The sequence below is a fragment of the Lonchura striata genome, chromosome 8, assembly GCF_046129695.1.
Source record: "Lonchura striata isolate bLonStr1 chromosome 8, bLonStr1.mat, whole genome shotgun sequence".
Classification (NCBI taxonomy): Eukaryota; Metazoa; Chordata; class Aves; order Passeriformes; family Estrildidae; genus Lonchura; species Lonchura striata.
Genome location: NC_134610.1, coordinates 10,890,878 through 11,002,304, shown reverse-complemented (window position 1 = coordinate 11,002,304; position 111,427 = coordinate 10,890,878). Strand labels below are relative to the sequence as shown.

The 111,427-nt window shown below is 41.5% G+C and overlaps 1 protein-coding gene across 1 annotated transcript; it reads left to right on the top strand.

The window, feature by feature from the left end:
* The first annotated feature begins 13,496 nt into the window (after positions 1 to 13,496).
* Positions 13,497 to 110,913, top strand: PDIA5 (protein disulfide isomerase family A member 5). Its single transcript, XM_021526076.2, has 17 exons — positions 13,497 to 13,618; positions 25,024 to 25,150; positions 28,160 to 28,247; positions 41,708 to 41,791; positions 42,554 to 42,599; positions 48,083 to 48,175; positions 49,421 to 49,481; positions 53,065 to 53,132; positions 57,634 to 57,725; positions 57,830 to 57,901; positions 62,276 to 62,412; positions 79,330 to 79,400; positions 80,702 to 80,865; positions 83,536 to 83,666; positions 98,274 to 98,344; positions 107,074 to 107,208; positions 109,677 to 110,913. Exons 1-17 carry the CDS (start codon positions 13,535 to 13,537, stop codon positions 109,755 to 109,757), a joined length of 1,605 nt encoding a protein of 534 aa, XP_021381751.1. The 5' UTR covers positions 13,497 to 13,534; the 3' UTR covers positions 109,758 to 110,913.
* Positions 110,914 to 111,427: the final 514 nt, after the last annotated feature.

Below are 111,427 nucleotides of genomic sequence, written 5' to 3'. Positions count from 1 at the left end.
TTTTCAGTTCAATTCTTTCATCTCAGTTGTGTTTCACTTACTTGTAAATACACATAATACATCCTGATTTTGTTTGCATGTTGTTTGTCTTTCTCGAGAAAATAGATAAATAATTAATTGGTGAATAAGAGGCAAACTGGTGTTGGAGTTATGCCAGATCTAACCTTGGGTCTTGTCTGTTTCCTTATTGTCTTTGAGGGAAAGAGAAATGAAACAAAGAAACAAGAACATTTAAAGTATGTGATAAATTACTAGCTGTAAAGAAGGGCATTAAGGAAAACTTCCTTTCCAAGAGCATCTTTGGTTTATTTGATACAGTACTGTTGTCAGGTGTATTTGGGTTGTTTTGAATGGAGAATGATAAACAAATATTGTTTGTATGATAATTAAATGCATCTGACTACAACTACCAGTCAGGATCAAGTTCAGAAATTTCAGCAGCAGAAGCACAAATTCCTAAACTAAAGGAGGAACTCCTTCATCTAGAAATGAGTAACAGGCTATTACAGTCTCTGCAGCCAGCTGTAGAAAGGAAACATTCAGTACACTGCAATTATGCCATGCATCATAACCTCTACAGTTATGTGCAGAGTAAATGTAGATTGATCATTATTAACTTCCAATTTTTCCGAAGGATCAGCCTAAGTACCTCACTTAAAAGAAAATAAACTCATTAGAAGATGTTGAAATATGAAAAAAAAAAAACCTCCAGGTTTCTTTTTTCCCTTAAGTAGGTCTCCTCTACTGTGTCATTGTGGATCCTTGGTTAGTGCTGCCTGGAAAATGGGCAGTTAAGGAGACCTTCAGGCTATATAGAATAACCTGAAATGGAAGGAAAAAAAAATATTTTGATTCCTAAACATAGCAAACTGCTCTGCCTCCTGGGAACTGTAGTCCAGGTATTGCAAAATTATGTTTTTCATTGTAGGTTAGGTTCCCTGTAATAAATAAGTAGATCAACATGCCCTCCTCTTCCACTTTATTTATACAGGGAAATGGTGCATCACAGCAGTCCACAACACAACAAAGGGATAACACTGCCTAAAAAGAACAGTGTAAGGCAATTGAAGTAAGTATATGAAAGACATAGTAATGTTACAAAATTGTAATAGTAGGATTATTATCACTGCTTCAGCTGCATTTTTCTGCAGAGAACAAGCACCATTGACCAGAAGCATTTTTAATTAAAACAGTTCTATCAAAAACTCAGCTCTTCACCTAAACCAGACTAGAACTGTACAGTTTTTGGTCAGATTTCCTGTTGACAAATTGAACAGACACTGCTGCTGCCTGCTTGTTTCTCAGCCCCCTGTGAATCAGATTAAATGACAGGGGCTGTTCCCTCCAATTTTCATACATGAATTGCAGTGCTGAGATGCCTTTATGATCATGATCATGCCTTCTAGCAGAGATTGCTTGCTCCAAAACCTTAATGGAAACAACTCTCTTAGAGAGAAAATAAGCAATTTTTTCCTCAGAAAAAGTCTGTAGGAGAAAACAGCCTTCTCTAGATTCTGGCACAGTATGTCATCATTTCGCAGACATACAGAAAAAGGCATGCCTGACTCTTTTCTGACACATAAATCCCATCTTCAATAGGCATTCTGAAGGGAGTGGGGCTTTGTAGGGGGCTGTTTTTTTCTGGAGAATTCAGTGGAACCCAGTATATTGTGTTAGCTGTCCCAGAAACTGGCATTTTACTGAAAATGAAGCAACAACAATGAATCAAATCTACTTGAAATGGCAATGTGCTAGGAAAAATAAATGTAATCCAGTAATGATAATGCTAGCCTGTAGTTTTACAGACTTCAGTGTCCTGGTATACCACAGATTTCCTACATCTATCTTTTAAACCTGTAACTTCTTAGGGATTAGCACCTTCTGATGCTGGTTTTATCAATAACAGAAACATTTTCAAATTGTTCTTGGTCTAAAATTAGAATGTACAATAGTCTTTTTATAAGTTTAGATTAGTGCAATGGTCTTAGATTGTAGATTCCTGAATCACTATTTTTTGTTGGGTTGTTTTTTTGTTTTTTTTTTTTTTTTTTTTTGTTTTGTTTAGTTTGATAGGATGAATTACTCTAAAGTGTGTTCAGGTCCAGTTTAAAACATTTAGACACTATTCGGGGTTTTGAATGCAGGGATCTCAGCTTGCTTAATGTCCCAGCAACAAGACCTGATATCCTGGATGATACCCTTACTTTAAAAAAAGCTAAAAACAGAAAGATACAGAAGAAATAGATAGAAGAGAAAAAAGATCCAGTAGAAAGGGCCACAGGACAGGCACTGATCTCTCCTCTCTGGTGATTGGTGACAGGAACTGAGGATATGGCAGGAAACTGTGTCCAGGAAGATTTTGGTTGGATGTCACAAAAAAGTTCTTCACCCGAAAGGTGACTGGGCACTGGAACAGCTCCCCAGGGCAGTGGTGACAGCACCAATCCTGGCAGAGCTCAAGAAGTGATTGGACAATGTTCTCAGGGGCATGGTGTGACTCTTGGGATGTCCTGTGTAGGGCCAGAAGTTGAATTTGATAATCCTTGTAGGTCCTTTCAGCTCAGGATACTCCATGATCCAATGATTCAGTGAGCAGGAACTCAGTGCTTGTTTGGGTTTAGGCCAAAGCTGGCAAAAGTCATGAGTCACCAAGGGCTTCCTCCAGACCTGATCTGCTCCAGCAGTGTCCTGGTGTAATTCAGCACACAGGTGATGCAGGAAGTAGTCATTAAAAAATGTCTCACTTTCCTTTCAGTACCCTCTTAATTCTTCTTCAGTCTTGTTTTTTTAATGGCCCTTCTGAAGGTTTGAATAGCTGATCCCTCTATTAGAAGAAAACAGATGTGAGGTTAATGCAGCACATTCCTTTCTAGTTGTGTTTCCCTTTTCCTTACCACAAATGATTTTAGCAGTACAATTAGGCTTTTCTGTTTGGATTAGTCCAAGCCTTTTCCTGCTTTTTATAGAAAAATCATTGTTACCTTAAGCAACTTAGCATATTGGGCGTATGAAATAGTCACAATCATCTTTTTAATCTATATTTGTATAGCAACTAATGAAATAGGGCCATGCTCCATGCTGATGTCTCTGCAGAGCTATAACAATGTAAATAATTAATAATAACTGTTGTTCAACACTTAAATAGGAGTCTGCTGTTTGTAAACAAAGAACATTTATTTTTCCCTGCATTTCTTATTGCATAAACCATAAAATTACTCCAAAGGAAGGAAGCTATCTTACTCATACACTTGGTGAAATTCCTCAGAACTCCACAACACGTCAAAAGTGAAAAGTCAAAAGGATTTTAAAAATTATTTTATTTTTTTTTACTAGCAGTGTGGGCAAATAAGTGTGATGTTTATGTTAACAAATTTGTCTGTCAAAATGCAATTATAAATCAAATAGGCCTTGTGGTAGTATCGTCAACATGATAAGAGAAAAACAATGAAGAGATTTGAAAATAAGGATATGTAAAAGGGCATCTTCCTACAGTACGTAAATCCAATTACAAAAGCAGAACTGTATCAGAAGTCAGCTGTACTTTTTACACAAAACATGTCTTAAGAAAGGAACATGAATTGACAATGCAGGAAAATTAAGTTATTTTGTTGAGTCTCAATATGTATCTTGCATGCATTGTCGTATTTAAGTATTAACGGGAAAAAGCCAAAAGGTTTTGATTAGAGCTGTGGGTTTGTAATTCCAGAAGATTTGTGAATCATGATTTTCCATTGCATAAGGCATATCATCCCTCTTGCGGTACAAACACTGAGTGTTTTGATTCATGTCATCCAAATATATCTATGTTCTTTATCACAGAATTACATTATATCTATGTGCCAATTAAAGAAAAGGTCCTTGCCCTTAAAATCCTCCTGTAAGTACACAATATTAAAAACAAGTTCCTTCTCACTTAAAAGTTTCGCATTTATGCATACATAACCAATCAGATACTAATGTGACAGGGAAAGGCACAAACTCAAGGTAAGGAAGGTGGAGGATAAGGTGGTAAGGAGGAATTCATAGATGACACTGAGTTGAATATCTCCATTTCTGTCTTTTTCTGACCATGTCAAGACTGAATCAAGAGGAAAAGGAAAATAAATATTACCATTACTACTTGCAACACACCAGTGTGAAGGTCTTCTAATCAGATGAGAATGCTATGGTGCAAGATGTTATCTAGAGAAAAGGCATGTCTTCCAAAGACATGACAGCAGAATAAAAGTGCTTATACCTTAGAGCTCTTGTCTTGAATGCTGCTAGAAGAACGTAAGTGTTTTGTAATTCTTTATTTAGGCAAATTCACTGAATCCCTCATTGCTCATGCTCTCCTCAGAGCAAGCTTTAAGCATAACCTACTCAAGAAAATACTTGGTGTCCCTTTTCCCTTTACTTCTGGAGACTTTGCATACCTAGTCCATCAAACCCTCACCTACACAGAGGAGCTTCAGCCCAGCTGCAGTGACAGTAACTCCCTGGTTCTTACAGCACTAAAGTACATGGAGCCCTTTCCCATGGGGCTCAGAAGCCATATGCAAAGTGAGATAAAAGCTTACACATGGGAATTCACAGAGGAATGGATCTTTTGCCAGTGACAGGCAGAAGCTTTTGGGTACTTGGCCTCTTAAGGAGTATTTTGACTGGGAACAGTGTGTCCAGCTGACTGACCACAGGGCCTGAAAATCTGGCAACAGGATTGGCCCAGGAATTTGACAAAAATGAGTAATGTAGTTATCTTTTCACTAACACAGTAAGACTCCATTTCTAATGATGAGTAGTAGTACCTTGCACTTTCTGTCTTTCCACAGTAACATCACAGACATATGTCCTGTCATTGTCTCCCCTGCGAGATGCCCAGATGTACTGCTTTCATAAACTTGGAGAACTATGGTGCACTTCAAATCTGCAGCATTTTTCACTGTCAGCCTGTATTTCTCAGATCCCATTCACTGCATTGCCTTGCAGTTTTAGTGCTACCCTTTGCTGCTTGTCATTGACAAGAGCCTTCAGCAGGTGCTCACTTTTCCAGCTAGGTAACTGACAAAAGTGAAGAATCCCTGCCCCTTTCAGCTAAGTTCCTTCTGCAGCATGTGTGGGGATATAAGCTTGAGGTGACCCCAGCAGCCTCAGCTAAGCCTTATTCTATTGTTTTATACTAGTTCACCTGGACAATGCCTTTGTGGAGACTCAGTGCTGTCCTCCTCTTATATTTCACAGACTTCAGTGGCTGTTTTATGATGATGCTATCCTTTCTCTTATTGTTTTTATGTATATTGCTTTTTTTTCTGAGTCACTGCCAAGACACGACTTGTTTAAAAAATAAACCAAAGCCAGATCCTGGTTTATGTCACCCTAATAACCTCAACTCCGTGGTTTTGTCTCTAGGGTGTACAGTTCATGACATCAAGACACTTAATAAAATTGAACTGGGTTTGATGGCTCATGGATTTTGCTCCAAAACCCCTAAAATTAACAACTTTCCACTGACTAAAATTGTCTTCAGATTCATACTTTGAGTTATCTGGGAGTCACTTGGTAAGGTCTTATAGTTCCTGTGGAAAGAAAAATGCATTAGGTCTTGTAGCAGATTTCACCAGCAGTTTTCCAAACACTTTGCTTGCAAGGAAAAGTATCATTATCTCAGTTTTATAGGTCCTTAACACATTTTTGCATAGGCTTGACAGAATGTTTTTGAACATATTCTTGTCTTGTCACTGCTCGTTTCCTCTAAAACGGTTTTCTTAGATAAACAGGCATCTGTTAATATTTGACCATACTTTTTTCCCCACAATCCCTTTTCTTTTTCAGTGTACAGGGTAGAGCGTGCTCAGTAGGTGCATAGGTTTTCATATTTTAACTTCCATGATCCATGTGTGCCTCTTGCCTCCCTCCTTGTATGCTTCTCAGACTTCCCTTTGATGCGAGCTATACCTCTGTATTTTTTTTATAATTTAAAAGCTCAAGAGCTTCACGCCTGTGATAAGTTTGTCTTTCCATTATATAGTAGAACAAAACAGGATGTCTTTCTACTTCATAGATAGGGAATATATGGTTGAGTTTCCTATTTTGAGTGTACAGTTTAGCAGTCAAAGATCTATTTCAGAATAGTCAGCTGTACAGAGCATTAAGTACTCATCACACTGCTCCTATTCAATTCAGTTTCTCTTACGAGTCCTCAGCATTTCTTCAAATCTGTTCAGATACCAAGCTGGATACTCAGAAACAGAGATATGAACATTTAGAGATAATGTGGGGAAATTTTCATTTAAGCAATTTGCCCAATGTTACAGAGGTCACATTGCATTAACGATAAGACCATCTTTTTCCTTTCAGTTATCTCCTGTCTTTAATTATACGTCTCCCAACTATTGCAACAAACAGCTTAGGCAATCTGTGAGGAAAAAATAATTGTGTCATTAAAAACCCCATTCCACAAACTGCATTCAAGGGAGGCTACTATGATTTTTCAAGCATTCTTTATCTAGCATCTCCTGACTTTTTGAGTGAGTGACTTTGTTCCCTCTGAACAGAGTTTTGTGTGCATGTGATCTTCTTCATTTAAAAAAAAAAAAAAAAACAATCCAAACAAAAAAAAAAAAAAAAAATCCATTTTGAAGGTGATGTTCTATCTTTGACAGCAGTAAAATTCCACATCACCATCCTGGTTGTTGAGACACCAGAATTAACTCATAGAAATAGAAAATTGCCATCTGTACATAAGAGTGTGTTGAGGCACATGCTGACTGAGAGCAGAAATCTGGGAATCTAATGGCTTTAGGGGAGGGTGTGTCTACAGATTCTGCTGTCCTGCTAGCACCTGTCTTGTTACCTTACATTTCATCCACCAGTTTTGAAAATTCAGTTGTGTTTTCCTCATTCAATCCATGACTCAGTCATAGACTCTGTTCCCAATCTTCATGCAATCACAGACTCCTCATCCACTCATAAGTTTTGCCCACCATCCCTTCCTGCACCTCTACAGTCTCTCTTAGAGCTGCCCTTCACACTGGTTCCTGAGCATGTTTCCTTGCTTATCCTGATCTCCTACAGACTGATGTGAGTTCTGATCTAATTCTGTGAATACTTTTCAGCCTGTGAGCTCCCAAGAGGCCAAAACCAAAGTCAGATCAGGTACATGCATAGTTCAAGAGAAGAAAATGAGAAAAAAAAATTACACACTTACTGACAATTGCCACAGCTTTGTGACAGGCAACAGTCAACATTCTTTGAAACAGAATTCAGATCTCCTAACTTCTGTTCTTGGCCTGAAAAACAATCTTGAGCTTATAAGATCTATGTTAAATGATTTATTAATTGCTGCAGTCGAAACAAGAGGGTAGACTGTGTATTATTCTGACACTGAGCTCCTTCCATTCCCACTGACTACTGCAGGCTCTTACCCCATATCCAAGGGGAGACCCAGGTGCACACCAGGCTGCTCCATGCACAGGAAATCTCGAGGCAGAGAACACTTGGGAGCCATGGTGCTCTCTACAAAGTGTTGGCCTGATGCCCAGAGGAGTTGAAGCACAGGACATGACATGAAACCCATCAATAGGCAAATACAGTGACAGTCTCAGTCACAGTGATAAGGTTGTGCTATGTGCAACTAGCTTAAAAACCAGGAGCAAATCAGTATCCTGCACAGTCAATTTCACAGATAATTAACCTTTTTTTTCCCTCACTCCTCTCTACTTCTGTTTTACTCTTCCACTATTACTCTTCTCTGCCTTTTTTCCCTTGGCACTCTTCCTTTTACCCTTTTTGTTTTTTCCTTTATCTTTCTGCTTCTTTTGTTTCTCTGTTGATTCTCAGCTGGTTTTCCTCCTTTTTTTTACTGGCTTTTCTGCCTGACAGCCAGGGATTGAGCCAAAGTCTGCTGAAGTCAATCCATTACATTCAAAGAGTTTAGGATCAAGGTCTTATCCCTGCTTGCTTCTCTGCTTTTTCTACAATCTCTTTTCCTATGCAGCATTCTCTGTGGTGTTTTCCTTCTAAAAGATGGGTTACTGCAATATGCAGGGAAGGAAGAAGGTTTATAGAGAAAATCCTAAGGACCTAGTAAATTCCTTACAGGATTGCTAAATTGCTACTCTGAGTGCACAGCTGCAGAAAGCCAAGGGATTTGATCATAAGATTAGAGGAGTTTTTCATGCTTGCTTCATCACAGCACAAATTCTTTCATATGTCTCTGAGTAGTGGTCTTTGCAAAGACAAGGTCTTCCAGGAGGGAAATCCCTCATTAAACTTTGCCATATTACATGTTGTAGCTGCTGACTGCCTAGTCATGCACTTAATTTAGTCAGCTGATCTTAAGCTCAAACAGGCAGTAATCACACAAACTAATTCCAGGAAACCTGAAAATGGAGGGGAAACCCCAATATTGACTGGATATTTACTAATATAAAATCATCCACGCAAGGCATCTCTAATACATGCCATGTATATGTGTGCATATTGTGTGTACACATGTGTAAAAAAAGTAGATACAAAGTTATCTATGTATGGAGAGGTAAAAGTATTGAATATGTATCTATTGGATATTGGTTATATTATCATAGTCTAGATGTATGAAAAGTATTTTAGTAGACCATAGTCTGCAGTAAATATGTGCTGATGGTTGAATGTTATACATTTTTGTACATAATATGAAGACAGATGCACAGCTACAGTCAATAGATACAGCTCCACTAAATACGAGGCCAGTAGTGCAAACATCGTTTTACATCAAACAGTATTTTGCTTGTATTTTTATAGTCCTGTCTTTATATTTGGTCCTTCATTTGGATTAATATTCTGTGCACCCAGAGCAGAGGCATAATAACTCTACTTGTAGAGAAGTCCCACCTTCTCTGTTGGTGTGAGGCTACCCCGATGAACATGGCAGAATCAGTCCTTTTATGTGAACTTGCATATTGAAGTCAAACATTTTGCCAGCAGAATAGCGACCTATATTGTTCAAAAATAACCAGACAGGCCCCTGTTACTAGAGTATGTAGGTCATCACCATCCAGGGGGTATTAGCTAAACTCCACTCATGCACCTATTTTTGATTTATAGGTGGAGATGTCAGCCCCCACAGATCACATGACATGTAAATCCTCATGCAGGAAACTTGTGGTTGGACTCTGCATTGAATTCAGATCTCTGCCCTCTTCACAAATTCATTGTTCAAGACTTTCCTGATGATACAGTAAAGCAGCCTAAATATTCTTTAAAGCCTAATATTTTCTGCAAATCACTGGAAAACTGTTGACCACAGTACCTGGGGAACGTGCAGCAGTGCAGCTGTCAGTGCACAACAGCTAGACTCCAATGGTTGTTTTAATCTTGTTTAACTATTGTCTCAGCAGGTAACTGTGAGACATAAATTATCAACTACCTGCCAGCAAGGTGCCTGTACTGTAGAAGGTTTTTATTTTACTCAGGAACACATTATATCCAGCTTTGGAGACTCAATCAAAGAAACGACAGTGTTCTTAACAGTAGGGCCTCTTAAATGTAAAGGGGCATGCAGACCTCAGACTTAGAAAAAGCAATAAAAACTATAATGGAAAATATCTAGGAGGAAATACTTGGAAAATATCTGTACTCAACTTTTAACTGATTCCTGCAGTACTGACTATTTTTTTTCTTCTCATATATAAAGCGCATCTGTCTGCCTGTGGTCCAAAAGTACTTTTATTCTAGAATGAAGGAAACAACAACTATAAAGTACAAAAGTAAAATTCCCATGAAAGCACACTACATGTGTGTATTTTTTCTTTGTGCTGTTCAAGGTCTGTTAAAAAAGTCCAGAGGCCTTGTAGGTCTCCAAAATATAAAAGGATATGATGTAACAAATGGAGGCCCAGAGTTCTATGCTGCAGAGAACACCATTACAGATGACTGCTATTGAAGTATTCCAACTAAACTCCATCCCAGCTTGCCTCCATGCCATTCCCATTGACCTCAGTGAGCAAACCAGGTGAAAAGCACAAATATGTTGTGACTTGAATAACAGCAGTCTCTTGAAACTCATGATGTATTTTGAAATAGTGTTAAAAAGAATTCATGCAACAGTATGAAGTTAGAATAAGAAACAATCCTTTATGTAACAGCTGCACGCCTGATTATGGCGTGCTAGTGGTATTCTGTGGAACTTGCTAGTTGATGTGTATGGATATGCTGCATCTGCAGCCCTGCTGTCAGATGATGAGGAGGCTGCAGGAGTGGAAAGCTGCCTTCAGGCTCTCCCCTCTGACAGACATCAGCTGGAGAAAAGCAATGTACAGCTGTGCCTCTTCTCTGAGACCACTCCCACGTAAAGTCCTACAGGGGCTGGTCCTGTCTCTTCCTTTTCATCATGTGCTGAAGAGCTTTAGGAAGGTCATGAGGAGCCCAGGGCTATGATACCATCAATCTGTTGATGGCAACCAGCTCCTATGTCTCTTTTCAGCTGATGCAATCAGTGCCACACACAGATGTCACAAAACTTACAGGAGATAAGCCTGCAGATCAAAATCACTTGGCTGAAGCTGAACTAAAGATGGAAGAGAGGTTGCTGGAAGGAAGCAAGGAAGGAAGAGAACTTTGTATAGTTAAGGCAGTGAGCAAATCATGCTTCCATTCTGGGCAAATGACATGTAGTTTTCGGTCCCAGCAGAGCCTGTGTTGCCCCTGGATTCCGTATGGCTTGAAATTTGACTTGTATCTTTTTCTGTCTGCTCTGCTATCACTTTTTGTGGTAAAGGTGACTCATTTTACCTTTTGTGAGAAGCCAACAGAGACTTGTTCAGGTTAAAAAGAGAACAAAGAATAAAGCCTGTCAAAAAAGCAGAAACATAGAGGAAATATGGAAGGTGTAATTCCGTACAGGCATACTTACTGTCAGTCCAGTTTTGTATTTTATTCTTCATAAAAGAGGTGTTTGAATGTAGATAGTCAAGTAAGGATTAGCAGATCCAGTGCAGGCTTTGGAAATGAACATGATCTGAAACTGTCTAGTTTTATAGCCTTGAGCAAATCATATAATCTCTCTGCTACTGTTTTCTAATCCAAGGGTAGTAATGCTTTCTTCTCAGTGGTGAATAAATGAATGCTTTCACAGTGCCATATACAAATATTACAATTACAGAGAAGGAAGCAACATATTAATGTCAAACAGATAGAGGGTAAACCTGGGATACTGGATAGCAGTGCACTGAGATACAATTGCAATGAGTTCATTAGTAATGCACGACTGCATTGATTAAGTAGTTGCCACTGTGTAAAGCCTTGTCTGGAGCTGACACTTGATATATTATTTTGACCTGCGACAGATGCTCAATGATCTTGTCTCTTAAGTTTTGGCAGTGCCTGTCATGTCAATACAAATTATTGAGCCGAACTGAACGAAAGAAGCTGTAGTTGCCACATGGATACCTTTTCTATATTCTCCTGTATATAAAAACTGCAGCTTCCCAAAGTGGATTTTTTATATAACCTTTCAGAAGCTCAGTTTGAAATAGCTTGTCTTCTTTTTTTCTTTCTTCCTGAGAATGTTTCCTCTTGCCATCATGATAAAAATGTACTGCTGTGACAAAACAACCATGTTCCCATGATTTTATCCTTTCCTATCACAATGGTAGCACATCCTGTATGGTTATGACATGGCACAGAAAATTCTACCACACTGAGGTTACTTTTACATTGCCTGATAATGGTAACTGTGATGTGAAGCATCAGAAGATATAACATTTTTCTACACAAAAGAGTCGCAGGAGGACTCAAGCAGTCTTTGAGGATCTGGATATCCAGCTGAGATTAGAGGTCTGGATGTGTCAGGGTAGTTGTATGCAGAAGCTTTTCAGCTGTAGGCTGGGGATTTGAAGATGAACAGCATCTAGAAGAGGTTACCTATTCCTGGAAGTTTTGATAGCTTATTTGAACTGGAATTGAACTGGAGATCCAGACCCTTTTACTAGCAGGCTAATTATCACAGGCTGGGAAGTTGGCACCAGCAGTGGTGGTAACTAATGCAGCACACCCATCTGTCCATCCGTCTATCCCAGTGCAGTCAGTAAGGACTGCAGGTGAGAGGAGGAAGTGTGGATAGCATATACCTTAGGGGTACAGATATTTGACATACAGGATGTTTTCTTCACAGGTCCTTCAACTGTGAAGTGAAAAGATTCATGCTTTTTCCTTCCCTAAGTCTCCCTTCAGCCATCCATCCCTTCTAATCCCAAACTCCTTCTGATGGCTTCAGGGCTGTGCCTCATGTGTGCTTTCACTGGCATTTTAGCAGGAGCTGAAGATTGCTAACCTTGTTTTAAGGCAGGCTAACCGAGGCCTTTGCAGATGGGAAGTGAGGCATAGTGCTGTGAAATGATTTGCTAAAGGTTATCCAGCTGTGACTGAGAAAGTGTGCTCCGATTCTGCTGCAAAAGATGCCACAAAAGAATAAATGTTAATAGTAATAACTTTCTCTATGTGTATTTCTGCTTTGCAAAATTGTATTTCCACCAGGGAACTTGTTAATGTCAACGTCATTCAGTTTTCATCATCACCACTTGAAGTGATCAGTCAGCTGCGTGGATCTACAAATTGCTCCCTTGCAGCCAGCCTCTTAGTCTAATGCTCGGGTGACAGTCAGCTGTAAGGATCAGGCTCAAAGATGCCTTTGATTTTCCTTTGATGTTTCTGAGCCAAGGAAGAATTTCACAGAGCCACTGGGTGGTAGGTAAAGATCCCTTCTGTTTGTGGGAAGCCAATTATAACGTGGCTGACCTGCCGTGACCTGAAGATTACTGGCAGGACATCTGGGATGTCCCTGCGAGGCAGAGCTAGCTCACTGGATGTGCCAGACTCAGAGCATAGACAGATTTGTTCATCCGGGTGCAGCAACCATTCCAATACTGTGATTATAATGGAGGGCGCACAAATTGATCCTGGTTAGATTCAGTGTATTTATTTATTTGCTTGCACTTTGGCATCATTGCCGGCATGTGAGGATAAACAGGGTTCACCTTTAGGATTTAATGAGTGGGAACAACTTACAAGGACAACAGGTCCTAGTTTCTAATCCTCTCTACCAGTTAACTCTTTTTCCCCTTTCATTATTTTTGTTCCCTTATTCACCTCAGATTCCAGATCTAAGATCAGCTAAAGCTTTTAAAACCCCTGACAAGCATCAGGAAAGAGTCTGTGTACCAGAAGCCTTTTTGGAGTAAGGCACACGCCAGGAGAGAGGTGGAGGCACAAAGAACCCCAGACGGGAGGTTAGTGGGACGTGAGAGAAGAGCTGGAACTTTTTAACCTCTGCTGAAGCCGACAGGGCGGGGATTTCGTGCAGCATTTCGGCGGGGGGTTGGGCGTTTGTCTCCCTGCGCTGGACGGCTGCGGGAGCGACACCGTCCCTCGGGGGATGAGCATCCCGGGCGCGGGCCGGACTACAGCCCCCGTCATGCCGCGGCGCGGGCGGGCGGTGGCGGGGAGCGCGCCTGCGCCGCCAGACGTGGCAGCAGCCGCAGCGGCGGCGGGTCCGGAGCGGGTCCGGCGCGGCGGCGGGATGGCAGCGCCGGGGCAGGGCGCGGGGGCTGCGCGGCGCCGCGGGCGGCTCCCGCCGCTCCCGCTGATGCTGCTCGGCCTGGCGGTGAGTGCCATCGGGGGGCGGCGGGGGCGGCGCGGGGTGCCCCCGTCCCCGGGCCGGGGCGGGGGCGCGGCGCGGCCGGCGGAGTTGGACGAAAGTTGGGAGCGGGACGGGCCCCCGGGGCCGGGCGCGGCGGCTCCCCCGCCGCCCGCACCCGCCGCCGCCGCGGCACGGCTGGCTCGGCACAGCCCGGCATGGCCGGGCTCCGGCAACGCTGCTCCCGGGTGTCTTCCCCGCGCTGAGCCCGTGTGCTGCTCTCCCGCTTCCCCTTTCCCTTTCTCTCTGCTTCCCGATGCACCGCCCGGAGAAAGCGCTTCCCGGCGTGCGGCCGCGGCTCTCCGAGCGGCTGCGGGCTGGGGCCCCCGGCTGCCCCGACCCCGGGGGCTCCGACCGGCGGCGCTTCGGTCCCAAGTTTCGTGTGAAAAGCGGTGCGGTGGCAAAGGGCTTCTTGTGCTGCAGCGGAGCTGCCGCCTCGGCTTTGTGCACCTGTGTGCGGCACCCCCGCCCCGGGCACCTCCGCCCCTGCGCCCCTCGCATGTGGCGCTGTCCATCCCGCCGCGCTCCCGAGTATCGGGGTGTGCTTCATTGACGTTACGCTGAGTAGAGCGCTGCTTACCTCAGGGACGCTCCTAGACTTCCAGAAATATTTCAAAGTCTGATTTTTCTTTTTTTTTTCTTTTTTTTTTTATTTAGCATGAATAGCTCAAAAGATTAATGAAGGCATGCTTTAAAACAGTACTTTATTCCATTTATTATCATGAACTACAGTTCATCCTTCTGCCTGGACAAATGAAGCTAATAATTAATGAAAAATTACGTTAATCTTTTTATGCACAAGTGATTTGAAATGTATTTGGAAATGCATGACTGTGGAGTGCTCACCTAGTTCATACAAGTCAAGTGTGGAATTGCTAATTGCCCTATGCTTATTCTGTACTAATATTAGAATTGCCTTTGTGAGACAGAAAGATTCAGCCCTGTCTGATGTAGCCTTTTGCCCCTGGCAGGGCCATATCTCTCAGCTCATTCAGGAGGGAGAAAAAACGTTGTGCATTCTGAACAACTTTTACTTTAAGCTTCATCTAGAATCACAGACCTCTGCTAGCTGCACTTTATTGATTTCAAGTGAAACTGAAGTTGGGCTGAACTCTCCCTAAATGCTGTTGAGGTTTTAGTGTGGATTTTTTTTCCCCTGTGGCTCTTCTTCAATATACGCACTAGTTTTCTCAGTGATACTTGTGTCAGTGCATTCCTCAAATTGAGCATATACCGTGGACCAAGTAGACTGAATTTTCCCTCCCTTCAAAATAGCTAAGCACATGGAGTTATTTCTGGTATTTCCTGCTATATCCACTGTGTCTGTCAGACCTTATCTTACACTTACGTTCATTTTATGTTAATGTAAATATTTTCCTGTGATTTTTCTCTATAGATTAAAAGATATTTTCCCCATCTTTCTTCATATGAATATATTGTTCCTAATTGTTCTGGTTGCCCTCTGTGACCTTTTGAGTTCCAGAGCTGGTGTCTTTGAGATGAACAGAGGGCGCCTGCTGTTGTCAGTAAAATTATACAAAGCCATTTTAATTTATCCACATTATTATTTCTTACCTTTCTTAATTTGCCACAGCAGTTTATTTGCTCTGTGATACTTCATGCTGAGCAGATGTCTTCATTGAGCTGTTGATTCAGCTAATTCTTTTCCCTTTGCTGTGTACAAGTAGTTTAAATTATTTCTTCCAATTTGCATTATCTTGCACTTGAAGGTGTGATTTTTCATCTTGAAGTACGTAACTTGCTGTACTCTAGGGCTGAAAAACTAGTTTACAGCTGTGACATAGCAAAACTTGCTTTTAATTTATTTTCAGTCGATGTGAGGCTGTTCAATCAGGTGGTTCTCAGTGTGTAAAGTTAAACTAAAGGTAACACCAGCTGCTTGGTAAGTCAATGAGAATTTTTTTTTCCTTCCAGCCAGTCCTTTTTCATGTACCCAAATGTGTTTTGCTTTCTTGTGTTTTTTTTTTTTTTTTTTTTGTTTGTTTGTTTGTTTGTTAGTTTTTCTGAAAGTGCTGACTACTTGCAGTGCACCTGGAACAGCAGCTAGAGTTGTGCATGCATAGCACTTCTGAAAAATAGGGCTCGGTTTTTGACCCAGAATTGGAGATGGCTACATATATAAAAGGAAACCTACAAAGCTGGATGAAGAAAATGTTTCAGTATCTTCTAATGTAAGCTGTTAATTTGTTACCTTCAGCATCACTGTGGGTGTGTGACACACACACATGAAAAAGATGGTGGGGGAATCTCTGCCTGCTGTAGTTTTATTTCTTGAATGAGTTGGAGAGCTGTGAGGAAGTTGTGGGTTCCCTGTTTGGTTTATCAAGTGGTTGACTGTATTTCATGCTCAAAGAACTGAATTTATTGTTCAAGGCACTGGGAAGGAGTTTCACACCAGGGTTGATTAGCATTTCTTCTGATGCATCAGGTGCTGTGCCTTTCCTAGCAGAAGGCAGCCACTGCTTCCAACAGGATTACGCATCTGGGTGTTTGCTTTGCAAACACCGATGAATATTATCTCATACCAGTGTGGCAAAGATCAGTTTGTCTTCTGAATGTTGGCTTAATGACAGGGAAACTGAGTCAAGAGTCCAGCTGACTGAGCACTGTTGGGAAGCAGACTTTGTGACCTGGTGCCACTCAAACCCAATGCCTTCAAAGAAGGGCTTGAAAGGAACATTTCTTGCTTCCAGCTCCTCAAGAACTTCCTTAATCCTTGCCAGTAGGGTCACGGGAATGCACTAATGAGTCCTGACACTGACTTGTGAATCCAGGCTTGCAGGGAGGGCTTGGCCATGATTCCCTCTCTGCTGCAGGTAGCCCTGCAGCATGGCAGCAGTGGCTTGCCTCTGGTGAGTTTGCAGGGTGCTTCACCACTGCAGTGCTCAGGTGCTGTTTCCTGTTGTGGCATTTGGGCTTGAATTCAGGAGTGCCTCTTCCCATCCAGTTATTGTTTGTACCACAGAAGCCTCTTTGGACAGTTTCCTGACAGTCAAAGGGTGGGTATTGCAGAGACAAATTCCTTACTTGCTGTATTCATACTTTGTCCATTCCCTCTTCAAAATATGGATTTGTAAAACTCATGCTCTGTGTCCTCAGATGCCCTCCCCAAATTAAACCTTGTCTTCATTATTCCACTCCATGCCTTACGGAGGGATGTTTTCAGTCCATTGAATTTGGTGCCACAATACCTTTTTACCTCAGAGGCCCTGGGATGTTGATGCAACTGTCATCAGAACTAGGGTTTCTGCCCAGGGATAAGTTCATGGTGTCCTGAGCAACTGGTGATGGAAAAGGTGCTTGTTCTTTTATTGACCATTTCTTTTGCCTTTTGGTGATGGAGTTCCTTGAATACCTCTGTTTCAGTAAAATTGAGATATTTATTGAGGGCTGTGGCTGGAGGTCTGTGAATGGAAAAACTCTGGTTGCAAATTGCATTGCACTAACTAGCATTGCCTTAAATTTCTTGGTGCAGGCAGGGTCACTTTGGAAGTAAGTTGTTGTTTACCTTGTTCCTGCAACCTTTACAAGCTTGTGAATGGCATAAAATTGTGATAGCAAAGCAAGTCTTTAGTTTTGGCACTGTGTCAGCTGTTAGTGGCTGGTAGCCTTGGTGGAGGGTGCCGTGAATTGCATGCTTGCAGAACACACATAACAAAGGTAATTTAATTTGTGACTGTCTTGATGATGTCCTGTCTGTTGTCTTTGAGTTTAGAGTCATGTAGCCTGTTTGCTAGGTGACTGCAAATAGACTCTTTCTCTCCCCCTCCTCTCTTTTCCTGGATATGGCACACCATGACTGTGTGGTTGTGCTGCTCTAGGATCAGCTGTGTGCTAGTTTGTTCTAGTGTTGCCTTCATTTTGCCTCTTGCAGATCACTTCCTTTCTGTGTGAATCTTCCTCCAGCTATTAAAATTAAACTTTGTCTCCTATCACCTGGCAGAAGAATGTGAGGATTAATTAGTTAACATTTGTGCAATGCTTTGAAGATAACAAATGCCATATAAAGTGCTAGAGATTTTCAGGTGTTACCTTTTGCCCTCTCTTCCTTATAAATCCCATTAATAGTGTTTTTGTCTTCTTTTTATAGTACCTCCTACGTGCTTCTTGAGTAGGTGGTGTTTCTATAAACTTCTCGAAAACGCAAATTTTAGTGGTGAATTATGTGGCATATGCTTTGCTCATGCCCTTAACTTCTGTAGTCAAATGTGCTTGTTCAGAAGTGATATCTGAAATAATATTTAATCAACAGCTTGTTTAATATATGTATGGTGCCAGTGCCTGGCTTGAAGAGAGAGAGCTTCACATTCATAATATGGAGAAAGTTCTTTGTCAGCGTTAGTAATTGACCCTATTACAGTCAGTTGTTAATTAGTAAATAGTTGCACAGGTTTTCCTTCACAGAGCATACGAAACTCAGTGATAAACCATACAATTAATTTGCTACTCAGAGCCCTTAAGAACATCCTTTGGTGTAGACTATTATGCCTGTAGCTTAAACCCCACTGTGTAAGAACAATATGAACAGTAGAGTCTAGTCAGATCTTGACGTCTCCATGGTATTTTTTGCTACCTTCTATATTTGGAAAGTGAACATAGCAAGCACCACCTTAAGTGGAATATCTTATTTGTAGCGCTCTTTAGCCTAAGTTAGAGAGTACTAAGACACTCTTTGTCAGGATTTTAATTTGCCTTCCTTTGAAAACAAAAGAAAATGTGATACTTACCTCTTTGCAGATATGAACCCCACAATAAAATGTCAGTAGTGCTTCTGTTTTTTAATTTCTGGAATGGCTTCAAGTGAGAGTTAACTGATATGGATTATGTATGCAGTAAGAATGTGTTCTTCCACGGAGCTTGTGGGAATGAGCAAAACCCAGGAAGTGTCCAGTGGGCATGTCTGCAAATGTAAGTGTGTTGGACAAACCCACAGTTTTCAAATGCTGTTGGTCTTGCAGTGCAGAAGTTGATTTTCCTGTGTGTGTGCTGGAGCCCTGCTCACCTGGCCATCCCATGCTGCTGTAGGTGTGGCAGTCGCTGCTCTCCATTTAGACCATTGGTGACTTTTTGGACTGGTCACAGACATCACTGAGCAGCTTTCGTGCTGGGAGTCCTCAGCAGGTTGCATTTTGTGAGCCCCTGCATGGGCAATTGGCAGAAGATGGCTTTGTGATTCCAGTGGGATTACAGAGACTACTTCAGGGGCCACTTCAGCTGTGACTCCTGAAGTCTGAGACCTAAGGGCTACTACCCTTTCTCTTCCCCACTCCACAAAGTAGTTTTTTACCAGGCTTCCTTTAGGTACCTTTGGGTAACAGAGCTAACCTGTCTCCTCCCATGTGATTTGATTAAAATGTTTCTACATCTATTTTAGATATTAATCATGAACGGGGGAAAAAAAGGGGACTGTCCTACTTATCACTATCCATCTTGGAAGGCATTTGTTACAAATGGCTCAGTGATCAAAGCAGCACAACCCTGAATGTAAATAGCAGCAGAGGGAGGGCTCCTGAGTGAAAAGCAAGCAATTATTGCACAAGGTCAAGAGTGGTTTGTATGATGAAACAAGGAAGATAAAACATCTGCAGTCAAACTGTGATTCTTGTAAACAAGAAGGCTTTTGATTTGAACATCTTGTATTTTTCGGTGGGAAGGAATTGGGGGGGAAGGAAGCAGTGGGCCAGTTTCTCCCTTGTGCTTGCCTGGAGATGACTTGGACCTGGTATTGTCGGTACATGCACAATGTCTGCGTCACGGGACGTGGCTGTGTCACCAGCCGATCTGCAGATTTACAAACCTCGGTCACCACAGTACAGAGGTGTCCCTTCAAGTCAGCCTTCTGAAGTGAAGTACACAGTCCATCACAGGGCTCATTCTGGGGAGCTGAGTGGGAAAGGAAAGGTGAGATTCTGTGTTCTTGTTGGGATTTTTTCCCCTTGGCTCCCCCCACCCCCCCCGCCCCCATTTTAATGTGGCAGATGAGATCCTTATTTGGAATGTGAACCACTCCCCTCCTAAAGAAGTTAATAATGAAATAAAATTCAGTAATCTCCATTGCTGCTTGGAATTTTGAGGCAGGCTTCCTCTTCAGCTAGACTCCTAAAAAAATGCCTTGTCAGACACAATCTGTTTCATATGCACAGGGTTGCTGATTGATCATATTTACAGTGGGTTGAGTGCTGTTGTCCCAAAATGAGAATGACACCAGTGGGTGGCTAAGCTAAGGCAGAAATCCGAGCTAATGTCTTCCTGAAAAAGTAGAGTTTAGAAATCATGGTCGAGTGTTAGGCTGTGTACCTGCCAAGCAGCAGTTTTGCTGGAGTCTCTGGTCACAGCCCCAGTTATTCCTGATGAATAGTGTGCAAATTGGCTGCTAATTATACATGTGTTAGTGTGTGCATAAAAACTGCATGTTGACATATGGATTCAGGCACCTAAGCACTGTTTCAGCTGCATATCCATTTATACTTTTTATGCATTATTTGTGTCCAGGGAAGTATATATTTCCAGCTCTTGAGCTGGAAATAGGAGAAATAGGGAATAGTTTTTCTGTCCAGTGTATAATGCTAATCTTCTGATATAAATCAAGATTAAATAAGGAAGATCTATTTTCTTGTTTTTAAAACTGTGTGTTTTCATTGCCCTTGATGTGAAATAAATACATAAGTAATTCTCCAGATATGCTGCTTATCCTTAGCTAAAGACCATGCTGTCATGAAGCTTTTGTGGGGAGCAACTCATAAATCGAACTGGGTTCTGTGGGAGCAGTAGTTAGGCATTTATCACATTTAATTTGAATAATAAATGTAAAATATGAAAATACATTCTTGTGGCTGTTTGAAAGATATTCCCTTTTTTCATTTTAAAATGAGATTCGGAGAAGAGTAAAAACTTGAGAAATAGACTCTGCTTTCTCAGATCCTTGATAATTTTGAGAAAACATGGCCTGAGGGATGACCACATTTTTCAATAGTGTCAATCCTGAAAGTATAATTAGCAAATAGTTATTTGCCTGTAACTCTTTGCCTCTGGGTTTATGAAAGCTCAGATCTTCCTTGGGTACCAATTCTAAGGGAGAGGGGTTGTGGATGTTTACTGCTCTTTAACACATACATATGTTTGGCAGCTCTGCAAGGAGTTACTAGAGAGTGGGGAAAAAAAGAAAATTAAACCTTTTTGACTGATCGGACCTCTGCCACCAAGCTTGCAAGATCATATATTTAAATACATACTTTGAAGAACAGAGACAAAACACTTGGGGGTTTTGTACCTTGTACTTGAATAGCTATGTCTCAGCAGTTTTGAATTTACTGTCTTGAGGATTTGAGTTCACTTATGTTTTACTTGAGAGTCTTTCATGCATCTCAGACACTACAGTCACATGACTGATGTGTGACCTATGCCATAAAAATTCTGTGAAAATAAATTCAGATTGTGATCTTGAGCTGAGGAAAATCTGCAGCCTGGAATTGCTATGAGATTTACATTTCATAATCTGCCATGTGTAGTCTGTCTTTTTTTGAAGGTCTCCACCAAAGTTTGCTGCATCTGAGAACACCAGGTGACAGTCATGTCACTGAGCCAGCCATGGATAAGGACCTGTTGTGATAGGCAACTGTGCAAACACAGCACAAATAGACATTCCCTCAGTTTTGTTGTAGTTTCTCATTGCCATAACTGGCAAGGGTGGCAGAGATGTTGCATATATTGGTCCTATTATGACCTTTACTTTAGCTGGTATCGAGGTGGGCAGCTTCTTGAGAAAAATACTTGGAGCATTTCTTAACTTTTCTGAGGTGGTAGTGAATAGATTTTAAAGCTTTAGGATGCTCAAGTGACAAGAGAGTTTAGCTTGTTTCTTATTTATAGATTTCCATATGTGTGAATGTAGCACTTCCTGATGCATATGAGAAGAGACTTCCTGCCCAGGAGGGACTGTCACCTTTCTTGACCTCTTCTTTTTTTAATATGTGCTCATCTCCTCTTGTGCCCTGGATTTAAACAGGAAGCAGTGTGCTTGATTGGGCAGTGCCTGGCTGATGAGCTCTCCTGCAAAATGTCTGGAGTAAATCTACCTGAGTCATGACTTACAAATAAATGCATATACCACAGTACATGCAAATTAGCTTCATCTTTGTTGCTGCTTTACCTATGGGCTGTGCGGGAGCATGAGTTTGGTTTTCTGTGGAAGAGTGTAGCTGCTTCCATAGAATTCTTTTTTCCCATCCTCTTAATGAACTAGTGACTGTAACCCTGGTGAGGCTGTAGCTGCTGGTACAGTCATCACTGCTGTGACTCTAGAGCAGGGCAAAACAGCCCCGTGTTTGGGACAGGCACCTGGTAGAATTGACTCCTTGATATCCCTTGCCTTCAACAGAGCTGGTAGCGAAGGCAGAGGTTCTTCTGGAGGTTTAACCATAAACCAACCTCTCATTTATTCCTGGGTAGGGTATTGATTAATTTCAGGAGGAGAAAGCTGGGGAGCGGGAACTACTTAATTCTTATCAGTTTGCAAATATCATGTAGTGCAAACGGGAATCGGGCCGGTGAATTTCTCTGCTCAGCCAACAACCTCCCAGTGTTGCTGTGCTGCCTTAGATGTGCAGGCAGGGCATTTCTGTCCGACTCAGTGCCTTTGGCTTGGACTTTTTGGGTTTTACAATGAGGAAAGGCCACAACATTAATCTTAATTAAAGGGAGATGATGATTTATTCAGCTGAGCTGACTAGTGTTCTTGTATGCACAATGCCTTTCCCAGTGGGTTTTGGGCTAAACCATTGGAACAGAGAGAGCTACTGTAGTAAAACTGCAGGAAAATGAGTAGCATGTATTGATTTGATACCTGGAGAGGAATTGGGCAAAAAAGCAGTAGATATATGTGACATGCATCTCCCTCCAAGTGCCTGCTGTTCCACCAGCACAGCGGGTTTTCTGTTAGTGGCAACACCGACAAGGCACTAGTTAAAGTTGTCATTGTTTTCAGAATCCACTTTTTCAAGAGGTTTACAGCTCTACCATTATAAGGAAAGAAGGAAAGAAATAAAAAGAGAGAAAATTCTTGAAATTGGTAAAACAGCCTTTCTAGCTGGAAAAGACATGGTAATGCCTATACTTAAAACCATAAAATGGTGTGGGTTGAAAGAGAGCTCAAAGATCATCTTGTTCTAACACCCCTCTTCTTCAATAGCTCTTCTGAGCTATTGGTAAGCACTTTAAACAAAGTTTACAGTATCATTTAGTATTAAAGTGGCTTTTGTGGGGTGTTTTTGTCTAATTGCTTCTTTTTGATAGAGTTCACAGACTAAAGTATCCTTGAGTCCAGTTTTTCCAGCCAAACAAGCAACCTGTAGTTTCACTTTTTCCCTGTGTTCAGCCTTAGTTACAGAAGACAAAAAATAAACTTAACTGAAACTCATGGCAAAAATAAAACCATATAAATAAATAAATAGTTACAAAAATTGAGGTGAAGAGTTTTTATTAAAAATACTTTGGCTTTAAAAAGGTCTACCCATAATGTTGGATTAATTTCTCCTATGCAGCCCCTGATATTGGTGGTTTTGGACAGGACTATTCATATCTGTGTCACCTCACTTAGCCCGACTATATTTACCTGCTTTGCTTGGCAACACCATGTATTCATCTCAGAAAATACACAAATGATACACATACCTCAGCCTGGTGTAAGAAGGTTGAGCCCTGGACATCTGGGTTTAGAAGAATGTGAGTCTTTTGGTCGAATTAAACATCAAGAACACGTGTGCTGAAGGTAGAGGCTGACTTGCAAATGTGCTCACTTCCTTCTCACAATCTGAGCATCTGGCCAGCTGGGACCAGTGGTGGGATTCCTGCCTGCAGAGTGGGGTAACTTGTTCACTCTTAGATTTTATGTTACAGGTGCATTTTCTAGGAACTTCTAAGTTCTCAAACATCCTGGGTTTTTTTTGAGGATGATCTCCATCTCCGCTCAGGTTCTCTCCATTACCTGGTGTGTCCCAGGATTCCCCTCATGCCCTTTTCTTTTCCACATGTAAAGACTTCTGGCATTTATAGAGTCTGCTTTGTAGGTGCAGGTTTTGTGTCTGTCTCATCACCAGTGACTGTGGTGCTTGGAAATAGCTGAATTTAAATGAAGTTCGTGCCTGGGGCTGTGTGTTCTGGCTTCATTGGTTTAGTCCCTTCTTTAAATGCTGCATGATGTAACACACGAGCTGCAAGAACTGCCTTTTGTTTCTTCACATCCACGGTGGACATATTTTCCAGCCTGGCTGGAGTAAGGCACGATCAAAATCAGTTCTGTAATTAAGGAAATGTTGAACCTCTTGTGTGTGTTAGGCAAATGAGCTAAAGCTTTTAGCCAAGCAATTAAGTGTTAAGGTTTTACTGTAAGGTGAATAGAAACTAGATAATTTCTCCAGCTAAGCTTGTCTTAATCATTCCATTAGCACGAATTCAGTACAGTGCAGAAGGGAAGCAGCATAGCCTGATGGATAAGATAATTATTATATTATTATTATTATTATTGAAGAATATTGCAGTAAGAATAAGCAGTAAAGGCCCCAGCTGAGGTTACTGTGATCATTTGATACAAGTTTTACTTCATGACAGTCAAACTTTGCTCTGAAACCGTTGGGATTTAAATAGAGTAAAAGATGCAATGGAAAAAAAAACTTTGCATAGATCCAGAGCTGAGATGCAGAGAGATTTAATGCTGTGTCTTCCATGTGGCCAGTGGAAGCTGAACAAGGACTGCTGTGTGTGTGTGACATGGTGTGGGCACTGGGAAACATGAGCCCTGCTCCACTTTAGAAGGGTGGGTGGGAAAGGGTTATGCTTGGTGCTCTAATGTGGATGCTGGATTACTTATATTTTCTGTTCTCATTTCCTACATCTGCTCCATGTCAGTGTGGGTTATTTTAACCTCATGGCTGTCTTCTCTAGGCTATCAAAATACTGGATTGAGTTTGCAGCATATTCAGAGATGTAGGGACAAGAGTGCTCTCAAAGTGGCAATTTGTTGCTTCTCTTGGTAGAGTATATTAAATTTACATAAGAATTGTTATCTGATTATCTGACTTGGGAGCAAACTTTTAAAGGGGTGGTATCTTAAGTAAAACCGTATGTCTCGATGTTGTGTTCATTTTTCCATGTAAGGGTACTTGCCAGGAATGTATTGACCCAGTTTCAATAAATCACGTGCCTGGCATTTTTTATTTTGGTTTTGCCGATCAAATCAATGTGATAGCCTATTTAAGGCAGTATGTCTCAGGATTGTAAAAAAACATGATGGCAATTTGCAAAAGCAGGTTGTCTTTCTATCTGTGACTGATGTTTTTGGCTCTCTGTTTCCCTAGGCGTTCCTGCCAGCATTCGTGTACTCATTGAAGGTATCTCCACTCATAGAAAAAATAACTGATCACAAGGATTTTAAGAAGCTTCTCAGGACACGGAATAACATACTAGTGCTCTATTCCAAATCTGGTAAGTTTTTTGGTTTTTCCTTTTTTTTTTTTTTTCTGATGTTACAGCTCTTTGCGCCCAGCAAGGTGTGTACCAAGGAGCTTCCATATGACTGTAAGAACTTCTTCAGGACTGGTGTCCTTATTTTTAATTCAGAGGCTCCTGATGTTTCAAGATTGGAGTCATCTTAATTCAGCCTTTTAATTACTCCATCACATTGGCAGAAATGTACTTTATTCTGGCTTTGTCTCCAGAACTGCCTCCCTGTAATAAGAGCTTTCTGGTGTGTTTATCACAGTAGTTTGCAAGTTTTGATTTCCTGGTGACACTGAAAGGCGTAATGAATAGTTACAGTACTGAAATCAATCCATCTTTGCTTCTGACAGTTTTGAGTGTCCTATGGTTGTCTTTCAGCTTTAATTAAAAAAATATAAAAATAAAAAAAGAACGGTTGTGTAAGATGGAAAATGACTCATTTCACATTATGTCACCTGTCCCCTTGAATCTTTTTGTTGTTTCCTCTGTCATTCAGGCTCACCTTCATGGCTGTTTACTAAACTGTTTGCTCTTCCTTTGCTCTTTTCTGATACTGCTGTACCTTTTCTCCTTTCTTGCCTTTTTTCTGTTTTTTTTTTTTTTTAGGAGGTGTTCTGTGTAACACCATGTAAAATCAAGAAGCTATCTTTAAACTCTATACACAAGTGCAGAATGCTCTTGTGAATGTGGAAGTCATTGGACAGAAAGAAGTAAAACATGTAATTAGGATGATTTTCCTTCGTGCTGTATTGTTTTGGTTGTTGTTTCTTTCTTCCTGTAGGCAGACAGGACAAGATAATGCCTTGTTTGGGTGTTGGGTCCTCCTTTTCTGACCTTTTCTGTTGCAAAGGTCTTCTGTCAATTAAACACAGTGATGATAGCGTTGCTCTGGGTTCATAGTGTAGCAAATTGGAGCAGCATATGGTGACCAGTATCCTCCTCCCTCTGTCCCCCAGTATCAAAGAATTTTGCAGACCCTTGTCTGCAAAATATATGATATGCATGTGCTGGAGTAATTAACATTATTTCCTTAAGATATGCTTATTCTGAAACAGTTAAAATTATATACATGGCTTATATTTTTATTAAAATACTTGTGTTTTGCTATAGTGGGGAACTTTGAGCACTTGAACTTGGCCAAATGGTTTTGTAGTAACAGGTTCAAAGTGAAAATCATAAAAGAGTTTCTAATGCTTTTTGATTTTTGAAAGGAACACTTTAGATAAAAAGACGTCTGTATTATTCAGCTTCTTAAAGGGAAATTTTTCTTTTTACGCTTAATATTTTAAATGGTAGTTGCTTTCATTTTTAGCAGCAAAACCAGAACACTGAGCTGTGACACTCATCTAATAAATGTTGCCCTATGGGCATTGTTCAAAAGCCATGTTATAGAGATTTCTTTTTTTCTGTTTTTGTTATTTAATTGGTTGGTTTTAACAGTCTAAAGCATTGCATGCGGAGCTGACTCTGGAATTAATGTTTCTTCCTGGAACAGTGATCCTTGCACAATTAGAAATCTCTTGTCCAACAGTCAACCAGAAAGAGGGGAGGAGAAAAAAGAGATGGGAATTTGGAGGTGTAATTTCAATCCCAGATATACATCCCCCAGCTGTGTGATGAGATGTTGGCTGGCATCTGGTCATACTAATGGAACAAAAAGGCTTTACTTCCCAGCTGAGCAGAACTAGATGTCACTTTCTACTGCAATCAGAAAATTCATTGGTTTTGGGAGGTGTCATAATTTATGGGAGATGTTTAGTTCCCCCTGCCAGCTGGGTGTCCTACCAGGGGTACTCAGCTACTGAGCCTTCTGGGACAAGCTGAATGCTTATTTTTAAAAGCACGTTTGTCAAACAAATACATGCTGTGCAAAAAAATTGCAAAGAATTCCCCCACCTGTCTAAGCCCTTGTGTTGATGAGAGGTGGCAATTAGATGTTCTGGGTATTGGGTGTATGAGAGTTTCTAGAGAGCTGATATGTGTGGGTTGGTGTCTCTGATGGCATCAGGCCCAAGCAAAGTCTGTCAAATACAAAGAGGCTGTTTCTGGCTCAGGAGATTTTTGAGGTAAAAATTGTGAAGGTTTAGGGACTATTTGATGAGTTATTCCTACATGCTGGCCCTCACTTTCTCAAATGCTGGAGACAAGATATTGGTCTACAGAAGCATTCTGTCTGTCCCAATATTGCCATTCTTACATTCAGTTACTTGAAGTAGTTGTGGAGATCTGGAAGATCAGGGGGATCTAGGTTTCTATTTTCTGTTTATTGAGGAAGGAAACAGTTCCTGTTAGATTTTTTGGGGGAATGGATACTTATTTGTACTGCTATATTTTTCTCCCTTCTGTTTATTTTTAATACCATTTATAAGACTCTTTTGGAATGGTAGTGTTGTGAAAAACCTACACATGTGGCATGACATTATAAAAGTCTCTGTTGGGTATTTATAACACAGCCAGTACTTGGAAGGACCTTTTCCGGATACTGCTCGTGACTGTTGGTTTGGGTATGTCCCAGGGTTATTATGAGGATAAAGTCTGTTATTTTCTCTGTAAGGCTGGGGTAGAATTAGGGAGGCAGAGATGCTGAATGACTTGCCCTTACAGCTGAAAGTCCTAAATGAAATTGCTCTAATTAGCAGACTGTGGTACAAACTGGTTCATGCCCAGCCACAGGGAAGAAGGCAGTGTTGGGATGGAAGCTGTAGGAGAGGACACAGTATAGCTCTGCAAATGCAGCTCAGGGAACGTGTCTGGAAATACCAATTTCAGTGTATTTTTTAAGGGGGTAGAGGGAAGGAGCAACCCAGCTTCACCTGCAGCCAACTTTCCTTCTACTTACAGAAGATTTTACTGATCCCTGTTACACTGGTTTCTTCAAATGAGATAAAATGTTCTTGGTGTATTTTGGCACATAGAAATGCAACATTGTGTTGTTTTGTGTGGAGTAGTAATGCCGTTATTAATTAAGTTTTATTATTTAATTTTGTCTTCCAGCCACTGCTGCTGAAAGCTCACTCAGATTACTGTCCAGTGTGGCCCAGGAGGTGAAAGGACGCGGTACTATAAGCTGGATAGACTGTGGGTATGTGTCATGCTCTTTTCCTTCGTATTTTTCCTTTCCCCTTTTGGATTTTATTGTTATTTTAGCTTTTTTGATGGCTCTGAAACTTTTTGCCTTTAAGTGGACCCACATAATTCTGTGTAGTTTCTTCTATAGGGAGGAGAATCTTCTATATATCTTACCATCTTCTCTTCCTTTGAACGAGTGGAGGAGAATAATTTTTTTTCCTTATGGCTGTTGTTACTTCTCTGACAGCATGTTTTCCAGCCTGAAACTGAGACCCCAGCTAACATTGCCTTTCAGAGGTGACACATAGGGTGCAAGCTACTTTTCCACAAGCCAGGGGAGGAGGAATCTCACAAGTTGTGCCTCAGCTGGAGCGCAATGCAGTTCTGCTCTGACAGCAAATATTGTCTGAGCAGTAAGGCTGTTTGCTTGGTTTTGAAGCATCCACCCATTTGTGTTTCTCAATAAAATATGCTTTCTTTTAAAGACCTTCCTCTGTGCTGGCATAAGTTCTGGCAATTTTAAAGTGAAGGCAGAGAAACTTGTTTTTGTAAGTGGTTGTGTGTGTGGGGAGGAATGAACAGGTGTGTACTTTCTGTTTTGCAGATGTGAAAATCTCTGCTGTGGTTCAACTCAATAACAGTTCGCTTGTGGTTTTAGCTTGGGTATCTTAGTGTGTCTGCCTCTGCAGCTTTGAGAGCTTTGCCTGCAGGTGGCAAGTTGCCCTTCCTGCACCGCAGAGGAGCAGCTTGCTGCCTACCTGCATGTTTGGGTGGATTGCTGTGGTATGAACAGATTGTACACTGTGCACAAATGTAAGTCAGCTCTGCACATCATGTGGCTCCCTTAAAATTACTTTTGAAATTACCCCTCATCCATCAAACAGTGACCCAGAATAAGTCTTTGGTAAATTGGAAGTTAACGTGGGTTTGTGATTATTAACCTGTCCTGCTCTTCCCCTGCCACCAGGCAGGTATCTCTCCTGTGGAGTCCTCTGCCTTCTGTTTGCATTCTGCTGGGCTCATCCAAGTGCACACACTCTTTCTTCTCTGCCCAACTGGTGGGGACTGAGTTCCAAGTCATCTGCTGGCAGAAAGTAGGGCTGTTGCTCAGAGGTCAGTGAAGCATGCACCACTTGCCACCTGCTGAAAAGCCAGTGGATAAATTGTATTGACTCTGACAAGGTGAAGGTTGTGAGGAGATCTGGCATACCTCTAATATCCATGAAAACCAGTCTTCGTTTCTAACAAAAAAAGCAATAATGCGTAATTTTTTTCTTGTCAACAATGAAGGCTAGCAAATAGGATACTGAGCCAGCCTCTTGGCTTCAGTTTCTAATCAGCTTCAGTTTCTGGTTGTAGCCTGCTTGCTACATTTTTGTGTCTTTTATTTTAGGCTACTTCTGTGTTGGGGGATTTACTGCTTACTTTGTGTATGTGTATGTGGTATATACAAATGCTGGATGATGAGGCTGTTCAGCTGGCCCTTCAAAATGCTGCTGTAATACAACTAAACAAGAACTCTGTTCAGGGTTTGTTTTAGTTCTGGGCTGGAGAAGGAAAGATTTGGTGTTTTGGATTTCAGTTTAAAATCCAGGGAAGTTTTGGCACTTAGTTCAACCGGTCAGTCTCCACTGCTGAGTTTGTAAGCGATGATGGGGAGGGAAATGTATTGTTTGGTTTTGCCGTAAAATAAATTTCAATTAAACAAACCCTAATATACTCTTAATTTTCCAAATGTTGACATCTAGACCAAACTTTGTTATAGAAGCTACGTGCAAGAAATGTATTTTCAAGTCTCTCCAATGCAGTGCTTTAATACTTTTCATAGGAAGCTTGGTGCTTGCAGAGCCTTTCCTCTCACTATGAGGGGGAAATATTGAAAGGTGAGTTAATCTCAGACAGTGAAGCAGCATGGTGAAAGTTATGCTGTAAGGGGTTGGGAGACCTGAGAATAGATTGGTAGGTTCCCAAAATTTTCTTTGACACAAGTAATGCTGCAATCAGATTACCACTTCCTGATAGGCAGGCAGTGACCATGATGTTGTAACATCATAGGTGTAATTCTCTCTTTGAGGGTAAAGCAGAGCTGTCTTTCATGTCTTGTTTGGGAAGAAGCTGGAAAAAACAGCTGGGCATTTTTCAGAGATGGACTTCTATCTCTTCTATCACTCCTGATAAGGGTTACCATAACAGGGTCTGTGAACTTGCTTCATGGGGCAAGGTGGGCTGGAAGACTGGCTGGTGGTAAAGGAGGTCTTGCTGGATGCAAAAAGAAACCCTAAAGTAATCGTTTGAGCCTAAACCAAGTTTTGTGGTTGATTTGCTTATTAAGCTTTTGAAGAATTCTGAAATCAATCTAGTAGTGTTGAGCTAACTTTTAAACAAACTTTTTTTCATGAAAGGTTTTTTCCTTTGCTTATTGCTTTTTAAAAAATTGTATACAGGTGGCTGCACCACAGTGCCCACCTTGCTGCAGTGACAATACCAGAGGCTGCAGTAGTGCAGTCTGCCCCAGGTCATGGAGGGCCAGTTGTAGGGCGTGGACATCTGAGTCCTACCAGAGTGGCTCAAGCCATTCTCCTGCAGCAAATATGCTGAGAGGCTTATTTGCAAGTCTTCATGCCGAAACAAACAGCACACAGATGCAGGGATATTTACAGCACAGGCTCAATTTGTTTTACAAATACTGACAAGAAATGTGTTGTTTGGCAGCAATATTTAGCGGGAAATTTTGGCTTTGCTCGTCACATCCTGCTGTACTGGGCTTCTTTGCCTTCAGATCCAAGCGTTGGCAGGGCTGGCATACATGCAGAGTTGTGGTTTGTGCCTCTGCTTCCCTGTGGCGATGACAGCAGCCTTTTTTTTCCTTTTTCTTTACTGACGGTGCTTTTTTTTGTTACTTGTCATTCTCCTTCCCCTTGTTTTCAAGAGAAGGCAAGAACATACTGCATGGACAGAAATCCATGTGGATTTCTAAGTCTCAGCAGCACGTTCTGTATTTCAGGCAGTGGAGGAGAGCGTACAGGTTTGTGGCTGGAAGAGTGGCATTCAGGACTTCCTGAATGCTGGTCTGCATGGAAACCACGTTCCTTGGCCTTGGCTTCTGCTGTATCTCTGGTATAGGACAGAGATTAGTTTGAACTTTCAGTTCCAGGTTGAGTGGTCTCAGGGAGAGAGGGAAGTTTGTTTTTCAGCATGATGTGGGGAAATACTTGGTTTCTTGTGAGTTAGTGTTTAGTAGAGGAGGTTGCCACTTTGTCACTTGAAGGCAAGGTAGCAGGGATCCCCAGTGTGCTGGGGCTTGGGAAGTGTAGGGCTAGAAATGCCATGTGCCTGCCTTTCCTGCACAGCTGGGCTCACTTGTGCCGAGTGCCGTGCTGGAGTGTGACCCCCTGTATGTGGCACTGCAGATAAGGTCCTTGTTTGGGAGAGCTCAGTCAGTTCCTGCAGGCATATCCACACCTTCTTCTAGAGATGAAGGGGCAGCTCGAGAATTGCTCCCAGCATAGAAGTGGTCACTGTTTGCTGCTGTGTCCTGAGATAGCATATGTGGCTCTGTACACAGTTAAACGTGAAGCTATTTCAATTGTGAATGAAAGACCCGGCAGTGATGTGACAAAAATATGTTTTATTTTAGCCTTTACATGTTTTAATTAGGAAGTCTTTGCTGAGGCGTTTGACGTTGAATGAATGGTGGTGTGAGAGACAAGAGAATTAATTATGCCTAATGAGATGCACAGTATTGGAGATGGAGCACAATATTGTAGGTTGCTAAATCTTCAGTGTTTCAGAGAGCTGGAGCAGGCACCTTGGGAGCAAGTGTTCTGGGACTCATGTCTAGGGACATGCCACGTTAATAGGAGCTGGGAAGCACAGCTTCTGTTCCTGACTCTGCTAATGAGTCACTTCTTGTTACTTTGTGCAGTTACAAAAGGTGTATCTGTTTTCCAGGCAAATGGGTAAATATTGTCTGATTCATTAGTCAATGTTTATAAAGAGTGGAGAGTTTGAAAGGAAAAATGCCGCAGCAGCATGATTGGGGTGCTCTTTAGGGCACTCAGGTGAAATTGGAATGGGCATGTAAGAAAGCAGGAGGTTGTGCTATTTATTGAATTTTTTTTTTAGTTGTAGGCTGATACAAATTTTGAAGATTGAAGGACATCATAGGGAGTTAAAAGCTTAGGATATCTGCAAAAAAGCACAAAAGGACATTATATTTTCTATCTTGGAGACTGGCTGCCACTAACTCTGGTTGGGGTTTGTGCTGCTGAGCCTCTACATCCCCCTTATCTCACAAAACCTCCATTTTTTAAGGCCTGGTAAAACTGCAGGTAAGCACTGATGTGGTCAAATAAAAGAGAAGTTTTGTTAAAAATAGAAACTCCTGTTGAATCCTTGTGGTAGCAAGTAAAAGGTAGAAAGTGATGGGCCTGGGAACACAGTAAGATGGAATTACCTTTTTAATGAAAGACAAAGTTGCTGCTCCTTGGATTTAAAGCAGATGAAGTTCTAATCTCAGTTTGTGATGTCCTGAGGTGTGGTTTTGAAGAATAGTCATTACAAAGTTATTCTAATTATTCTCTAGCCTTCTTAAGTGGGTTTTCTGATAGATCACAGTGTGGCCAAGGACTGATGTTACTTGGGAAAGTGTAACTAGTTTGGGTGACATGGAAAGAAAGTATAATGGACTTGTTGACGAGAAGAAAATGTGTTTGGCAGATTATTAAGCGCATTATGGTCAGGTGCAGCTTTGAAGAGGTTGAAAGTAGCTCTCTCCATCATGAATATGATTTAGGGAACACTCCTGGGTTTTCCAGTTATTGAATTGTCTCATGTTTTTATTGACTACAACTCCTGCCCAATTGTAGATTGGTATTTCTTAAAAAAACACCCATTTCTTTGGCTTTGGGTAATTATTCTCTGCTCAAACTTGCATGATTCCCTTTACTGTAGGTCCCAAACATAAACAAAGCTGTGTGATTTCCATCTGCTGTCATAGCGCTTGTACTTGGCTTTAGCACATCAGACTGCTAGGAAGAGGAAATGCCATCTGGTTAAAATGACTAATTTTTGTTTGGTTTTAATCCCACTTTTTCTGCTTTTGTGTGTCATTCTTGCAGTCCCTTTTGTGTGTCGTGTGCATTATTCTTGTAGTCCCTATCACCAATAATTACTTGTTATTGTAGCAGTACCATGACACTTGGCATAAAGGTGAGACCATAATTTGGCTGGCAAAGCAGTACATTCAGACCTACACTGCTAAAACTGCTGTTTCATGAGAGAGCCAAATCTATGGAGTATTTATCTTTTCTGAGGTTTTCCCTAATATCCCTGGTTTTTTGTCTTTTAGATGAGTTTTTCCCAAATTTCTAATTCCCTAATGCTTAGATACAGAAGGGCTTTACCTATCCACACAGTCATAAATGAATGTCTGTAATGTCTTGACATAGCAAGGAGAAATTTCAGAAATAAGGCTGGCAGTACAGATGGTGTTAGAGTAATTTTGCTCTCTAGTTTTTACCTTCATCCTGTAAAGCCACTCAGAAGTAGGATTTATCTAGGAGAATAAGTCTACTCATCTTTTGTACTTGTAGCTGAATTTTAAAGCTGATAAAAAGCTTTGAAATTGCAAATAAAACTGACCAGACCTAACAGAGAGAGAAAAAAAGAAAGGAGGAGTGCTGCTCTTGCCCTGGTAACAGCCCTTTCCATCCAAGCAATTTGTGGTGTCTGGGATTTCTGCATTTTCCTACAGTCGCCTTTAAGGTGCAGGGCAGCTCAGGGGAGGATGGGTCATAGTGCCAGCCCGGGGGAGGTAGCAGGGGCTCTGTTTGCAGCTGGTCCAGGGGAGGTAAGGCAGGTGTCCCTGAGGAACATTTTGCAAGTGAGTTATACTGCCAGTGTGGTCCTTGTGTGAGTGCCATTTGTAAGGGCAAACTGCATTTACAGCATAGATTTTCGATGCCTTCCTCCTGTCTGTGTCATAACCTGTCTGTGTGGTTAATGCTCATTCACATTAAAGCCTTTTTATTTTACTATAAGAGTAAGCATGCAGGAATCTGAAAAAAATCATTTTTTAAGTAAGCTCCCAGTTCCTAGCTTAAACCCATTCAGTCTGGTGTGTTGCATTTATTCAGAAACACAGAGAAATTACCTAAATCCACAGTAGTGGTTGGGTATATGAGCCTGAGCTCATGTCTGTTTCACCCTAAACTTGAGTATTCTGTGGGTTTTGCCTAGAGTTGCTCATTAACCAAATCATCAGTGTTGCTGATTTTCAGACCAAAATGAAGAGTAAGGAAGCTCAGAATTAATGTAAAAGAAGTCACCTCTGTTTTTCTGTACCCACTAATCCAATTAAAACATCCTCTAGCATCCATTCTCTCCAGGCCCATGGTGCACCTAAGGGTCATAAACAGGTGGCTGCAGCATCTGTGTGCCCATGGGTGACATGTTGAAAACCTGCATTTGGGGGTTCTTAATTCCTGGGAACTCAAAGACAGAGCAGTAGTCATCTTGTGTCCCACGTTAGGACAGTGTTCCCTGTGCCATTTTGTGGGATGAGGGAAGCTGCTGCCTTGCAAAGAATTTGAGTGTTTGGTGATTTTAGAAGTTCCAACAAAGCCTTTGGTAGCTCTTGTGAATGTGTTTACCTTATTTCTGTGCAGGCATGTGGGCTGCCAAGTGCCTCTTACTAATTTATATTTCCTTGGAAAGTACTGTTTATTATAACTTCTTGACTTTCTGCAGGAGCTGGAGCTTATAATTTTCTCTCTTAATTGTTTTAGCTTGACGATATGATGATACGTGTTACCTCTTTGTCTTGGTTTTCCTTCTGCTTTTTGGCTTGCTCTTGCTTGCAGTAAGAATTAATCTCATGGGTTTTAGTTTTCAAAAAATATGTCTTTTTAATCTTATTCCTCTAGATCCCTGGCCTCTCTAATTGACTAATGGGTACAGGGAGTCGTTTGTATTGGGTGACAAGTGGTGCTGGGTCTCCACAGAACGTGGATTATTCTGTTTGCATTCCTGGCACGTTCCAGGGGAATGTTTGTAGCAGAAGGCTGCAATCATCTGCAAGGTGATTGCAATCCCCCCTTGAAGTGGGGATTTTTGCTGCATTCTAGGGGGTAAAATCAGGCCCTAAATTCACATGAGACTGTCCCATTCATCTGCTAATCCTTATCTTTAATTCTTTCCAGTAGTACATTTTCTGGTTTTGACTTTCATGCTCCCCCGTCCCTTAAAAGATTCATGCTTTTCATGTGCTGCACTGTTTGACTGGTTCATTTGTTCCGTGCTGTGGAAACCTGTTGCTCTTGTTATTTGTTCTAGAAGTTAATTTCCATCAAGAACCCAGAATGGGTGCAAAACATTGCTTTTTTTTTTTTCTTTTCCCCAAGACAAATCTTGTGTTTAAGCTTTATGTGCTCATTACTTCTGCATCCGTTTCTCCTGGTCCTGTTCCTATTTTGGTGCCTGCAGGTCCTTAAACCCACTCAGGAGCAGAGTATCTAAGTGCCTTGCTGCACTGATGGCTGAGTATGGATTTTCTGTTTAAGTAGGTGTAAGCCATTACCATCCAGCTCTTTGGGGAAGTGCAAACCAGCTTGATGGTATGAGAAGTGATTTTTTTCCCTATGATTTTTTTTATTTCTGATTTCAGATCAGACTCAAGAGAGTGTTACAGGAAGGTGTGGGATCATTATAGAAGATGAGGAGCCTTACAAATGTGACATACTGTTAGCAGCAGTAGTTGTGGCAGCTGCTGGCCTGGAATGGGAGGGAGAACTGAGGATGATGGGGAGACAGACAATGCTTGCAGTCTGAGAAGAGGAGAAGAGGAGAGTTTTACTAGAATCAATCTGGTTTTGCTTAGTCAGCAAAGTACATAAACATTGTAAATGGATCCCACAACACAGTCTTTGTTGGAGGATGGAATTGAAAAGACAGAGCGTAAGTCAAAATCCTATATTGTCCCCAGCGATGGCTAATGTATTTCCTTTTTTTTTTTTCAAAACCTTGTAGGAGCACATCTAACTACGAGTGACTGTTAATGACTTCTCTTTCAGATTAGGTTTGCAAGTGCAAATTTGTTTGATACTTTTAGGAGGCTTGAGAAAATTTTTGCTGCTAACACTTTTTTTGCTGTTTTTTTAGGGTCACAAGCTCAGTTAGTTGTTTGGCAGGATCTCAACTCCATGGTTTCCCAGGATGTTCATCAGTCTGTTGTCTGGAGGGTGTATTCTATGGAAGGTAGCCAGAGGGTATTGCAGATGCTGTGCATTGGGCTGGGAAACCCTGTTTGATAATTCACTTCTGATAGCTGGACTGAAATTGCAGTTAAACTTCCCTGAAGTTATAACTGGAGTTCTCTGTGATGGTTTTTACTATAACATAAAAGAATGAAAGCACCTGAACAACGGAGACAAGAATGAGAGGACGTGCTGGTAACAAGATGACAGCTTTGACTGGTACCTTCCAAAGCTTTTCCAGTGTTGGGAGGCCTGCTTTATAGAGTCTTACTTCCCCTTTGCTGTATTCCCCTGCTGTTGCAGCCTGCTCTTGCTCCTTACCTGCTCAGTTTTGTCTCTTCCAGCTGTTGGGACAGTGACAGTGTTTGTTCTGTCACGGATACAACAGAGCCTCCATTGCATTAGAGTCTACTGCTGAAGCATTATTTACATGCATTGTTGAGCCCTGTTTCAGATGGTGAGATGTACAGATAAAAGAGAAAATTTGTTCAGAAATTGCGAGGTCTGTGGGTTGCATGTGGTTACATCATATGCTGATAGAAGACGGAGATAGTTTTTGTGCAGGCACATTTACTGACCTGGTTACTTGAATTGGTTCTGTTAGCATTTTTATTAATTAAATTTTCTTGTGCCTGGAAACCCTCTATATAAGGGTGAAAAAGAAAGATGGGTGCACTGTGCATTGAAAAGTATTAAGGGATGCCAGGGCAGTGGCATGGAAGTGATGTGGCCACACAGCATGTGCACACTGTGCTGTTGCATTGGCAGCTGGAGACATGAATGTTTTGGGATGGCATTTTTGTCATTGCTGAGGAGGGGATTTGACAGTTGTTCCAGATCCATCCTCTCCAGAGATGTGGTTGTGGGGCTGTATTCCTGTCTTCATGAGAGGCCAATGGGCAGCATTCCATAATAAGGAAAATAATTAGGAAGCTGCAAAAGATGTTATTTGTGCTCATGACAGAGAATGGCACTGAGGATGTTTGGTCTTACCATGTTCCTTTGGGACCTGACTGGACAGTATTTGAATTTGCCCCAAGGAGGGGGTTTTGCACTTCCACCTCCATGCACCATTTTTTACTTGGCATCCATCCATCTTGGACTTGATTTAGATTTAGAAACTATGTGGACTTAACTGCAGCAAAACTCCTGGGTCTTATTTTGTGTTCCTTCTGTCTAGCTTTTATCTTCTGTTCCTTCTCTCTCCAAACTACCTTGACTCATTGCTGCAAAAACCTTTTTCTGTGTTGCTCCTCCTACCACTGAGGACTGCCATTGGTATTTCTCACTGCTTCTCCATTCTTATGGTCATGAGTGTAGATCTATGTGCAGTCCTGGACAGGCAGAGCATCTTGTGCCACTCCTATGGAATGGCTGTGACATGTCCCCTTCAGAAACTGGCTGCACTGGTGGGGAGCCAGAGGAGGCCAGATCTCCTTCAGGAGTCCCTTGCCACCCTCCTGCCCTGGTAACAGCTGGCTGCCTGTGCTAAGGGATTACTCATGCATGCTAACGCTGACAAGGGACCCCAGAGGTTTACAGGGAGTGCTCCAGCTGGGCTTCCTGCCAGCTCCATCGTAACCCCCAATGACAGAAAGGTGTCCTGGTGGAGGAGATGGGGACAGGAATGGAGAGGGGAAGTGTGCACGCGATCTTTGCAATGCACGCTACCTCTGTTGTTATTTACGCTTCTTGCTTAGGTCAGCTTGGATCGTTCATTGCATTTTTCTTTTTATCAAGCTGTCATATGTCTTCACTTCTCCAGCAAAGGCACATTTTGGAGCCGTGGCTTGGTTTTGTGGAAGGGGAAGAGTAGAGAACATGCCTGTGGGAGTCAATGGAAGCTGTGCCATTGTGCCACTTCAAGTTTGACCTTATTACCACATAGACAGCTGCTGGTTAGGTCCTTGTGGTATTGCAAATAGGTTGATGTTTTGGATGATTTTCCAGGGAGATAATGTTGGATTATTGTAGGACTGCCTGCAAGTCCCTTCAGCAGTAGCACAGCAGGGACCAGCCAGGGTTCAAATTGCTCTGGACAGAAATGGCAAGAGGCAGCCAAGGATGGCTGCTGGGGACACATTAATGACCTATCCTCAAGCCAGTATTTCCTGAGCCTCGTGCCTTTGTCTGGAGTGGCTTGGCTTGGGTTGATAGTGTGCTGATTTTGGGGGTAGTTTCTGGCTTCTTAGGTTGTGGTTTGTTGTTTTTTGTTTTTCCTTTTATTTCCTGTTTTGGTTGCTTTTTTTTTTTTTACTTTTAGTCATTATAGCAAACTCTTACACTGCCTCTTCAAGTGATATAATTAAATTGCAAGAACTGGAGTCCTAATTACCCTCTCCCATGTGAGGGTTGAGGAGCTCATCTTCAGAGAGAGGCTGTTGGCTGAGATTCAAAACAGACAAATCTCAGAGTAGGCTGCATCTGTGTTGATATTTACTCTTATTAAGAATAATGGTCATTATCAAGTGATATCAGAGCAGGTTGCTCTTTGCAGGTTATTTTTATCTCTCTCTAAGTGAAGGCAGAAGGAAAAACAGAGGGGTTCCATCTCTGCCAATTCTGTACATCTCCTTTTCTGCTTTTTCTAAATAATTGTTAGCATAGCATCTGAGCTGGTGGGTCTGGCACATGCAAAAATCTGCCCTGATGCATGAAAAAATTACTGATACATATTTAGACATTTTCTATTATTGGAATTTGCTCCTCTTCTATCCCGTGCATCAGTGCAGATAGCTTGCATAAATAGGTTTAATTCTCAATGCAGTGGTGCAGAGAATCTGCCCACTAAATGGTAGGAGACATACTGAAGCAAACTGCTTCTGTCTTTCCTGTGATAATGGCTGTGCATTCAGGCAGCTGTGTGAATCTCTGCAAATGGAGAAATCCTGAAAGCAGGGCACACTTAGATCCACTGAAATACCTATTCTTATCTTTCTTTTCTTTTTTTTTTTTTTTAATAGAAACTCATGCAAACAGAAAAATGAATTGCTAGGAGTTGAAGTGGTAGGAGTTGCTAGCTGCATAGTCACAGGTATAGATCAGTAACAATGCTTTGTAGCTTCTTTCCACTATAAACTTTTCAGAATATTAGTATCCATTCAGATTTCTCAATGACATGTAAAAGAAAATTACACTTTTTTCCCCACATGGTTAGTTGTTGCACCAAATAGGTGGTAAAACAGGCACAGGATTCTCTTACCTGGCTTAGTCCTCTGCTTAGACTAGAACAATTGTCTGCACATCTTGGGGTTTCACAGACCCTGTTGCTGAGGTTTCTGTATTACACTTGCTCACATCAAGCACATAACATTTATCTTGGCAAAGCTGAGATAGCCACAGATAAACATTGGAAACATTTGGGAGTGTCTAGAAGAGCATTTACAAATGCTGACTGTTGTGTGACGGTAGCTAACTGTCTGGCACTCAGCTGCAGCAGGGCCACAAGACCTTCTCTGTGCCTCGGAATCTGCACAGGGTAAGACAAAAGGATGATCTGAAACTGGTGTCTTCTCTGGAGATTCCTTGACCTTCGAGTCATTTAGGGACCACTGGAGAACTGCAGGGGAGAGAAAACAGAATGTTTCTGACCCATGGGCTTGATGTTGCTGCAGGCTTTTTGTATTAACTCCATGTGGCAAACATGGTGTTTTGGCATAACTCCAGATCCAGGGCATTTGTTCCGTAGTCTCATTTTGTTACAAGGAGACACAAGTGTTACAGGTGTCCACATTATTCAGTTCTCAAGCTCGGATCTTCAGACTCACAGAGAAGCAAAGTGTTTATGGATTACAGTGATTTTAAAATGCAAAACTGACATGAATTCAGTATGACTCTTCAGATAAATACACTTCTGTTCAATTGAGATTACAAATGCTCCTTCCTGGTGTGGTAGCTGTGTGCTTCCTTAGTTCCTTAAAATGCTCATTTTGTATCTTCAGCATAATATTCTGATTTTGCTGCATGTGTCCACGGCACATTCTTCCCTATTTCCAGAAGCATTTGGGAAGTTTCCACTAAGGTGCATTCTCACTTGCAGCTCACTGTGAACTTGGTGTTTGTTGTTCTTCACGTTTGTAGAAAGGCAGCTGGAGAAGATTGGGAGAATGTGCTGGCAGCACACTTAATTTGGTGGGGCTCTTGCAAGCCTTGCATCTTGTTTGTCTCTAATCAGTTTAAACTTGATGGGTTTTCAGTGTTTTCATTTTCTAAATTGATTTATCTGCGTAAAAGGTACAAGTTGTCCTCTGCTGGGAGCAAGTTTCTGAGCTGTTTAATCTTGCTGTTTGTCAGTGCAGAGAACAGCCTTGTCAATGTGAATCATCCTCTTTTCTGTTTTGCTCATCTCCCCAGAAATTTGACCAACTTCTTATTCACTTCAGTTTGAAGTCTCCTTATGGCTTCACTCCTGCACTGTTTGGGAGAGCTGCTAGGCCATGAAGACCCTTTACCTGCCCACTGAAACAAATACATTTGCAGTTCTCTCCCATGACCCTTTTCTCTTCTTCAAATCTAATCTGGTGCTGGAATTCAGTCTTGTTCAATTTGAAAACCACCTCCATCAGGTCTGTTTGTTACCTCCCTCTTTCTTTAAGAGCTGTTTTTGCCTCTGCTTTCCAGGTGGGGCTCCAGGACACATCTTTCATACCTAGAATTAATGGGATTGCTGGGCTTGGGGCTCTAGAATTTCAACAGGTTTTTGTTTTCTGCAGGACCGTTTTAAGGCTAAAGGCTTGTGATTTGGATTTGGACATACAATGAACATGGCTTTTTTTGGCTTTCTGTTATCTTCTGCCAAATGTAAAAGCTGACCTGCTCTTTCCTTTTGAATCTTTTAACAAACAGTGCTCTTTGACCACCACTCTAACAGTAGCATGGCCTTACTGAAATTTGGCTTCTTAGATTTTATGGACATGGACAGAAGATCTGCTGAGGTCCTTGGACATACTGGAATGACCTGCTTCTCTACTGGTTAGGGCTTGGCTTTGGAATGTAAATTTAACACAGTTCACTGTGTCCTGACCAAGCAAACAGAGAAATTAAATTGACTAATGGAGCTTTTCACAATGCTTGTCCCACAAACTTAGCTAAACAGCTTCCAAATTACTGTTAGTTTGGATTAATTGCTGATGATTGCACCACAGCAATGAGTTCTCAGGACTGAATGCATTTGATCTTCTTTTTTGGTAACCTTTCTTCCAATATGTGTTTTTTGCAGTGATACTGAAAGCCGAAAATTGTGCAAGAAGATGAAGGTAGATCCTAATTCAAAGGAGAAGGGAGTGGATTTACTACATTATAAGTGAGTGCTGGGCTGGGATTTGTAGTTCATAATTGTTGATGCCCCCATTAGGAGTGTTTATTCTTCTTTCAGCCCCATGCTGCTGCAGCATTAAGATGACTGATTTTTTATCCTATGAAATTAATTGCTGTTTCTTCAGTTTACAAGCATGTGTTATGACAGAAGTTGAGTTAAATTTATTCTGCTGTTGAACAGAGAACACTAACAGCATGAGTGGGGCCAGGGAGAGATGTCCAATGAGCTGAAACTGCCCAATGCATGGGGCGGATGCTTGAGATTTGAGTTCTCTTGCTTTCTGTCACTTGCCTGTTGGCATGTACCTTGGACAAGTTGCTTGACCTCCCCTCTATCTTTCTGACTTGAGATAGTCCTTCATAATAAGAGTGGAGAAAGGCAAGTGTTGTGAAACAGCAAGATATTTTTCCTCCTGAAAATAATAGGAGTGGGAGTACTGTTAGGTACACCAAGCAGCTGCATCTCCATCTCCAAAGATCATGCCTTAGTAAATAATCTTGTTAAAGTGTCAGGGAGGAAATTGTTTACTGGGAAACTGTTTTCTTTTCACTGGGTTTGCACCCTCCCTTTTTCCTTCCTCTCATTCCTCCCCACCCCACCCCCCTTAAACTATTGTAAATTCTGCTTAGTTCTGTGGCTTCAGCAGGATGATGTTATTCTGGTTAGTGAAAAGTCAGGAAGAGCAGCTGTATGAATTCCAGTAATGTTACTGTAAGTTAACACTATTCCCCACTCCTCATTTAACAGGGATGGTGCATTTCATACTGCATATAACAGAGCGGTCACACTGAAGGTAAATTCAAATATTCCATTATTATTCTTTTGGTTTTGCTAGATGTGGGTGAGGCACTTGTGGATTAAAAACTGGTTTTGATATTTTTTCATGCTGAAGGCATGAAAGGGAGGGAATTAATCTTTATAAACAGTGGTCAGAATGGCCTGAAGGTTTTTGTGTGCATATATGTCTGTCAACCATAGATCCAGGAAAATTGTTTATTATTTAAAAGATTGACCCCGTGTTGAACTGGAAGGTAAATTGTAAGTTAACTTACGTGCGAGTAACAAATTAGGTTTTTCTTGTTTTGATTACAAGGTGTTCTTTGTGGTAGTATAACTCAAAGTATTAGCTGATACTGTGTTTTGATAAGGAGTTCTCTGATGTTCTTAGATTGTGTGTTTATAAAACTTAAAGAGAACTGAGTGGCCTTATCTTTTATCAGATAGTAGAATCACAGCTCCTATGAAAGTGCTTTGAGTGCATCAGGTATAAAATTACCTTTCTTCTTTTCTGGTAAATTTTGACATAAAGCAACGGAAGGCAACGTTCTGTGGGTAAGGGAAGAGAGAAGGCATGAGGCATTATATGAATTTGTAGATCCAGATGATTGTGGGAATGGTGGACTGAAAGTACAGTGGTCAGGCAAGAAGTGTGCAGCTTTCCTTTGCAAAGCCTTGCTGAAGCGCTGTGAGTATCCTGACATGAGGAGCCTGGCAATGACTTGGCTTCCAGAAATCTTCTGTCCTGCTCTGATGCCCAGTTCATGTTTCTCTTCCTCCTCCAGCAAACCCAGGCTCTGCACAGTCACTGGTCTTTTGAAGCCTTAGTGACATCCCCCCAGGCTGATATAATTCCATGTACTTCCCCTTTCTGGCTTGCTCAGGGCAAAGGAAGGAAAGCCTGTGTGAGATGCTCTGGGAACCAGAGTCTGCCAGAGTGGCTGTTCCTAAGTGCACTTGCTCTGGACCTTGCTTTTACAGCCGGAGTTGGAGAGTATCTGATGGGGGATTGTCTTGGAAGTGTGCCCCAACTTGAATTCATTCAGTCTTCACTTGAGGCTGTGATGCAGGATTTACCTGAGATGGGAAGGGTAGGGCTGTATATCTTCCCATCTCCTGCAGCAGAAATCTTGCCTGGCATTAGGAAGGGCAATGTTAAATACCCAGCCCAGTCAGCAGCTGCCTAAACCAGCTTCTGTACTTAGTGAGGATTTGCAGCTGGTGATTGTTTTTTTCCTTCGTGGTGGGCGATTGGTTAAGGGAGACTTGCTAGTTGACTAAATTTGGGTGATTTGAACAATACATGATGCATCTCTCCTGCCCTCCATAAAGTGCTGCAACCAGGAATTAGTGCTGTGACAATTCCTCACAGATCAGATCAAGTGGAAAGCACCTGCAGTGCTCCAGGGAGCATTGGGCTGAGAGGCAATCATAGCACAACAGGAACCAGATAGTTTCTTCCTTCAGCTGTTTTGTGATGAGCATTTCACCCTTCCCTTTTGCCCTGCCTGCTGGGAAGAAGAAAGCAGCATCCCACAGACAGGAGTGTGGGATTCCAGTGGAGGTGGAAGAGGGATTTTGAAGCTTCCTCACTCTAGGGGCTGGAGTCTTTCTCAATTAAACTGCCCCTGTGAAACCAGCCACTAATGATTTACAGCTTGGACAGTGGATCAGACCTGGGCAGTGATCAAATAATTCAGCTGTTTGCTTGTTCTGCTGCTCACAGCTGCCTGGGTATTTTCTCTATTTCTCCCTCTGTTCCATTTCTCCCTGTTTTCTTCTGTTGGGCCAGTGACCTTTGTTTCTCTCTCTCAGCTGTGTTTCTCAGGAGTCACCCAGTACATACAAATAGAGAGCAGCAGAGCAACACAATTACATAGGGTATCATGCTCATTTTATGGACAGGTGGACACAGTGAAGAACAGGGAGATTAAAGGATTTGTTTCATATCATTCGGCAAACTTGTGGCAATAAAACTTGGATCTTCTTTCCAGACATCCAGTAGACATATTAATATATGTATGACATTTTGGACAATGATGGACGCAGCTCTGAAGAACTGTAAAAGGATTCTTCTGGAGTAATCAGCAATTTCATACATGTGGCTGATCCAGCTGATAGTGTACTCAGGTTTTTAGAAAAGCTTTTCATTTCTTAAAGTAACTAAATCCTTATGTAATTAGCAGAGATGCCCTTGTGGTTTCACTGTTAGAAAAATGAGGAGTAAAGGATAGCTCAATGTTCACAGTAGGGGGAAGTTGCTTGTCAGTCAGAACCTCCTGCTGCTGAGACCTGTATTATGATCTGAGCTGTTTGGGGTATCTAGGAAAGGGAGATAGAAGGCAAGAGAACAAAATTCAGTGATGCAAAATTATTAGGAATAGTTTAAAAAATTTATTTCCAATTCTTTGCAGAAGGGCTATATTGTGAGAAACTAATCTCTCACAATACTAAAAAGGACAGCTGGAGGAAATTCCAATAGAATTTGATATTTCTGTAATTGTGAGTAGCTTAAAAAAGGGAGCGATTACTTCTTTTTTCTCCAAATTTGAGGGCAAGCAGTGGCATTTTAGGATGGTTGATTTGAAACTAATAACTTCAATGTAAAAAAAAAAAAAAAAAATGGAACCTGTAGCTACACATTGTGAAAGCCAAGAACTTAGGAGTCTGAAAAACAGTTTTAGATAGTCATAACAGGTAGATCCATTAGTAGTTAGAAAGCACAGAGGTCTGTATACAACAGCTGGTGCAGAGTCCATAAACTTAATTTCTTTTTGCCAGAAATTGAGAGCATGTGCCAGTGTAAGCTGTGTAAGAACTGTAAGTACTAGTCTTTCTTCTCCTCAAGTAGCTGTAGTCATCTGCTGTTGAAGACCTAAGCTTAGGTCAGTCTTTGATCTTACCTTGAATCTCTGTTCACATGTTGCTTTCCCTACATGATGTCTAATTCTCAAGAGAGCCACAATGCCAGTATCCAGGCTGTGTTTATTACATGTTGAAGCCTTTTCTGGAGTATAAAGTATAAGGGGAGAGTCTTGCCCTTCTAAAATGGAGAGAACTTGCTGAAGTATAAATCTGCTTAGTACTAGCAAGGGGAATAGACTAACTCAATAAATTGGTCCTGCTCTGAACCCTGAATCCTTTTCAAGTTGGCTGTTGTAACGAGTGTATGTGTGAAATTGAGGCAGGTCTAGTTATTAGCATCCTTACTGCATGCTACTTCAAAGGAATGAAAAGCACAAGGATATGTTTGTGTATATTTTCTTTCAGGTTCAAACATAGGTCCATGTATATGATTATGGATCAGCTTTCCTGTTAAAACTTATTTTTAGCAGCATGTGCTGGATGAAGCATGTCCTGTATGCTGCTGAATGGAGATTTAAGGTTCAAAGCTGGCACAGCTGGTTACAGCCCATGGTGCTTCTGTCCATGCCATGGGGTCAAAACAGGTCCTGACCATAGCAGGGCAGGACTGGAGCAGAGTTGGTTCTGCAGCACCAGGGTTGCTGTGCCCTGGACCTTGCTGTGGCCTCTAACACAGCAGCCTGGGGACCATTAATTTTCTGTAATTAGTCCTGTGGTTTGTTTGGGTGTTATTCTTCCCTGTTTGAAGCAAGAGAAGAAGTTCTCTTCACTGCATGAAGAATTGAGGGCAAGGCAATGTACTGCCTGCTCCTGCCAGAAGACATTACACATCTAATTTTTTTCTGTCTTGGCTGAGAGGGAGAGGCTGGATGAATTAAATCTCTTTAATCCCCCATCCTCTAACCACATCTTTTTCTACATGACTGAATTTGGCATGCAGGAATTCTTGAAACTAGGAGAGTCAATTACATTCATTAGCTGTTCAAAATGTTCACCCCTCTCTCCTCTCCAGTGTGTAGTTGAGGTCTGTGCATGCTGAGGGTGAGCAGAACTTGATGCAGCTGTCCTAAAGGTAGAACATCTCTCTGTTTTGTCCTCATCTTTATTTCCCCATGTATTATTAGTCTTCTTAGGATGTTAATGCCTCTAAGTCGACAGGTTTTTGTATTGTAACTCCATTGTAAATTACTTGATTTTATATGTTTTTCCTATCTCCTTTCCCTGATAATGCCACTGTAAAACAAATTTCTTCTGGAACCATTTGTCATCCTCACCCATTAGATCCTTTTTACTCTACATTAAGTGTTTTGGTTGCTGTCTGGTGACTGATACATGCTGCCTCTTGTGATAAGACAAATCTTTTCAGTATTAGCCGTGCAAGCAGACAGAAACATAAATGCAATAAATGGATCCTGCTGTAAGCTCTGATTCCTCCCAAGCCTTGCAGTACCAACTGAGAGGCAGGAAAATGAGCTAAGCTCTCCTCTCTGTTGGGATGTTGTACCGCAGCAGCCCCAGCAAAGGCAGACAAGCAGCAGAAATGTCTCTGTGACCGTTCCAGTGATGGGACACTGAAGGAAGCTCCTCACTGTGTTACTGGTGTGGCAGAGATCCTGTATGGGAATGGACACAAACCTACAAGCAATGGCATAGAGAAAGCAGTGGGGCATTCTGAGTGGTGAATGAACATGGAATACCAGGTATTATGTTTCCTGAAGCACAGACATCTGAGAATGAAAGTGATCAAGCCTGTGTTTGCATGTCCAGCTGGAAACGGGGAGTAGTGTGACTGCTAGAATCCATGGAAAGTATCTCATTGATTTAGGAGGGCTGGAGTTTCCTTCAGGCTGGGGTTGAAGTCAAAGCTGTCAGAGTGTATTTATTTCCTTATGGTAAAGACAGAATAGCTGTGATCTGCTGAAAGGGATTTTTGGTTGCATGTCAGTCAGGTAAAGCAGTTACAAAGTGTGTGTGCAGGTATACTCCGTTTGTTGAATGTGGGAGCTGCAGAATCCTAGGGTTTTGTATTTCCCACTTCTCATGTCACATTTGCTTCCTATTCTCATACTTGAAATTGCATTCAATGGACTTTTTCAGTAGGTGGGTCACACAGGGGACTGTTGGTGGATTATTCTTCCTTTGACCAAATGAGCAGTTTGATCTGTGTGTTCATTTGCTTTTGCTCACAGCGAGTATCAATGTGCCCTCCAGCTAGTGCTGTTACTCAGATACTGTGAAGGGCATGGGAGCCTGACCTCTGAATAAAGAGAAGTCTTTCCTGCTAACTTAGGGACTCTGTGTGGAAGGTCTAGTACCATTGAAAGAGCTCTCTGAAGGGTCCTTGAAGCTATTCTCTGTGTGCTGGTCCACTTCCACTTTGTTTTCCCCAGTTTTATAGTGGGAGTGGGAACTGCTAAGTTGGAATACCAGTTATGAGGAAGGTACACACCCATGGATCACTTGGTTCTGCAACAGGAGAGTTGTGCTAATCTCCATTAGAGCAGATGAATATATGAGCAGAAAATCAAAGGCACTAATTGGATGGGGTTTACACCACAGTATGGATTTGAGATTGGATGACTCATGATTTCCATCCATGTTTCTTTAAAAGATTTCCCCCCCTGTTTATTGCAGTCTATGGTGGCCTTTCTCAAGGATCCAGAAGGTGCTCCACTGTGGGAGGAAGATCCTGAAGCCAAAGATATTGTGCATGTCGACAGTGAAAAGGTACATTAGCTGGATAGATGTTCTGTTGTTTTATAAATATATGGGATGGAGTGTGTATGTTTGTATTAACTCTTAGTGAAACACTATTATTTTGTTTATTTGGAAGGGAAGTTTAAAGTACCCAGCCTCTTTGAAGTGATTTGACAAATTTTTTGGGTTGTGATGGCTGTAAAGACCTGTGCTTCCTGCCCTCTTCTGTCCTGCATGTGGTTGTGACCTCAGTCTGCCAGCTACACAGCAAGTGTCAGAGCTTGTGGATGGTGTGGGGGCACAGCTCTCGTTGTCTCAGGGAACTGGAGCAGCTTGCAAGTGCAGTTGCTGCATTATGCAAGTAGGAGGTAAAATGCTGCTCTTCAAACTGCAGGTTGTCATTAAACCTTGGGTTCCCTCATGTGCCTGAGGTTAGAAAGTGTGAAGCAGGAGGAAAGGGGATCCAGATCTTGAGGGATTTAACTTGGTAGAGGAACTGTCCCTCTCCGTGTTAAGTGGGAAAGCAGTGAATGTGATGAAACTACCTTAAAAATCCAGTCCCACCAGTTACTCATGTTTTTTCTGATATAATCAACTTGGTCTTTTATATTAGTTTTCGAGTCTATAGATTTTTTAAACTTTAATTGATTGGACTCTAGCTGGTATTTTGTAAAGGGCTATTTCAATTTTCTGGCTTTCATTTTTAATATTAGAAATGGTTATTCTGACATTCAGTTTTTGTAGGAAGATTAATTTTTAATGTTCACCCTCTGTACTCTATTACAAGGCTTCCAGGGGTTGCATTCGATTTGAAAACTTCATCTAGTTTTTTCTATCATGCTGGTACTGAAAAATCCTTTTCGCGTAGCATCTCGTAGGTTTGGCAAGGTTTCATAGTGTGAAAACTGAACTTGTTTTGTTATTACTGACTTTTTGAATTGCAATATGGATTTTGGATGTGTCAGCGAAGAAAGAGTTTTTTCAGGTAGAGATTCTGCGGTGAGAATGAACTAAACCATGGAACATCCACATATTAACAGTGAAGATACTGGTCTAGGATATTCAGCAGATAGCTGAATGTATAATAAATTTTGTCATCTTCTTTCAAGTTAAAATTGAACAAGGAAAAAAAAAATAGGTCTTGTCTGTTAGGAAAGATGAGCCTCAGATAAATAAGGCTGTGTTGTATGAATATATACGTTCATTTTTTAAAGTTGTAGTACGGTGTCTTTGAGTATAAGTGTGATTTTTTATTTTCTTTGGTTCATTCACTAGGAACTGAGGAGGCTTCTGAAGAAGGAAGACAAGCCCCTACTGATGATGTTCTATGCCCCATGTAAGTAGACCAGCATGTCCTGCCATCTCTTTCCCCCTTCTCCACTGAGAGATGTTCAAGTCTGACTAGAAGCTTCACCTGTGCTTCACTAATAATACCATCTTGTGCCACCTTTATCATTCAGCACCTTGTGTTGTTCTGCCTGTTTGTCCTCAGTTTTTCCCTGGTTGTCCATCACTTGTACCCTGGTCTTGTCTCTTTCTCTTGTCATGATGGTTCTTGCTCAATATTCTTTTAAGCAGCCACTTTCTATAATTTTGTTACCTGTTGTCCTTTCTAGATTTGTAGTGCACAGAACATCTGTGTGCTGCAGGCAGAGGGAACATTGCAATTGTCAGGTGCAGGACTATTGTTTCTGCTCCATCCCAGAGGCATCCTGCATGTTCCTGCCCTTGTGGGCACGGCTAATTCAAAGGGGAGTGGGGTTTCAGGAAGAGGAGAGCACATTGGAGTCTCTCAATTTCTTTTTGTGACCTTGATCTTGTATTGCTGCTATCTGGTCATTGCATTGGCTACTTGCTCCTTAATGTTGCAGACTTAACAGCTGCCTTTTTGTGTTTCCTGGTGACTGCTATGTGAGAAGCTTTCCAGCTCTTTTAAGCAAGATTGTGTTGCACTTGAGTTGTTGCTCAGTTCAGGAAGCAGGGAAACCATGAGAAGAGAATAAATGTGTGACCTAAACTAGGAATGCCTCCCAGCAGTGCCCTGATAGGGAAGTTGATGTTGGGTACCACAAGCAATTTGCTGTCTGATTCCCTTTAAAAACTTGTGTCCCATGGCCACATTATCTGGTGTTTCTCAGTGTATTTTCTCTTGTACTTACTGCCTGAAACGCCAGTCTGCCTTTTTATTCTCATCTGAAGGCTGCCAAGATGGCCAAAATTGCCCAAGACTTAGTTTGATTCATCACAAAGAGGATGATTTTTCTTTAAATTAAATCACTTGTGGCTCTGTGCCTTCAGACTCTGCAGTGGTCCTGTGTGGCCTGGCATGGTGTGTGGCTGTTCCCAGTAGCTGCAGCCTTGGATCAGCGGGAGGTGATGCAGCTGCTCTGCTGTAAATCGTCCCTTCGGGGAGAGTTGGGCTGCACGGTGCTTTCACAGCTTACCTCTATCAGGAGTAATTGTTTTCCACAACTGAGCCTCTTTTTGAAATGTGCCTTATCTAACCCTTCGTTCTCTTTGAACCGTTCCCCCAGACACCCTCCTCCTTCCAGTTTCTCTTCTTTGAAGTGGCAAAACACCTGCTAGTTTTCCGTGCTGTAATACTTGTGATGCTTTCGAAACTGCTGTGAAGGAAGTCTACTTGTGAGGTTTTTTTTCCTCTGATTTCTCAGTTTGTAACTCCCTCATCTTTTATTTAACACACAAGACTTTCTGAATTGGTTGTTGTCCAAATTTTCTTTTCTTGCTCCTTTTTCTGGAGACAGAATACATCCAGCAGTTGCAATAAAATATGGGCTTTGGGCAGATGAAATTATTGGTTACATACAGTAACCAATGTGTTACCTTTCTTAACTGGGAGCAGCAAATGAAGACTGGTCACTAACAGAAATTCAGCTTTTTGTTACTTCTAAGGGAGGTCTTTGGCACGAGAGGACATCACAAGCTTTGTCTGGGAGGCTGTGGGGAAGACAGCTGCCTTATTTCTCTGCTTTGTTGGAAGCAGGGGCTTTAGATTAATTGTGGCAGATTGATAGGAAATGGGCTCTTTCATTAGGTACCAGTGCAGAGGGAGATGAATGCAACTACAGACATAGATGTAGTTACTTTAATATTTCAGGAATGGTTGGTCTGGGTAAAACAACTCAAAGAAAAGGCTTGCTTTCCTCAGAAGATATTACCTGCCATTTGCAGACCTTTCACTGTACTTTCATGCCTATATTAGAAAGTCAGACAGCACTAAAGATGAAATATTAGGTATACTTGAAGGCATTCAGATTGGTAGTTAACTCTGTCAAAGAAGACTCCTGCAGGAGACTGTCTGGATTTGGCAATAAAAGGAGCTGTTTATAAACAGGATTGAAAACAAGGCTTTAAAATGTAGGTGTTAACTAGTGGAAAGACTAATCTGTATTTAATTAAGCTTCCCTTTTGAGAAAAGTACAAGAAGAAAGAGCAGAAGAAAATGAGTTTTTTAAGTTCCCCTTTTATGCCTCTTGAGGTGTATATGTGGCTTGGCAGCATCCTGAAAAATATAACCCAGAAGTATGAGGACAGGAGAGGGTGTACTGAAATGGGTTTGGGAGCAGCAAATTGAGGCAGCAGCAGAGCTGGGAAGAGGAGGATGGTGGGGTGATGGCTGGGTGGAGGAGGCTGGTGTGTGCCTGTGCCCTAGAAGGTACTTCAGGGAGCAGTAAGAGAGTGAGGAGGGGAAGATAGGGAAATCTGCTGCAGGACTTAAGGGCTTGAGGCTCCTGAGGAGAGAAGAAATAAAGGATTCAGAAGATGTTGTTTGCCAGCTCATATCGTTTGATGTCTGTCCAGTGGTTTGGATGAAGCTGCAAGACCTCAGCGGGCCTTAAATGTGTGGTCTGTGCCCACCAAGACATTGTCATTTTGACCAGCCCTTATTTAACAACCTCATTGTCAATTTGAGTGGAGAGATCAAAGATGGAAAGACCACAGAAACAGGAACTCTCCTTCATCAGATGAAAGGATGTTCTTTTCCAGGCATGCTGATGCGATGCTAAACTAGTGGCTGTAAAATCTGTTCCTCTTTTCTGGAAGATATTGTCAAAACTCTGTCTGTTAACCTGAACAGAAATGTTGACTACTGTCCTGTGGTGGACTGAGTTTCCACAATAAGTGTCTGGAGTGCTTGGCTCTGGCTACCTTTATTCCATGCTGTCTGCACTCCTGCCCCTTCCCATCTGCATGCACAGATTTTACTTGGCAGGGGTGAAAACTGCTGCTTACAAGGTGATTTACTGCTAATCTGATTAGCACTGCAGAGCATCATCAAGCAGCTCTCAATCAGCACACTCCAACTATACATTGGTGGTCTTCCTCACTCACCCTTTGTCTTTTCCACAGCGCATTATTGTATCTTACAAGGGCTGTTGCTTCTGAGTTATGTCTGCTCAATTAACAGAGCACTGTTTAACACTTTATGTCTGTATGCTGTGTTTAGGAAATGTGTCTCAAATTAATTTCAAAGCCCTGTTAAGCTGGTATGAATCCAAAGTACCTTCCCCTGACCCTTGAAAGACCAGAAATGCAGAAAGCTTTTCGTTTTGAGTTCACAATTATGACATCTTCTGTTGAGTTTTGATATGTGTGTTTCATCTTGTATTCTCCTCTGGGCTCAGCTCAGAGCCTGAGGAATATAAGATGGTTTTACTCTCTCCATACCAGGATGAGAAATGAATATGAAATTTAAGAACATGAAGAATGTGCAAAAAAGAGGCTTGTAACATCCTTAGAAACTAGTAATCTAATAATGATTTAGTGAAGCAGATAAAGAATTTTTGTTTAATTTTTTAAAGAGAAAATATTGCTTCATATGCTTTAGAAGATAGATACTGTAGAAGAGGTTGAATAGAGTTGTTGACATATTACTTACACCATTTATTTTTTATCAGGGTGTGGTGTTTGTAAGAGAATGATGCCATCTTATCAGCAGGCAGCCACAGAACTCAAGGGTAAATATGTAAGTGAGACAATGCAATTTATATGACATTTCAAAATAATTTTAACACTTCTTTTTAAAGTATATAAATCGACAAATATTTATCAAAATCAAAATGATCCATTTTTAAGCTAGCTGAAATAAAATAGAATTAAACTACTCTGATCCAGATCTCTTCAGGATTTTCTCTTGGTTTTTATTCTTCTAAAACTTTAGAGAATGAGATGCAAAGTCCCTTGCCCTTTATATCCACTATAGTTTTTTCCATGGAGATAGAGGCTCTGATACTATGTTGATTCATGTTTTGCTTCTAATTTGTGATTTTTTTAGGCCTTCTGAGCTCATTTTGGTAAAAAAAGAAGTATTTGCCTTAATGGGTTTGATTTTGGCTTGATGTTTTATAGCATGGTCAGGGATGAATGACCTCATAGCAGATATTAATCCACTTTTTTAGTGGAGAATCACAGTGTTGTGGGAGAGAAGTCCCCCTCCCATAAGCTACTGGTCACCTCCAGCCACTCAGCATTAGTAGAAGCTTACAGTTTAACTGTAGCTCTGTCAAAGCTGATGTTGCATTGATACAAAAGTAAGTTTTGACTCTAATAAAGTACAGATTTCACAGTAATTTAGTTACCCCTCTGTAGTTACAAGGTGTATTGATCTCTGTAAGCAAGTCAAAAGCACCTGTCTAGTTGAGGTTTTATAATGTGCTTAACATATGATTGATATGATGCCAGGAGTACATAAAGGATGAAGAAATAGGATTGTTGTTTCACGGCTGTAGCAGGATTTGCTCTGATCCTGCCTGGTGGATCATTCACTGCTCTGTTTACAGGTTTCCTTGTGAGGAAAAGATGAAGCACTGCAGTTCATTGCTGGGGCAGCTCTGGCCATTTGTTCTCGTGACCACCTAGTGCTGTCAGACTGCCCAACATTCTCCGAACCAGTTGTTTTCAGAAGTGTTTTCTTTAAATCCTTGTTTGCTTAGGGCTGGAATGAGTGGGAGTTAGTCAGATTTATTTAGGATATGGCACAAGCCTTAGAAGATATTTTCAAGAGTGTTTTTGTCAAGCCAGGCAGCATTCTAAGGCCATTTCCCCTAAGAGGAGCATGTGTTGCTGCCTTTGGGAAGGTACTCCTGCCCTGCATGGCAGTACTTTGTGGGGTGAGAGGGATTAGGAAGGTAAAGCCATCACCTATAGAGACAGTCCCAGAGAGAAGGCATGTTGCACAAACACTTTGCTGCAGTTATTCCTTCCTTGTTCATGTGCAGTTCATTTATTAAATTCAGACCAGATAATTTAGATCTATTCTGGTTTGAGTATTTCCTTCCTCACTTGGAAATGGTTTCTATAGATCCGGGCTGATCCTGCACAGCTGAGTGACAGGGCTGGGACACAGTTCCTTGCAGTAGAGAGTTGTGGTGCAGAATCAGTTCCGAGGAAAGTCCAGTTATGCCACTGCCACCCATGTTTTTCTCAAAAATTGGTCTGTTTTTCAAAATATGACCCAATTAGCTTCCTGAGTGGGATGTGTACACAGCTTGCCATTTCTAAAGTTAACTGTGCTGTACCCATCATAAATTATTCATAGAGTGCCTTAGAGTGATGTTGACCTCCAGATCAGACTTGTCTGCAAAGTTTATGAGTGGTTTGGATGAGCTGAAGGTTTGGCCTTTTAATCTGACCTGTCATTAGCTGTCAGGATGTGTCAGGCTGAAAAGTGATTATTGCTGTTATATAGCAGGAAAATTAAGCACAGTATTGCCTATTGATGAGGTCATAAAAGTGGGTGAACTGTACCTGTCACTGGCTGCTGTGTTCCCTTGGGACTGGTTGTTGTCCCAGTGCTGTTACTGAGAGGAAGGCAGGGTGGCATATTTAGTTTATATTATGGTTATATCTTACAATTCCATTGCACCCAGTGCAGAAGGAAAAAGTGCTCCAAAACAGAAATGGATATTCTTTATCCTTGGCAGGAAAGATTCCTGTGGTTAGAAGGTTGGCTGGGCTCTGGTGAGTGACTGACACTATCACCTCAGAGCAGGGAGGAACTGGATATTAGCAAACCATTCACCATCTCCCTAATGCCCATGAATTTCGTGAGTGTGCCAGAATGCTCTGCTCAGTAAAGACCAATTTGAGAATATGCTTAAGTACTTTCCTCCTTTGGTGCTTTTCTATTTTTTTCTTTTAAAATTTTTTTTGGTGCTGTAAGGTACCAGTTTTGGAGCAATCCCATCAAGAAAATTGAGAATCAGGGTAAGGGGGGGGTCACAACTAAACTGGAACAGTCAGAAACTCTAAATACTTGGGCAGCTAGGAAAGGTTCAGAGTTGGTTTAGATTATAGGTAGCTTGTTGGAGAACAGATAAGTGTTGAAATATGTCAAGTGTTACTGCAGAGGTTGAAGGAATAAACTGATATTTGTTTCTGCAATGGTCATTTCAAGAGGTAATGGACCTAAATTGAAGTTGGGGTCATTCAGTCGTTTGCTAAAAAAGCAAATGGCCAAATGTCTGGCAGGAGGGCCCTGGCTTTGGGCAGTAGGTGTGTTTTAATGGTCTCTGGCAGCCTGATATTTCATAATTCTGTGATTATTGGCCAGCTAAAGCTGTTATTCTTGTCATTAAAACAAATCCCATTGTAATAACCTTTTTTGCTAAATATGCTTTATATAACATAATGAACACCAGAATGAATCCAAGTTATTGACTTTTATCAATCACCATTAGATGGACACAGTGAAATTGTCTGAGATGGCCAGGAATGCCCATTTAAATCATAGGAAATCCTCTGAAAGTTCACAGCAAAAGTGGAATCTAGTAGGCTGGTGTTATTTAGGGAATTAGTTAACAAAACTAGTTCTTGCTTTATAAAGCAACCATTGTATCTTGATCCTATTGCATTTACTTGTCTTTAGGTGGTGGTGTGGAGGATAAGGAGAGGGGAGAATTGAGTCTAGATAATCTCAAATGAATTAAGTCAGTCCAGTTGTTTGAACTACAAGGAAAATTCAAAGTGGAAGACTAGACCAGCAAGTATAAACCAACCTTACTTCTATACTCTCCTCTGTTCAATTTATCCTTTCTTAGGATAGGGAAGAGAAAACAAAGTATGTTTTTGTGACTTTCCAACACATTCTTAGGAACGGTTGACCTTCAAATGAGGATTTTCTGCTTTAAGATTTATTTCATGCTGGCTCTGAGCACATTTGGTTGGTCTCTGCAGCTTGCTGCAGTCAGGAACATGGTTTTAAATTCTGATGTGGTATTTCAGCTGGAAGGAGAAAATCCTGGTTTTGGAGAGGGGAAAGATGAGAGGGCTGGATTAAGACCCTGCTGCTAAAATGATTTAAGCCGTCAATGCCGTTAAACTAAGTTAATCAGGAAGTGGTATCTCAGCAACTTGCTGGGTCCAAGTTTGACAGCAGAATGGCCTCTGTGTGGATTGCACACCCACAAAAACTTGGACTCAATCCCATCTTCCAATTTTCATGTCAGAAATATTTGGAAGACATTTGGACAGGGAACAGAGTAGGTCACAGGGTGCACAGTGTAAGTCACAGGAGCCCTGAACTGAAGCTCAAGGATTGTTGAGATGGAGGATGGATTAGGATAAAGGTGAAGAGTGGGGAGGAGAGAGTTTTTGTTTAATGTGCTGTGATATATGTTTGATGTGCTGATATAAACAGTGACATAAACATTTTGGAGGCTGAATGAGCCTATGGGACTAGAGTTCAGAGACACACAGGTCTTTGTGTGACTGAAAAGCTACTGTGCTTCTGTGCCTCTCTTTTGAAGACTGTACGACAGGTTAATTCTTAACTCATTATACCCTGTCCTATCTAAGTTAACATATTTAGAGCGTATAAATGCCATGTGCTATTTCCTGAGCTCATAGAAATAGGGCATGTGTTATTTTCACATCAAAGTCATGATGATTTCCCTTTGTCATTCAGTAAGTGCATTTTTGAACTGGGATAATGCTTGTAGTTTGTTAGACATTGACAAGTTGGTTAGACATAGACAAGTTCTTTGCTGGAGTGGAAACTAGAGAGCTGAGGGTAGAATTTCTGGTGTCCTGTTTAATGTTTGGATATGAACTAAGAACTCTTTTTTTTTTTTTTTTTTCTACTTGCAGAGGAGGAAAAAAATCTAGTTGTAGCTTAAAATCCAAATGTGCAAAGCAGAGCACAAGTGCTGCAATTGAAAGAATTCCCTTTAGGTATTTCTGTTAGTGGGTGAATAAAAAGAAACAGAGATGCTTCCAGAGCAATAAGGAGGTGACATGCTAACTGCTGTGTGTTTTCTCTGGATTAGACTCAAGTATTGTTCTGTTTCCCCTTGCACAAAATCAGAAAAACTTCAGTGCCTTTTAGAGAGAGCCCCTTCTTTGACAGCTATATGAATGAAATCAGAATCTGCCCAGATTGAAGTAGGTTTTACTTAAATCTTCAAACAAACAGTGTGATGTTCCTGCTGTATTGTAAGGATCAGTAAGATTATGCTCTGTTTTTCCAGGTTCTTGCGGGGATGAATGTTTACTCTGCTGAATTTGAAAGGATAAAGGAAGAATTCAATGTCCGGGGATATCCTACAATCTGCTATTTCGAGTCGGTTATGTTTTGCAACTATTTTAGAAATCATGCACTCTTGTATAATTGAGTGTTTTTATCTTTTAGGGCCAGGACTGAACCTTGTTTTGTTGCTTTAACAGGAAGGGAAAGTTCTTGTTCAACTTTGAGAACTTCGGTGCTACCGCAGCAGATATCGCAGAGTGGCTGAAACAGTAAGGCATTGAACTTCATGCACTCGACCTTTTATGTACTCTTCATGATTTACAGAATGTAATGGTTTAGGAACAGACATCTCTCCCTCCTTCCCTCTGCTCAGAAGAGCAAACAAAACTACCCCGCTGAGATCAGCTAAGCTCCTATGGAGAGATTGACTAATGTTTGGTTTTTAGCATGCATGCCTTGCATTTCACAATTGCATTTTGTCTGTAACAGGAGGCTGACTGTGGACTAAAATAAATGCAGATACACAGATCTCAGCTTGGCTGAAAATGCCAGGTTAAATTTCCAGTGATCTTGGGTGCTTGAACTTAATACCTTGCAAAAGGTTTGACTTCTGTTGTGTTATTAGAAGTGTATATACCAAGTGTGCAGTTCTTGTTGGTTCATCAGCCTTTAGTTGAAGCCTTTGAAGTGTCTTGCAGGAACAAACTGAAGATCAAGGCACCCTGGATGGGTACTCACTTTTACAACATCTGTGTTTGCTGTCATGACATGAAAGTGTAGAAAGCACCTTGTTCTACCTAAAGAGAGCTATTTGCAGTTATAAACATTTTGGGGGCTGAATGAGCCTATGGAACTAGCAGTTCAGAGACATACAGGAAAAGTGTGTGTGTATGGCTGCTCTTCAACTGGTGCAAATCCCCATGTGGTCAGTGAAGCTGATGGAGCAGTTGAAAAGAGCTGAGATAATCTGGTGGTGGAGAAATCCCATTTGCAGTGAGCCCAGGCTCTTGGGCATGGTGTCATCTTTGTAACCCTCCCTCATTTGCTGCAGTTGTGGAAACAATACTGAAATGAAGCTAATGAAAAGAAACAAACCCATGGGAGGAACAGTATTGCAAACTATTGTAATAGCACAGCTTAGCGAAATTGGCTCAGAATAAATGTGTTTTGCTGTACAGTGGGGCTATGCTGGGGATGTGCATATGGTTGCAGGTAGCCCAGGGTCTCCAGCAGCAGTAGGTTGAGTGCTTCAGGATTTGGAACCCACAAATGAAGCTAGAGCAGTATCCTGTTAGCATCAGGGGCTACAAACACTGCAAGTAAGTACTGGATAGTGGCTCAAAGAGAGGAATTCAGCCCGAGGAATTAAGCCTTGTGTAGTCAATTAAGTCTTCAAATGTGAGTGATCAAGATGGCAACTCCAGGAATTTGAAGAAGATGATGAGCCCTTGGAGCAAGGATATGGCTTAATCACCTGCACTTTGTTATGCTTCTCAATTCTGCAAGGATGTGGTTATCTCTTGGCTACCATATGTGAAACACTAGCTGTTTGGGGTATTTTTTCCCCCTGTCTGCCCACATAATATCCAGATAATCCCTGCAATATGCAGTACCTTTATATCAGTGCTGTGACAGCAAGTGAACACAGCTACTGGAGGAAAGCAGAACAGCTGCAAGCTCTTTCCAATGATAATCTCTGCTAACAAGCCACTGTGGGTTTTGGCTGATACTTCAGCAGTCCAGAGCTAAAGACAGCTGTTTGTCCTCACTTCGTGCATGCTTATTAGCTGCCCAAAAGATGATCTGAGCAGCAGCCTTGTGCCCCTGTTTTGTGTAATAAGTGCAACCTTTAAGGAAACCACATTGACTAGCTATGTGTACTTATATTTTGCTAGTAATTGATGCTTAAATTGCAATCAATTAAATTATTAATAAAACTGCATATAGGGTAAACATGCTACATACATAATATTATATTATTCTGAGGAATCTGCAGTACAGGTAATCAAAATGGTATGGCAAGGGCTTTAGGAAAGCCAAGGAGTTCAATGAGATAGCTGTAGGGTGCACTGGCTGTGTTTCAGAATAGCATACTATTAAAATATTGAAAGGTTGCTTTTGTACAAAATGTTACTCTGAGGACCAGGGCATCGCAGGGCCATGGCAAGGAAAGAAAATGCATTTTTATACTGTGCATGCATGTGCTGTCCTTGTAGAGTCTTGGAAGCAAATCCAGCAGACATTGAACCACAGGAAATAGCCCATTATGTGTGGACTATAAGTACACTCTGCAGAAAAGCAGCTTTCTCTCCCCGTCTTCTTGGTTTTTTCCCTCTAAATACTACTGGTAAAGTGCTGAAAGTGAGTGATCTTAGGCTCATTTGTGGAGGAGAACATGATATAACTTAACGAAAGTTAGAATTATTTAAATAATTGTCCATGCTTTTCCTCTCAGGACAAGAACTGCTAGGAGACTGCTAGTTTGGAGGGCTCCAACACCTTTTTTTTTTTTTTTTTTTTTTTTTTTTTTTTTTTTTTTTTCTTCTTAAAGGTACTTCTTTCTTATGCTGAAGTGTGCTAATGTATCAGTCTTACAGGTACTTCACCTTTCTTCATAATAAGCACTGGCTACTGTGTTATGGAGATTCAGATGTTTTCATGTGACAATAGAGATGAACCATCACACAGCCTTAATCCAACACAATAGGGATGCTATTTTGTACATACCAGTTTTTTTGTTAGGCCTGATACACAGCTGCATCAGCTTGAGTGGTAGGCAAGCCCAGCAGCTTCTTGCTGCCTTCAATAGCTGCTTAGTTTGTCTTGCTGTTTTTATAGATTCCCCTCAGGCCCTTCCTTAGCATCAGCTACTTTGTTAAATCAAGAACTTGTCCTGTACTCTCAATTGAATTACCTTTTGATAACTCTTCTGGACTTCTGTCATTCTAATCAGGTGTTGGGTGTGCCTTGTCTCAGTGTTAAATGACATGTTAAATTTTGCTTGTTGCTTTCTCCAGGCCTTGAGGTGTTTCTTGCCACCTCCTGTGTAGGCTCATTAGCATGCACAGCATTTTAAATTAGTCTATTTGAATAAACATCCCGTGCCCTGCTTTAATTCCTGACTGAAATAGGTCATGCCAGGCCCTGCTGAACACCATGTTCTCCCAGTGCTTTGCAGGCACTGTGTCCATGTTCATCATGCTCTGCCTACTCAATCCAGCTCCCAAATCCATTAAGTGTCATGGTGTTTGCTGGAAAGCCTTCACCCTGCCAGGATACCTGCAGATTTGCTCTCTGGGCTGCTTGGCCAGGTACAGCTCCAACCTTTCACTTTGGTGTTTGCTTCTTGGTTTGTTTATCACAGAAGCAGCAGCAGAGATGTGCATCACAGTTCTACATGGATTGCTTAATACTCTGGGATCACACCTATTGCTTACATCAACAGAATTTGCTATCTGAATCTGTGCATCTCTACTGCTTTTTTTAATCAAACTAGGCTTTCAGCCTAGAAATGAGTAAGGCAGGATAAAAGAGTTATCATCTGTTTGCCATTCCTTGTTCCAGGCAGCTAACACAATAATAGGTTTTAATCAAAAATAGTAAATCTGCTTTCAGCAGAGATGGGGTCACATCCAGTCATGTACTTTGCCAAAGAATTTGGGGAATTTGGGGGGGTTTGGACTCATTACTGCAACTGACAAAAATAGCTTCAAAGTCTGGCTCCCAGTGTTCATATGTTTGGGTGTCTTTTCCATGAACACTGCTTTAATAAAGAGAATGTCAATTAGCAGTGTTTATTTCACAGCTGCCAAATTCTCTTTTTAATGTGCATTAATAAAAGCCAAAAACAATTGTTTATTGGGATGATGAGCTGCAGAGGAGCTTAGGTTCAGTTTCCAGACTTGCCACCATGTCTTTGAGCAGTCTCTGTGGCTCTGACCCATCAAGGACAGTTGAACTCAAGTGAATTGTAGTGATGTTGGTAGAACTCATCACTTGCCTTTTAGGTGAAGCATAGAGCTGAGTGTCTTTGCTGAGTTAGGCCTGCAAGTCCACTGCAGAGTGAGGACATAACGATGCTTCCCTGGCTCACAAGATCTGTGCAGGGTAAAACCATGTATTCCTGGGGAAATGGTGTGTGTAGCTGGCTCATGGTCCTAGCACTGCTCCTCCTTTCTCTGCTGGACCTAATCATGCTGTCAGTATCCAAGGTGATGGGTTAAATTGGCTGTTTCTGCTCACTGCTTTTTTCTTTCATTTGCAATGACTCCTGTGAACTACAAAGTGGGAATGCTGTGAGAAAGGGAGCATCCTGCTGAGGAGGGTAAAAGAGTAATAGAAAATGCATTTGATTTCTATAATGTAATAACCAAGCAGTCTAGTTATCTCCTCACTCCATCCCCTTCCATTGCTGATCTGTCCTCAGGAGCTTCTTGCAGATTTTTTTTGTTCCTCCTTCAGTTTTATCTGTGTTTCAGTGCCTGTGAGTTCTGAATGGGTGCAATTATGGAAGCTGGTCAGTAGGGTTGGTGTGTCAGACATGTGTGAACATCTGCACAAAGTGGTTCCTTACAGTTTGACTTGCCAAGATGACTGCTTAGCACCAGAGAGCTGCCTTTAAGCTGTGTCTGTTTGTCTTGTAGCCCACAGGCACCTCAGCCACAGGCTCCAGAGACTCCCTGGGCAGATGAAGAAAATGTAGTTTATCACCTGACCGATGAGGACTTCGACAAGTTTATAAAAGATCATTCATCTGTGCTAGTGATGTTCCACGCACCATGTGAGTTTGTTTTCTCTTCTGTACTCTGAGCCAAATGCTTGCTAACGAAATCAGTGATGTTTTTCCATGGGAGTTTCACATAACCATGAAATCAAAAGTCCAGGCTTTTCTTGTTTGTGATGATTGTTAAATACACAAAGCATGAAATGTTTGTGAAGTTGCTGACTTCACATTTAGGATGGAGATGTGCCTCTGGAAGAGGCACTGATAACTTTGTAGGCTGAGTCAAAATATAACTGAGGAGTGTAATGATGCTTAAATAGTCCGGGTATTCATCACTTTACAGCATGATTTCCCATTTTCAACTTCTCTTTGGTATTGTTTGCTTTCAAAGCAGAACTCTGGTTGATTGAACAACGAACTCAACCTGAGAGCCCTGAGCTCGTGGGTTCTTGTCCATGGCTGCTGCTATGTCATTTTGAGCATTTTCACTCCTCTGCTGCAGTTTCTCTGGCAATGTAAGGGGTGATTGTCATTATATATTGTGGCGAACTATGCCAAAACTAGGCCTAAGTTTAGAAAGACCCCAGGACTTTGGATAACTAATGCAGAGTTGGTGGTGATACAGCTTATTTTTCTTCTGAGAATGCATTGAACTGATCTTTTCCATGACTTGAGGTTTTAGCTTGACAAATAAAATGAAGTGGGTTGCCTTCAGGAAGCTGTTCCAGCCACACTGCCTTCCTGTATGCTGTTGGGTGGAAGAGTGCATTAACCTCTTAGTTCACTGTGGATGTAACTTGTTTCAGCTACACATCTGGTTCTTAAAATTATTTGTGTCTGTGATGGACAATTCAGGTTTGAATCTGCTACACTGTATGACACACAGCTTCTGTCTCCTCTTGCTGCTGTTCTGGCAGCAGTACCTGGGTGAGATGTTCCTTTTCAAGTGCATAGATTTAAAGGTTAGGACTCTGGAGGCAGACTGTGTACTGACAGCTGAGGGTCTTGGCACAGAGGCTGAAATCCTGCTTTCCTTTAAGTCAGTAGGAGTTAGCTCCAAAATACCTTTTTTGAAGGTCTGCTCATAAGACTTATTTGAAAAACATACCATAATGAATTTCCTCTGCCTGATGAAATGTCTGAGAATTTGGTCCACTGAAGCAGGGGACTGACTGCTGTTCTGTCACTGTGTTCCCTGGATTATTTGTACTAATGAAAGTGGGACCGGAGATGAGCGCCTGGTCTGAAACCCAAAACACAAGGAGCAGAACTGATGAGGCCTGCTTTGCTCAGGAGTTATCCTTCGTTACCCAAATCCTTCCTTCCCCAGATTTCCCTGCACCCTGGTGTGCAAGTGGCAGCATGGGCTGCTGCTCCTCGGCAGCTGCGTGCTTGTTTAGCAGCTGCTGCCAAGCACAAATTCAACTCCTAAATCTCCCTTCTTTCCCCCTCCCTGCACAATGACATGGGAGAAGTGTCTATACTCTCTCAATGTGTTCACACTTAGTAGTACTTTAAAGCTTTGCCTTCTTTTGAGTTTGTAAATGGGCAAAGGATTCTGGTCATGTATTCAGGAGGAGGAAGAGGGGGAAGAAATCAACAGTTGGCCCTGCAAAACTTACTCCTTTAGGAAGCCAGATTAAAAATAGATTAATACATACAACTGCAATCAAATTTTATACTAAGTTCAAGTTAGTTTTAAGTCTCAGTAGGATTCTGTTCAGTTTTTAGTGTGTTTTTAGTATTTTCAAGAACACAGGTAACAGTTTTAGGAGTAACAATATTGCATTACCTATTTTTAGAACAGGGATGCTTCCAGAGAGGTGTGTTTTGTACTACGGGGCATTCTGCACTAAAGTACAGCAGTACTTTAGCAAATGCTGTTTTAAAAGTAAATCAAATGACTTAATTGGGCTGTCACAATCTTCTGATAACATTTTCCAGCTGCTCAGAATTGGGATGAAGGGTGTTCCTTGCCAGAACAACTCAATTTGAAATGCAACTCGAATATTTGGGGCATTTTATTTACATTCAGGTGGTAATGGTGATACATGCAGAATCCAGCTTGTACATGTGTAAAAGATGTGTGTAGGTAAGAATCCTCTCTTGAGCATCCTCAGCAGGGAGTTTGAGGCTTGCAAACTAATTAATGACAGACAACTATCATAAACAGTTATCTCCATGATTAAAAGCTCTTCTCTTAGCACTTCTTAAATGTGCTAATGGTGTCACCTTATGAATATTAGGAGATAAATTATTCCAGTAAAAGAAGTGGTGAAACCAGTGAGCATCTTACTTATTTTAACCTTGGTAGCTCAGGCTGAGTAAGTTTTTTCTAAAAATGTAATAATAATAAAAAAAAGTTGAAACATCTATAAAAAAGCTCATAACACAGGATATACTTCTGTGTAACTAAGAGTAGTCAAGGGGATTTCAGCACTGGCCTGGAATTAGCTACAAGTACTTAAACTCCTGTTTCACCATGCAGCATACATGTGACTTGGAGTTTTTTTGGCACACTGTTGTGGTTTAGCCTCAGCAACTGCTCAGCCCCACACAGCTGCCCCATCATGGTGGGCTGGGGGAGAGTTTGAAAGGTAAAGCCAAGAAAAGTCATGGGTGTGTGGGATAAAAGCAGTTTAATAAGAAAAGCAAAAGCCATGTACAAGCAAACCAAAACAAGGAATTTATTGACTACTTTGCATTGACTGGCAGGTGCTTGACCATTCCCAGGAAAGCAGAGCTTTATCACACATAATGCTGAACTTGGGAAGACAAATTCCATCACTGCAAATATCACCCCTTCTTCCTCTTTTCCCAGTTCCATGTGCTGAGCATGACACCATATGGTCTGGGATATCCCTGTGGTCATTTGGGGTCAGCTGTCTTGGCTTCGTCCCCTGACATCTTCTTGTGCACCCCCAGCCTCCTTGTGGTGGGATAGGGTGAGGAGCAGAAGAGGTCTGGATTTTGTAAGCACTGCTCATCAATAGCTAAAACATCCCTGAGTTATCGACACTGTTCCCAGCACAAATCCAGCTCATGGCTCAATGCCAGCTACTGTGCGGAAAATGAACTCTACCCCAGCCCAAACCATCATACATACATGAGGAGCTGTTTTACTAGAAGAGAATTATTTCAGTGATGCTTTAATTGCATATTTAGACGACCAGTGCATTAACAGAGTGTAGTATGAAAAGATGTGGGGGAAATTGGCAGCTTTTTATCTACCCCCTGCCCCCATTGCTGAAGATACAGCTGAACCAAACACATCCCAGGTAAATACCTGTGAACTGCACCACTAGGCACTGTGATGGATGTGGCCAGTTTGGGTCTCCATGCCTGCGGCTACTAATGATCATTCCTGAGGAACACGCTGTAATTATTTACAATCAGTTGCACTTACTAGCCCAAGGACATGGCAGCATTTTAAGTGCTGCCTAGCATAACTAAGTAGTTCAAGGAGAGCAGCTAGTGTGTTTTATTCACATCGGGAAAGTCTGCAGCATGCAACTTCCATCTCTTGGGATCAGAGACACCATCCCTTTTGTGCAGTAATTTATCACAACCATTAAGCAGATGATGTGCTGCTGCAGGTTGTTACTGCAGACCCTGAGCAACGTGAGTGTGGGTGGGAAGGATGAGTTCATCCTGCTTTCATTTCACAGGTCACTGGGGACACAGAGCAGGATTTCTAACCTTCTCAAACTCCTTTATAAAGCCTTTAAGAGGATGTTCAATAAATCTGAATATTTAGCATAGGTAAACAGTGACCCAGTCAGTCAGGCTCTGAAGACACTCTCCTCCCCAGCCATCTGTGAAGGGTGTGAAGTTGTGCTCCTTACTTTAGTATTTTGCTGAAACTTCGTAATTTCTGGTGGTGAGCTTAGTTATATCCAGACTGGAGTCTTGCAGACATCTAAAATGTTTTTTCAATGTGTTGTTGTACCCAAAAACCAAAAACTGGGTTCTTGTGCACTGTACAAAAGAACAAAGAAAGGGCCCTCTCTCCCAAAGAATTTGGCATTTTAACTCTGATTGTATTTGGTGATTTGAGATAGCAGTTATGTTATAGACTCTATTTCTGCGTTTATAACAAAGGATTTATTGCAGCAACCAAAGTTGTTTCTGTACTATAACATAACTAAAGGCACTGTTGCTGCTTATGATAAGCTTCTGCTAGCAATGAGAATAAAGACTCCATGTCTGTATGTGCTTCTTAATGTCTGTGCCTACAGCTGATCGATTTATTTAGATGCCCAAGATGACAGCTGGGTTCTGAATGTCTCTAAATATGGGCTATGCTGCCAGTCAAGTGTTGTTAAAGGCTTTAGTGTCATGGGGACTCGCTGGGACTTAAAATGCTCCTGAGTCCCTTGATCATGAAAAATAAAGCCCTGTTTGTGTTTGCAGTTTCCTCAACAAACTGTTTGCTGAGTCCAGTGCAATTTTAAAAATAATTCTGTCCAAAATATTTGCCAAATTAGTGAGGATTGCAGTCTTTCTGACTGTTTTGTTGAAGCAATAAAACCCCTGCACATTTATCCTTTCTACATTTTCCTCAGCATTTTTCTCCAAATCACATCTCAGTCACAAAATGAGCCCAAGCAGGTCACTGATAAGTCAGTTCAAATGCCACTGAAAGGTGTTTAAAGTCCAGGATTGAAATTCAAGTCAACTCAGGAATATTTTCTGGAAGTGTCTGCTGTTCATGCACAGGAGTTACTTTTCATTATGTTTTGTTAACACAAGTGACACTGCTAATGTTTTAAAGAATACCTGTTCTTGCAGCTCCATGCAGAATTTTAGGATGTTAAATAATGTCCTGGTGCCACTGTGAGCTGTATCCTCCCCTTGTACCCTCAGCAGGTGCGGATCTGAGGAGTCTCTGATGCTGGCTGGTGGTTGTAGTCAGTCACCCCTGATGTTTGCTTGGGGCTGCTTTACCCTCTCTCATACCCCATCAGCCAGAGCAAAGTTCACGGTGCAGTACTGATGCCAGAGGTAACAAACAGAGGACAAAAATGTGTTTTGGCTGTACTGTTAGTATGAGTGTGCATTTGCTTTTACAGGATTAAGCTATTAAAATGTTTTCCTGCAACAATTCTTCTTTGTATGCGAGCTTAAATTCAGGTTAAACCTGCGTTCTTCCAGTCCTCTTCACAGGGCTCCTTCAGAGACTATAAGCTGATTGCAGGACTTAAAGTAGGAAAAAAGTCAATATCTGTAGTAGGATGTTGGAGCCGTTGTGGTTTTTCCTCCATTGATAAAGAGGGAAAGCAGGGATAATGCAGCCTAACAGACCTTTGCTTGCTTCCTCCCAGTGGAAGAGACAGCAAAAATAAACCTTGAAATGATAAAGTGCACCACAGTTTTCATGTGTTGTTGAAATGTCCATGAAATTCCTTTCCTGTCCTCAGCTATTTTCTCTCCCTTTATAAACCAACCCGATAAATTATGCAGTTGCTGCTTTCCAAAGTCAGCTATTCAGCTGTTCAGGGTTTTAATTGCACAGGGAGTGGTTTTATCAATTTGGCTTGGAAAAACAGCTTTTCACATCCTTCACTCCTTCCCTCCTCCCTCCCAGTGCATTTAAACCCCAGGTTTTAAGCGACTTTGTGAACTCATTATTAAGAATCCCAACCAATTAGTCCAGTACAAGAAAGCCTCAGCTTATAACCAAGTAGTGAACTTGGCTCTCTCCTTGCCAGCTCACCACCACTGGTTTCCATGGCCTTGTTTCTTACTGCTGCATGTGGTGAGCTTGGGATGCAGGAATCCAGCGCTCACTTTAAATATGAACCAAAATGTGTGCACAAAATCAAATCTATTTTTTCAAACCATGTTTTACAACTATAAATAAATAAGTCTCCCTTTCAGACCCCCACTGGTTCCTTCTGAAAGCAAGCTATGTTGCTGTGAGCTCTAATTGGGTTGTCTATTGGCAGCATCAACAGAAAGGCCACGAGTTGAAAAGGCTGAAGAATAATCTACTCTGCAGTCTGAAAAAAATGGCTTTTCTAGCATAGGTCAGCAGCAGCCTAACATTGGCAGCCTGTGATAAATAAAGAAATTATATTATTTATAAATAAATAAAGTTTTTCCATGCTAATTCATGATTCAATCAAAGATTTTTTTTTTTAAATGTCAACCAACACAGTTGTTTCAGTAGAGGTTAAAGGCCTGTGGGTTATCCAGACATCCAGCAGCAATGAATGTGGATGGAAACATCCTTTTATTTTCATTTGTTCCTGTCATATATGACATTTCTGGTTTTCAGAGTAAAATGTTGGTTGTTTTCAGTGGGTATGTAGAGAGCCTTTGGCATCTGCCTTCAGACATAGAACCTCTGAGATAAAGGCACACAGTGAGAAGCTGGTTTTGGTGCACCTGTGCAGGTCTGGATTACTGGAAGTTTGTAGTATGTAAAGCAGGTTGTACATCTGGAATCTGGTCAGATGCCATATCCCCATGATACAGGTGCATGTACTAGCCCATAGGAAGCTACAAAGGAGACATTTGTGTGTCAGGGTGCTTGCTGTGGGCCACCAGACCCTGTGAATGTGTTCTCTTTGTTTCAGAGTAATTAGAGAAAGCTTTGAACAAGTCAGACTTTCTGGACTCTTCTATGGGTCACATGCAGTGCCTGTCTCTGGTGGGATTTTGGTGGAGCAATGCAGATGCTCCAATCAGGGTGGGCTGTTGCAGTGCCCACATCACTGAAAACTGAATTGTTGTGTAAGGGCACTCAGATGATGAGTGTTGCTGTTTCAGAGTCTGGACAGATTGTTGAAGAGAAAAGATGTGCTTCAATTTCAGAATTGTGTTTCCTGACTCTCTATGTCCCATAGGCTCCTAATTTTAATGTTGCCTTAGTGTGTTTTTAATGGGATATATAATAAAATGCTTCCCTGTACAAGCATAAATTGTGCCAACTTTCTGTGCACTGTATGTATGTACTTCTCAGCTGAGCATTTCTGGCAGGCTTCTGGAGCAGATACACTCTTCACGTAAACCAGTTAGAAATTGGTGCATTCTTGGCTTCAGAATCTGCTTCCACTGAGATGAGCAAGTCCTGACTGTTGATTTCAGAGAGAGGAGGTCTGGGACACTTAGGCTGGATTCTACATTATTTAAAAGCATGGAAGTCTACAACAAGATGTTGCTTGATACTACATGTATTTGAATATCACCAAAAATCTTAGGGAATGTAAACAGTTCAGCATAAGTGACCTGCCAGTGCAGTGACCTGTCTCATTAAACTAATCACAGAAGTTATTTTCAGAGAGATTTAATCACACATTAAAATCGAAGTTCTTGGAAAGGCAGCAAACCAGGAAAATTAAGAACCTGACATGGATTTTTCCTTTAATGACAATACCACTCATGTTTCTCAAGGATCTAAAAATAAAAATGAATATGGGTTTTAGTGGTACTTAATATAAATGGGAATGTGAAGAGTATAAGAATCCTGATAATTATCTTGTGCAATAAAACTTGATATGATATCTAATGGAAGGAGCAAAGACAGTAATGACTGATACCATTGTCTCTTTTTTGTCAGTCTTCTGATACTGGAGCACACAGTTCATATGGGATTATTGTCTCTTTGAAGCAGTTTATGCTCTTTGAGCAAGGTATGGTCATAAAGAGGATGATCCAGTGATAAAAGCGATAGCCTTGGCCTGGAGATGTAGAAGTGTAGTGCTTTGCTTTGCTTTGATTTGTAGAGTCACGACCCAAGTCACTAAATATTTGTCAGATTCCAACCTGTGAAGTGGAGATAACATTTCACCTTGCATGGGCGTTTCATCTAGCAAGTCAGGCCAGACTGCAAGCTGCTCCAGTATTGCAGGAACTGAGATATGGAAGGTGTATAAGCTCTGCACAGTCTTGATTAACGTGAAGGAAGTAGGACTTCGCCTTTGGTGTTCCCTGGCTTGTGGCAGACATCAGTTTTTTGGCCCCCAAGTTTAGGAAACCCCATCTGCCACTGGGCGAGCACAGAGCTCAGACAAGATTATCGAGGCTGGAGCTGATGACTCGCAACCTGGTTACAGCTCATGCCAGGACTGAAAGGGAGGAGCCTTGACTTGCTCTGGGTCAGTGTCACAACAGGGAGAATGGCAAATGTGGGGTATTTTGGGCTGCTCTGCCTTTGGGCTGGATCTCAACTTGCTCTGTGGCATGATGCTGTTCTGGGGACACAGTGTGTACATTGAATAACTTACTTGGTAGCAGTTGTGGGTGTTGAGCAGAATGCAGGGTAGAAGTAAAGAAAGAAGGAAAGGAGACAAAATGTGTATATTTGGGAGTTCTGAAATTTGGGAGGTTTGTTCAAAATGCATTGCTGTATGCTCACCTCCAATTGGGAGCAATTACTTTCTCTATTAAAGAAGACATTTGCAAAGGCTATACCAATCAGAATAAAAGCTTCATGTGAATGTGTGGCAGGTGGTGTGAAGGGAACATTAGTTTCTTTGGGGATTTGCAGCCTCATTTCTCACATTACTATTGCCTTCCCTCTCTCCTTACCGAGTGACTCAGCCTGTGACATAGGATTAGCTGCCAGAGCACCAAGGAGCAGCTGAGGAGTGACAGCTGAAGAGAGACTGGCCTCATTCTCTGGGTATTTGTTGTAGGTTATTTAGGTGTTCAGAGGGGTCTTTTAGAGGACTCAGGTAATTTTAGCTGTTAAAAATCCACATCTGAGTGTGTGAATTGGATGACTGTCCTGCTGGCAAGCTTGTACATCCCAGTGTACCTATAAATCCTTAATGCTCTTGTGGTGAGTTCTGATAGGAGTGAAACATAACTTATTTTTCTAGGTCTCTAATGATGGGGTAACAGTAGGAATTAGCTTTAAGAATTAGACTCCAGGTTTATTTTTTCTAAAATAAATTAATTTCCTTGCTTGGATAAGCTCAATACTCTGTGCAGGGCTCTCATTTGAAAAGTGCCTTATAGTATCTTGGCTACTTGAGTCATTACCCGTGGATTTTTCTTATCAGGTTTATCTTCCTAAATACTTTATGGCTTCAAATTCTGTGAAAGGTAGAGAACTTATGTAAAGGGCAAATAGTGAATAGAGACATCTGGAGTCTGCCTGTCTGCTCCTTGCACCCTTTCAGATGGTGAGTTGGCAACTGATGCCATTTTTCTGACTTGCTAATAAATGAATTAATTTATTAGTAAGTCAGAAACTTACTAATACTTAAGTAAAACTTAAGTCAGTGTCCAACTCAGGTTGGATACTGAAGTATTGTGCTGATAGTGGAGTTTCTGTGCTTCTGACTGTCTTCTGGGCTTCTGACTGCTTGTGCTTGGCAATCATGCCAGCACACTTCTCCTAAATAGGTGAATAGATCTCAGCTGGAAGCCACTCCTGCTGTGACTTTGGACAAAAACTGTGCATTCTGCATAGTATCTGCTCTTGATTCTTGACTTTCCCAGATATCTTCACAGTAATATTCAATGTCCCCCTTCCTTTTAACCCCCCCTGCCCTATGACCTTGAGTCCATTGGGATGTACCTTTCTTAGGAAGATCTCTTTGCATGGCATCCATTTTGCTGATTTCTTACGCAAATTGCATCCTAGGAAATAATTTGCAGGTTTTGCTGGTCTTGTGAGCTGAATTTTCAAAGCTGTTTCATCTCATCTGTGTTCTCTGGCATTTTCATTACTAAATCCAAAGCATAAAGTCTTCCATAGTAGGGTAAGAGTGTGAGGGAAAGCAGTGCAACTTCTCTTCCCTCCTCAAGGTAAAATTTTGTTGCTCACCCGGCAATGGAGAAGGGGGGGAAATCTTTTTAGGATGTTAAATAATTCTGGCTTAATTGAGAAGGAAACCTTCTGGTGGTATTTTTCATAAACTCTACAATTTCACCTTAAGGCAACCATGCTGTTGTCTCACATTTCAATAGGGGAAGATTAATTTTCAACACCTACTCAGGGCCATGTTCCTCAGAGCTGGTGTAGGAAGTGTAATTCATATCTCCCATTGCCAGCTGATCCACCTTCCTTCTTCTTTTCCCTCCCAAGAGGGATGGTAGGAGGCACCATCATCTCCCAACACTGATTTCTACCAGTTGCACCACAGTCTTGAGTGAGAGGGTATATATATGCAGTTCTAGTATATACATGCAGTGTAATCTCCAATAGCTGGAAGCTGAAACCACCTTTGGAATTAAAATAAGGAACCATGTGATTTTTTGTTTTAGTTTATTTTACATAAAGATGATGATTAACTTTGAGGTTGTTCTTGGGTGTGTACTGGAGTCTATGCTGGGCAGATGGGGTATATTTTTTTAAAGGCTGCTTTCAGGATCTAGTTGAGCCACAGCCCCCTGTGAGCTCAGAAGCAGAGAGTGCACACTGAGGGCATGATGGAGCAGAAATTTCTCTTCCTGCCTGACTCCCAGGAATCCCTGGGAGGCAGCAGCCTCTGGTTGATGTTAGCCTTGGAGGATATTCACCCTTTCCCCTGAGCCTGAGTCAGAAGAAGACATGCTCCAGTGTGACCAGAAATAAAGGCAGAAGTGTGTGTTGTGCAGTTTACCAGCGCTGCTGTCTTTTAAATCCCATGCAGGCAGCCTGCAGGACCCACCCCATGTTTGCCCCCTGTGCCGAGCCTTCCCCTGCCAAGGGCTGTTGCTAAAAGTGTCCTTTCTGCCAGAGCTGTGAATATGGCATGGATGCAGTGTTCCTGGAGGATATGTTTAGTTAAGCTCTCTTCCCAGTTTGATCTGATTTATGTAATGCATCTGACTATCTTTTTAAAAAATAAGTAAATAGTTGTAACTCATACTACAATTGTCTAAAACTGTTATTACTCATGGGCAGTTTCAGTGATGCTGGGAAGGAAGAAATTATGCCACCATAGAAAAGACAAGATGGTGTCTGAGTTTGGGTCACTACCACCTCAGCAAGTCATACGGACAGGAGAAGTGTGACCAATTTGTAATAATTTTGTGCCCCAACTTCACATTGAAGGGCTCCTGGAAGCAGGCAGAGACTTTCTTCTATATGGCCATGCTGGGATTGGATTTGCACAGCTCATTGCACGCACAGATTGCCTGCACTCTGAGTTCATGGCAGTGCCAGTGAGATGGTGATGGTGTCGGGGCCGAGCCGCTGCAGTGCTCTGGGATGAACTGTGCAGCCCACGCAGCCGCCGCGTTCGGCTGCAACCGCAGCAGCGCTGACTGCAGTCATCCAAACTGCTTGAGTATTTTCCTTCTAATTCTGCATTTCTAGTTCCTCAGAGTCTTTTCCAGACTGACCTTTCATAGGCTTTGTCTTTTGTAAAGCCGTAAAGCTGTTTGCTTGTCACTGATCTCTAAGCAGCGTAATGCCTGGTGGAATCAAACCTGCCTTTAAAAGTACAGGGTTGGGGGTGGGGTGTCTGGGTTTCTGTATGTGTGCACACATTTCTAGCTGTTGGAAATTTGAATTCAATAGCATATTAAAGATGTTGACGATGTGCCTCCTATAAGAAAGCATCAAGTCTTGAAACATCGTTGTCTTTAAGTATCTGGAATTTTACCTGGATGTGCAGTGCTGCTGGTGACAAGATGAATGGTTTGGTGGAAGTAAGTACCCAAAGGGAAAAGGTTGTGCAAAATTCTTTCAGTTCCTGATCCTTCCTAAGGTGATTCCTTCCTTTTTTTTTTGTTTGTTTGTTTGTTTTTTTGTTTGGTTGGTTGTTTTTTTGGTTTCTTTTGGGTTTTTGTTTGTTTGGGTTTTTTTTTAATGCAGGGAGATCATGGCATGGCCTGACTGCTCTGATCATTGCTATTAAGTGGACATGCAACCAACACAGTTTTAAATTCATACCTGTGATTCTGAGGAGAAACAGCTGCTTTTGTCATCCTCCCTCCCTACCAAATTTGTGCATGATTTTCTATCAGATGTCTGCAATGCAGATGGCTAAATTATGCAAGGGAGTCTGCAGCTGTTGTAGTTTATGCTCTCCCACACCGGTGAAGGAACTTTAAACTACCTCATGTCAGACCTGAGAGATCCTCTTTTACATGATGCATAAGAAGTCTTTGCATGTTACAGACTTCCATGGCAGAAGAGAATACGTTTGTGTTCTTGCATGGGTGATAAGAGGGCTGGGATCTGTGTGTCCTTGCTGTGGCTGCAAGGGCTGTGTCTTCCCTGCTCCATGTAGGTACTCGTACTTTTCCATGTAGGGATGCAAGTTCAAAGTTAACACTGTTAACTTGTAAGAACTAGCTATTCTGCTGTTTTTAGAGGTCACTGCTCTTCTGGGATTGAGAGTAAAGAAACCAATGGTGCTATCCCCAGATGCTAAATGTTTAGAGAGCGAAGGTGCATCTGAATTTTTTTATTTTTTTCTTTTCTTGAAGTTGGCTGTAAATCTGCTATGAGTGTACTCTGAACTGCCAGTGGCCCACTTGCTGAAAGCAGGACATGTTTTGTGCTTCAAATTCATTTTCTCATCAGGCTAATGGAGGTATTTTTGGTGTGCAGCTATAGATGGTTATAGAGCTGGCATTATACAATAAATAGCTGGTACATGATAACATTATTTGAGTAGTCTGTTGATGACAGAAATATAATGATTCTTTAAAAATCTTTATTTGCAATTTAGTTTACCTCTAGGGTTCTTGATGTCAGAAATAGCTTCTTCACAACTGCCTGGATGTTGTCTTTTATCTCTTGCTTGTCACGCACACTTCAGATCCTCAGACAATGCTGTCTTGAAATGAGAGGACATGGCCAAAAGCATAGTGTTTATTTATATAGTCATAATAACCTGAAAGAAGCAAACAGTGTATGACAGAGAGAAACAGAGGTTTATATTCTTGGGACATCACTAAGACAGCATATTCAGGAGCTTAGCTGGAACTGCTTGACTGGTTTTCTGCCTGTAAGACTTGGTTTTAACAGTAGAAGTACTTGTATTAGTTAATTGCTGAAAAGGTTTGGAGCAATTGTGTTGTGAGTCTTTACCATGGTGCCAAACAGGCTGCTATAAACAAATACAGATATTTCCTTGGAAAATGAGTTCTTGGTATGTTAGTCTTTCCTTTGTTCATGTACTGCTTACCCTTTCACTTCAGCATTGCTCTGTCCACACTTGGCCTTTGCCTCTGCATTTGCATATGGTCACACTCTACAGAGGACAAAGTGCTGAGCAAGTGTAGTCCTCTGCCCTGCAGTGGGTTCCTGGAGGGAGGTGACTTGTCAGCACTGAGGTGACGTGGAGACCTTTGATCACCATTGTCTGGGGGTGCAGCTGAGCTAAGCTGTGTGACAGTGACTGAAAGAAGGAGCTGCTGATCTGCCCATCTGCACAGTGCAAATGAGAAGATCTATTATAAATAAACTGGGAAAGCAGAATTCTTGCTTCATTTAGACATCTGTTTTAAAAATGGTTAGCAAGGGTGTGTACCAGATGTCCTAGCACTGATTGTTCTAAGTTTTGACTTCTTTTCCCCATCTTATAACATTTCCTTTTTGCTTATCTGTGTGCTCCTTCTATCTGACCTTGGTCCTAGCAGCCTGGGGCTCCTTTTGTGAAAGAGGAGCAAGATGTGGTGTTAGAGGTCAGAGGAGTTGTCCTGAACTGGTCAGCAGAACCAGGCACTGAACCTGGACTGGTTTCTGCTGCAGGATGGAGAGTAACTCTGTCTTGCAACCCCAATGCAGCTGCTTGTCTTCTGCAAGAAAAGACTGAGGCTGTGGGAGTCTTCTTGGATAGACACCTACAAGACACTTGGGTGTTCCCACCAGCCGTGCCCCACAGAGGCTCAGAGGGTGGCTGTGCTTGGAGTAGGCACAGGACATCCTTGTATTGACTGCAGCCTTTCTTCTGACCTGGGATCAAATAAGTGGCTTCCCTTGCTTAGACTTTTAGTTTTAATGTCTGTAAATACTTGACAGGACAGTGGATCTTCTAGAAGCACATCTGTCACAGATGCCCACTGCAGACCTGTGGGCTCCTTCCGTTGTCCCAGCAGCACACAGGAGCATCTGGGCCTGTAGTGTTGTTGTTATCTTCCCCACTCACAGCAGGCACCTAAAACTAGAGGAGGTTAGTGCAGGGGGATGAAGCTGCTGCTGAACAACCTAATGTAGCAATCAAAGGAGAGGCAGTGACCTTGGAATTCATTTAAATAACTTTTCATTGGCCTCAACAATTTAATGGCAATCTTAACAGGATTATTCAAAGATTGGATAAATAATCATAGGAGACATTAATTGGTCTGCAGTTTGTAGGTCTGACTTGTAATTCATTCCTTTTTCATGTAATTCTCCTGTTTTCTGCAATGGTAGGTGAAAGCAGGTTGTAGCTCATTATAGCAAAATTCTCATGAAGACAGCCAGAAAAGCACTGTTTATTGTGGGACAAGCTCTTAAAATTTGTTGTCCTTCTCTCAGGTTCAGTTTAATGTTGTGACATTTTTCCAGGCTGATACATCATGCTGTCCTCTGTCAGGGGTAGAACATGCATTCACAATAAAGATTTGAAGACTTCAGTTTGCATTTAAGTGCCTTTTAAAAATCTGATGTTGCTTCCCTTTATTTTAATCCTGAGTGAGTTGGCTTTGTGGCTGTCAGTAGTGCTGTGTCTGTGTGATGTTCATGAAAGAACCTGGAACAGTGACATTTCATGGTCTGCATATCCTGATCCAAAATTTTACTTAGATGATCTTTAGATGCTTGGAATATTTTTTCATTTCCTGGGCAAAATGTGCCTGTGTTATTGGTTTATGTTTTTTTCCCCTCTGCATAGCTTTGTCAAAACTCTGGTTCTTTAGAGCCTTTGAGTGATCAAATCTAATTAATTATTGTAATATAATTGGAATATAGTGTAGATTATGTGGATACTGTAGTATGAACCTTGCTGTGGCTAAGGAACACACTGTGTAAAGCCCATCAAGGTGAAGTTAGCCCTGCAGAAAATCATTGTTTGTACAAATTTAAGCTACGTAATTCAGAGAGGTTTCCAGGTATCCGAACTGGGAGTTGAGATGCCCTTTGGTTAAAAGTGAGGAAGAGCACAAAATGAATTAAGTTCCCTGCTCCTAAAAGGAGAAATAAATCAAACTGGGCAGGTGTCAGAGGGATCTGTCAGCCCCTTACACAAAGCCATATGCCTGCAAGTTTCCTGTGGGTGGCAAATAAATCATTTTCCAGCCTCTTTTGTGCTTTTAACCAAGATAAGCAGTGCTGAGACAGTAATTCTTCCTCAGCCTGTCCCAGCTTCTTCCTGAATTCTCCTGTGAAGCTATTGCATCAGGTTTCCAGCATTCTCACACCATGGTGTAAAATTAAAGCAAAGCTTTCTCCACCAGCTGAGCTCCCCTTGTTCTGCACATTAACCACATTACTGGTTTTTTGCTTAAAAGAATGGCATGGGGCTCTTTAGTGCTGTGGTCTCTGTGCAGATGACTAAGTGGTATGGACTTGAACAGGGGCTGGTCTGAGATCAACTGCTCTGGTATTTGCTGTAATTCTTATGTGGGATTTGCAGTTGTTGTTCAGATGTTCCATAAATATGCCCTGAAAGTGTTCCATGATGTGCTGTGGTGGCTGAAGCTCTGTTTGCTCTGGTGAAGTTACTTATACCTGGATGTCTTACTGCTTCTTGGCTGCAAAGACTCTGACTTATGCTATATAAAACATGTTGAGTTCAGGCCCAGGTTTGTGTCTGCTGGCTTCAGCCATTATCCCATCAGAGGGAAACAAAGCAGCACTGAGGTTCAGAGTCTTTGGTTTATTTTATTTTGGACAATGGTGTAAAAATAGCCCCAGCCCCGTTACCCGAACACCTCAGAGTCAGCTTTTGCTGGCAGGCATTGAAACACATTTCTAGCCGTATCTTCTGATACAGCTTCCAAAAGCTCAGCTAAGTCTGGGTTTTCTAGTGCCCCTTCCAACAATAACAGCTCAGGAAAGTGAGCTGGCTGCTGCTGCAGGGGAGAGGGAGAGGTGCAGCAAGGCACAAGGATTGCAGCACTCCGGGGCCGTGCCAGCGCCTTGTCCCAGCTGCCTGCACCTCCAGTCAGACCTGAGCCTCATGTGCTGGGTGCTCACCCCAGCCCCTCTGTCCCTGTGCCCTGTCCCAGAGGGGCTGCCGTTGTGCCAGTCCCTTGGGGACAGGGAAGGGGCTGTCACTGAGGCCAGCAGTGCACTGGAGGTGCCAAAGTGTAACTTCACATCATGCTAGGACCCTCACCCGAGCCTGAAAGTTCAGCCTGCCTGCAAGCTACTGCACCAGCTGAAAGCAGTTTAATTTACACCCAAATAATGTATTCTAAGTCTGCTTTTCTCACTCATGCATTCATTTTACTTTATTGTAATGTCAGCACTTAGCAGTGAAGTAAAGACAGATCTCTGGAGAACTTCGCACAAGCGAGAAAGCACCATTATCTCGGTTTTACAGATCCTGCTTATGTTGGGAGCATATGTGGTGGTGTAATTACACTGATGTGATTAAATCAGTGCAAATCCTTGCTAGAGGGACATGCTGTACCACTGTAAAGCAGGACTTATTATCAGTGCAGTTGAATTCAAATTATATCACTCTATTAAGCTGTGCTAGTTTAAGCCTCCACTGAAAGTCACAAAGTCGCGTGAGGAACTGTGTTGTTTCTTTTTAAAGCAGATAAAGATTTGGAAACTGAAAGGAGTGAGGTTGTGCTCTTCCCAAGAGCATGGTACTTTTTGTAAGGAAAGAGGTGTGGGTGTGAAAGCACGGGTGTATTATTATTATTGTTATTTTTAATAGAGTAAATTCTTTGTTTAAACTGTCGTGGCCATTTTGAAAAAAAAAACCTATATCATACTACGGCTTTACAAATATATTAAGTAAAATGCATACAAAATTCTAGTAAATCTTTACTACCTGGTTTTGGATTTTGATAATGGCTGAATGGATCAATGAATAACCATGTATACAATTTAACTGTTTTTTGTTTGTTTTTTTTTTTTGGTAGGGTGTGGGCACTGTAAGAAGATGAAGCCAGAATATGAGAAGGCTGCAGAGTTTCTCCATGTAACCAGTGATGTAAGCTAATTTCCTTTATTATATCCTTCAAATAATCAGTAATAAATAACTAGAGTAATAAAAGTGACTTTTCTCCCTACAACAAATTCAGCTGTTCTCATCCTCCCACAGGACCCTTCAAAATGCGCTTCCAAAGTACAGTCTCATCGCTAATGCATGAGCCCTGCCAAAGTCTGAGAAAGAACATTCTGTCTTGAACGAAAACAAAATCGAAAAATGTTTATGTATTCTACTGTAGGCCTTATACATAATATGATCAAATCCAAAAATGGATTTTTTCCCCTTACTTAAAGGCATTGAATGTGAAAAAACATAGGCTTTTATTTATGAATTAGATTTGGAAAAAAACCAAAAGGGGTTGATCCTTGTTTCAAATACTCTGTTTTTAATGGTTGCACCACTCCATTAGCTTCATCATAAGTGCTCCATCAGCATGGCTGGAGAAGAGAGAGGCAATAATACAAGTATTAGTGATATTGATTCAGTCTCGTGCTGTGTATGCCATGCAGGAGAAGTAGAATTGGTCTCCCCCATGCTTTAAACATCTTCTCTGGAGACATCTAAAGTTCCTTTATTGCTGTTGGAGAGGGAGGAGATGAGAAAAACAAGGATCCAATGAATCATACTCTACAAATGCCTGTTCTTCTGTGTGTCTAAAAGTGGTCCATGAAAAGTTACCCACAAGTTAGGGAAAGATTAATTCATTTTAAAGTAAACTTCTCTTTAGTGTTGCTTGTTTCTTCTAGAAGAAACAGGGATTTGTGGGAGGAAATGCAATTTCTGGGAATGGCTCTTAAGCATTATAAAGTGAATTATATAAAGAGAATCCATCAGAAATGAGAATGGAACAGGTAAGACTCTGGTAATATTTAGTCCATAGTATGTCCCTTTCTGATTTTGCACCAATTCTTTGTGTCTTTCTGTATGTCTGTGCACAAAATCACAGAATTAATCAGGTTGGGAGAGACCATTGGAATCAAGTCCAACCCGTGACCAAGCACCACCACGTCAACGAGAGCATGGCACCAAGTGCCACATCCAGTCTTTCCTTAAACACATCCAGGGATGGTGTCTCCACCATCTCCCTGGGCAGCCCATTCCAATGTCTAATTGCCTTTTATGTGAAAACATTCTTACTCATATCCAACCCAAGCCTCCTGGCACAGCTTAAGACTATATCCTTTTGTCCTAGAGGCAGCAAAGGCACCTAGAGCATGAGTGATTGTCCCCAAGCCCACTGTGTCCTGCTGAAGGTGTGTCTGTATGTGGCTGGGATTTACAGGAGGTGATCTCTGTTTCAGAGTCCAGGTGTCCTTGCAGCAGTCGATGCTACTGTCAACAAGGCTCTTGCAGAAAGATATCACATCTCAGGGTTTCCTACTTTGAAGTATTTTAAGGATGGAGAGGAGAAATACACTCTGCCACACCTCAGAACAAAGAAGAAGATCATTGACTGGCTGCAAAAGTAAGTTTTGAGGGTTTAAGATAGTATTTGGGTGCCTGGTTAGTGACTCCTGCAGATGGCTTTGATGAGGAACTAAACAGAGCTTCAACACTGCCTAAATCCCTTGCTGACAAAATTACACTGAATTCCATTATTCAAACCCACAGAAACATGTATGTTAGCAATGGTCTCTAATACACCAAATCCTTTATTTGCTATGGGGTTTTTCATAGCTGCCCTGGTATTACTTTCCCAAAATAAATATTTTTCAAATATACCTTAAGCCTTTCCCTGGAGAAAGAATAGCAATGGCTCTGAAAAATAAATAGAATATTTGTTGTTCCCTCTTTATACAAAGCAGCAAATCCCAATGTTAGTAACTGAATTTCTACAGTTGTACTTTTCTCTTTCCAGCATTTCAGAGCCAATGCCTAGAATTCCACCCATGTGGGGCTGAAGGAAAGCCAGTGAGACCAACAAAACTAGCACCTTTGAGTGCCCTAACCAATTTTTCTTGGGTGTGTGCTGAAATATGCAGAATTAAGTTTAATATGAAAATTATGACAATAATTCCATTTCAAAATAAATTGCTGGTACAATTCCCTCTTTAAGTATGCATTATATATGCATGTATGTAAAAGTATGCATATGTATATAAAATACTCCTCTCCCTCTCCCTCTCCCTCTCCTTCTCCTCCTTCCCTTCCCTTCCCTTCCCTTCCCTTCCCTTCCCTTCCCTTCCCTTCCCTTCCCTTCCCTTCCCTTCCCTTCCCTTCCCTTCCCTTCCCTTCCCTTCCCTTCCCTTCCCTTCCCTTCCCTTCCCTTCCCTTCCCTTCCCTTCCCTTCCCTTCCCTTCCCTTCCCTTCCCTTCCCTTCCCTTCCCTTCCCTTCCCTTCCCTTCCCTTCCCTTCCCTTCCCTTCCCTTCCCTTCCCTTCCCTTCCCTTCCCTTCCCTTCCCTTTCTCATTACATCTCTGACTGCTTCAAAGCAGGTAGTGGATATGGTCTGGCAGTATTGTTGTAGCATGTTGAGGAGCTTTATCTGTATTTTGCTTTTAGATATGGTACTCCCTTGGCCTCCCTGCCCACACAGGCTCCAGGCTGCTGTATCCATATTCCTCATATGTCCTCATTTCACTGGTTTACTCAGCTCTTTTGAGCACTGTGCACTTTGTGGCGAGTTAAACAGTCAGGCTGATGCTGCCTGTACCGGCAGGTGAATAAGCAGTGAGGAACAGGGAAGTGGTATTAATTCTTCTGGATCCTGCTGTGGCTCTTGAAGACTTTTGTCTGTAGCCTCAGCTAGTCAGCAGTACAGGTGAAGCCCAGACAACTTGTCTCCTGGGTGTTCTCCTAGCTAGAGATGCAGTAGAATAACATCCTTGTTTTCTGACAGGGATAGAATTGACACAGCTGCACTGAAGCTGGTGGAAATAGGGATGCATCTGGTGATAAAAATACAGGTTGTGGAGACCTGTCTCAAGGGGTAGTTGCAGCCATTTGCTGACTTTGGCTGTGGTTCCTCTCTGTGCTGCCACACCAGGTTGTTACCAGTTGCTGGGTAGCTTATTCCAGGTCAGCGTGGAAAATTTTATGTGAGAGTAAAGTCCCATCTCTGTAACTGTAATCACTGATAGCTCACAACAACTGTGTTCATTGAGGAATTCAGCTAAAGGACACACTGTGTAACTCTTGTAACTCTTTCTCTGAAACATATCTAAGTCTTTCTCTAAAAACTGGAAAAACAGTAATGGTGGAAATACAATGACTGTCCACCAAGTGACCTTGAGAAGGACTTTAAAAATTCAGTTTTTCTCCACTTGGTTTTTATGTACCTGGTACAACTTAAAATGGTGTCATTCAAAGTGTCAGGAAAGTCTGAAAAGCTAATTTATTACCAAGGCGACATATGAAGGTCTTTATACTGTGGCACCATTCTGATGATTTTATATAAAGTAATCACTATTTAAGATACAGCAGGAATGAATTTAATGAGTCTGAGAGAGGTCTGTGAGCTAGTGAATAGCAGAATTTTTGTTAGAGACGCTCTAGGTGTGCGGGATTGCTCTGATCTAGCCAGTATGTGCAGTCATAATTGAAACCTGACATTCTCTTTACCAAAGTAAAATATTCTGGTTCAGTCACCTCTGGTATTCCAAGTGGAATGATGCTGATTTTTGCATCCTGGCTTTAATATCTGAATTCTAGAGAAGGTCATGAAATTCTTTACAGAAGTTTGCATGATAGCGATAAAGAGTACAAAAAGGATATTTGAATGGAAGATACTGTTCTATATCAGTTTTGCCATAGATTTCACCTGCTTGCTGTTCTTCTCAGTTCATGCCTGTGGAGGATACAGTGATATGTATCAATGTTTTTTACACCCAGATGTTGGATGCAATGTAGGAAATCTTTATTCGACATTTCTGCTCATATGCCTGACTACAGTCACTTAAATTATATTTTAATTATTTTAAATTATATTTTGAATTATCTGAGTTCCAGAAATTAACTTGCATCTTTTTTGCTGTTGCTTGGTGTTGGAAATATCAAGTATGTCTTTCTATTTTACAGGCACCTTGAAGGATTTTTCACATCGGTTCCCTCGTGCTAATTACGACCAGGACAATGCTGTCCCTTTATCTACTTCCAGAAACATTTTCAAACCAATTTCATTGTCTGTCTTTTGTAGTCCAGAAGCACCGCCTCCACCTGAGCCTGCATGGGAAGAAAAACAGACCAGTGTTATCCACCTGGCCGGAGAAGACTTCAGGGAGTCCTTGAAGAAGAAGAAGCACACCCTTGTCATGTTCTATGCACCATGTGAGTAAATAACCTCTCTATGAGGATGGGTTTATAAGCCTTACATTTACTGTGAAATCCTGAATGAATTCCCTTGCTCTCCACAAACTCTTAAGGGTAAAAAACTGATTCTGAATATAAGTGCATGGGAACATCATTGGCACCATCATTTGTATCTTTATAAAATGAAACAAAGTAGTATATAATGGTTATATTATTTAATGCAGGCGCTAAAGCAGGCAGCAATACAAAAACAAAACAGATTTATTTTCCTCTGCTGAATTTTATGGTCCATATAACAAAATGTGATCCTTTATACTAGTACAGTGGACATGGAGAGCCTGATTCATTAATGCAGAACTTCAGTAGTGAAATCAATGTAGTAGTGTGGGAAGAATCAGTCCACGAGGTGGAGAACAAATTTTGATGGAATAAACTTTGTAATAAATCTGTATTTAAGTCTCCACTGAAACTAGGGACATGGCTTCCTCCTCTCAGATTGTTTTGCATGCATCACATAATTACCTTGTTTTTCAAGCTCCTGAGAATATTTCTAGAGAAGTTTAGAATCAGGCCTTTTATAAATGAGGTGAGTGAGAGGGACCTCTTCTGTTTTCTGTGCTGTCCCAGAGACAGGCAGACTAGGTACAATTTCTTAGCTTTTGAGGGGTTTTTCAAAGGGAGAAGGTAATCCAGGCATTTAATATTAGATACTATTAATGTGCCTTTATGGCACCATGACTCAACCCCCCCCATATGCAAAAAAAATTCTTCTATATCACATGGCTAGCAATTAATGGATAACCTTCAGATAAACAGTTAACAAATTGTTCCCATTAAATCAAAGGTATTTTACATAAAGAGAGGAAAAGATCCTTAATGTTTAATCAGGCAGCCCCTTATTTTGCTTTTCTGTTAGGGAATGAAACATGAATGCTTTGGGTCTCATATGAAGGGATGTGGGAGAAAGCAGGGATGCAGTTCAGGGGGGAGATTTCTGTAAGGTTGTAAAAGAAAACGGAAGGGACATAATCCCTTTTCCAGTCCAGTTCCCACCACCTATTGAGTAAAAATTGCCCATGTGCCAAGAATTTCTGATTCATGGACCTCAGCTGGTTAAGAGCAAATTATAATTTTAAAATCAAATTATTGTCCATGAAATGATAAGATTTAGGAGTACACTGTCTTTTGAATTCTCTTTACCCGATTAGTGACTTTCTGCATAAGAGGGATTTATTTTACTTTTGTTTTTTAGCTGCATCTTTTTAAGACAGTGAGATTCTTGATCCTTTTTAAAGCCACATTTAAAGCAAAGTCTCTATGTGTGATGTGTATGCAGCACCCAGGGTTGAAAGCACGAGGGAACTTGCCTGATGGGCTAATTTTTTGCCATTGGACTTCCACCTTTATTTTAGGAGGGGTGAGTAAAGATCAGCCTGGGCCTTTCTGTATGAGCAGGCTCTAAAAACAAGGCTTGCATGATGTAAAACTATTGGGTCCTTTGGGGCTGCACTTCAGACACATTTTTGCACTGTTTTTGACACAGTGCTGCATAAGACCACCTATATAAAGGACAGAGAGGTGTTAGCTGGAACCCCATCTGGCCTTCCTGTGACTCCTAAGACACCCTTGCTGTTGTGGTGTCAGTACGTGGGTCATGCACAATTTCTGATTTGTCAGATTTGTTCTCTAAATGTGGAAGTGTCTGTGAGCAAAGCACAAAACACTTTGTTGGGTGCAGGGGAAAGTACCAGATGAGTAGTTTAAATCTCCATTTTCTATGAAATGAACATTAATGCAATAGAATAATTGCAATGATTCAAATCACTATATTTTTTCAGCTTTTGTGAAGTGATAATGTGCTTTCTGTTAAACTTTACAGATTAGCTTTTGTTTACCATCTTGAGATCTCTTGAAGCTTACATTGCCAATTAATCTTAACTTTCTTATTTTAGTGCAGAAGGAACACTGCTAAAATTTCAAGGTACCATTACCTCAAATAATTTTCTATTCAAATCCACATCTTGGGTCAGGGCAGACTCACAGTATGCTATTCCATTCACTTGTGACTCTGTGGCAGTATTTGTTACACTTACACATATGCTGAGATATTTTAGGATTGGGGGGGGGTGTATACATGCATATATAAAGTATGTTTATATATAAATATTTATGCTAAGAAATGTATCTCTCATCTGTCATTAGAATTTAAAGCAGAAAGTTGAGTATTCTGACCTTTGTCAAGCTTTCAGCTAGAGTGACAAACCTTTAGGCAAAGGCCACAGATATATATCTTAGATGCAAATTAAAATGAGATCTGGCTTTCCTGTGGCAGCTTCCAGCCCAAATTACTTTATATGTATAGGAGAGCCACCAATCTGCTGCTGTGCTGATAACTCAGGGCTGAGCTGAGCAGGGCTTTAATGGTACTGAGCAGTGCTTCACAGTGATTTAACTCTGGAGGAGAAGACTGCTACATCCACATGGAAAAGATAGGGAGCTCATTACTCTGTCTCCTGGAATATGGGTGAAGCATAAATGTAAAGGTTATTCCTCATGCCTGTAGAATATTTTAAGGATGAAGAATCAGAATCAAGGCTCTGGAAATTACTGGGGGAAAAAGTCCACTCCTGTGGACTTAACACCACAGAGATCTTGATTTCACATTCCCTTTCCTGCATGGCAGCATCTGTGTGTGCTTCAATGACTGATCTGGGGCAGGAGGCAGGAATAGGGGCAGGTTCCCAATACTGACTTGGGAACAGGGAAAGTGCCTGCTGCAGAAAACCCAGTACTACTTGTGCCAGTAATGACCTAGGACCAGATCTTCATCCAGATGTCCTTTGAGTAGGTCTGTACCATGCCACACAGGCTGGAGTGTGGGCTGGCATGTGTTAGAGCTACTCTACCCTAGGTCCTAGGACCTGGGCAGGCTGCTGGCATCTGTGCTGCACAGCACCTGTCCCAGCTCTTCTCTGGAACCCTTGTGCAGCTCTTGTGAAGATGTAATTGTCATCCCACTCATGTACCTTTAAGTTCAAAATGTCTAAAATAAGAGGAAGCTAATGGTACCATCTACAGAAGGGAAGCATGAAGCCTCAGTTGTGTGTGGGGACTGCTGTGAGTGGTTGGAGGAGTATTTGAAAGCAGTAGGATTAATGCACCAGCATTTGAGAAGCTTTTTGTATCTGTATTTTTTTACATAATACAGTCCTTGGACTACTGGATTCCATCAGCTTCAGTTTTACTTTGATAACTGTTTGGCTTTGTCCAGAAATGGGCAGAGGAGACAACTAGTCGGAGTATGGTTTGGTGTGCACATGGAGCCTGGTACATGGATGATCAGGATTTGGGGGCTACAGACTCTGTTGGGAAGTGAGCCAAATGGACAAGAGCAGATAGACTGCAGTGCAGAGCCAGCCAGGGTCAGGAGGGCAGTGGCTGCAGGTCTGTGCCCTAGACACAGAGCTTGGTCCAACACTTGCAGCACTAAAGTGAGGTGTCCTGGGCCGACCCCTTTGCATCGGTGCCTCTTCTGGGATCAGCGCCCTGACTTTTCTTTCTTCTTTTTCTTATGTCCTCCCTGTTCATATAGCTTATCTGGATGTATTTTATCTGCATTTTTACTTTTATGTGTTCTCTCCACTCCGTTATTCCAGATAATTGAGATTTGACTTTGACAAAGCATTAAATTTTAACCTCCTACTACTGTAGCACTGAAAACTGTGCAAAATAGAAGCAGTTGGTTGTGATTAGTTGTCAGAATCACAAAGGGTAACAAAAGTTCCAGTAAATAATGTCTTTGTGGTTGGAGATGTCAAACAAATTAAGGGGGAAAAAAGAATGATTGAAGCTAGGTGAGACTCTTTTCTGCAGTGCCCAGGGACAGAACAAGAGGCAAATCAAATTGAAACACAGGAAAGTTTGCATAACCATTTAGAGGAAGTGGTGTTTTTTTTACTGTGGTTGTGGTTGAATACTTGAACAAGTTGACCCAAGAGGCTCCATCCTTGGAGATATTCAAAACCCAGCTGGACACAGTGCTGGGCAACTTGCTGTAGTTGACCCTGTTTTGAGCAAGGGAGTTAGATTAAATGGCCTTCAGAAGTTCCTTCCAACACAGCAATGCTGTATTTCTAGGAATAGTTATACTAAAGTTTGAGATGCACAGTGGGATTTTATTTGGTTTGGGGTTTGGTTTTGTTGATTGTAGTTGGTTTTTCCCTTTCTCATCCAGTTCTGATTTTCTCTAAACAGGAAAGACTTAATAACACCCCTTGCTAATTCTTGTGTAGAAACAGAAAATGTCCACTTTTGAGTTGCAAGAATGTAATTTTTTGGTTGAGATTGCTGCTTCCAAAGAGACTACAAATGAATCAACTGTGTCAGAAAGGAATGATATGTGATAGACCAGTCATTAACAGGTCCAAATGATGGTGGGGAGGGCACTCTGTTTTTAGATCAGTCACTTTAAATGGCAGGAGTCAGCACTTATCAAATTCATTCAGTTTCTACTTTTAGTGTCAAAACATGAGTTAATAAGCACTTTTAAAATATAAAGACTTTCAGCAGCAATGGGAAGTAGTTGAGGGAAAGTTCTCCTTTTTAATGGTTCGTAAGGGGGGCAGTTGCCAATGTTATTGACTTGCCAAATAGCCCCAAATTGTGGAACTCCACAGGGTTTACAGAATGGATATTTTTAATAAATGCTTTGCTGGGAGCTGATTTCTGGTTCTCGTTCAGCAGTGAAACTTTCATTTCACTAGAAGGTAATTTCATCACCTGGAAGAAGTTATTTTCTGGTGAAGTCTGACCCAAGGAGTACCAAGAGAACACCCAGAAGTAAACCATCCTGAGGATGGTTTTCATGAAATATTTTTGAATGGAGCAAGTGGCTGTAATTCTGCAAGAGAATGTGAGAGACATCAGCCTCTTTGGTTCTTCACTTAAACTTTTTTGTAGGGTTTTTCTTTCAGGGCTGGAAAAAGTGAATAAAGGTGTCTAATCCGCTGCATCTGATAAAGTCCCAGAAGACTGTACGATGTTCGTGGAGCCATTAAAAGGCTGTGTTTTGATCAAAGGTGTGTGGGAGATAGTACCTGGGTATTGTTCTGATGTAAAACAAAGATAGTAAAGCAGGAATATTGACGTTGTTGCTGTCAACTCCTGGTGACCATTAAGAAATAAGTGGGAAATCAGGTAGAACTTTGCTAAGCAGTAAGAAATCAGACAGGGATCTGACTAAATGAGTTGTGCCCATCCCTATGGGTTTCATCAGGAGCCCATAAAATGCTGAGAGCTAAGGAAACCTGCATTCATTTTACCCACAAAGTTTGTTCAAGATTTTAATTACTCTGCATCTTGGTCTGCTCCTCCTTTCTGTTTTCACAACAAAAACTGGTTTCTTCTGTCCAAGTTACGCATCAAGGAATATCCACTGACAAAAAGCACTTGGCTGAGAGTCTTTGCCAGAGTGGGTCACACTGTGAGCACAGAAGTTGCTCATGGCTTTTAGCTGTTAATGCTGACAGCCAGGAGGGCAGTGTGCTCCTCCCACCCTGGGACCCAAGCTGTCATCAAAAAGCTGCTCTGAAGGAAGCCGTAGTGTTTCCTTTACATCCTTCCTATTTTTTGGAGCAAGCTTGGCCCAAGATGGTTGCACCATATCTCAGCCTTTGCACAGGCAGTTTTGGGGAGTTAATGTTTTGGTTAAGCTGCACTGCTTTAGGAAAACATGGCAAATTCTATTGGCTGTGAGGCCTCAGCCTGTGGCTGCTGGGCCTGAGATGAGCAGTCTGGGTCACTGCTGGGTCACTCAACAGACTTGTGTGACATGGTTCTGTATGCAGTATGCACAGAGGGGGAGAACTCGACAGTTGAGTTATGAGTTCAGATGTGCTGAGCAAAGCAGCAGCACAGATGCATTTAGTGTCCCACCATGGCCTTAGATTGGCTCCCACCGAGAGGTTTTCCTGTCACTTGCAAGCACGTCTTGTTAAGTTTTGATTAGGAGGCTGTATCAAAGAGCCTGAACAAAATGTGCGTGTTTATAAATGAAGCTTAAGCTATCAAAAAATTATTAAAAACACGCTGAACAGAAAAAATCCATTTCAAGGCAAAAACCCTTGCAGGAAGGATTTTCTGGTTGTTGACTGAGGCAGAGGCGAGGTCTGGACCCTCTGATAATGAGTCTTTAAGTCCTGTGTGGGCTGGCACTGCAGAATTTTGATGTTAGCTCTGCCACTAATTGCTTTCTCTCCTGCATCAGTGATGCTCTTGTTTCAGGTACATTACCTGAAATGTGTGTTCCTTTTGGTGTAAATAATGCTGATGCCACAGTGCCCCTAAACAGGCTGGGTTTGATAAAGGATGAATTCATAGAGTGGTCCCTGCAATCAGAACTGCTTTAGTCCCAGTGTTTGTGCCAAGGAGAATACTTAGCGCCAAGAGAATGGTTTGAGCTGCACTTCCCCAGACTCTGCATAACCGACACGAAGTACTCACAGTGGCTGTGGTTCAGTGGTGACAGTAAACTAAAATTTGTTGAGGTGATCCAGCTCCTCTTGTTTTGTAACCCTAAGATGTTACAGCTGCTTGATTTGGTGTGCAGAATATTGCCTGTGTATAAACAGCTCCAGCTTGGGAGAAAGGAAGAGGAGGGAAGTGCATATTCTTGCCCCGTGAAATTCTCTCCTCACAAACACACGGCTGTGTTGGTGCAGTGTACCATGGGTACATTAGGAAATTATGAATATACCACCCATCCTTATGCACTGTCATGAAATCCATTTCCAATAAGACAAATGCTTTTTTTGGTGATGTGTAGCATTGTCTTGACAGGAGCTGCTTTTGAGCATCAGTGCAGTTGAAATTTCAGTGCTCTGCTGGCTGTTGCTAACTCAGTAGTGTGTCCTCTATTAGTGGTGTTCACTGGTATATCAAACAAAATTATTTTGCTTGCTCTATAACTGTTTGCAGTTAACCAGGGCTGATGCTGGCTTGATTAACTGCTGCTGCCAGATTTGTTTTTACACAGGCCAGTGACACAGTGGAAAATGCAGGTCTGCTGGAACTGGCACTTAGGTTTGTTCTGGGTGTAATTGTTGACCTTTATGCCCTTTCTGTCCAGAGGTGACTTGCTGTATAGCTTTCCATCTCAAAGGGTTGCTTGTTCCCAAATGCTGAGTGTTGGCATGTCATTAGTAAATCACTGCAGTGAGTCATATCCTTGCTTTTGGTACTGGATGAAACAGTCCGGGAATTTTGCGCTGAGTCTTTTTATTCTCCTCACTTTGCAATTTGACCTGCTCTGATGAACTTTGTTGCTGTTACAATTGTCCTTATCTCATGGCTGTGGTTTCCCAATAATTTGGGTTTTGTATGTTTTATCTCATTTGTATACCTCCGAGGTGTTACAAAATAAAAGTTCAGATACCTTGGGAAAAACTCAACAAAATCCACCAGCAGGCTGTGAAATTTGGAATAGTTTGCCTGTTGTTAAGAGCAGTCAGACAAGCCTTGGTTGACCTTATGCTTAACTGAAAAGCTCGTAACATTTTTCAAATCAAAGGACATGTCACCCTCTTTCAATTACTGATATCTTGTGTGTTAGAGATATGATTATTCTATGGTGTCAGGTTGTCAAGTGAGCATTGGGTGCAGATGTGCAATAAAAAACACTCTAGTTCTCTACTGGTTAAACAAAGTGAATTAACCTTTCACTTAGATCTCCAAATGCCTTTCTCAAATCTGCCTGTGGATTCAATAACTCCTGCAGCCACACAAATTGCATTGGTTTAAGCAGTATACCCTTTTTCAGCTCTTATCTGTGCAATTACTGTCTGTGGCCTGTCTTTCCTTGATTGACCAAGTAATATTCTGGTTTTAATTCTAGTTAATCGCTTGGAACTCTTGAAGTGGAAACAGGCTTTGCTTGACTCTGTGGTGTACAAGCTCCCGGGCTGGCCTTGATAGCTGTGCAGAGTTGCTGCTTGCAACTTGCTTAGAATTGCAGTCATTTAAAAGCCAGTAACAGAGGGCACTATCTACCCCTGTTATTTAAACGGTGATGATTTCAAGCAGAGATGGGGAATTGGAAAGTCATTCTCTGCTCTGCACTTTGCACACTGAGGGCTCCATCCTGCCACGTGCTGAGCCCTCTGAGGCCCTGATGGTTTCACAGCTGAACAAATGGAGTCAGCACCTTGCAGCCTGGCTCCCTGTCAGGCAGGATTGTGAACCCTGCGAGTCACTTAACCTCTTCCTGACTCTATTTAACCTTGGATGTAATGACAGAGGGGGATAATCATGCCTGTCTCTCTTAGGGGCAATTTGAAGCATAATTAATTGATATTAGTTAAAGCATTTGAGATCACCCGTTGAGAGGTACTAAAGGAAGCCGGGGGCTGAGGGGGGAGCAGAGCCCTTTCTCATGCTGAGGGTACAGCACAAACAGCACAAATGCCACAGTCTCACAAATCACTGGGCTTTCAGATCTCCTCTAAGGAGCTGGCCAGGACTTTGTTATGAAAGTACTGACAGTTTAAGTTAGTGTATTTAATATGAAAGCAGTCTACATTAAAATGTGTGCGTGTTTAAAGGCTCTACTTAAAAAAAACCTCATGTAAAATATATGCACACCACTTTGTTACTTTCTCAAGATTTTATTACATTTGAGATGCTAAAAGCATGCACGGCAACAGCACGGGTAGGGTTATAAATCATTGTGTATTACTGATGGGCAGAAGGTATAAGGTAGTGCTTTCTGAAGTCAAAATGCCCAGTCTGTGCTGCTGTAGGGTTCTAGTTGGGATGCTCAGGTTAGGGTTGGCAGGACTGTCGTCCTTGCCTGACCCATGAGCAGTGCTGGCCTCCTGCAGCTCCGGCCGCTCGGAGATGGTGACACGAGGACAGCCAGACCATGTCACTGCTGTAGGCGTCTCAGCTCAGCGATGCAAGGCAAGGAGAGCTGTCTTCTGATCAGGTAGAGAGCCACTGTGTGATTTTCTCTTTTAGAAAACCATTTCCTTTCAGACTAAAAATCACTAGTGATGGGGAATGTGAATTTCCATCTAAATTTGACTGGCTTCAGCACACAGCCAGCTCTGGAGCTTACTCAGCCTTTGGCATCCAGCTTGAATAGCTAGTGATAATGAAATTTAGAGACTGACTTTTCTCCATTTCTATCACTTCTTAATCTTTGGATTTAAGCTGTTGACATACTGAGCTTCCTGACTCCCTTTGCAATAAAACATGTCTTTCAGTTCTGTTGTTTTTCTTACAGGTCTTTTGATCCCACTCCAGTTTGAACTTATTGGTGATTTGTGGGCCCAGAGAGCTGAAAGCAGCACTTCAGAGGTGCCAGGCATAGAGGCCCTCTCCACATCTGCCTACTATTTTAATTCATATATTCAGTGAAATTCGTTTTGACAACTCCATCATTTTCTTTCAAAGCTATATTGTTAGCATTGTTTGGATTTCTTTTGCTTCTAATACATTTAAAGCCCCTTATATACTTAAAACATCATTATTACCTCTGCTGACTGTAGGTATTGCTTTGATGTCCATTTGCTTCCTTTATCTATTTTGTACAAATTGTTAGCTTTTGATTTATATTCATTAAAAAACAGCTTCACCTTTCTTCTATGTGCTATGCTAATACAGCTTTCAGTCTTCTAAGGAAACTGAATTAACCTTGTACTGTTCAGCTGTAGAGAGGTTATATTATATCACTGGGCTTTGTAGTTTCAAATTAAACAAAGCATGAAGTAACTTAACTTAAGGAATGTTTTTTCATATTTAAACAAGTAGAAACCTGTGTTTTTGGAAAGAGGACTTGATTCCTTTAGGCAGTTCTGCAAATTTGCCACAATTTTATTTTAAATGTAATGAGGTGACTGTTGTACAACAGGGTGCATCTGTTTCATGCACTACTCTTGAGACATCTTTAGAATTGCCATCTGGTCCTAATACCTTTGTACACTGAAGTTTTAAGAATCTCTAAGTTTTACTTTTGACTCACTATCATCTCTAAATAATTCATTGGTTAAAAAGAGGAAGCCCTGTTCAATGGAAAATTATCCATTTGAATGTGATAAAGACATGTAGGTTACTGACTAGGTTATTTCATTGCTTTGAAACCCTCTTTGCATCCCTTCTGCATCCCATGGGATCCTGCAATTATGGAAAATGTTTTCACAGGGTATTATTATGTCTGAAAATTTATCAAATTGCTACCACATCATATCAATTTAGTGTCATTCTTACCGTACCTGAAAAATGGGTTTATATTTTCCTTAGTCTCCTTTATGTTTAAAAAACAAAAAATGATGTGAGCACATGATGTGAGCACATAGTTAAGTTTTTCTATTATCCCATGTTCTATCTTTGTTTTACATCATGTAACAAATGTGTTGTGGCATCATTTTGGAAATCGCATCTACCTCAACCCTGCAATTCTTCTTCACAGTCCTCAAAGCAGTGTTTCCACAAGAGTGAAGTTCCAGCCCCTTTCTGTGCCCAAACCAGTGCTGGCTCCTTGGGTCTTTCCTCAAAGATACCCTGAAAAGGTGCTGTACCTTATTCCTGCTATCAGTAAATCCAGTCCATGGAAAACAAGCTGGGTTATATATTTTCCATCACTTCATCTCCCTAAAGACCCACTAGCTTTCCTTTAAATGCCTCTCTAATTAGAGGAGATTTAATCAGACTCCCTCTCCCCTCAGTGCTAATGGCTCTGAGTGAAACCTGCTTGCTTGCTTGATTTCCCTCATCTGCTGTTCATCAGCCATTCCTCTTGAACTTTTCCCACAGAAACCATATTTCTCATATACTGGCTCAGTTGAGAACTACTTGGTTTTCAATGTGAGGAATGTGATGGAGCCTGCTGTGACTGTACCATATCTCCTACCAACTTTTACAACATGAATGGTGGAGAAAAACCTTGTAGAATATACTGGGGTTGTGTACATTTTTAAATTTGTAGTATAAGGACAAAGAGAACTTAAGAACTCCTCAGCTGCAGGTGTTTTGGACCTGTGATTTGAGCAGGCAGCCCTTGTGCCCCAACAGGTCAGGGGGAGCAGATGCCACCGTGGACTGAGTTTGCCTCCAGAGAGCCAAATTCTGAGCACAGAGCTGAGTGCCTGACTAGAGCTCTATTAAAGCTGCATTGTTTCTGATTGTGAACAGGGAATGGCCTCAGCACAGGCTACTGCACGTGCCTAAGATGTCAAGTTCTCTTGTTTTCCTACCAGGTGATGCAACTGTGTTTCTGCAGTAGGAAATGGAGTTATCTTGAGATGTGCAGGAGTGATTAGAAGTTTTCAGTGCCAGTACTGGGATCCTGTGGAAAGGCTGGATGTTTCAGGAGCAGGTTTTTTCACATTTCTCAAGTCAGGTACAGGAAATTACTGTTAAGTTCACATCTGCTCTTAACCCTGTTGAGATCAAATTTGACACTGTTGTAAAAATGAAAAAAGAAAATTGTTAAAGCAAAGCCCTGCATCTGTGTCAGAAGGCTCTGCTCCCAGAAGTGCTGCTTTTCAGTGCTGCTCAGTTAAAACTCCACTTTCTTGTCCTTTCAGGAAGTCTGTGTGCTTACCATAGGATCCAAATTATTAAACTAAAATGAATTTTCCAATTTGTTTAGTCCATAGTGACTGAGAAGGGGCAAGACCTTTTGGTTCTTGACACTTTACCCACACCTTCATATGCCACCGGTTTAATCTCTTTGCATTGCAGCCCATCTGAAAATTCCTTTGTAAGGAGGCTGCACACTTCCTATCCTCATGTACTGTTCTCAGTACATTTCCTTTCCTTGCACTTTCGAATCTAGAAGATAGTGTTAACACTTAAAATAAACATGTGATAGTGGGTGTGAAGAGGGAATGGGGAGAACAAGTTTTCCGTCTGTCAAAATGAAGACATCAACCTCTGCTTTTATTTTTTTTGGCATGTGCGCTTTAAATAGAATGACTGGGTTGGGTGACTTCCAAGTGTTTGCTGCATTTGGCAATCCTTCTAAGTTGTAACAGATGAAGTTCTGCTGTTCCATATGATGTGCTCCTTCCCCCTTTTTCAGTGACTCCTTGAAACTCCTTGGGAATTCAGTGTAGCATTCACATCTGTTCCGTGGATGGATGTCCAAGGCTAACAAAATGCCTACTGGACTTGGAGGCAGCTCTGCCAAAAGCCATATGGTTGTGTTTTAGTTTTGTGAGCACAGTGCAGTAAAGAAACGAGGTTGGGCCAAGGGAGAAGTAAAGGGAGGAGGGATGGAGCTTCAGATGGGAAAATGAAGGTAAATTCTCTTGATTTGGTATTGGATTTGGTATTTTTGTGTAGAAAAATACGCTTGTTATTTTTGTTCTCATTTTCTTGTGGAATGTGGCTCATGAAGAGCTCTTACCTGCTACAACTTCTCTAGGGCTTTGAGAGGCCTTACTGTCCTGAAATATCTTTTACTGAGGGCTTGCAAGATGTTCTTTGGTGAAACCTAAATTTCAAGCTCAATATCATAAGAAAAAAGGGAACCTGAAAGGCTTAAGTTTTTAAGAACCTTTATGTTTTAGTGTAACAGTTAGAAGTGCTTTCCAGAAAAACTGCAGCATGTAGTTAAGAACAAGTGTTCCTGTTTTAGAGGTGCCTGATTTTTATCCATTTTTTGTTTCTGAAATTCTTTTTAGATGTTGTCACCAGTTCTGATTTATTTGTGTAGAACAGTGTTAACAAGTCAACCGAGGCAATCCCCCCCCAACAGTACAGGAAATTATCCAAGATTTGTTAAGAGGCAGGCTTGACCTGCAGGCTCTTCAGTATCAGGCAGACAAGCCAGACAAGTGCTAAGAGAGGAAATGGGTCACCAAAGTGGGCTGATGGACATGGGAGCAGGCTGAAACTCTAGCCTCCTCCTCCTCCTCTCTTTTCTTCCTCTTCCTCCTTTTCTTTCATGACCATTTTCTTCCAGGCAAGTGCTGAACAAATTCAACAAGGTTAATAGCTTGCAAGCTGTAGAACACTGCACTATCTCCCACTGAAACACAGCTGCCATCGTGCTGCATAAAGAGTTTGAAGCCATTAAGGTGAATTTACAGAAGTGCCTCAGTTTCCCAGGAAACATCCCCTTGACTTTCTGTATTCTTAGCTACTGCATAGACTCTCAGTGTATTTACACAGGTGTGTCACTGCAGTGCTTTCAGAATCCTATTCTGAAAAAAATAAATGCTCTAAAATTCAAAGCAGCGCATGTAAGCCTGAAATGATATTTTGGTGAAGCTGGAAGGAGTGTTCAGCCTTTCCTTTGTGGAAAGGGGTGTGCAGTGTTTATGCACAGATACTATTTTTCTTGTCAGCTGAAAGATGAGTGTAGCTTAGGAAGGTGGCTGCAAGTCTCCTAAGAGGGTGTTTGTTCAGTCCTGATTTTAAAGTAACACAGACACTTGTTCATCATGTACAATACTGGCAAACAACAGTAGCATAAGCTGTAATTGGTGCTTGTGAGCAACTAATTTGTGATTTTTCTGTTCCTACTCAGAAATAATAGCAAGATGAACTCCTTTACCATCATTACACAGGCTTGACTGGCTTTTCCAATGTACATCTAAGCAAAAAATAGTGTCTTGAGTCTTTGCTTGGAATCAGCCTCTGTGCTGTGTTTGAAAAAAAGTAATTTATTACACATATGCATTTCAAAGCCTTACTTAGTATAGTAATGATGTTTTGAGAGGAGTTTAGATTATTTATAGACAATAATTTGTAGATATTGCTTCTGAATTAAGAGCACTCATATCTGAACCTTGAATCAAGAGAACAGTTCTAATTTTCCTTCTGTGTCTTCTGAAGTGTTTGAGTCAAATCAGTGTAAGCAATGGATTAGCTGGCCTTTTGTTCAGTGCTGCAGTGGTACAAAGAAGTATCAGCCCATCTCCCATACAAAGCTCTGGGCTTCCTGTGTGCAGTGTCTGCAAAACTCTTTAGGGATTGCCCAGTTGTGATGAACAGCAGGAAGGTCTCCAGGAAGGCCAGCAGCACTCATCCTAACCTGGGACGGGGCATCTGCCCTCCATCCATGAAAGATGTCTGGCCTATTGGACTTGCTTCTCTTCCCCTCCCTTATGTTCCCAATGGCTTGGCTTTAACACAGGCCATTTCCAAATACTTATAAATGCTCCCAGCAATTTCCTTTCCAACTTCCAGCCTCCTTTTGTTCCCAGCTCTGCTGTCTTTATTCCCATGCTCAAATGTATCTGTGGCAACAGCAGTGATAACCTACCTGGCAATACCAGGAGGTACAGAGCAGGGCAATGGTCTGTCTGTGCTGCTGCTCTGGAAGTGCCCTTAGGGGACTAGTGATGGAGAAAAGTCCCCTGCACTCTGGCTCCTATTATGGGATGTCTTGTAGCTGTAAACATACACCTAAACTCCTTGAAGTCACAGGGATCTTCAACATGTGCTTACTCTCATGTAGCTGACACATGTTTTGTCCTGCTCATTCCAGAAATGTAGAGCTCCTGCTTAGAATGATTTTTAATTGAAATTTTCCACTGACTCACCTTGTCGCTTGAGTTTGTCCCACTAGCTTTCCTACAACTGAAGTTTATGATGTCTTTTTCTTCCTGTGTCAAACAGGGTGTCCTCACTGTAAAAATGCCATTCCACATTTCACAACTGCTGCTGAAGTCTTTAAAGAAGATCGCAAGGTAACTTGCTCTTAATTTTTTCTCTGATATTTAAGAAGGTTTTCCATAATTTGTACTTTATAGGCTTAGCTTATTGGTAAGTTAATAGGTTTGTGGATAAAATTGCTGCTACACTGAAAGAAATGTATCTGCATCATAGGGGTTTTATCTTTTATGGTCAAATTGAGTTCTACTGTTCTGTTTTCCCTAATTTGCTGTCTTTTATGTTTAAGTCTTTGCATAAGAGTTATTTTCTATGAAACACAATTCTTTCTCATTGAGGTATTAAATAAAGATAATTCATATGATCTCCATTCCCCTTCAACTTTTACCAGCTGTTGGGGTGCATGTAGAGAAATCACAGGATGCTCTTCTAGGACCCTGATGCTTCAGCCTTGAAAATGTATCCAATGGCTGAATCACACTGGGTAATTTCATTGCATCAGCTGAACCAATTTTGCACTGAACACATGGAGATCTAGGATTAAAAAAAAAAAAAAAACCCAAAAAACACTTGGGCCCCTGGATTTAACCAGATATCTAGCTAGGAACCTGTTTGATATCTTTCAGTGAACCATATTTCATTCTGATCTCTGAATTTGTTCCACCTGCACAATTGCTTTCTGTTTAGGTGTGGCAAGAAAAAGATTTGGTAATTTAATATGGAAATTATCTCTACACCTTCCTCAGGGGGGGAAACAGAGTGGGAGATGTTGATCTCTTCTCCCTGGAATCCAGTGACGGGACATGTGAGAATAATTCAAAGCTGTGCCAGGGCAGGTTCTTCTGTAGGAGACACTTCTTCACCAAGAGGGTGATCAGTTCCTGGAACAAGCTTCCTTAGAGAAGTGATTAATGCCCCAAGCCTGTCAGTGTTTAAGGGACATTTGGACAACATCTGAACAGCAGGCTTTAACTTTTGGTCAGCTCTGAATTCATCAGGCAGCTGGAGTAGATCTTGTAGGTCCCATCCAGCTGAAATAGTTTATCCTATTCTATGTTCTAAATGAAGAGGTGATTTTTGTAACAGTTGTACTCCATAACAGAAGAATTTTTGTAATTTTTTTCATTTCCTCTCATCTGTTCTGTAACTCACAGAGAATGCATCAGATTGACAAGAAACAAATCATTCATGTATCACTGACTGCATAAATTAGGAGTCCATCACTTCTGCCCTCTGGCACACAGAGGATTCATAGGCATGCAGTTTTTAGTTCTCATACTGTTGTAAATTAGTTTGCTCAGATGCCTTTTGGTTACTTCTTTGTTTCCAAGTTCTCTGAGAAAGTATCCTTGTTTTCCCACTTTTCTGGTAGTTCCAAATGAAGCCTCTCTTTCCGAAACTCATTAAAATTTCAGTCAGAGGAGATGAAACAAATGTTCCAAACAATGTGAAACTTGCTTATTAGAGCCTCAGGATGTATTAACAAGCAAACTGAATCATGCCACAGTTAGTTGGACAGGGTGATGGTGGGAAATGCAGGCCTGGGAAGTTTTTCCTTCAGACTGCAGGTTATGAAAGGACTCCAAGAGCAGAGCAGTGATTGACAGGTGCAACTCTTGACTTCAGTTTAAGGCTGAAGTGGGGAGATATAAAATGTAATGAGTTGGAACAGGAGAGCCAGTAGGGAATATTAAGGCTGGTACAGTTTTAAAGAGGTGTGTGCAGTTAGGGAGAATGGTGTTATTCCACCCCAATGACTTATGAAAGTGCCAGGGAGTGATTATTTTGGGAGTCCCTATTTAACTGCGTACAGCTATAACCTGCCAAGGTGCTTCCTGCTTTGTGCCATTGTGGAAAAGAAAACAAACCTGTTTTAGACTTTAGAAGGGCACATTGCTGTTCCCACAAGAGGCACAGGTCATATTCCCATGTTTCAAATTGGACTGAACCTTCAAACTAATTTGTAGTTTTGTAGGGTTTCAAACTTAGGTAAAATCACTGCATAAGAGAAAGGAAGTATTTTTCTTTCAAAAACAGGGCAAGATAACTAGTTTTCATTTTAAGTAGTAAATTCTTTTCACTACTTCGTTTCTATAGTAGTGTCCTTTTTTTTTCCCCCCTGGAGAAAGATTTTTCACTTAACAGAGTATTTTTGCATTTAAACTGTATCTTCTTTCTTAAAAGAAGGGTCTTTTAATTAAACATTTAATCCTGCAGAAGCCAAAGAACAATCAAAAACATTCTAGCCTTGAATTGGTTATAGATGGTATCTTAAAAGGTATCCTTTGGGAGACTTTGAGTCTTTACATTGGAATTTTGAAGATGAGCAGAGCTTGAAGCTGTTAAATGCGTGTCTCGGTTTTGGCGCTGAAGCCCCCCTCCCCCGGGGCTGTGTGTAATGCTCTGTACTTTTTCATCATTTGCACTGCTGGAGTTGGAGTTTAAAAATGCACAGCTTGGAACATTGGCCCCAAATGTCAGCTCTCACTGGCCACATCACTGCTGGTGGTTTTAGCCAGAATCCCCAGCCTGCGCGCTGGCCTGGGGCAATCCTGTGGCTGCTGCAAACACAGCTCAGGCTGAGACCCACAAACCAGAGCCTCCAGTCTTTCCATCTTCCTGGAGAAATTCAGTGCCAGAAGGACCAGATCAGTGGAGAGCCTGCTCCAGTGGTGGTGAGCATATTGTTTCAGTTATTTAAAAGGAAAAAAAGGTGGGAAAAAAAAAAAGGCATCTGGAGCATTCTTAGTTTGGGGCACTGTGGCCTTAGCATACAGCTGCCAGGGGAAAGCCTATGGCCAGTGCCCCACAGCTCAAGTTCTGGCAGTGACCAGTGGGCATCAGAAAATGCAAATGTGAGGGGTGTCACTTAGCTGAACAGATTGAAGAGCAGGAAGGCATGTTCAGCAACTGCTCCACAGTCTCTCTTCAAAACTAAATCTTTAAAAAAACCTGTATTCTGCCTTTTGGCTGATCTCAAAGCTCAGCTTGAAAGAACTGATTTGTGGTGTTCCAGTTTGGATTTGCTGAAGGAAAGCTCTTGACTCTTCAAGGCCTCTCAGTAACAAATCTCTGGCAGTCCTGCAAAGGGGCTGCTCTTTGACCAATCTTCCCATTTTCACAGGAGACTGTTCCTGTACAAATGCATTGACCCAAATCAAAGCACCACAGCTGGGCTCTAGTGAGTTCCCACAGAAACAGTTGTGGCAGCAATTGCTGGAAAGGGTGCAGCAAATGGGGTGAGCTGGGGTGTTAGTAGGTCAGTCAGCAGTGAAACTGGTGGGTCCCCAATGTGTATTCTGAATCACAGTTTAAAATTATTATACCAACCAAATGACTGTACAGAGTTATCCAAATTAGATAATATTTTAGTTTGGCAAGGAATTTGATCCCTGTTTGCTTAAAAAGCATGTGCTGAATTTCTTTTTAATTAGACTCATTAAATATGGTGATGTTAGCAGTGTACATCACATTGTACTAATGGATGTCCCCTTTGCAAATAGGCCTGCTTTGAGAACAGCTGATAACTGCACCTCTTCTAATGATGCCATGCCACATCAGGGCAACTCATAATGAATCTCTCATTTGTAAGGCCTTTCACTTCAAGAACAGTAGCTGAATTGCAGCAAACTTTAGAAGGCCAGTCCCTAACTGCTCTTAGGATCCAGAACAGGTGATACAAATAGAAACCTATGGAGTAATCATAGGGAAGAATGCACATCTGTCTTACTTATAGGTGCTTTTAAGACATTTAGCAACAACAGACTTTTTTACTAGTAATCAGGTAATTGTCATCTGGAATTGATTCTACTTTAAAAATGTTGTTTGGAAGCATTTATTTCCATGCTGCAACTTTGTTTTTACTTTTTTTAAGCTTATCAAATATCATTCCTCTCTCAAATCAATATTCAGTTAGCTGTTCACTTCAATTTTCATAATAAAAGTCAATATTAGCTCTAGCACAGATTTATTTTCTTGAATCAATAAACCAGTGTGTGGCAGTACATATTTTAACAGGAGAGCAGCTAGGATTGCAGGGGGTTATTTTTACTATATCATCATGTGGTGTCTGGGAGGCAAACTGTTAAAAAGAAAGCTTTAAGAACAGAAAGGAAGAGTTACCTGGAAGGTCACGCATCTGTTGGAACCATTGAATATAATTGTGTTTCTTACCTGTAAGATCCCTCTAGAGCAAAAAGTTGTTTCTTAATTCTGTTGGAAGGGAACTGTGATTTCTGATGTATGATTAGATTACACTACCAGTACTTCTTTTTTCTTCTGACACTTAGTAACAAAATAAGGCATCACCCTTCTGTTACAGTTGGGGCACCTGGAGATCAGTGGTCGTACTTTTGGCATAGTTCCACTTCTACTGAAGCACCTAAATTAAAAGTTCAGGGTTTTGCAACAGCTCAGCTTTTGTGATCAGTCCTCTTCACCTGAAAAATATGCCATGCTCTGTTTTCTCAGTCTATTGCCATGCTGAGTTAAGTTTGCAACCCTGTAGTTAAGCTCCCAGTTTTTTGGTAGAACCATGAAACATTGTGGGATTTCTTTTTCAAGTAAAACTATTTTTGAGTCCCAGATGTTTCCAGACTCATATTAACCTATCCTGACTATGGAGAAATGCATACTTACTTGGTGGGTTATTGCTGTTGCTGTTGTTCTCATTATTGTGCATTACTATACATACTCACCTGATACTGTTAATTATTATAAGGTGCATACCAGTTGTGAGGAACTACTTGAAAATTAAGAAAGTTGGATGTGCTCCAAGAAACTTCTTTTGGGGTCCACAGTCTCTGATTGATTATCTTTTCATTTGATAGCAGTTCTATTCCTGCTACAACTACTGAACAGGCTGTGGTGATAGACCTGAACAGCATTGGCTCTGGAGGAAGGACTTGTATATACTGATGTATTGTCAATATCTAAGGCAGCAGAGCTTTGGGTTATAGAGAATCCATAATCTCACAGAGTTTTGTGCATATTGCAGATATAGCACTTAGAGCTTTTTCTCCCTGAAATGGTTTTTCTTTTTTTTTTTTTTTTTCAGTGGATTTCCCCCTCTGGTTAGAGGAAAGCTCAAGAAATTAAATTTTAACCCTAACAATCAAAATCTCCCTAAAATCAATCTTGCATTTTGAAAGCTGTTTCTCTGGATTTTTTCATAATGGACATACACGCACATCAGTGTTAGACCAGTGTTAGCAGAGTTTCTTTCTCTCACATATTTTTAGAGGGTTTTTCCCTCTTGATAAGAGGGATTTTGTGAGACATGATGCCAAGTGTCTTGGCTCTTGGACACCTACTGCAGATGTCTTATGCTTAATATGTTTGCAGTTTCTGGTTGAATAAACTTAGTGGGTTTGCAGGTCAGAGCAGGTAGGTCTTGCTAACCTGTCTCTCCAGTGCACTTCTGTGTAACTTGGTGGTGGTGGTTCAGTAGGAGGATCTGTTCTGAGGGAAATATTCTCCAGAAGTCTTTAACCACATTTTGAGAGAGCTTTTTTGGGTTGTTATTTTTCCTGACTCAGTTTCCTTCTTTAGTGAAGCAGAAAAGCTGACTGTTGCTAAGAGGGTTGAGAATGAGGGGAAGCTTTCTCTACAGTGTATCACTGCTCACTTGAGCCAGGATTCTGCATCTTTTTACATGCAGCCTTTCAGCAGAGCCACGCAGGCATTCACTCTGGTAGGACACATCTCTATCAGCAATGCAGCAATTATTCAAAGTCCATGAAAACACAAACAGAAAGAAGCAAAGGGCATCATTGCTGTTTGCTGAAATTCTGGTGTGTCTCAGAGTTCAGTCGTCTGGAGTTGATGGAATGGAGATGAGAACTGGTCCTCAGTCCAGAAGTGTGTTTTGCTACAAGTGTTTTCCAGCATCACTTTTCTCCTCTCTCAGTGCACTATATTTGATCTTCCGCTGTGAGACAGGCAAGACAGTTAGAACTGTGATGCTATGATAATGAGTGCACAGAGATGGTAGCAACCTCTATATTTAGGCTGCCTTAACATTTCCACTCTAAAGTAATCACTCAAGCTCTCCTAAGTACTCTTACTCAGCCACTGTTGGCAGCAGGCATTGAATGCAGCCTCAGATACAGTCTTGGGAATTAGATGTTCCTCTCTGAAATTTTGCTCACGTCTGTATGAGTTACAAGGCTTTTGAAAATTGTCGTTCCTCTTCTCTCCCTGGCTGTAAAAATAACCTAATGTGTGTGTGTTCTGAATCTGGGCTCAAAATGGTGGTTGCAGTGGTGAAGCTGTATGGGAGCTAGCATTAGGAGCATTGGGGAGGGGACAGACCATGGACACATTCCCCAGTTGCTATTCCAGATGTGCCATTAGAGCTGTTGGATTAGACACAGCACTGGGCTCACGTGGCTGCTGTGGACAGACTTAGACTGGGATCTTTGTGTGCACAGCTAAAGCACAGATGGGCCAGCTTAGGTTTCCATGTGCTGTAGAGGAGAGCTGTGTCTCAAGGACACTACTGAGCATTTTGTCAGAAGCCACCTCTTTAATATCCATCAGTCATCTCTTCTGAGGCAACAGGTTCTGATCGAGGTTAACTGTGGCTTATAGCATTGCATTCCTGCACTGCACCCTCTCCTCACTGGGAGCTGTTCTCACAAAAGCCGTTTGTAAATGAAATTAGACACTTTGCTCCAGCCAGTACCAGTTTTGATATTTCCTGAGGTACAGATAAAGAGAGTTTCTTTTCCTTCTTCCCTTTTCCTTCCAGTGTACTAAAAACTAATTTTCTTAATCTCGAAGACACTGAGAACAGATGGGTCATCAGTCACAACAGTTTGATGTCTCAAACCAGCTACTAAGATCTGGATGAGCGCATGCATACTTTCCCCTTTTTATGGCTGTAATCTCTCCCTGTGTGATATTTATAGCAGTGAGAAAAAAGATTAATTTATTTATTCTTCTAGTTTTTAGGAAATCAGGACTTCTAGTATTATTTCTGTTTCATGCTGTGTCATGAAATAAAAGTTTGTCTCCATTCTAAGCTTTTCTTTACACAGAAGTAGCCAACAGAGCTCTAAATTTTGGCTGGCTGCTGAGGTCAGGGAGGCAGAAATGCTTAGATGAAACTCTTTTATGGTTTATTATTCCTAATCTTTCATTTAAATTGGCCCTTAACGCGTAGGAGTCTTTGTGTTTTACAAAAAAAAAAAAAAAATAGGATCATACATGTTTTTAACTTTCAAGAGTCCTGGTTCTGTAGCAGACTTATTAATGTTTAAAATCAGAAACCAGGGATTTAAGGTAAGACTACTGTTCACTTTATCTAGTATACTTTCCACTTGAAGACAGACCAAGCGAGATCATACTGAGTATTGTCTTGTCAGGCTTTCAAAGCCAAAACAAAACAAGCAAATTAACTGAAGTTGGCTTTGCCAATCTCCTTAATTACTGCTAGGATAATGAGATCAGGTTTTCCCATTTTGACAGTGTCACCATGAAACAGGAGAGCTTTGTAGAATATTAAGTGATCTTTTAATTATGGAAGAACAGTTCAACCGCAACCCTAAAGTCATGCAAGCAAAAGGTCTTTTGATCAGCTGTTTGAAGGAGGCTTGTGGAACGGAAATTTCAAATTAGGATGTGTCTGCTATGAAATTAGCACTTGATAAATTGTAACCCACAAAAAAGTTGCAAAAAGGCATTCCTCTAATTTGTTTGGTTTCTTTACACAGGTTGTACTTTAAGGTGCTTGGCCTTCAGCAGGGCCTGGCTCATGCTGTGAAGGCAGAGCTTATGTGAGCAGCCTGCATTCAGAGCCCGAACTGCTGCTCGCAGGAACAGGGGTGAAATGACAGTACAGGGCTCAGTTGCTTTGAGTAGAAGCCTATGAATTACATTTTGTCTCAGCATCAGAACTGTTAAGAGCAGCCCCTCTTCAATACTTCATAGAGTCAGGACTTGAATGTTCGGAGCTGCTGCTCTGGGGCTGTGAGGCTGTTTCTTCACCCTGCCTTTGTGGAAGCAGGCAGGGACTGAGGGTGTTGCTCCACTGTCAGTAGGCTGAAAGTGTAGCAGCTCTTTCCTGTTCAGGGTTTGTCTGTGTGACAGTAACATCTAGAGGTTTAAAAAGGAATTAAAGCCCACTTTGCTAATGGCTGCATATAATGTACAGTCCTGGAAGAAGACAGGAAAGGAAATGCAAACCCAGGCTGAGACTGTAAGCAAGAAACCTTTTTCTCTATGTGCAGTGCTTGGCAGATGATGCTCTGGCTTCTTACCCATCCCCTTGGAAAAACTGCATGGAGTTAAGAAAAGCTATTTGGGGTAGAAATCATTAATCTGTGAATAGGCTACATAAGTGACCAGCCATGTTTGGAAACTTTTCAGAGCATTAGCAATGCCACAGGAGCAAGATTGGATTAGGTGGGTTGTTACCATCACCAAATCCACTCTCACTGTTCATCACTTAAAACCAAAGGGGAGGAAAAATATTGCAGAATGACTGAGCTGTGACCACTGTGCCTGGATTTGGTTTTATTAATCCAGCCTGTGGATTTCCTGTTTGGAGTCTAACACAGAACTCAGTGGGAAGGCTGCGGAGGGGATTTTCTGCTCTGTGAGTTGAACATGCCATGCAGCTGCACAGGCCAGGTGATGACAATCCTCTGCTCTCCCTCCACACCTAAGCCCTTACAGAAGCCATTGCATGTTTGGCAGAAGACTTGGGTCTCTCTCAGTGCTAAGGCTAAGCTGCAGCAGCATCACCATGGAATGGGTTCTTGCTTTGTTCTCTCCTGCCTCAGTGTGATCTCTTGTGTTTCAGATCGCCTACGCTGCAGTGGATTGTGCCAAAGGACAGAATCATGACCTGTGTAAGCAGGAGGGGGTTGATGGTTACCCCACCTTCAACTATTACAACTATGGGAAATTTGTGGAAAAATATACAGGAGATCGAGGGGTAAGTGAAAGCAAGAGTCATCACCTGGTACAGGGAGCAAAACCTCCTCTGCCTGTCCTGCCTTGCAAATGAAAACTGCAGAGTGAATTTTTTCCATGCCTCTGTTGCTGTCTTACATGGATGAATCATAGTGTACCACACCCCTGTACATATCTGCATTAGGAACACTCTTGGTCTATTTTTAGGAACATGAGAAGAGGAAAAAGGATTAGATTTGGTAATATTCTTTGTGTATTTTATTCTTTAAGCTGAAGGCTGTGATTGAATTTGGACTGAGAGAAAGGGAAGGGTTTATTGCATGTGCTGCTGGCAGAAATGCCAGAAAATACAGTGCTTAACTCCTGTCAGTTCTGGATCTCATGGACACTGCAAACATGTTACAGATCCACCAGGCTGCCAAATGGTGACAGACCATTGGTTTTATAGCCAGGACAAAGCTGTCCTTTGGAGACTAGAGGAAAGTAAATATCTCATTTGCCCTGAATCAGATTCACTCCTGGCACTCAGGATGGGAAGACAAATTGTGCCATCTACCTCTGGGCTGAAGTTTCATTCTTTTGTCCTGCTGTGGCCAGCTAATTATATGCTATGAGTGCAAGAAATGGGGGCAGAAATGGCATAATGCCTTCAGTGGTTGTAAAGTGCCTGAAAATAAGGAAGCAATTCAATTATTTGTGGGCCGCCTTTGTCGTAACCTCCTAGAGGGAGGTTACTCCTCAGCAGCCATTGATTGCCTGGGGTCTGCAAGAAAAACTTGGGGTCTTTGAGCCATGCAGTGGTTTTGAAAAAAAGATTCTTGCCTGAAAGTTATTGCTGCTGTTAGGGCTCAGAAAATTATATAGAAGCATGAATTATAAAGCCAGGTTCTGAGGTTCTGTGGTAGTCTTGGGGAAATCTTCATGGAGCTTTGCCTCCCAGTTTTCTTCAGCATACTTGGACTCCAGTAATTACCATTTTATGGTGCTGATCCAGCCGTTGTTATGGATACTGTGTTTAGTTCCAATTCTGGATCTTTTCTTAAAAGTAGAGATTGGTGCAGTAGCCAACAATTGAAGTAATATTTCAGCTGCAGTTTTTGCATTTCTAACCCATTCTTAGAGAAACAATATATGAAGGGAAGGCTCTGTGGCGGCTGATAAAAAGAATTTATGTCCAATACAGGAGTGCTCTGAAGCCACAGAAGTTAGGAGATATTTATCCATATGCTGGAAAGTGGACTAACAAATCCCCTGACAAATATGCCAACCCTTTATTGGGTAAAAATTACCCAACAGGAACATCCTGGTTTCTCTGCTTATGGCTGGTCTGTTCCCCTTCCACCTCTCTGGGGACCCTATGGTCTTCTGCTTGTGCAGCATTGAATTGGGGTTTGTTATCTCTTATCATGATAATGCTGGAGGCAGTGCTTTAGCACAGTGCCTGTCATGGGGGCTGCTGATTGCCAGATGACTCCAGGTGACAAACAGCTGAAGCTTGTCAAATCATTTCTTTTCAGTGGAAGAGCAGTGAATAGTTTTAGAAAAGCTTTTCGTTGTTCAGCCTTCTAAAAGTTTACCAGCCTTGTGGTTTGGTTAGAGTTTATTTTGTTTTGTTGTTCCACAACATTCTTTTAAGTCTTTAACTTCTGTTAGTTGCTCTCTACCTTTGGTATTTTCCCTTTTCATCACCAGTTTTGAGTGGTGTGTCCTGTGATTGTTTAAATGCAAAAATGATCAGATTGGGTGGGGGCAGTGTCATTTGCCCAGAAAACTTCAATGTTGGGGTACCAGTACACTGTGTATTCCAACACCCATCTGAGCCTTCTGAAATGCCTGAGCACTGTGTTCACAGCTTTCCTTGGAAAAGGAAACTGGTGGCATTTAACAGCCTTAAATCATAAGTTGTTGAAATACAGAGGTTGGCATCTAGATGACCAGGTTTGAAATTTTTTTATAATAATTTTAATAGTAACTTGAAAAAAAAGTTATTTCAATCATTGGAATGTTTGGGGAAGGAGAAAAATAGTGATCAAAACTATTAGAGGATGAGTGGCAAATGTGTATATAGTCAACAAACAATCCAGTAACTGCTTTTAAAATGACACAAATAGCATACAAAAGCAGCTTGAAAATGTCTTCTGAGTGTTCTCAACAAAAAGGCATCAATAGCACTTCTAGTGACAGATTTTACCTTGTCCTATGAGTTTTAGGGACTTTTTCTCTGTGTCCCATCTCTTCAAAGTTTGACATGTGGGATGTGCATGGATATTTTCCCCTTGCAGTGGAGCAGCACTGGACTAGAGTATGGCACAATGAGGCAGTGCAGAAGCAGTAACTGTAGTAGTTTCTATTTTGCCCTGGGGTACAGAGAGTAAACAACTGCTCCTTAGTTTATATTCTGCTGGGATACAGAAGCTCAAGGTGTTCTTGATGCATTGTTTTGCTTTGTTGGTAAAAATATGACCCATATTTTTCTTCCTTCAAAACCAGGAGTCTGGATTCACCACTTTCATGCGAACCCTGAGAGAAAGAGATCATGAAAGAGTAGGAAAGAAGAAGGATGAATTGTAGTTTCTGCCTCAAAAGAAGCTTTCCGCTGCACTGTGAATGGTTCCAGGTCTTTTGTTGATGCACCTGAGACTTCACATATTCTCAAGACAGAGACTTTTTTTTATAAACAGCCATGGCCATTTTGTACAATTTTGAAATAAAGTGAAACGACTTGATTTTTAAAAGGAAAATAAATTAGAATGTTGCCATAATGTTTTAAAGAAAACTTAGCATTTTCTCTCATGTTGGGAGACTATGCCCACTGACACTCCTATGCAATATTTTTGTAGTCTGTAGTGTGTCTGTAGGTGATGTTGTTTGTTAGGGTGAAATTTTTGTTCCGGTATTGCAGTACATGTGAAAAACAAAGGGGAGGGACATGGTTTGGTTTGGGTTTGTTTTGTTATGTTTTGTTAAAATCAGTGCAGGAAGATGGGATTTATAAGACACAGATTTATTCAAATGAACTTGTGACATAGTTAAGTGTTCTTGACTGAGATTTGGGGGGGAACAATTTTAAGGTGCTCAGGGATAAATAAGGTATCTGAGTTAATGAAGACATTAACATTGACTAGTCCAGATCTGTTATTTTCATTTAAACCTCTCTGGTCTTTAAATCAGAATTGTTTACATACATTTCTAAAATGTATTGAGTCAACTAAGCCACACATTAAAAATTAGCAGAGCATGGGTGAAATCAGATTAAGCCCTCCTTCTTTGGCATCAATACTGTCAGTGTGTCTGTAAGTTATGGCAGGAATGACTATCTTACAGGGGTATGTAGTTATTCTTATAGGGTACGGAGTTTCCCTTCAAGTTATGATTGGGTCATAGCAAATATGTGTTGTAAAGTGTTATGTTCAACTGTTTTGAGAAATGCATATTACTTCTGGTAATGCAGTAATCGTGTGTATTACCTGTTTACATTCCAAAAGTTATCTGCATTTGTAGGAGGGATTTTTCCTTTTTGCTCCTTAAGGAGTTGCACAATCAATCTCTCTCTGACAGTCACCACTGTAAAACCTGTATCAGCAGCTGCTGAAATGTGTTACATTTTTGATGCTTAAGCAAAAAAAAGTTCATCTGGAGGTACTTCTGTCTTTGCAGGAGGGGAGAGGGAGGGACAGGAAGTTGTGATTCACTTTGAACTAAAAATAAATTTTAAAAAGGACAAGTATTTTTATCATTAATCAGCCTTGTTCAGCTTCTTCCCCACTGGGTGAATGACCACAGCTGGTGGTGGCTTAGGAAGAGCCGGTGCACGCGGGATGAGTTCCCACTGCCCGTGGCCTTGGGCAGCAGGGCAGGGCTGTGCTGGGTGAGGGTCAAACTACCCTGGCACCCCAGGGGCACAAACAGCTGATCACAGCAGAGAGCTGTGACCTGGGCCTGAAACCTTCCTCTTGCTCCTCAGTCTGCCCGTGTCATTTTCTTCTAGTTGGGATCTGCAGGCTGTGCTGAGGGGCTGTTCAGGAGGTGAATGGCATCTTGCCTCCTTCCTGGGTGTTTTTTCCTTCTCTCTCTTGCCCAATTAATGGTGCTGTGTGTTTGGCACCGTTAAGCTGCTGAAGCCATTAGTGAGTTTTGTGGAATACCAGTAGCCTGATTGGCCTTGTATGGTGGTCAGCTTGTTAACCATGACATCAATTGGAATGGCTATGGAGCTGTGCCAAGTATCTTCTCATATTAGG

Coding starts and splice junctions, on each gene's coding strand:
- PDIA5 (XM_021526076.2), top strand. CDS start 13,535: ATGGCAGCGCCGGGGCAGGGCGCGGGGGCTGCGCGGCGCCGCGGGCGG. Junction 49,482..53,064: donor GATGATGTTCTATGCCCCAT/GTAAGTAGACCA, acceptor ATTTTTTATCAG/GGTGTGGTGTTTGTAAGAGA. Junction 98,345..107,073: donor TCTTTAAAGAAGATCGCAAG/GTAACTTGCTCT, acceptor CTTGTGTTTCAG/ATCGCCTACGCTGCAGTGGA.